The sequence below is a fragment of the Archocentrus centrarchus genome, chromosome 4, assembly GCF_007364275.1.
Source record: "Archocentrus centrarchus isolate MPI-CPG fArcCen1 chromosome 4, fArcCen1, whole genome shotgun sequence".
In the NCBI taxonomy this organism is placed as follows: domain Eukaryota; kingdom Metazoa; phylum Chordata; class Actinopteri; order Cichliformes; family Cichlidae; genus Archocentrus; species Archocentrus centrarchus.
This window is the reverse complement of record NC_044349.1, coordinates 24,954,841-25,078,530: the sequence shown is the minus strand read 5'-3', so window position 1 is coordinate 25,078,530 and position 123,690 is coordinate 24,954,841. Positions and strand designations below refer to the sequence as shown.

General features: G+C 39.6%; 9 protein-coding genes and 1 pseudogene across 11 annotated transcripts; 9 read left to right on the top strand and 1 right to left on the bottom strand.

The window, feature by feature from the left end:
- The first annotated feature begins 5,780 nt into the window (after nt 1–5,780).
- On the top strand, nt 5,781–29,761 carry fgf22 (fibroblast growth factor 22). The gene is made up of 3 exons (XM_030727979.1): nt 5,781–6,843; nt 27,324–27,427; nt 29,063–29,761. The coding sequence occupies exons 1-3, from the start codon at nt 6,471–6,473 to the stop codon at nt 29,255–29,257; spliced, it is 672 nt and encodes a 223-aa protein (XP_030583839.1). The 5' UTR covers nt 5,781–6,470; the 3' UTR covers nt 29,258–29,761.
- An 8,663-nt stretch (nt 29,762–38,424) lies between these two features.
- LOC115778852 (duodenase-1-like) lies at nt 38,425–39,800 on the top strand. The gene is made up of 5 exons (XM_030727206.1): nt 38,425–38,510; nt 38,590–38,737; nt 38,821–38,956; nt 39,239–39,502; nt 39,596–39,800. Exons 1-5 carry the CDS (start codon nt 38,453–38,455, stop codon nt 39,761–39,763), a joined length of 774 nt encoding a protein of 257 aa, XP_030583066.1. The 5' UTR covers nt 38,425–38,452; the 3' UTR covers nt 39,764–39,800.
- Nucleotides 39,801–40,735: 935 nt separating this feature from the next.
- On the top strand, nt 40,736–42,144 carry LOC115778853 (duodenase-1-like). Its single transcript, XM_030727208.1, has 5 exons — nt 40,736–40,820; nt 40,899–41,046; nt 41,130–41,265; nt 41,517–41,780; nt 41,869–42,144. Exons 1-5 carry the CDS (start codon nt 40,763–40,765, stop codon nt 42,031–42,033), a joined length of 771 nt encoding a protein of 256 aa, XP_030583068.1. The 5' UTR covers nt 40,736–40,762; the 3' UTR covers nt 42,034–42,144.
- Nucleotides 42,145–43,911: 1,767 nt separating this feature from the next.
- Nucleotides 43,912–45,978, top strand: LOC115779201 (granzyme B-like). Of its 2 annotated transcripts, XM_030727729.1 has the most exons (5): nt 43,912–43,980; nt 44,056–44,203; nt 44,289–44,424; nt 45,066–45,329; nt 45,425–45,978. In XM_030727729.1, exons 1-5 carry the CDS (start codon nt 43,923–43,925, stop codon nt 45,590–45,592), a joined length of 774 nt encoding a protein of 257 aa, XP_030583589.1. In that variant the 5' UTR covers nt 43,912–43,922; the 3' UTR covers nt 45,593–45,978. The 2 variants fall into 2 exon arrangements, with proteins under 2 accessions (XP_030583589.1, XP_030583588.1); XM_030727728.1 differs by having other exon boundaries at nt 43,923–44,203.
- A 9,424-nt stretch (nt 45,979–55,402) lies between these two features.
- LOC115779276 (mast cell protease 1A-like) lies at nt 55,403–56,741 on the top strand. The gene is made up of 5 exons (XM_030727844.1): nt 55,403–55,460; nt 55,734–55,881; nt 55,992–56,124; nt 56,218–56,472; nt 56,577–56,741. The coding sequence occupies exons 1-5, from the start codon at nt 55,403–55,405 to the stop codon at nt 56,739–56,741; spliced, it is 759 nt and encodes a 252-aa protein (XP_030583704.1).
- Nucleotides 56,742–72,209: 15,468 nt separating this feature from the next.
- LOC115778808 (duodenase-1-like) lies at nt 72,210–73,460 on the top strand. 2 transcript variants are annotated; one of them, XM_030727139.1, is made up of 5 exons: nt 72,210–72,309; nt 72,394–72,541; nt 72,627–72,753; nt 72,865–73,119; nt 73,218–73,460. In XM_030727139.1, the coding sequence occupies exons 1-5, from the start codon at nt 72,252–72,254 to the stop codon at nt 73,371–73,373; spliced, it is 744 nt and encodes a 247-aa protein (XP_030582999.1). In that variant the 5' UTR covers nt 72,210–72,251; the 3' UTR covers nt 73,374–73,460. The 2 variants fall into 2 exon arrangements, with proteins under 2 accessions (XP_030582999.1, XP_030582998.1); XM_030727138.1 differs by having other exon boundaries at nt 72,252–72,541.
- A 3,740-nt stretch (nt 73,461–77,200) lies between these two features.
- On the top strand, nt 77,201–78,867 carry LOC115778807 (histone-lysine N-methyltransferase, H3 lysine-79 specific-like). The gene is made up of 2 exons (XM_030727137.1): nt 77,201–77,347; nt 77,816–78,867. Exon 2 carries the CDS (start codon nt 77,821–77,823, stop codon nt 78,838–78,840), a length of 1,020 nt encoding a protein of 339 aa, XP_030582997.1. The 5' UTR covers nt 77,201–77,347; nt 77,816–77,820; the 3' UTR covers nt 78,841–78,867.
- Nucleotides 78,868–91,103: 12,236 nt separating this feature from the next.
- LOC115778809 (duodenase-1-like) lies at nt 91,104–92,745 on the top strand. Its single transcript, XM_030727140.1, has 5 exons — nt 91,104–91,177; nt 91,259–91,409; nt 91,507–91,639; nt 91,766–92,026; nt 92,121–92,745. The coding sequence occupies exons 1-5, from the start codon at nt 91,120–91,122 to the stop codon at nt 92,286–92,288; spliced, it is 771 nt and encodes a 256-aa protein (XP_030583000.1). The 5' UTR covers nt 91,104–91,119; the 3' UTR covers nt 92,289–92,745.
- Nucleotides 92,746–104,707: 11,962 nt separating this feature from the next.
- LOC115778883 (mast cell protease 4-like) lies at nt 104,708–105,793 on the bottom strand (annotated as a pseudogene).
- A 1,507-nt stretch (nt 105,794–107,300) lies between these two features.
- On the top strand, nt 107,301–108,624 carry LOC115779281 (duodenase-1-like). The gene is made up of 5 exons (XM_030727853.1): nt 107,301–107,412; nt 107,501–107,648; nt 107,746–107,875; nt 108,102–108,362; nt 108,457–108,624. The coding sequence occupies exons 1-5, from the start codon at nt 107,355–107,357 to the stop codon at nt 108,622–108,624; spliced, it is 765 nt and encodes a 254-aa protein (XP_030583713.1). The 5' UTR covers nt 107,301–107,354.
- The last annotated feature ends 15,066 nt before the right edge of the window (nt 108,625–123,690 follow it).

Genomic DNA, 123,690 nt, shown 5'->3' with positions numbered 1-123,690 from the left:
TAGATAACAATAACTCCTTGTTATGACCCAACTATGTTTATTCATTTATTTTCCTCTTTAAATATTAGAGAAAAAACTATACTCAATTAATGAATTACTGTTTGAAAGTTTTAAAAAGTATTTAATTTTCTGTGTTTTCAGCAGCATCAGTGAAATGTTTACTTGTTGTACAGTGGTTTAAAAAGGTGAATTATATGCGGCCTACAGATGGCACTCTCTCCTCAGCCAATCAAAGTAGGGCCTAACGTCAAATTGACTATGTTACACGATACTGAGTAATGAGTAGTTAAGTAGCCTTAGTTCTCTACATACTAGTTATACAGTAAGAGAAAAAAAATGCTTGAATTGTCATTCTTGTGACATCAGTTTTCTGTGTGCAGATGTAAATACCAAATATTAAACGGGTATTGTAAAACGTTTGCATAAGATCTTTTAATACAGTAAAGACTGTATAAATATAACTTGAAATTTACATTGTTTCAACTTTTTTTTTTAATGACGGAAACCTCCACATTAAATGCCACAAAGTTCAAACAGGTGAGTGTGATTTCTATGGTACATTATTTACAGTCGTACAGTTATTGTGGCAGTTCTTTGATCTAAACTTCCAGGAAATATTGTATTTGATGTTGCATTTATTGCCAGTGAAGTAATCTGAAGCTGGTAGTCAAACATGCAATGTGCTCTCCTGCTGACCAGATCAAGGTACTTGTTACAGCCTGTTGGAAATTACTGTCTTCTTTTTCTAGACAACTTTTGAAGTTTGACTCTCATATATTTTAAATCAAGTGTGACTCAGCTCCAAATTGAAAGTAAAACTGAATTTATTTCATTCACATCCTGTATACTTTCTGACCCCCAGCAATGTCAGCCTCCCCTTGTCATGCGTCCATAAAGCATTCTTAAACACTTTAGCAGCCCTTTGTGTCTCGGCAGGCTGCAGGTTAACACAAGCACTACTTGACAGAGAGAAAGAGAGAAGGGGGGGGGGGGGGGGGCAGAGAGGGAAATGAGGTCCGGGCAGTACATCTTTTCTCAGTGGAGGCAGCGGCTGAGAGCACAGCAGTGGGTGTCTGCTACTGAGCTGTAGGTGAGGATCAGGAGGTGTTTGTTGCAACGGTTCACGAGCAGGGCCCCTTGACAGCCTCGTTTGATGTGGTTGGCCCCTGTTGGCGGCTGGCTCTTTGCACTGGTGTGACAGTCATTGCCGGGTGAGTGACTGTCAATGCCCCAACCGACAAAAGAGGAGAAGACAGGCATTCATGAGGCCTGATAATGGCCCGGCCAGGACAAGGCTGCCATTCTCATACACTTTGATCATGTGGATTCTTTTGCACACCTTTGTAGGGGCTCCCTATTTGTTTAACAGATGGACAGAGGGCTGTTTTTTGAAACTGCTTCACCTGGTTAGGGAAACTTGATGGAGATACTTCACTGTGAGATGCGTGTATTGCTAAATGCCTTTGGCATGTGTTTGTGTGTGCCTGTTAAGCTCTTGTTTGTGTGCACTCCACACCACTTGCATGGAAATAATGTGATGGCCTGTGTGGAGGGAAAAGGGCTTCTTTATGCAACTTCTCTATAAGAGCTCCACATATGAAACAGCTTAGATGACAAAGTTTCATATATGAAGGTGAATTTCCTTTTTTTTAAAATAAAAAATCACACTCTTGGACTCAAGCTGAGACCTTTAGCATTCTTTTTTTTTTATATTCTACTTCCAGAGCATTACAAAAATTGTTACTCATCCCATATCCATTATTGTCCATTACAGGAAGACTGACATCAGAATAAGCTTGTGGTCTTATTTAAGGGCCTTTACTGGACTGATGTACTCACACTGCTATTACTGGTTTTCCACACTCATGCATCTTAAGATCGAGTGAGCTAGTGTGGATGTTAAAAACGTCCACACATTTACAGTACAGAATCATGCATCCTGAGTTCAGTGGTGCCAGGTCAAGCTGCTTATCGAGATTTTGTTTTCATAAAAAATATTATTTCCATCCACAGCACATCAGCCTCTTTTATCTGTGTCCTTTTTTTATGTGCCTGGGAGAGATCAGATTATCTGTCCACAGAAGTTTAATCATTCCTGACAACTCCAGTTTTTCATCGTGTACTATCAGTCAGTTGGATCTTTGCAAGCTATCTTGTAAAGAACTGGCAGACTGCACCTCTCAGAACTCTTGACAGCATCAGATAGACTGTCCAGCTATCATAATGTTGCTAACAATAGACAATAGTCATGAAACAGGATATGCAAATGTGATCAGTGGACGTTTGACAACATCCGGATGTTTGTCGGCCGGCCACAGCTTATAGATAGTCAGCACACCTGTGCTGGGTGTACAATAACAAGTCCTGCACACTCTGAAATAGTGCTCTATATTGTCACTGAAATGATAAGCAATTACTGCCACTGTGTGACGTGTATGAGACGACTTCCTGAGTTAGATTTTTAATATATGTTTTTAATATTAAGATTTTTTTTTATCTCAAACAATGAAAACAAATACACATCTTGCTCTGGGTTTCAAACTAGCATAATGTGAGGATGCTTAAAAACACTAGGTCAAGTGTAAGTACTACACGTGAAATAAAGAGAGAGCGACCAGGATTTAGCAGGAAGGCAAAACAATTAATAATAGGGAGCTATTACTGAGGGTTTGTCAGTTCTAGGAAGGAGGTCATATTTCAGACTCTTTTGAAGACTTTGATGGTACAAAACAGACCTCATTATAGAGATATTATCTCTATTCATACACTTACAGAGCCGTTTGGATCCCTGCTGGGAAAGATTAGGTTCCTCCACTTGAGAACATCCTCCTTGGGTGCCGGCTCTCACTGTTTTCAGTTCATGGCACACCCATGCTGCATGGCTCAACTCAGCTGAGGGGATACTAATCCAGGATCTTTTGAGCCATTACTCTTTGGATGACATTGCTAGTCTTACAGCTGGTCTTTCCACCATGTTTATCTGGACAGAAATAAAGAAGTATTAGATGGAATCAGATTAAATTTTGTGCAGAGAGTCATGAACCCGAGGGGATACATCCCACTAACTTTCTCTGTCACCTGATATTTCTCCTTTCCAGGGATGGCATTTGTGGTGTTCTCAGCCACTAGTGGATGGATTCGATTTTGCCCAGATATTTATGTCCATATTATTATAAATTGTGATCAATCCTTTAACCTTTCTCCTACTGGCATCATCAAAATCTTAATTTTTTTCAATGCTTCTTCAGTTCCTAAGCAATTGTACCCTTTTAGCTGAAGTCTGTGTTTGGACATGTGAGCCTGCAGCACAATGATGCTCAGAGCTAAGGTCTAAGAACCACTGCATTTTCCAAAGGTCCCCTCCTACTTGTTTCTGATCTATGAAATTAGATGTTATGCAGCAGACACATGCTGACAAGATTACAAATTGTGAACATAAACTAGACTGTAAACAAAGTTAGCGTAAATGGAAATATAATCAATTCTCAGTATATGTTATAACTGTGAATCACAAATTACTGTAGGCTCTGACATCAAACATTCACACTATAAAACATCAAGACATTGCATGTTAAGACATTAAAACAAAGAGATGTGTTATTCTTGTGTGTGCTCTGGCACTGAGCTCAGACCCCAGAAATTTACTTCCAAGACACCACAAAGCAATCTGCTGCCACATCTGACTTTCGCATGTCGACTGAGCTTTGTTGTTGACCTCAGGAGGCGCGCTGATTTTTTGACAAGTTCTGCACTACATAAGAATGATTGTATGATTTTAATTACAGGAAATTTCATCAAAGGAAGGACAACTATGACTTCTTCTCTATCTACTGTTTCACTGTCACTTCCTTTGTGTCCTTTGTTTTGTTTGTTTCGATGTGTGTTTTGGCAGTGAGACACCACTTTAACAGAGAAAGCTTGAGAGAACAAACGGGACCAATACATTTCGCCAATTTTTTTAATTAATTAATAAATTAATTTGCTTTGTATTACATGGTAGTGTTACCCAAATCTGTGTTATCTGAGTCATTGCAGACATTCTTGGTGAAAACTGATTTCTACAAAAATATGCATTACAATTTCATATATCATAATTTTTCTTTTCTTTAGTGGGCTTTCTTCTTGAATAACAATTAAAAAAACTTGTGCTGTTTGCCTGTGTGTGTGTGTGTGTGTGTGAGAGTGAGAGAGAGTAAATGAGTAAAGAACTTCATTCAACACTGACTACAAAACTTTGTGTCACTGTTCCTTTACAGGGGCAGCATGGCATTGTGGTGGTTGGCACCATCTCCTCACAGCAAGAAGGTCCTGGGTTTGAATCCTATGTGGAGTTTTCAGATTCTTCCGGTGTCTGCATGGGTTCTCTCCAGGTACTCCAGTTTCCTCCCACAGTCCAAAGACATGCATGTTAGGTTAACTGGTGACTAGATTAGCTGTAGGTGTGAATGGTTGTCTGTCTCTGTGTGTTAGTGATAAATTGGCGACCTCTCAATTGGGATAGGGTCTAGCCCAGTCACGACCCTGAATTGGATAAGGTGAAGTAAATGGATGGAGGGATGTTCCTTTTCATGTGTACAGTATGTTCCTTATATTTCAGTGATGCTGACAAGCTAATCTGAAGCTGATTAAATGCTTGGTGGTGACTAGAAAGTTAACATATAAAGGGCAGGAAAATAGGAGTTAAAAAAGCCTAGTTAAAAGTGGGTGAACTTAATGGACACAGAAACAGGGGTTTATGACCACATATTCAGGTGGAGCCTGGTGGGTACCAAGAGCCAGATCATAATGGCAGATACAGTAAATAGCTGAGGGAGTTGGGATTAAGAGGTGGGAATTTGGATAAGAGATAAATGATCTCTTTCTCTTAAGTTTCTCTTTTATGATGGGAAAGCTTAAACAGGGTTGATGGGAGCTAGGTGGACAGCAAGTCTCTGGGGGCCAGTTAGCAAACCCAAAGAATGTTCCATGAATTTCAAGGCCAATCAAAGGCTTTTTTGTTACTTTTCTTCATATTAAAAACTCAAAGTAAAGATTTAATGGTATTAAATGAAATGCATTGGCTGTGCTCTATTGCCTTACATCAAGCACATCCCCATTCTGATTTCTTGCAGCCTCTAACAGACAAGAGTGTGTGAACTAACAAAAAAAGGTGTTCTTCATTTCCGTCCTGCTCTGCCAAATTAAATGGTAAAGATCAGAGAAGCTGTTCCATTGAAATATTAACAAAGGTGATCACAAAGGCTGTCAGACTTCATCTGGACTAAGTCTACCGACACTCTTGCAACCTGCTCTGTGTTTCTGACTGCTTGATGATTCAAACCAGCAACCATTAAAAAAAGGGAAGGCTCCCTTAATTTGCCCCATGTGGAGAGCGAAGGTGTCAAAAGAAAGTTTAACTGGACAGTAATGGAGTTGTTTTAATCATGTTACAAGATGTGTCACTGTTCACTTCTTCAAAGGAAGTTTGAAGCCTTTCCAGGTGTCAACAAAAAGAGAATAAAATTCTCAAACGAAAGGCAAACAACGTATTTCTCACCGAACAAACTTTTCTGCAAGAGATCAGAATGGGGATGGTGCTTGATGTAAGGCTTCTCATTTGTTTGAAATGGTTATGAATGAGTTCAGTGGCCCCATCCCCCCACCCATCTCCTGGCCCTGCCCAGGATAAAATGCAGGACAACTGAGCCGGTGCCTCCACAGAAGAGAGGACTGACTGACTGACTGCACACAGCAGAGCGTGGCTTAGCTTGCCTCACTGCTTCGCTGCCCTGTGCTAGCAGACTCTGACACACAGACACACTCTCACTGCCTCTCTCTGTCACAAACACCTCCCATACTCACCCACTTACTCACTCCCTCTCTTTCTCACTCACTCTCTTTCTCTCTCAGTATCACATACTCACACATACACACACACACGCCCAGAAGTAGTCAACTCTCTTTCTGCCACGGGTCAGCAACTCAGACAGGCAACTTGTTCCTACCCAGCTGGAAAGAGCAGAGCATCGCAAGGTGCGCACACACATACTTAAACTGGCACAAAAACACACTTTTACAGTTACACTCAGTCTGACAAATACACACATGTGAATCTTCATAGAACCCAGGACTTCATCTATGGACCCGTGAAGAAGACTTCAGTCAAAGGAGGAGAAAACAGACCAACAGCGAGAAGCATCAAGGAGGAACTTTAAAAAGGGGATTCATTAAATTCAAACACTTTATGAACGGAGCTGAGAACAAGAACAAAAAAGATGACATCTGGAGGAACTTTGGCAAGACTGATGCTGTAAGGAGGAAAGGCCTGCTGTCAGCCCAAAGTGGAGATTGACTGTGACATCCAGAGGATCTGCTGTAAGTGCCACTTCCCTTCCTTGTCTCTTCAGGACTCTCACCCTCCACAGGGACTTCTCCTGATCATCAGCATGCCTACAGCTTGCACAAGGTGCACCTTGGGAGTCTGACCCACCATGTGCAGATGGACGGCGTCCGCAGTTCATTTCTGTCCTGAACCTGCCCTCAGCACCACCACTACTGCAGCCTCTACTGGTCCACATCTCCCCCTGCCCAGTGCAGCCTCCCTTTGCCTGGCATGCTTCACCGTACTCTTGGTCACCGCTGGTACTGTCACAGGGGCCTGTCCTCCTCGGGTAGGGCATGAACCCCTCAAGGTGCTCGCAAGCGGTATCAACTGTTCATGGACACTGGAAAGGCACACGCGCAGTTATAATCACTTAGAGGGTGACGTCCGACTCCGGCGACTTTACTCTGCCAACAAGTTCTTCCTCTGCATTGACAAAACAGGCAAGGTGGACGGCACCCGACGTAAAAACTACGCTGACAGTAAGTAGAGTGAAAGTTGCATATCTCAGATTTGTGTCAGAGACAGGATGCCCTGTGATTCTCACGTTTATTTTTATGGCTGAACCTTCTTATCTATTGACTTTTACAGCAGTTTATGGGGATATCCTCTGGTTATATCACTGCTGAGCTATTTGTGTTGTGTTGTTTAGAGCAGGAGGGAAGCGTTGCTAGGTAGGAAGGGAATAACCTGGAGATTATTTCGACTCCTCATGGGACAGTAGGCACTGAGGAAAGACACTGAGCATCATTTGGTGGTGCAAAGTGGTCTTGGAAAAATGTTTCTGTTTCACTGGGAATTAACTTGTCAAAACTGTGGTGAAAGTGCATCAATCATAGGTAGCAGGTGTAAACTGAAACACATTTTTCCAACACAGGCAAACAGACTGATTTGTGATGTTCGCAGTTCATTTATGCTGTGCATGTGCTTTTATATGCATGAGGCAGGAATTTCATGACACTATAACTCATTAGTTTAAACAATAAAAGACTGCAATATGTTAAATGACTGTGCTCAGTAGTATGAGCGTATCCAGGCAGAACCACTGTTATTCAGTCCCCGTTCTGTCTATCTGTGCTTTGTGGACACGTGAGAAGAGCTTGTTCATGCAGTGATGCTTCTTCAGCATGTCCATTAATGAGTGTCTTTTCAGATGCTTGACCTGGTCAGATGAATTGATTCTGGTCATGATCTGACCTTCCTCTCCATTAGTCACTGGCTGACTGACTTACTGGCGAGCTCTTAGAGACATTTTTGCCTTTGACGGTAATATTTATGTGTTTGGTTCTTAATGCCTTTTTATACAACTGGGTGAGTCAGAGTTTTTCCATACAGCTACCGGGGGGAGAACAGCTGCTGCATCCAGCTAACAAGCCAGTCAGTCTGTTGCCACTATTTCAATGATCTCCATGCGGCAGACTGGATGACATTTGTTAACCTGTCGGGATTAGTCACCTGGCAGAACCTTTAAAAACCACACACACTGGTTTAAATTCAAATTGAGATGAATTATTACTGTGTTAAATTTGGACCTGTGGGCATATCCAACTTGGGACCTTATTCTTTCACATTAGTGGTAATAAATGTCAGCTACCATAACAAAATACTACTCCTAAACTTTGCTTGTATTTGACAGTTTGACAGAAGTCATGCCGAAGGACTGGAAGAAATTTGGCAAAAAAGAGGGAACTGACATGTAAATGTTTAGAGTCACTGGAAAACAGCAAAATAGATTGTGAAATATATGCTTTTTTTTTTTTTTTTTAACTTTTTGCTAATTGTGTCATTTACTCTTAGGAGGCTGCAGTAGCCATTAACAAAAAAGTGAAGTCTCCTTAGATGTAATGTCCTCATTCACTTTAGCCATCATCCTCTCATTTCCTTTGGTGGAAAGAACGGTTCTTTCGGCACTCAAACAGAATGAGGGTGTGTTCTGCACCCTGAGCTGAGCACAGTGCCAAACCAGCGGTCATGTAGGCTTTGCCTTAGAGTTAACAAAATGAACCCTGTGGTCAGTCTGTGGTTGCAACTCACACTGGGACAGATCTGGTTTAAGACCATTATGAGGTCTCTTTTTCTCTTTAAGAAAACTGTTCCCATCACATACGGAGGCCTTCAATTAAACTCAGAGTGTCCTGGCCAAGAGAATTTCTCCATGCTATAGACTGGAGGCAGGACAAGTGTAAAGTCATACATGGTAATTCACATTAGTGTTAATATAGATATAATCAACATCAGCATTAAATCTTACAAAGACAATGCATTTGTTTGTTTTTTGTAGATTTCTATAAAAAATTTTCAGGTACATTTTCCCCATAGATTCACATTATACCATTTTTTCTGCTTTAAATTGATGTGACGCTACTACTCTTGTAGTACTCTTGTAGGAACCCACTTGCAAAAACACATACATCCTCACAGAGACCAATACAGAGAATACTACTCCTTGCATAACATATAGCATTTCAGCACTAGTCTTAGCACCGTCCTCCACCTGCCCAGCACTCTGTCCTCTGCGTTCCCCTTGCACTCTTGTCGACACAGCTATACTGCCCCGACAGCTTTGCCTGCTACACCCAGGCCCTGTCCCTCACCTCCACCCCCACTCAGTTTTTCCAGCCCCAACTTACAAGTCCCTCTCAGGTGCAAAAACAGTTAGAATTAGTCAACAGGCTCTCTCTGCTAATTGAGGTTGGAAAATATTGTATCAATCCCAGTGGACTAGGGGTATGGAACAGCTGAGGGAAGAGGCAAGAGGAGACACACTGACTCAAAGCGGTGAAAGATTTAAAGGATGAGACAACTGGACAAGGTTGAAGAGAGATGAAAAATACAAAACATCTATGGCAAATAAACCTGTTTTTGTTTTGCTGCTTCACTTTTAGTTCCTGATAAATTAGTCACGAGTGTGACATAATAAGCATATTGTACAGATACCATGAAAAGTTAATTATTATGTGATTAAAACACCCTTGTAGTTAAAGGATTGATTTAATAGTCCTTTTGCATGACTGGGTGATGAAATTCACAAGCTTCAATGGCTACAGACTAAACAGCATGAATGTATCAGTTACATCTCCAAAGAGTTACAAAAAGAAAAGTCTTCTGCCTTGTGAGTATGCATGTGGAAATACACGCAAAAACACATTCATACCCAAAGATGTGGGCTACAGGTATTAAAGTTAAAAAAAAAATAAAAATCTGATTCAAGGAAGTTGTAAAGTTATCAGCTACATTTGTTAATCAAACTAAAGCGAAATAAAGATAAATGGCCTGATTATCATCGGAGTACATCCTGTAAAATTACACGCTCTAAATATAGAGCCACATATAATAATAAAGCATTAGAAGTATTGCTAAAAATACCTTCTTGAAACAGCCACACGAGGAGAAAAAAGTGCAGCCCTTTGAGAGTCCAAAAGGGAGGGCCACAGCATGTTTTTCTTTTAACCTATGGCAAAGCAGAAAATGATCTAGGGGGAAAAACACACCCAAGTGTTTACAAAAGCTTCAGAGGCAGGTATGCATCATATCCTGTCATGGGCCACCAGCCGTAGCCTGCTAATTAGACTGTCCTAAAGCACAACAGCTGTGCAGACACACCCGGCAACTGGTTTGTGATCAGTTACAATAGTTGAAGCTGCCTGGTTTAGACGAGTGTTAATACACCACATGTGGTTATTAAAATCAAATTTAATGAATAGATGAAGGCTGCGTGTAATTGTACATTTCAAGCCTGTTATCTATTGATTTTTGTCTATTTAATTTTACTATTTTTTTGGGGGGGGGCAAACCACACTTTATATATTTTATTGCATGTTTCATTTTTTTTTTATATATATATATATGTTAAAGGATGGATTGGATGTGTGTGTGGCTAAAGGCATCAAACACTTGGTCAGCCTCCAGGTAGCATCAGCCAATTCATACTTAGGAAATAAGGTGACACCGCTACAACTGCAGAAGTCACTGCAGCCACACTAACTTAATTTTGCCTCCACAGCCTCTCAACTCTCACAGCCAGGGTGTGTTGTGTTTACTAAATTTCCCTTCGTGTGCAACATGTTACTGTTTGATGTGAAAGTTTTCCAAGTTCATGAGTGTATTTGACTTGGAGCAAAACCATGGGGTGAAAACCTTCCACCCAACTGAAATATGTTGTGGAAATTATTCAAACTTTTTGTACACAGGGGAAACTGTCACTCACAAAGGGCAGACTGACTTGAATTTTAAAATCATAAAAAGAAAAGACTAGCGCGGTAGACAGATGACGGACAGTTTCGAGAAAAAAAAAAGGATGTGGAGCAGGGGTGGAAACATTTAAATCTTTATTATTTTACTGTAAAACTAAATTCCTTGTGTTTTCCACATGAATAGTTGGTGACGCTGCATTTCTTTTCTTTCTTCTTTTTAGGTTGTTGTCATGCACATGTTAGCATAGATTTTTTTACATACTCCACAAAGCTTAATTGTGTGTCACTTGTGTATGGTCATGTATAGCAAACTTTTAAGTTGCTTTTTAAGTGCTTTCAAGTTCTAATTTTTATGATCTGCTAAAACCCCAATTACCTATGTGTGCAACACTATAAAGCAACAGCACTGCAAGATTATCAGACAATCTAAAAATACTGCTGTTCATCATATGTTATCCGGGTTTCACTTTAGAAATAATGCCACTCATGCTGGAAAACAACAGACATTACAAAATGTCTGTTCTGCACTGTCTGCCATTTTAAAGGTGTAAGGAGGGTTATTCTGCCCCGGCCTTTTTTCATCCTCACCATGACTCACCATTAATTCTGCTATAGCTCAGACAAGGATGTGTGACTGGATCAACGGCACCAAGGCCGGAGCGGCCAAAGAGGGAAGCACCTGGCTGAAGGAAGTACTTTGGTGTTTTGAATTGGAAGAATACACATGTTAATGAGGCTAGAAGAAGGGCCGGGGCGTGCTCTGCTTAGTATTGAGGTGGAAATTAAAGGCTAGAAGAGTGCTGGAGCGCTTCCCGTTGCTCATTAGGCATTAAGGTTTCCTCTGGGTTGTCTCAACTGAGAGGAGATTCGTGGACATTTTGGATGCCAATAGGAGGGTAAAATCCCACGAATCATGCATTACCCCCCCACCCCCACCCCCAGCCCTCACTGTAAAGGCACAGCCACAGCTTGTATGAGAAGAAATAAATGAAATTAACCCATTACCAGCTGTTTCTGTTATTAAGAGACCAAAAACTACATAAAACATCCCTGATACACATTCATGTTTAACATGAATGTTAAATTCCTTCAAACAAATTCACAAACTATCACTGTCCTGGGAACACCGGAGGACAAGAGTGTCAGTATCAGGCTAATTAGCAGAGCATCCCTGGTTTCTGCCACATGGGTTTGATGTCTTGAATGGGCTCTAGAAATGTAGCAATTAGTAGCTAACGACCTTTAGTAGTCTGGCTCCAGCTCCTCTCTGGGATTTACGCGGTTCATCAGCAGGTTTATAGAGTCTGACTCTGGCTCTGGCAACCAAGTCCTTTATGGACAGCTATGGACATCCTGTGGGCGTGAAGATAGCACAAAAGAGAAGACTTCACAGTTCCAGTAACCAGCAATGTGGACCTTGACACCATTAATTGAAGATGTTTTCTTCAAGTTTATAAAAAAGCAGAGGATGACTTTGAAAGAAAGGTACAAATACATCGATATCCAAATGATTTTAACAGAAAATGATTAGAGTGCATAATAGAGCAATCCTACCTACTCTTTAAATATTAATCGGGCCAGAGAAGATAAGTAGTATTTGCATTACTGATCACCCCCTTTCCCATGAGCAGACTATTTGTTGCTTTCCAAAAGCTACCTTCTTAGTGATTTAGGTGCTTTAAACACCAGCGTAACGAGCAACAATTATTTACCGTAGAGCAATGCAATATGGAGCATGTTCACAGCCAAGCACTTAGTCTTTAAAGCAGGAGTGAAAAATTTGCCCTTTTCCTCAATGTGAGCACATTAGTGGTCTTATTACAAGGAGAGCTTTTTTGTGGAAGGTGTAAAACATATTAATTAGATCAGCTGGGAACAGATGACCAGCTAGCCTTACTCATGTAGCACCACATGTTTGAAATGATTTGCCAAAGGAAATATTCGTGAAGGAGCAGCTGCCACTTACATTTCGAACCATACACATGTACACACACGTGCACTGATGTAATCAGCCCTCAGAGACACGGGGAGACAGGTCTTGTGTCAACTTTAGATAGACCAAGACAAATTTATAGTTTTATTTTGACCCTTCCAATAAAGCCTCTCACCTCCCTGCTTGAACTGAGCCAGACATCATGTCTTGGAAGACATTTAACCACTGGCCCAGGAATAAAGAAGCTGAAAGAGAACCCCTGCTGTATACAGGGAAAAAAGAAACAACTTGGCATCCTTAAATACAGTCACGGTTGACTGGGTACAGCTACAAGAGTTTAAAGGTATTCAAATTTAACCTAAAATCAAAGGGAGAATGGCACTAGGAAAGTAATGCACCTGTTAATCTTATAACACGTCCCTCCCTGTAAAATGTTATCATATGTAGAGCAATACAAGGCAATAAAACCAGTCTGTCTCATAGGTGATATTCAGGTGAATCTGGAGCTTCTCCACCCTACAAGAACACGTGGACGCTCTAGAACATGCAGACTTTAATCTCTCTCACAAACAGAAAAACCAAAGTCTGCCTATCAGCCTCTGTGGCTAAATATTGACGAGCTGTTAGGCAATTAAGTCATAATATGTGTGCCTATGTGTAACACTGCAGGATCAAAATCACGCACCTTGCATCTACTACCAGCTGGTCACAGTTACAACCACGAAAAAGTTACTAGAAATTTAGAGATAATTCCATCCATCCATCCATCCATCCATCCATCCCCTTCCACTTCAACATTCTTTATCATGATGTGTCATGTTTTTCTGGGCAACTTAAGATTGTGTTACAAAGTCTTAAACATAACTAAAAGTCTACAGTCATGCTAAGTGGTTATAAAATTGTAATGTTCATTTTAAAGAAAATCAAACTGTTCAAACTGGCAATTTTATCTACAGATGAACTTTAAGCGGATGTAAAAATACAGCATATAGCTAGGTAACCCGTCTCAGATTGGACCTTAAAGGAGAAAAAATATAGAAAATCAAACAAGAGTTGTATTTTGCCTTGTACTGTGTTTTAATTACATTTGACAAACAATGCAACAATGTTTAAGCTAAATTCATGAGACTGAGGCAAAGAGGTCACTATCTGGACTGAATAACTGTGTTTTAAATTTGTTTCCTGAAAGTAGCAATAGGATAATTAATGCAAATATAAAAGACTAAAAACAGCAACTCTGGTTCAGTCCGTGCATACCAACAGGCTGAGACCACGCAGAGTCTTCCCCGAACCGCATTACACACATCCCATACCTGCTTTTTATCTCTGAAGACATTTCAGTAAATGAACATGGGCAGGATGTGAGTATCATGTCAGCTCCTTGAATGTGCGTGTACATTTCGAATGCATGTGCCTGTGTTTATATGTGTGCCATTGCAGGAGCATGAAGTGGACCCTAACCTGAAAAAGATGTGCGTTTCCGTTCCCTAATGGCTAATATGAACCAGACCTTACCTTGCACTCATCTCGGGCACATGCATGTTTGTGTGTTTGCATGCATACTGCCATGTGCAAGCCTCTGTGCACAGTGGTGTTTTTTCTCATCTGAAACACCATGTTCCTCATTAGAACACAGAGGGTGGCACAAAGCATTGCAGTGATATAGCTGAAGCGGTTTATAGTCCACATTATGCATCAGACCACTTTTCTATGGCTCTTGGATCTTTGTCCAGTTGTTTTTGTTAAACATTTATTAACTTTCTTCTTGCTTTATTTTGGACATACTTTTGAATGAACCAGGAAGAATGGGTCGAGTTTGTTCTTTTTCTTGTGCTCTTATGTTTATATCCATATACAACATCCACACTCTATACGCACTAATGTCAGTCTGTATATAAATATAATATACAGGAATACTTTCACTTTTTGGTTGCCCAACCTTTCCTACCTGTCACCCTCTCTCTCCAGCTGTATCCATTTCCCCCTTTCCTCCCCTGCAATGGATAGGATTGGGGTCAGGGCCCTTTGGCCAGTGAAGCAAGTGACAGCTCTGACAGGTTGCCTGATTTCACTCTTGTGCCTTCTGTCACCTCCTGTATGCCCATCTCATTTTAATAATGTAAATATGGGGCAAGCTCAGGCCACAGAGAATATTCTGTGTCCAGGTGCTCAGTCACTGGAAACTCACTGCACACCTGAGTCACATATGCACATACTTAAAGTTGGCGGTCCCCTCCAAACTAAATCAGGTTTGGGTTTTTTTCAGTTTACTGCTGCAGACACAAGCACACTGGAAAACTGTGAAAACTAATCAATTCAGTGGGATTTAATCAACAATATCACTGGCCACTTACACATCCTAACCAATTGTGTGAGAAATCATGGTATCTTGGATGAATTCTTGAGATTAAAAAGAGACCTTATAGTGAGATATATAAAAGAACCCAAGTGCCGCTGTTTATAAAATATAATTCATTCATTCATTCATTCATTCATTCATAATAAAACATCACAAAAAACTTCAGGAGTCCATGTTTGCTTGTTTTTTTTTAAACTTAACTGAATTTGTAACCTCCAAAAGATATGTTGGTGCAGAAAAACACAGAAATGAGGGTAGAAAACAGCAAAAACGATGCCTTTGCCCAAGTATGCTTACATGCACTGAATCTGGTCTGAACATCCAACCAAATCAGCCACAGATGCAATTCACCTGCTTAGTGTTATTTATTAAGTGTCACAGTGGATGACCTCAGTTTAATGTGGATCCCGCCATCCCTGCTGCCCTCCTAGGGTACCTTAAAGTTCAGCAAAATTCAGAAGCTGTGACTCACAAAGCTCTCGGCGGGCAGATCGGCTCATAACTATCTGCGAAGCCTTTGATAGTTTGTCGTCCGCTTGTTACGGATGTGATGCATGATTTGGAAGCAGTTTGCCCTCCCTGGTCTCCTTCCCTGATTAAAGAGAAGCCTCTTGGTCAGAGATTACAGCTACTCAGTACCACACAGGCACAGACAAGCAGGCATCGTGCACACTGTGGGCTTCATTAACCTTTTTCACCTCTACAATCCCTCAGCCTAACTACAGCAGGCCTCCACCCCCACTAACCCAAACCTTCAGGTTGTCCTCTAGTGTTACCTTTTCTGGCTTGCTTGCCCCCATCTGCGCTCGTAAATTTAAGGTTTGATCAGCATAGCATCCTGGGGGTCCCTAATGAACTGATTGATGTTCCATTACATACAATCAAAGCGTTGCATGGCCGAGGAAGCTTGTGTTCAGTGGTAAAACAACCATGGAGTGCATGCTGACAGAACATGCAGATACACTAATGAGTCGGAAGTCCATGTGTGTGGTAAAGAAGAGCCCAGTGCTGTCAAAATCTTTGACTTGCCAAACTGAGATTTTCTTTGTGTGTTAACATCTTTAAATGCACTTTTCATTTAGAACCTGGTGGTGCATTTCATTGTTTTTTTTAACAGTAGAAGTGGTGTTTATGAACAGTGAAATTGTTCACCCACACACACACACACACACACACACACACACACACACACACACACACACACACACACACACACACACACACACACACACAGCTGCCTCCCCAGACACATGCACAATGTATCCAGATGTGGTGGTGATTCTGGACTATTGGGTCAGTCCGTCTGGGGATAAATCAGACAGACTAATCTGTCCTGTGAGGGGATGGTGGGTAATTGGTCACATTTGACCCCCCAACCTTGCGGACTGTGGGAACGCAGGCTTTATCTACCAGCGGTAATTGGCTAATGAAACACTTCCGCAGCTCCTCCACTAGATTGTCATCCACCGGTTGGGATAGGGTGAGGCATATGTGTGTGTATATGTGAGTGTGGCCAGCACAAGTGGCCAAAAGGCATGTGTGTGTGGGTGAGAGTGTGTGTCTGTGTGTAGTCTAGAGAAAATGGCAGGATGCGGAACTCCCTTTGGCCATCTCTACAACTTTATCAACAGAATCAGTCTCATGACGCCTGCAGCATACTGATACATTGACAGACCACACATTAATGGTTGTGTGGTTGCCATTACAAGTTAAATTTAGTTTTCAAGTGGAAATAGTTAATGTTATTCAAATTCAATTTCAACTCATGCCAGGGCTTTTTGTGATGCACATACTGATTGCAGCATGCTACCATGGTAAATTGGGTGGATATCATCTCATGCACTGTGGTTCAAGTCTTGTGTATTTTACATTTTGTAGTCATTTATCTGGGCAAACTCATGGCCAGATCATTTTGAAGACAGGAAAATAAGCAGGGAGAGAGTGAGATGTGGGGGTAGAGGGCACTTAGAAAAAAAAGGCTAAAGTTACGGTAGTGAGACAATGTCTCTGAGGTCCCATCAAGTGAGCCATTCATAGATGCAGGCCTACCAGTTTGTGGAGCCAGGGAGACACTCCGATAGAGTGGGGCCCAGGGTGGCCTTGTCTTTTTGTCCCAAGCTGACCCCTGCACTCCTGCCTGGCCTCTACGCCCCTCACCTGGCCTGTCCCAGCGCACTGGTAAGAGGATACCTGTAATTTGCTCTAATGGCCTTTGAAAGACCTGGCTGGGCTAATCCCTGGAGTACTTCTCCTAGCACAACCGCATGAAAAGGTGGGGGTAACTGGGCCGAGCGTGAGTCCTGAAAGAGGACCGGTCTCTGGATTGTGTGTGAGAGAATGTCACCCCTTGCGGCCGGGGCTGGGGCCGAGGGAGTGTGGGAGTCAGTTTTCAGCAGATCACCACCATGTGGCTTGTTCACAGGCTCAGAAAACCTGGGCACCGGCTTGTAGAGCGGTAGATTGGCTTTGCTTTACACCTCCCTCTGTGGCCAGTGTGGCAGGGAGGTAGAGTGGCCTGAAAAACTGCCTGTGTGCAACTGTAAGAGTTGTGTGCAGGCACGTTTGTAATTCTTTTTGAATAAAATCAGCCCATTCAATAATATACCCAAACTGATATACCCAGTCCCTCAGGGGTGCAAAAAGCTAAGAAAATAATAATAATAATAATAATAATAATAATAATAATAATAATAATAATAATAATAATAATAATAATAATAATATTAATAATAATAATAATAATAATGGAAGAAAATCACAAATACTAAACTGGTACTGAATATGGAATGGGATTTAAAAACAAAACGGCAGGAGAAGAATAATCTTATCAGTCTCAGCTTCATTCTCATCTCTCCAGAGAATTTAATGGAATGTGGGAAAAGCAAGTGATACATGGGCAGGGAAGAGCAACCCTCTGTGAGTCTTTTCTCTCCTTTCTTCCTGTTCTTTCTATCCATCGTCTTTGTTTCTTTTTTTTTTGACAGGATGGGCAACATACAAGGGAATTGTACTTGGACAGAACACACAAATGCAAACCAGTCTCACTGTGTCCTATTTCCCTGAGTTAACAGCCATTGTATACAGTCATATTTACATGACAGCACACATGCACGCAGTGTGTACTGAGTAATTAAGAGACTGACAGCATGTTTAGATCTGCAGAAGTTCAAGTGTGTAAGAAGAAGGGTGCAAATGAAACCCTGTTTCTTATTTCCTTTGCTGTTATCTTAGTTATGCATTTTAAAAATTTGGTTTGATCAAAGCCTACATGACTTGAGCTGACTGTCCAGGAATTCAAAGCTAATTTAAGCAAGAGAAACACTGTTCAGACTTCCAGACAGTCTGAGCTCATTTGAGGAACAGAATCAGATCTCAGGGCCAAGTTTTTCTCCAGGCTGGATGCACTTCTTTGACTAACATGTGGTGGAGGATCTGACTTAGGGCTGGCTAGTTCATTTACTGAGTATGTTAGCGATTTTACAGTTTTTCTTTACTTTCTTGCCTCTATTGCAAAAAAAAGTGTAACCCCCTCCCCCAAAACTCAGTGTTTGTGTGCGTGTCTCAGCTTTTCATTTTTATTGTGCGTGCAAATAGCTCAGACCCACTCGGCATAGCTCACAGCAGACATATCTTATAGCTGCCGGTAAAAGGATGAATAAATCATTCCAGCTCTGTAAGAGTTAATAGGTATGATGCATGTCCGGAGACCCATTGCAGAGGGGCCAATAAGGAGGGACGGAAGGGTGACCCAGCCAGGAAAATAGCCAGAACGAGACAGCTAGACCAAGAAGGACAGTGACAATCAAGCTGACTAATTAGACACAAAAAGAAGAGAAAGACAGGTACAGTTTGTAGAAAGGCAGGGAATTGCTGCTTATAGACCGATAACTGCTTTTCCTATGCATTAGAGCACTACTAACACACACACACACACACACTGTGTCCAAACCTTTGACTGGCACTGTACATATATACATCAATGCATAAATCCTGGAACAGCAGTACAGTCAGAGAGGCAGTTCCTGCCCCTTTTAAAGAGACTGTAAATTTTATACTGCTGTCCAGAACTGCTGGGTCTATTAAGCCACGGAGGGATTGCATCATTTGTATTTTAAGCCTGATCACACTCATTCAAACAAAAATAAATGTCACCATGATGAAATGATGAAACAGCTGACACTGACTCAATTAGTGGTGTGTATGTATTAATGAATATACACTTCCACTGGATTGGAGGTCAGCAACATTTCATGCCCAAAAAAATGAGGTCATCTGAATACCGAAATATACTGAGTGAGCACATTTTTCCATCACATGGATTTTTTTTTTTTCTTCCCTGATGACAATGCCAGGATTCATCAGGCTCAGACTGTGAAAGAGAGGTTCAAGTGGATTGGCCACCACATATTCCAGACCTTAATCCCATTGAGAATCTTTGAGATGTGCTGGAGAAGACTTCAGTGGTCTGACACTCCCATCATGAGATCTCGGACACTGTATGAGCCTATCAAAATGATGCTGCGGCAAATGTGTGCTGTCATCAAAACAAAAGATGGTTCAGAGTCCAGAGTGTGTGATTTTCTTTTTGGCTGGGCAATGTAGTAAGAATAATAGGATCCATTTTTTTTTAGTATGCCTAAAAATCCATCGATTTTAGATGGAAATGCATAGTTTAATGTCACTCATTGAACTATGACCAAGAGTGGTGCTTATGCTTAGGAGTGTCAGACATTAGAGCATTGACACAAGCTTTTCTGCAATACTTTTTAGTGTTATTAAAGGAATGTGTATAGCCACTTTCACATTATCACCCCTGGCTTGTGCTGTAATTGACCCACAACATCATGTCTCTGTTCAACATTACTTTTTAAATGTACAGCTATTTGTGTACACAGAAGCACACAGCTGACTGTGTTTACATCACTTTAGAGACGACTGTAACCCTCGTCATCTTGAGGAGGACCTAACTGAAATAGCTTAGTGCAGCTGCTGGACAAAGAAGGCTGGTGCTCCCTGAGAATGCACTCTGTGTGGCACACAGGTGCAGGAATAGGAATGATATTACGTGTGCAACTGATTAATACTGGACACCAGGTTAGAAAAAAAAAAAAACTTTTTGCACAGGAAAACAAGGACTTTTGAGGAACAGCAGACAATCTGCTCACTGAGAACTCAGTAGACTTGATGAATTTATCCCAGTTCCAAACTTTGGTTGATAGAGCAAACTTAACTGGAATATAAGTTACATTTCATGTTGACTTAATTTAAATGTACTGGTTCTTATATCTTATATGTATCTACTTTGAGCACTTAAAACACTTCATACAACATGCCTCATTCAAACAAGCACTTCTTTCAGCTGAGTGCTTTTGATGTAATATTCATACTCCAACAGTAGCATCAGACACTTTGGCACGCAGACTGGAGCAGCCAGAGATTGAACCACCAACCTTCCGATTAGTAGGTGACCTCCTCTACCTCCTGAGCTGCAGCAACCGGCTGCAGGTGCATGTGTGCAAGTTTTCAGTTTGTGCTTCACCTCCATACTCAGGTTTCAGCGATCCCAGAGTCTTTTCAGGGCTGCTCCCTTCTGTGCTTCTCTAAGTGGACACACACTTTTTCAAAAGGAAAACATTGTGAAAATAACATAAACTCAGAAATTAAAGATAAGCAAAAACTTGCACTCATTTTTTTCCTCTTATGGATTAGGGTGTCAGATATAGTCCACAAACTATGGCACACCAGCGTTCACTAGTGTTTGTTGGTATAATCTGAGTGTCCACAGGCTCATAAAGTCTGAGCTGCAGGCTGATATAGACATAGGAAAATGACAAAATGAATGGCATGTGGACCATCACAGTCATGCGGATATGGAAAGTAATAATGTGGCCTTTAGTTCCATTGGCTTAAGTAAACCATAACTTAGGGATAACATACTGAAGCATGATGATTTGAAATCTTCTTTGCAAGGGAGTGAAACCAAGAGACCAGGAGACTGTGCTTACTACAAATATGTTTTTTTCTCATCTCTGCAGCCCTGTCATAATCTGCAAATCACACAGAAGATCAGCTTTCGTATCAGCCACTCATTGCAATGAGATCATCGCTGCACTAGTATCACATGCCTTCCAGTAGTGATATCAGACTCCATGAAAATATTGTCCTTCCTCTACCGATCAATAGGATCAATAGGATGTGCTTAGATGTCGGAAGCTAGCAAGCTATTGTTTGCTTCTTTACTATTTGATTACACTGCCGTAGTAATGTCATTTGGTAATTACAGTTTTGCTCTCAGAACATAAACTTTGACCTCTGCCCTATTAGGTTTTATTACCTATTAAAGGAATGAGCAATGTGCAATCATTGCCTGTGTTTTTGTCTTCCTGTCAGACTGCATGTAAAGTTGGACCAAAGTGCATTTATACTTTCTCATTCAAAATAAATGTATTTTTCAGAGATTTCGATGGGAAATTCTTCCCTTTGTTTGACAGTCAAAAGGAGCGCTAACATACAGAGAAGAGAAAGTTTGCTGATTGGAATCAAAACCATGCTATGGTATTTGCTATGCACCATTACCCTTAGAATAATCACAAGTCTGTTCTAATTACAGCAGTTTCAGAAAAATGGCATGCAAACTGGCCCCGCTGGTTTGTAGCACAATAACATGTGTATGTCAGTTAAATTTAAGCAAAATTATCAGAACTGTCATCACCAACATGCATGTTGTTTTTTTTTTTCTTCTTCTTGACATGATGAACTTGACAAAAAGAGACAAAGATGGATGCTTTGGGATAGTAAATTCCTGTCAGCATTCATGGTGTCATCCTCAGTTGACTACATAAAAAGTGATCATGTGAAGAACAAAAAGACCTCAAAAGAAAAGTTCATATTCCACCTAATTTGAGATACAAAAATAGGGGGATAAAGTCATCAAAAAGACATACTGACTTTACTATAAATGAAAGATTTTGTTCCACACATTAATGTGCAAATTTCACCATCAGTTATTTGTGTTTATTTGCATATTTATTCATTTTTTTCCCCCCAAATGATGTCCAAAACCCAAAGTTCCTTAAAAAATGCTGAATCTATTTGCATTTTGGCAGGCTCAGATTAAATATTTAAATCTGGAATTAGCCAAACAAAACTTTCCTTTCCATTTTGTTATTTACTGTACATTCAAGGCTTAACATGCAAGTTTCCATATCACAGCACCTGTGAAGGCCTCCACTGGAGAGCTGGTTCTCATGGTAATCTCTCAAGGTGTTTAAAGGAATAGTGAGTGATGTAGCCTTTGTCTGTGCCGATACACACAGACGGCCGCTTTGCCCAGTACCAGACCCTTTGAGGGGGTCATGGCAGATCAAAGGTGCTGGTCACAGCCATTAGGCCTGGCAGCCCAAACCCGACATGAAAAGCTTGTTTTGAAAAGGAGGGCAGAAGGAAAAAAACAACAGGGCCCTCTTCGTTTAAAAAGCAAGCAAACTGTGAAATAATTGAAAAGGTATGTCAATCAAGACCAGGAGCACAGCGGGAACTCCAAGATTCCCAGGCTTTGCTCTGGTCGAGCACTGAGCCATGGAGGGCGGTTCAAGGGGGCAACCCAAGAAATTAAAGACCTGGGAAAAGGAACAAAAAGAAGACAGGAGGAAAGGAGTGGAAAAATATCTTTTTTCCCCCCCATTCTTTTTTGCTCCGTCTTTCACTCTTTTCTGCTTCAAATTTGTGATGGAAGGAACTATTTTGCCACAGTTTGCATAGCCCTATTCAAAATGCTCGGTCATTAATAAGATCTTGTCTAGCTCTTCACCTCTCAGGTGAGTAACAAAAAGACTTGTTGAGGAGGAGGGTGGAGGGGCTCTGGAGGCTTCTGCCCCCACCACCAAGGCCACCATCTTATAACCAGCACCTTCACCCTGTACTCCCTCCTTCCTCTTCCCCCATACCATGAGTCTGACAAAAGGGAACCCTGTGAGTGTCTCTCTCTTTCCTTTCTGCCTTTTTTTTTCAAGGTCAGAGAAGGCTTGAATGATCTGACGATGGGCTAACGTCCAAAAAATGGGGGACAGAAAGAAAAGAAAGAGTAAAAAGAGGCTGAGTAAAAGACTTTTTCTATGCTTTTAAAAAAACCCATAGAGAAGAAGTAAATGGCAAGTCCACAGTTGACTAGACATGTATGGTGTGGGATTTGCTTGTAATGGCAGCTTGAGCTTATTGACAGTCCCAGCCAAAACATGTCAAAGGTTAAGAGATCTTGCCAGTTGCAAGTGGGAAGCCAAACGTGTCTTTTTCATGAGCTCAATAGGACCATCAGTTGATACTTGCTCAGCAGAACGAGGTGAAGAAGCGACCTTCAGTTTCCAGTGCAACTCCGTGACAAAGACTTAATTTGTCTTCATTGTCTTTCTCCGTCTTCTTTCTAACTGTGATATTGTTCAAAATTTGAAAAAGATTTTTGAATAAAAAAAATTACTCATAACTTTGAAATGTTGTCATTTTCTCTAAGTATAGTCATCTATGACATTTAAATCCCAATTATTTAATAAGGGTAAACTTGATATTTGTGAGCGTTTCATTTTCCATCAGACCTTATCTAATAAAACCAGGTTTAAAAAGACAGGATCACTGACCCCCTGCACTGTTAAGCATCCACATGACTATATAGTTTTATTAATTTGACCTTAAAATTATAATGCAAAAGTTTCAGAATAAAAGGCTCTGTAAACCTATATCAACATTACTCTCTTTCTGTGAGTGTACAGCACTCCAGCAAACTGACCTTTGCATTTCAGCAGTTAGAATAAACCCTCTAATAGCTTGAAATACTTCACTCTAATTTCTCAGGCTTTGAACACAATAGAATGACTTTTCAAAGGGGGGACTGTGAGTTATATGGATCTAACTGGTCTTTATAGATGTGTGGTCAAGCGTCCAGAGCCCGAGTGATTCTTCTAGACAATGTGAAATCCCCATTCCTTGTCCTCAGATCTTTTGTGTCTACCGGCTACAACAGTGGGTGCTAAAAAAGTGTAGCTTATGAGACCTGGAGCAGGACAATATTTAAGGTACTCTCAATAAATTCCCTCTTCAGAATGGGCAAACCCATTGCCACATCCAGTAAAAACAGAGAAACAAAAAGTGTGTCAGTGTATCAAGTTTATATTCTAGTATTAAATGTATTCTCTTTACCTGTATATGCTTTAAACCTGTTATGTTAAAACTGAGCAAATGCAGCTATTCACATCCAGGTCCCTGCATTGTCTCTGATGTGACAAACGTGCTTCCATCACACCTACTGTGCCTGGAACTCAAGCCAGCAAATAACGGCAATTACTGCTGGCACCACTTTCAGGCACCAGCGGTTTTCATTGGCCTAGACTAATCCCCCATAAACCCTTGCAGTGCAACAATCACCAGCAGAGCCTCAGCTAATTGCTTATGAGTCCTTTGCACGCTCCAGGTGCCACTATAGCACACCCGGTGTTTGTAAACAGAACTCAAAAAGAGGAGGCTGCCATCAAAGTGTTAATGTGTCCTCGGAGGATCAGAGGCAGCATAATGATGGGGGTGCAGCTGGGCAGCTGATACCTGGATGGGCTCCTTCCCTGCAGCTGTGTATGAGCAGAGAGAGGGCTTCATTTCAGAGAATAAAGACACTCAACAGGGGCTCGTGTTTGTGTATCTTGTCCGTCTTTTCATTCCTCCTTTTTCCTCTGTACTTCTTTATGTCAGTGCATATGGAACATGACTTCACTTGGTAAGCATGACTAGTGATGTTCATGTCTTTAAAAAAAGTTGTGTGCTCATACTGTGAAAGATGTATGCATCTTTGGAACTCTGCAGATGTTCTATGTGAGACGAGCAGTTATAGTCTGATGGAACTGGTAGCAGTCTGGATGGAGCAGTTAGTAGCATAATCTATATGTGATATTGTAGACAGAAATATTATAGTTTTGTCTTCAATACTGAAATACACAAATGTACACAGACTGAAAGGTTTTGGTTACTGTCTATAGCGGGGGAGTGCGGTGGACTACAATTACCCTTCTTTTGCAATTAAACTGGATTGCATTCACTGACAATGAAACACTTTCCTTGTCCAAGAATTACATGAGAAAGGAATCTTGTGATCGGCAGCGTGGGTGGAAGAGTTACTGCATATTTGGACACTTGACTGCATTAGAGGCTGTCCTCTGAAAATAAAAGAATGTCTGCATCAGAGGCTTTCAGACCTGCTACAAATGACAAAGTGGACAGTACTGTGCAAAAGTCTCAAGCTACAGTCTGAACTCTCTGAGGCAGCTTTCTTGTAATTTCTTTAAGTAGTCTTCAGGAATGGTTCTCCAGACTTCTTAGAGGAAATTCCAAAGCTCTATTTTGGATGTTGGCTGCCTTTTTATTCTGTTCTCTGTCAAGATGATCCCACACTGCTTCAGAAATGTTGAGGTCCAGGCTCTGGGGAGGCCAATCCATGATTGACAGTGTTCCACTGTGTGTTTTTCTATCCAGGTATGCTTTTACTGCATTTACAGTGTGTTTGGGATCATTACTATGTTGAAAAATAAAGCTGTTTCCAATCAGTTGCTTTCTAGATGGCACTCAATGGTGGATCAAAATCTGATGGTACTTTTCTGTCTTCATAATTTTATGAATTTTGACAAGATCTGGGCACAAACCATGACAGAGCATCAACTATGTTTTACAGATGGCTGTAGGCACTCACTGTTGTACCTCTCTCCTGACCTTCTCCGTACTGTACATTACTCCATAAAACATGTTAGCACTGACTTTCAGTCCAGTTCTTGTGTAATTTGGCACACCTTGGCATCTGCCTCCCTTTCCCTTCCTTAAGAATGGCTTCTTGACAGCCACCTTTTAACTGAAGAAGCTTCAGCAAAGAGTAGATGGATCATCTGGAGAGCCAGATGCATCTCTCAGGTCCTGTGTCAAGTGTCACATGTTAAGTCTTTGCTGGATTTTTTCCTATTTCTTAAGCACATGACTTTCAAAAGTCTGGCTCCTCGGAGGCAAAATATAAAGAAAGGAGGGTTAGCTCAAAACTTTTGCACATTACTGTACATTTAGGTGGCAGTGCCATTATTATTGAGCAATAAAGGTAGGGGTGGATCAAGCAGGAACCCCCAGGGCTGAAAAATTAAGCAGATGCATAAGTATTTGTCTGTTAAATGTACTGTATCTAAACCTACCTGAATCTTAACCTCAGAGTTTGTAATAGATTTGAAAAGCATCCTTCCATTATATCCTTCAGTGGGTTGTGGCATGGAGTGACATTGTTTTAAAATGATTTTGTTGATTAATTTGGAATTATTATTTATAAAACTCATATTATTCAGTCTAAAAACATATTAACTTTAGCGTTTGCCCCAAGTTGAGCCTTAGTAACCATTCCAAAAAAAAAAAAATAATAATAAGCAGACATTAAAAATATACTACAGTGCAAGTGGGCAGCTGCTGCAAAGCCACTGTTATTCTATTATTTGCATTTCTTTTTCATCAGGAATATTCAGGAACTCGGCTGAGTCACTGCCCTGTAAAAGACTTGTGTTTGTACCAAAACAGATGGGGATGGGTCAGCTGGGAGACCTGCGGCCCACTGCTGCTTTTATGACTCATCGTCATCACTCATTTCCTACCAGCTCTGGCTCATGCTGTACTTCACCACCTTGATCTAGTGTTGTGTATACCAGTTTCTGTCCAAAGCTAAGAAATCTTTTTCTTACAAATATCCAGCAGTGGCCTGTAAGCAACAGAAAATAAAGCATCTTTTCTCCTTCTCTGGTTTTCAGGGCATAAGGAAAAGGATTTACACCCAGATTAGAACCACATTAAGGTGCTTTGAGGGTATTAGTGGTTAAATGAAGGCAGAAAAATCAAAAGAAACATTAATTTCCATTAGTTACCTCATATTAAGGACCCTGCAGTAAGCCAGGTCATCTCTACAACAACTAGCTTGAAAACTTCATCTTGCAGATTTTCATGGAGTGAAGTACATTAGCTAACCAGAGACAGGTTCTGTGTCTCAGTAATATATGATATATGCTCATACCGTGAGTATGACCAGGAAGGAGTGCCACTTCTGGAGGTTTTCATGGATGCATGTGGCAAAGCAGACTGACACTGTGCAGACTTAGATAATACATATGCCTGATATACAAGCATGTGTTACAACATTTATGTAGTTTGGAATCCATGGTGACATTAAAAAAAAAAAAGCTCAATTAAGCTTCTATGAAAATGTTATATTTATAACCTTGAATTAATCTGATTGGATCCCAATTTCTCTTGAATAGGTCTTGCCTGTATGCAAGCTTTTTCTTTTCTCTTGGGCTCTCTCTCCCGACAGAGCATATGGCTTACTGACAAACTAATCACTAATGATAGAATGGCTTTTGATGGGGGAAGCTCCCAAATCTGGATCTTTCTAACCCAGCCTCTTGTTCTCCTTTTATTTTCCAGGCCTGATGGAAATCCGATCTGTCAGTGTGGGAGTTGTTGCCATCAAATCTGTCAGCACTGGACTGTACTTAGCTATGTCCAAGAAAGGCACGCTCTTTGGATCGGTGCGTATACAACCTGGCAACATTTTTCTGGAGGTCGAGACTTCTTGATGTTAGGGAGGGGAGGGAGGGAGGTGAGGTTGCGTGATATATATGAGTTCCAAATGAATGCCACCCTATGTTTGATATTCCCGAAGAGAAGGAAAATCTGAGGAATCTTCTGATGAAGGGTTCAGAGGGATGTCAGACTGCTATAATCAGTCTGTACACCTGCCCCATGTCTGACTATACAGAAGCTTGAGCTGGCTTGTTCCATCATCATAGATAGTAGAGAAAAGACGCCCAACCAGCAATGACAAATAGCCAGCTGTGCTCATTTAAGTCCTTGCGTGCCATCTGCCAATTGCTGTTTTGCACAGCAAGCTTTCAAAAGTAATCACCTCTTTGTTAAAATCAAACACAATTCAGACCTGAGGTGTGTGGTGTCTAGCTCATGTACTTAGATCTTGGACAAGAAAACATCAGGGACAAGCAATCAGTCAGCAAGCAGCGATAAGACAAGTGCCTCCGACCATGCAGCACACAAAACGGGACATAAATAGACCTGACGGAGGACTTTACTAAACCCTGAAATCTTCGAGAATAACAAAAAGGCAGATGAATCACAGCACGCTCACTTTATCCCGATGCTATCACAGAGAGGGCCTCGTTATAGCAGCCTGATAATGATCTGGAAAAGGGAATGCAGTAGAAGCTCTTGTAACTGCAACATCTTTCAAGAGTCTTACTGATAAGAAGCTGTAACCACCCGTGGAAAAGTGGCTTTGCTGAATGCTGAATGTAGAGTTAAAAAAGTGTCTTTTAAAGAAATAGAAACCTTTATTTTATTATTGTGTTGTGGTTTTTTTGAAAAAATTCAAGGGTCACTTAACCCCAATCACAAATAAAGACACACGCGCGCACACACACACACACACACACACACACACACACACACACACACACACACACACACACACACACACACACACACACACACCTTTTCACATTTGTTTTAATTTATCATGTCTAAGATTTCTCCTGCTAACTTTATTTAACGTAAGCGAACAGAAATGAAAATGTCCTTCCAATAATAATGTCCCAGTTAACCAAGATATTTCACAGAGCTCACCGTCATGTGTCTCTGTCAAAGATCACTTTTAGAAAATGGTCCCAAAGAAAATTCAAATGTCAGGCAGTTACATATCTTAAATAACCAGAATATTGTTTCTGGAAAGGGAAACCTGTTGCTATCCACTAAAACAAACTGCACTGGGTTGATGGAAATTATATTTAAGAGGTGGATGTCTTCTAAAGGGTGAGGGTTGTTATTTTTCTTTTCTTTTTTCTTTTTCCTATTCTTTTTTTTTTTTTTTAATTTTGGTTAACCATCCCTTAAATTCAGACTTCCACAACCTGAGAAAAACAAACCAGATCAAAATAATGGATAGACACCCTATACTATACTATACTATACTATACTATACTATACTATACTATACTGCACACCTGGAAATCTTTTACTACAACAACAGCCATTAACCTTTGTGCACTTGGAAGCTGGCCTTGTACAGAGAAGGAATAGCAGTCAGCTGGTAGCAGCAGGCTAATTACTTATACCCTCCTTAATGTCACTCCTCTTTCTCCCTGCAATCACAGGTGAAGTACAGCCCAAGCTGCAAGTTTAAAGAACGCATTGAAGAGAACGGCTACAATACGTATGCCTCACTTCGCTGGAAACACGGCGGCAGGCAAATGTTTGTTTCGCTGAATGGGCGTGGTAAACCAAGGCGAGGTCACAAGGCTCGACGGAGACACCCATCTACTCATTTCCTCCCTATGCTCCCCTCCTAGTGGCCCAAGTCTGAACTCTGACCACCAACTGGATGGCCCACCTCTTTCCTAGGACTAGTGTTGATCTGGCTGTGACACAATGTGTATTTTTACTATTCCATCCTCCTGTCACATAAATGTACATTTGCTGAGGTCTGTAACACTTGTAGAGGTAGTATAATATCTACTCTTAAGTTATTTTCTGCATTTTCTAATGATGTTCAGTAATACAGCATAACACAGTAGAATTACACTACGATCAGACGTCTGTCTTGCCACAAATCCATCTGTGTCTGAACTGCATCTGTTTGAGAGGGGAGTACAGAGAGGGATGGAGGGGCTTTCACATAACAAAATTTGGATCACTTGTTCATTGAGAGATGAAATCATTATTAAGAGAGATAGCAGCAAGTCAAAGCTTTCAAACACCTGTGCTGGTGACTTTTAAAAACATCCGAATAGCAGGTCATTTCCAGCTTGACTTCATTTTGTAATATATGTAGCCTTACAAAAAAAAAAAAAAAAGCATATGAATTAATCATTACATTTCAAAGTTATATCATGTGCAGCTCCACCTGAAAATACGTTTTTATGCATTCACAAATATTAAGCTATAAATATCACATGTACAAAAGTACATGTGATATTTGTACATGTACAAAAGTACATTTAATGTTACATCTACAACAGTATTTGATATAGATTATGTGAAACAGCAATGCACGTCTTCTTGTTCTGTAAGGCTAAATATGATAACATTTATGCTATAGAAAAAAAATTATATAAACTGAAAAAAAAACTGATTTTTTTTTTTATATGGACTAAAGTGGTAAAAAAAATGAACACAATGAACGGGTTAATAAACACAGTGTGAAAAATCCAAATGAGAAAAGGGAACCTGTACTCATGACCTCAAACCTCAGCTGAGTCCCTGCTACAAGTTTGACATGTGTTCACTGTTGCTTGGGAAAAACTGACACCGCTAGAAAAGAGAGAATGACCTGCAATGGAACTATACTGACTCCAACACAATCATAAATGTACTGCTCTGTCTGTATATGTTGATGTGTGACAAGAACACCACAGGAACTAAGCTAACTACTGGGATAACATACTAGAGTTCTTGAGATGCCCTTTCGATGTTTGTGCATGCTTCCGTCAGTCCGCTTCTCCCATTCAACCTACTACCTAATAGATTAGAAATCAGATAACCGAGAACAAGCACTGTGCTTCATCTAGGCTCTGAATCTTGGTCTTTAATTCCATCTCGAAATCACTGACATCTACTTTGACTCATTTAACGCTTTCTAGCAGCAGTAGGCAAACACCATGTCACATAGCAGCAGCTTCATTAACGTTGTACACCATAGTAAATGGTTATTACAATCTGCTTCTAACATTTTCTCAACAAGGCTAATAGAACATTTAATATATTTAAAACTTTTGTACTCTTTAACTGTTTGAAGTTGATGTTTATTGTTATTGTTGAACTTTCCGTTGGATTGTAGTCCTACTGTTTTAAAGAAGGGAAAAAAAAAAAATCATGTTCAGTCCATATTCAGCTCAATTTGTATTACTACTGGATATTGGTACATTTGTGATCCACTTATCATAAGCAGTTTTCAGCAATAGGCCAGTAATAGCTGGTTGTATATAATGCCAAACAGAACAAACAGTTCCCAGATTTATTTCAGTTGAGTAAAGTCATTTGAGTGCCTTGGTTCATGGTAAACTTCAATAAAAAATTAAAAAACAAAAAAAAATGCGAATACATCAGTGGTCACGGCTCACGTGCTTACAAGCCTTATTTAAATAGTTTTTGAAATCATGAAGAGCAACAATGGCATTTTAATCTTGTCCTGCGCATGGCACTGACTGTTAAGTGTTGGTAACATCTCCATCAGAGCCCTTCGACATAATCCCCCCTCTCATCATAATCATGAAGAAACTCACAGCGGGAGAGGCGTTGATGTGGAGGACCTCCCCATGTCTAATGAAAGCTCTGTGGTTATGAACTATGCAGCCGAGCATCAAGATCATTTACACACAGACGAGACCTTCGGTGGCACAGGAGGCCACTCGGCCTTTTCAGCGAACAGAAAGGAGAGTCGGGGATGAATGGTGGGTGTTTGGGGTGAATAAAGGCCAACCTTTCAGCCTGTCATAATGTGAGATTACTGTGACGGGGTACATGTCTGGTCAGAAGGGCGTGAAGTCACACTGTAGTTCTGCTCTGAAGGTCTGGGTGCGGCACAAAATATCAGTATGGGGGGTCTGGCGGTACTGTTGCCGTGGAAACGCCTTTGTCCTCTGCTGTGCACACTCGAGGTGCTCTTATATTCCTGAGAAGTAAATAATTTTTTTGTAATTCTTGTTAAATATAGTTTCCGTTTAAAAGAAAGGTACCTTAACTTTGGAGAGGACGAGCCTAGCTTTTTACTCCATTTCCAGTATTTGCTCAGCTAAGCTAAATATCTGCTCGCATGAAATTGAGAATGCAAATAATAGAAGGCCACGAAAGTTAATAATTTTATTTATTTATTTAACCTTTATTTTACCAGATAAAATGTTTGTGAACCAGTTCTCATTTACAAACGTGACCTGGCCAAGAGGCTCCGATAGAATCAGGTCCGCTATATGTATAAGCTTATTTATGAATAACAATATCATTGTGCCATTTTAAAATGCTTTATGCATGCTTGTTTCTTTCTTGTTGTGAGAAAGCATTACGTAATGCTGGACAGTGCATTACGGTACATTAAATTTTACAGACTCATCCAAAAGTATGACTGAACAGAACACTAAAACACACACACCACGAAGAAATCCCATTTTCTGTTTGTTCTCCTGATTGACTCGCCTCTTTGTTAGTGTCCTCCGTCTTCTGTCTTCCACCTCTCCTCTTTCTTCTTTTAACCGTCCAAGAATCTCTCCTTTCTCCTTGGCCTGAGGGTGCGACTGGCTGTTGGTGCCAGTTCCAGGGACAGCAAATGGGAGCTGTAATTATCATTGCTCCACCACTGTCCTGTCAGTGGGCTCGCCAGCAAAACAAGAGGGGAGCCTTTGGAAGTCCTGATCAAAAGCTTTGGCCTTTGATCATGAAGCAAAAGGAAAAACCTAAACACTGTGCAAAATCAACAAGGAATGTCCCAGAGAGCGAGAGCTCAGAAGAATGCAAATGACAGCAATCCAGAAGACATCTTCAGCTCCTCCTCTGCAATGACATGTTGATGTCACCAGCACAGGTGTTTGGGCTGTATTTAATCTAACCAGAAGACCGAGGGAGTGAGTCACGCACAAGTGTCTGTAAGGTAGCACCTGGTAAGCTGCACAGCAGGTAATGTGTCTGCAAAGGCATCTGAGTTTGATGGAAGTGTCTGCATACTTAAATCATCACTAAGTACAGTACACCTTCACATTCATTAAAAGGATAGGATTCTGCATGAACCAACACAATTAATGTGCAGAGAGAAGGTAACTTTGTATGTTTCAATATAAATTTGCAGCTGACTGACAGAAAAAAAAAGTAATAATAGAAGCCCATTTTGAGGGCCTCCGCCAAAATCTACAGGGGCACAAGTCATGCTGCTTCAGCGACAACAAACCACAGCCTCTAGAACCTTTGAAACCCTGTGTGGTCATTTTCTCTCACAGTGACTGAAAAGAACTGTGGTGGGTGGGAAAGAAAAAAAAAAGACCCTTCTTAATACCAATCTTATGTATGTAGACGAAAATGGGAGAAGTGGGAGGGGTTGGGGGGTGGCAGACAGACTAAGGCACAATTTTAAAGCGCTTATTGAATTGCCATTACAGCTCCTGAGACTAATTGTGGCTGTTGTGTGTCTCTCGGTGGCCTAGGGGGCTCTGGAGTGGCCCTGTATGCTCTTACTCAGTGGGGTTTTCAAACCGAGTGGCCCTGAAAGAGAACAGGACCACCGTAGATCAATGGCAAACCTTTCACTCTTTCACAGGCCCTCACTAATCCTTCTCATTTGTCTGCCATTTGTTGAGGCACATTCACAGCTCCCTGAATTTAGGATTAGGGCTTGTTTTGTTACAAAAACAGCCCAAGTTATAAAGCTGAATAGATGGACTGAAGGGTGGACGACAGATGAGTGTGGATGTGAGTTTTTGAACATGTTTGCATGTGTGTATGGTTATTATGTATACACTATTTTTTTATGAAGAAATTTATGAGATCATAGTACCTATTCATCTCTTTGCACATGATTTGTGGTAACACCACAGAGATAAAAATGAGGACATAATTCAAGGTGAATTCTAGCATAAAAGATCAATAAAGAGATGTAAAGGGGCAGAAACAGAGGCAGTCGTACAAACTCAGGCCAAAACTCGGGGAAAGAGTCCACACTAATTGAACCTGGTTCAAATTTCGACTAGCTGGGAACTTGAGGCCTGATTCAAAAACATATATAGACAAAAAGAAAAAAGTAAGCTGGGGGGAAATGAAAAAGATAACAGGAGCTGAGGAGTTCTCAAATATGTCAGTGAGTGAGCAGTCGGTCCTTGCATTTTTAACCAGTTCACATCTGATTTGGAAAAATCCTGCTTCACCTACCGCTTACACACTCAGGGATTACTACATATGTCATAATGGTGCTGTTGCTGTGATTTGTAAGATAGCACCTGGTAAGATGCCTTCATGTTTCTGCAAAGGCCTCTCGCTCTTTTCAAAATCTACATCCAGTTATGTACAAAACATTTATATTTTTCCCTGATTCATACCTTAGATATGAAATAAGTGTGAAATGCTTTTATGACTGCATACGAGAGACTGTCCAATCACACACCTGAAGGGAATTTCTTAACAAATGCAAATGCAGATTTTAACAGGCAATCTGGTTAGATTTTGCTGGTTAAAGTAACTGTAACTGCAACTGACATGACATTATCCAAAAGTTCAAAGATCAAGTCTACCCTGGGTATAAACTTGTCTGGGTAGCAATGCATAATGTATATGTATGTTAATATCTACATCTATCTCTCTCTTACTGTATTTATAAGAAGTCATATTTATTTGCACAAAGGGGGAGCAAAGACAGAACTCTCTGTCCCGAGTCACCTTTGGAAAATAAACTTTTCATAAAAGAGAGGAAAAGCAAGAACAAATTGATTCATCACACACAAATACCTACAAAGGAAATACAGTTTCATTAAAGTTGCTGCAATTCCCTTTGAACCTCAGAGGTTTTCTCCATTGTGCTCTGTCTGAACCTGAGAGTGTGCTTTGACAGTCTTGGCAGCCTGCTACACGGTTATCAGACTGAGGCCTTCTCATCACTGAGTGGATTAGTGTTCATGTTTGAAGCCACTTAGTGGACTTTAGACAGGGCTGCTGAGTGGCATATGCGCCACATTACCCCTTAAGCCCTGCCATGCCATGCCACAGGTATGTGGTGCTGACTGGCCAAACGCCATGCCAGGCATTCTCTGAATACCTGCAGCCCTGCCAGACACCGGGGGACGACGTGAGGAGATGGATGGAGAGATGATTGTGTGACAGCAAAGTTGATCCCTAAAATGAACATAGCATTAGTAGTAGTCAGTACTAGTAGTTTGTTCTTGCTGTGAGGTACAGATAGGTAACAGCAACACTTCCTCACACATCCAGTGAGGGCACTGAATGGCTCTGTTATGCTTTCAGGAGCATATCTGGCATGGTTTGGGTTCACAGTTCCCCTTGGAAGGAAGGGTCACTGCAAATCACTGCAGAGTTTTTTGGTGTTATCACCGTTAGCCAATGATGAAATATATCTATCGTGTTGGGAGTGGACTCCTGCAGGATAATAGTTCCACCATCCATGAGGCATTTTGAGGTGACTGATTATAAAAACTAAAACAAATTACATGCTGTGATGCATTCAATCAGTTTTTAAAATAGGGGTCTATGCTCTATTTCTAAATAAGTTGAACATTTCCCAGAGCAGATGTCTTCACTGTGAGTTTGCCATGAAAAATAAAAAATACTAATTAAACAAGCTGTTAATTAATTTCTGACCTGCTAAGTATCTTTTTAATCACTCTGGCCAGAGCCTACCTGTTTCCTGATGCATCAGTTTTTATGGCAGCTTAAAGTAATTAGCTGCCAGCTGAGTATACAAGGTCATGGTAAAAAGAAAGTACAGCAGCCTTAAATTCAAATGTTTCTACAAATCAGGATATATTAAACATAACCTGAGAAATAATCTTTAGCAAGTCTTAAAATTACATAAATACCACCTCAAATAAACTACAAAACATGATAGATTACATAGTGTTATTTATTTATTTAAGAAGAATTAGACCAAATGCAGAAGCAGTGTGTGAAAAAGTAAGTACACCCATACTCCTTCCATAGGAATTTGGAGGGACAGTAGCATCCAGGTGCTGATAATCAATTAAACTTGATTCATGGATTATCAGCAACGTGAATCTATAAAAGCAGAAGTTTCGATTTTTGGCAGATTGCTGGTCACTTATATCTTAAAACAATGCCAAGGATGAAATATGTAAGCAATGATTTTTTTAAGAATCAACTTTTGCTGCCTTTCAGTCTGTTTTCAAACTATGTGAAGTCCATCATTCAACAGTGGGAAAGATTATTGACAGCTGCCAGTCTTCCCAGGAGTGGACATGCTGGCAAATTCACCCCACGGTCAGACTGTGCACTGCTCAGAGAAACCGCAAGGAAAAAAATCCAAGAGCCCCATCTCAGACTCTACAGGTCACGCTTAGCATGTTAAATGTTGAAATTCAAGTTGCATCGGAACAAATCACAAGACTTCTAGAACAATATCCTTCACAAACATGAAAAGAATATCAGAAACACATTTCACAACAACACGGTCCTCTAGGACTCCGGCCTCTGTGTGCATGTCTTGGTGTCTGTCTTTCCTTTGCTTTTCTCAACAACTGACCTTGGCTGTGCAGTGTCAAGCCTGAAGTTCTTCGGATGAGTGGTTCTCATATTTTGGCTATTTTCTTTTACGCTTTCACAAGATTCAGATGCACATGTCGTGAACAGGCAGGACAGGCCCGGGACTCCTTTTTAGTTACAGCGTGAAGTGCACAGACTGGCAGCATCTCATTCTACACTCAAACTGTCCCACACCACATTCACAATATGGATTCTCTCCCTATCTTTAAGATTTACTGTTATTATTATTATTATTATTATTATTAAACTACAGCTATTTAGTAGCACTGGGTAGATTTTTAGTTGCTTAAAGTGCATAGGTTGCACTGTTAATACAGAAACATCACAAATGAAAAGGTAATAATAAACAAAAAAAGGCTAAAGGGGAACCTTCTATATAGTTTGGTCAGCTTAAACAGGCCAGCCACATGTTGGCCAGAGTCCCAGTCAACATCATGAGGTTGTCTTTGGCTGTTAGTGAAGGGAACAGACCAAAGCCTATCCACCCTACTCCTCAATTCGTGCCGTGTGTGAAGAAAGTCTTCATGCCAGTGAAACTAGACAGCCTCTGTGTTTTGTCACTGCATGCATGGTGATATTTCTTCAGCAACATTTTTTTTTTTTTTTACTTCAAAGACCAGCAGGTGTTCTTCAATAACATTTATGCACAATATCAAAATGTGCTCGTGTTCTACTGTGAGAATGTTTAAAATAAACCAGTTGAGAAGGTTGGTATTGGATTAAAACCCACGTGTTGTGTCACACAGCAGGCATGATGTGTAAATGTCAGCTTCTGCTCAGGGTCTGTCACCATTATTGTAGGAGAGAGAATCTGACACTGGCTGGAAAACCTAAGGATACTAAATCCAACATCTACAAAGAAACAAACTTCCAGTCAAGTCTTAGCAAGACCCAGAATTTAAGAAACTAAACAAAAAACATTATGCTTATTTTGTGCGCTGTAATAAAGATGATTATGTTGAACTGTACAACAGACCAACTGGACAAGAGACTGTGTTAAAGATAAAGACACTGTGAGATCATTAATAGGTTTTTGGACATTGTTTTCATCCCTCAGTATTAATGCTTTGGCTGCCACTTGATTTTTGTTTTTGTTTTTTGGTAGCCAAAAGCCATCATATTTGGACAAGAGGGTGGAGTGCTAAGGCATCAGCAAATGCTATTAATATTAGTTAGCCAGCTGCATCCATAAACTGTGTGGGAGCAACTCATAGACACACATATCTACTAATTAATGCTAAGTAACAGACTAATAACTAGACAAAATATTGTGCCACCAAAACTGGAGCAAAACTATCTTGGACAGGCTGTATACCAGGCTGTGTTATTTACCAGACAATTCCATTAAAAATGCCTCAAAAAGCATCAACAACACAAACAGGGTGCAGAGGTACATTTTAATGACTGGAAATAGCAGAGATGAGGTGCAGCAGACAGGGAATGGCTACAGCTAGCTGTGTGGGGACACCTGTCAATCAAAGTGATCACAACCCTGACTTCCACTCTTACAGCAAAACGTATTATGTTAAGATTCAATGAGTGCCTCAATTTGTGACTTTAAACTGATGGATGGATAGCGCCCTCTCATGGTCAAAGAGCATAGCAACTTCAAAAAGATTATACTGAGCTCTGCTCCTCTCTGCTGGATATTGTGAGGGACTGAGCCAGAGTTGAGCTGTAAATATACAGAATATTACAGTTGATGGTTTGTGGATATGGGAAGAGGAAGCATAATGTAGTAAGACTGATTTGTGGTGTATTTAAAAATATAAGTATTTACTGTTTTAAAAAAATCCTTGATAAGGTACAGTATTTGAGTATTTCAGTGTGTGTGCATTCTGCATGATTTTTACAAAACAGTTATCTGGACATTGCACATCAGGCAGATTAAACAGTAATGTATGAACAGACAGACTACTTTAACATCTGTAAATTCACAGGTGTTGCTGCAAACTGTGAGTTCACTGACACATCTAGTTTTCACAGTTTTTCAGAGTGTGATGTTTCCCACAGCTTGAGACACCAAAAAAAAAAACTAAACAAAAAGACCCCTTTTTTTTCTTTAAAAACTCATTCAATGTGAGTCCAAAGGCCCCTTAAAGAGGAAACCACAAAAAGGTTCATCAAAATACATACGGTGTAAAGATAACTGTGTAAAAAAACTTTGAGAAGAGCAGCAGGTGGGATGTGTTATTAAAACCACAGACTGATGCAAGGTGATGCATAAAGTAAATGATTTCTCCCCCAACCGACTGCATTTTACTTGACTTTCAGGCACAATGCACGCTCTGCAAGCATTTCTGCTGATCCTACTCCTGACTTATCTTGGACAAAATGGTAACATTTCCAACTGTATCTTACCTTTTTCTTAAACATGCAATTTTATATATTTTAATTTTTGTTTATGTCTTTTCAGCACTGGGGAGTGAAATCATAAAAGGTAAAAAAGCCAAGAAGAAGTCACTGCAGTATATGGCTTCAGTGCAAAACAACACAGGGCATATATGTGGGGGATTTCTCGTCAGTGAAGACTTTGTAATGACGGCGGCACACTGTGATGCTTGGTAAGTTGCCAAAAACCTGTAAGCACTCTGTTTATCACAAAGTATAAATGTTTCCGTTGGTTTCTAAAACATTATTCATGCAGGAATCCTAAAAGCGTTGTTCTGGGCACCCACAATCTGAAGAAGGTTGATAAGACAATGAGATATGGAATAAAAAAGAAATACAAACACCCTTCTTATAAGAACATTTCTTCTGGGAATGACATCATGCTTCTCAAAGTAAGTAAATAACTAACCTCAGAATCTTATTTTAGGCAAGTTTATAAAACATTCAAAGTTTCAGATTATGTTTACTTAAGTTGATTACTTGATTTAAAGCCCCAACCACTGCCTGCAATCCCATCAGCAATACCAACAAATATTCAACCCCAAATACTGGGAAACTTAAAATTCAAGTCTGATATGTTTAGAGGTCTCAACTCATCAATACTGAGGAATCAGAAAATTTGAGGAAGAAAATATGAAGAAAGTAATTTTATTATTTCTTTTTTCTGTCTCCAGCTGTCTGGCAAAGCTTACCTGGACAAAAAAAAACCAATTAAGCCAATTCAGCTTCCAACTCAGCAAATAAACCTGAAGGAAAACAAAAGCTGCAGTGTGGCTGGATGGGGAGCCATAAAAACTAATGGTTCAAATGTTGATAACCTGCAAGTGGTGGATGTTCCCATCATCAACCTGAACAAGTGTAAGAAGAAGTGGCAAAATTACATTCCTGCCAATGTTATCTGTGCAGGTGGATACTACAAAAACAAAGGATTCTGTCAGGTATGTTTTTTAATCTTTTCATGTAAAATTTAGTATAAACAGCATAATTATTATAATTATACAAAAATTAATTAAGATATTTCCTCTTCATAGGGTGATTCCGGTGGTCCTTTGGTTTGTGACAAGAAGCTGGCCGTTGGTGTTGTTTCCTTTAACAACAAAAAAAACTGTGACTATCCGAATCTCCCCAACATCTACACAGACATTTCAAAATTCCTGCCCTGGATCAAAGGCATCCTCAACAAAAAGAATGGCATCTAAAAAGTCACCCATGTATTACAACACATGTTTGGGAATAAAGCATAATAATGATTAAAAAAACCATCTGTCTTATGTGTACTTACTATGGTAAATGGATTAATATTTACATAGCACTTTTCTACCTAATTTGAGCACTTGGTGCATGTTCTACTACAAGTCTCATTCATCAACTTAGACAAGCAATTTTTTCTATGCTATGTGCTTTTATTATCTAACATTCATATGAATGCATCAGGGGCAACTCAATTCAGTATCTCGCCCAAGAATGCTTCAACATGGAGGCTGGAGGAGGTGGCGATTGAACTGCCATTTTTCTGATTGCACCGTGACCCACTCCTCCCCCTGAGCCAAAGCTGCCCTATGTGCCCATTTTTGCAGTGAACTCTGCAGCACGCTGCTAGCTGTGAAGTATTGAGCAACAGTAATATGGGGAGAGGAAGCACAATGTAATAAAACTTTGTGGTGTGATTATAAATATAAACATTTAGTCATTATAAACACTGCATGAGGTACAGTGTGCATGTGCATGCATTAAGTTGGGATTGCTCTCAGTTCATTAAATTATGGTAATCAATATAATTACTTAAAAAAAACCACTAATTTGAATGTTGCACAAGTCAAATTAATCACTAACAGTTTGAACACCTGTGATTGTAAAGGTGTTGCTAGATTTTTTTTTCAGTGACTCATCTAGTTTTCACAGTTTTTAAAGTGTGATGTTTCTCACTGCTACAGAAAACAACAACAAAAAAGGGGGGGGGGGACAATTTGCATTAGAATATCATTTAATAAAAGATAATTTAATAATGAGAGGTACAAAATGCCCCTTAAAGAGCAAAATAAAACCACATAGAATAAAGTTAAATGTGTGACAAAAGGTTGAGCAGAGAGCCAGATAGGAAGTGTTGTTGACAAAAACCACAGACTGATGCAAGGTGATGCATAAAGTAAATGACTTCCTCCCTAAACTGACTGCATTTCACTTGACTTTCAAACACAATGGACGCCCTGCAAACGTTTCTGCTGATCTTAGCACTGACTTGTCTTGGACAAAATGGTAAGATTTCCAACTGTTAATGAATTTCTTATATATGTGCAATTTTATCTGTTTTAATTTGTATTCACTTCTTTGCAGCACTGGGGAGTGAAATCATAAAAGGTAAAAAAGCCAAGAAGAAGTCACTGCAGTATATGGCTTCAGTGCAAGACAACATAGGGCATATTTGTGGGGGATTTCTTGTCAGTGAAGACTTTGTAATGACGGCGGCACACTGTGATGCTTGGTAAGTTGCTAAAAATCTTTAAGCAATCTGTTTATCACAAAGTATAAATGTTTCTGTTGGTTTCTAAAACATTATTTGTGCAGGAATCCTACAAGTGTTGTTCTGGGCACCCACAATCTGAAGAAGGTTGATAAGACAATGAGATATGGAATAAAAAAGAAGTGCAAACATCCTTCTTATAAGAACATTTCTTCTGGGAATGACATCATGCTTCTCAAAGTAAGTAGTATTTAACCTCAAAATCCCAGAAGATTTTCAGATTATGTTGACTTAAGTAATTTGTAGGTAAGTTAAAACAAGGAAATAGATGGTATTATAAGAATGATTTAGCGCCATTGAGAAATGTCCAACCCCAAATACTGGGAAGCTTAAAACACAACTTTGATATAATTAGAGGTCTCAACTCATCAGAAATTTAAGGAAGAAAATATGAAGAAAGTAATTTTATTATTTCTTTTTTCTGTCTCCAGCTGTGTGACAAAGCTTACCTGAACAAAAAAAGACCAATTAAGCCAATTCAGCTTCCAACTCAGCAAATAAACCTGCAGGAAAACAAAAGCTGCAGTGTGGCTGGATGGGGAGCCATAAAAAGTTGTGGTAAAACTGTTGATAACCTGCAAGTGGTGGATGTTCCCATCATCAACCTGAACAAGTGTAGGAATATATGGCAAAATATAATTTCCACTAATGTTATCTGTGCAGGTGGATACTACAAAAACAAAGGATTCTGTCAGGTACTTTTTTTTCAATCTTTCATATAATGTATGATACAAATGTCATATTCATTGAATAAAAATAAATTAAGATATTTCCTCTTAATAGGGTGATTCCGGTGGTCCTTTGGTTTGTGACAATAAGATGGCTGTTGGTGTTGCTTCCTTTAACAACGGAAATAACTGTGACTATCCGGATTTCCCCAACGTCTATACAGACATTTCAAAATTCCTGCCCTGGATCAAAGACATTCTCAACAAAAAGAACTGCTGACTGTAGTAAAACATGTCTGAAATGTATTGTTGATGTATTGTTAAATGCTGACACAAGTGATATGCAAGTTATGTCATTTGCAAAATCCATCATTAGAAGATTGTTAAATGAAACCAGCTGGTTATTCTTTCTGATGCTTGTCTAATGACTTGTCTTGTATAATGCAAAAGAGTTATTAAACACAAATCCTACCCACAGCAGATGTCTAATTTTATTTGTGAATGTGCTATTTCTTGGTCTGTTTCAGGTTTCTGGAGTGTTGGTCTTCACTCTGAGTGAGCAAACAGTGCCAAACAAACAATAAAGAATACAAATTACACAAATTATTTTGTGATCTTTAGAAGCAGAGGGAAGTGTCGTTAAAAATCTCTCCAGACATAACTTTAAACATTATGTGAAAATCAGTGCTTGTGTGAATGAATGAATGAATGTGTCATGTACTGCTGCGGCTGGCAGGAGTGAGGACCTCTAAGCAGAACACCAGAGACAGAGGCTAAATTCAAAACACAGCATTATTGCTGGAAACAGGACGGCAGCATAACAAAGGAAGCAAACTTAAACTGACAGACTGACACACAGGAGGAGGAGAGATGATGACAATGACACAACAAAGACTGACTGGAACGCAGACAATATATACACACTAGGTAACGAGGGGATGAGGAACACCTGGAAGAGAGACACAGGAAGGAAAATTAAACACACTGCACTAGAAACCAGCCACTACCAAAATAAGACAGGAAGTAACTAGACAGACTGAAACGTGGACTTGACACACCGCAGAGGAAATAAACCACAAAACACGAGACCAGAGACATGACAGAGGGACAGGACAGACACAGAGACGCTGGGGAGACAGGGACAAAGGGAACTAGGAAAACAATAAGAAAGCAACTATAACTAAGAACAAGAGAGGATGAACAAAACCAAATACAAACTGGAAAACATAACAGGAGTGCAATGAAAACAGAAACCAAAAGAATGAAACACAAAATGCTGGGCACATGGCCCAGGACCATAACAGAATGAATGAATCTGTATTTTTTGCAGTGCTTTACTTATTTATGCCATAATTCCAGGAACAATGACACCTTCAAATGTAATATCATTAGTAGGACAGAGGTTTTCCACCAAATAATGAGATATGCTCTCACTTATGGTCAGATTGCAGAAAAACTTCAAATGGCTTATAAAGAACTCTGCTGTCCTCTGCTTGATATAATGAGGTATTGGAGCAAATATGGAGAAATGGAGAGAAGGAAGTGTAATGTAGGAAAACTTGTATCGATTTGTGGTGTATTTTTTTAAATGTAAGCATTTAGTATTTAAAAAAATGTGTAAGGTACAGTGAGGGTATTGATGGTATCACTCTCAGCTAATTAATTACAGTAATGTGCGTCATTTTTTTTACAAAACATTTATTTCCCTGTTTCATGCATGGTGGTAGTTAAATTCAACAGTGGTGTACTAAGTAGATACATGACTTTAACATCTGACATTTGACTGTAAAGGTGTTGCTAGAAACTGTTACAGTGACTCATAGTTTTCACAGGTTTTGGTGCCAATACAGGTTTCACACGTTGGCTTGTTTTTTGTTTTGTTTTTTTTTAACAAAGAAAAAGAAAAGAAAAAGTATTTATATATATTTTTTTTTTTTTTTAATTCATTGAATAAAAGTTAATTTAGCAGTGAGAGATCCAAAAGCTCCCTTTTAAAAGAAAAATAAACCCAAAGAAAATGTCATAAAAATGACATGTTTAGTAAACATAAATGTGGAGCAACACTTTGAGAGAAGAGACAAGTTGATGAAAACCACAGACAGAAGGTGATGCATAAAACAAGTATGCTGCCCCTCTGAACCTCTGCATTTCACTGATCCTCCAAGCACAATGCATGCTCTGAGAGAGTTTCTGCTGATCCACGCTCTGACATGCCTTATGCAACATGGTAAGATTTCCAAATCAGGTTCTTCAGAATATGTAAAAAATGTATTTCTCCTTATTTTTATTTATTTCTTTTCAGCACTGGGGAGTGAAATCATAAAAGGTAAAATTGCTAAGGAAAAGGCCATGCAGTATATGGCATCAGTACAAAACAACAATTTGCATAAATGTGGCGGGTTCCTTGTCAGTGAAGACTTTGTGATGACTGCTGCGCACTGTGCCGATAAGTGAGTAACCCCCCGATACTCTTCGAGCAATCTCCCCTTCAACTAATAAATAATTCTGTCGGTTTCTCAATCATTATTCATGCAGGAATCCTACAAGTGTTGTTCTGGGCACCCACAATCTGAAAAAGGTTGATAAGAAAATGAGATATGGAATACAAAAGATGTGCAAACACCCTTCTTTTAAGAGCGGTTCATTCGCGAATGACATCATGCTCCTCAAAGTAAGTAGATAAGTATTCAACCTCAGAATCTCAAAGGATATCGATGAAATAATGATACATGGAAAAAATATTTAAAAGATAAATAAATACAAAAAGACGAAATATAAATAATTTGGAAACACATTCTGCCAGGAATCTTTGGCAAGTTATATGATTTCCATGAGGGTCAACAAATAAAAATGTGTTTAGTGGGGGAGGGAATTGGCATGGTCAAAGGTATGGCCATAAGGTTTTCAAAAAAAGTGCACAATTCTTATACATTTTTCTGAATTTCCTTACATGCTGGTTGTTTGTAGTGACGCTAAAACCAGGAAAAAGAGAATTATGTTTTTGGCCACAACAGCTGCCTGTGATGGACTGCTAACAATAACAGCAAAGATTAGTAAAATATGAAATAACCGACAAATATTTTTTCTTAATTTCCTCTATCAATAATACACACGTGACACATCAATAGCTACATTAATGCATCCAAATATGCTTGTGATATGATAGGATTGTAGAATGAATCGCTTGCATGGTTTTGAGAGTTGTGAAATAACAAATGCTGGAGAACTTTAAATACATCATAATTTGACATGTTTCTAACTCCTGAATATTAGAAAATTTGAAAAATTGTATTTCTTATTTTCTGTTTTCAGCTCTCTAGGAAAGTTCGCCTGGGTAACGAAAAAACAATTAAACGAATTCAACTTCCAATTCAAAAAATAAACCTGAAGGAAAACAAGATGTGCAGCGTAGCTGGATGGGGGGCCACAGAAACTAAAGGTAAAAATTCTAATGAGCTGCAAGTGGTCAGTGTTCCCATCATTAACAAGAAGAAGTGTCAGAAGCTGTGGGGTAACAGAACTCCGAAAAATGTTATTTGTGCTGGTGGATACAACACAAAGAATGGAATCTGTCAGGTAATGTTTTTAATCTTTTCATTTCAAATAGGGTATAAATATCATATTTATTGAACAACAACAACAAATTAACAACTGATATTTCTTCCTCACAGGGTGATTCTGGTGGCCCTCTCGTATGCAACAAGTTGCCCCTTGGTATCGCTTCCTTTAACAACAACAACAGTTGTAATTATCCGAACATCCCCAACGTCTATACAGATGTATCAAAATTTCTTCCTTGGATCAAAGATATTCTCAAGAAAAAGAAATGCAAAGTGTAACAAATATTTTCAGCTGTATCATGGATGTATTATAATCATTCAGTTTCTAAAATTACAGGGCCATTAAAAAAACTGTTGGTGACTTTTTATCCATGACAAGCTTCCAACTAGAACATCAGCGACATAGTAGCCTTTCAGCTCACAATCCATCACAGTTTGCAGGTTACTGTAATGTGTGACATACAGTAAGAAAGTGAAAGAAATTTTTCTTGTCATTTGCTAGATGAATTGCCCAAACTAACGAGAATTAAAATGCACTGAGAAATACAAAAGGCTTGTAAACAGTCATATCCAGGACAAATGAATCTCATCTCACTAAAATCTGACCAATAATATGGGAGGAGGATTCTTGTGAACTGTGGACAGGCGGATGGACGTTTCACCATGAGGTCGTCATTCCACATTATGAGATAAAAATGTAATCAAAACAAATAAAACAAATATAAAAAATAAAAAATGTGTAGTTTTGTTTGACATGGGGTGTGAGAGGTATGGACATTTTCTCTAAGGAAATTTTGATAGTCAAAGATAAATTCCCTGTATTTAGCTGACTTTTTGCTGATTTTTTATCAGTTTATAGTGTAAATGCCTTTATTTGTGAAAAAGAAAACAAAATTCATACACCAATTCAATTCCAAAGAAAATGAAATATAATGTGACAATAGTGGATGGTCATTTTAAACACGGCAAAAGTAATTTTGTGTACAAATAATCTTTGTGAGCTGAAAGTTCAGGTTTCAAATTGCTGCATGCACAAGATTTCAGATTATCTCTCTCCGCTCACAGCTTTATGTGGTCATAGAGTCACATTTTATCCATACATTCACACAGCATTTTATTCTTTACACTCCAAATACTTTACAGTATCTACATCACATCCATGACAAATGTATTATCTAGTATGGTTATCTAACTCTGGAATCAAACTGAAGCACTTGGAACAAACTCCACACAGAAAGGCCCCAGACAGGGTTGGAACCTTCTTACTGTCAGACAACAGTGCTAACAGCTCAATGTGACCACCATGCCACCCTTAAATGGAAATATATATTGTCTTGAAGCTCAACACGTGTGGCATTGTGTGATGAAGCTCAGCTTTTAGCAGTGCAGGAAACTTAACAACTGTTGTTGCTTCCTTTATCAGCTACTTTGACTACCCAGATATATCAGTTATCTACAGTATGCATAGAAATCAGAGGATTCATATAGAAGAAAACACAGTGATGACTGAATGATCACTGAATATTGTAACAATATTTTTTTAGAATTGTAACATGCATATTTTTTTTGGTATGGCTGATGTTTCACCACTAGAGGGTAGTGTTGTTCCAGAAGGTTTTAGTGTGGCTGCCTCTGTATGAAGAACAAGAAACTGTATTTGGTTTGAGGTCTTGGCAGTGCAGTGGTTAGTACAGGTACCTTACTCAAAGAAGGTTCTGGGTTTAAACTGGGACCTTTCTGTGCCATTTGTGTGTTCTCCTACAGTTCAAAGACAAGCTTGTTTGGTTAATTGGTGATTTTAAACTGTAGGTGCAGATGACTTATCTCCTCTGAACTAAAGATAGTTAGGAAAGGGTCCAATTTAATAAGCATAAAAAACTGGATAGATGCTGAGATCCCCAGGTAAAATCTTGGTAGATAGCTGGATAGTTTTGAAGGGCATTCAGATAAAGTGACCGCTTTATTGTGTGTGTGTGTGTGTTTCAGATCATTTACAACTTTTATTATAAGCTACTGTTAAGCTAATAGATCCTGTCAACCCACTGTTATAGTCAGACATAAAACAGCTCACGTAGTCTATTTGTGCCACACAATTAGCTTCATAATGAGTGGATCCCACTACATTAACTGAGTGCAACATCCTTGCATTCTATCTAGGCAAAGTGGAAAACTGTTCTGTGGTCAGAGGAATCAAAATTTGAAATTCTTTTTTGGAAAACATGGATGCCGTGTCCTCCAGAGTAAAGAGGAGCAGGACCATCATGATCAGTGCTTAGTTGAAAAGCTTGCATCTTTGATGGTATGGTGATGCATCAGTGCCTATAGAATTGGGAGCCTGCACATCTGGAAAAGCACCATCAGTTGTGAAAGGTATATACAGGTTTTAGAGCAACATATGCTCCCAGGTCTTTTTCAGCAGAACAAATCACATACTGCATCTACAACAACAGCATGACTTCATAGTAGTAGAAGAGTCCTCTAACAACTATAAATCACAATTATAACTTCACCAAATCAATTGATGGGTTGCTTAAAATCATACATTCTATTAGTTTAAACATTTGATATGTTTTCTATGATTTAATGTGAAACAAAAATGGGTTTATGATGTTGTCTCTGCTAGACTGCTAGCATGTATGATTATTAGCTGCTAATATTAGCAAGCCAGCTGAGAACACTTAACATTTATGTAAAATTATTTTCAGAAGTGAATAGCATCATATTTCTCTTTTTTGGCAGAAGCTGTTTTAGGATAGTTTATAATTGCCCCTTTTTTGCAAGCTTCCAAAATCTCTCTTGTATGTGCATATTGTTTGAAAACTATATACAAATGTCTGTTTCATAAATTTCATTTTGTCTCTTTAAATCTTTTATTTATTGAACAACCAGAGTGTCACATACTTCTTCACACAAACCAATAGTATCACCAGTCAGTATTGCACTGAGGTTGCAGGAAATGACAAACTGAGTCATTGGCTGTCAGGAATAATACAATTACTTGTGCATGCTACCATAACACTGACTGCAAAAGCAAATGCAGTCAAACCTCAAGCTTGAAGCTGTGGTTTCTCTTCTTCATCTTTATCTTATTCACTATTAACAGGACCAACGTGGTGGAAAAAGAAAAAAATGCGTAGGTCTAATAAAGTTTGAACTCATCACATTTTTTTTTTAATAAACTCATCCCATGCTTGTGACATAATACTATGAAACTGTTTCAAGCTTTGCAGAATCAGAAAGTCAGAAAGCTTTTATTGTCATCAAGCACAGGTGCTTGACTAAATTGCGACAGCTGCTGTTGGTCAGTTTCAAACAAGCAAAAAGAAAAATACAAGAAAGAAAATAAGTTAAAAAAATGAATACGAAGATATGTGGTACAAGAGTGTGTGTGTGTGTGTGTGTGTGTGTGTGTGTGTGTGTGTGTGTAAAATGCAGGGATATAAATACAATACAAAAACCAGCATACAGTACACATGTGAGGAAGTGGGCCAAATCTGCCCCAAATAAGGAATGGGTTCAAGGAGTGACCAGCAACAAAACACCAACACTCTTACGCTGGAAATAAGTTTCACAATAATTTATTCTTTTCAAAGTGTGGTGCTGTGCTGGGAATACAATCCTGGCTTGGAATTCAGGGCCCAAGAACACCACCACCAGGGTTATCTGCTTGGTTATAGACAAAGACAAGGTGGTCACTTAAAGGAATGATCAGTCAATTAAATACTGAGCTTGCACCTTTCCTTAAAGAGTTTCCACGCAGCTTCAAAAGCCTTGCGCTAATGGAGAGTAGGGTTCCACACCAAATCCTGGGCTGCAGTTCAGTTTTATCCTCTCCAGTCTTGAGTGCTTTCATCAGGGTGACCACCTCCCAATGGCACAGTGGACTTTTCCCTCCTGCAGCTCCCTTTACATGCAGGCACTCCTTAGCAGTTCCCAGTCCTGTTTTTTTTTTTGTTAAAAGACTCCAAACACACTTTAATTAAGATGAATCCTCTTCTCAATAAAACTAGACCCCTTTTAAAAAAGGCTTAAAATCAACCCAGCCAGGTAAAAGATGAGCTTCCTTTAAAAAAATGTTTTCCTCAGCTCAGATTTCCAATCCAACTCCATTTTGAGCAGCCACTCCTGTGCTCATGCAATCCCCTTACTTCCTGTCTCTCTCACATGCAGTGCTCCTCTCTTCTCCCTTTATAGTGGGCCCCAAACCCACACCAATCACTTAATTCCAGCGCTCAACTCCAAATGCCTGGCAGCTGAACTAGAATGAGACCTCCACTCCCACATGGGCGTGGCCTACATCACAAAAAACAAAAACATGCAAAACTTGACATAAAATCCTCCTAACCCCATGCTTCGTAGGAGATCCACTGTTATTTCCACTTTGCCACACACACACATTCTCACATCAAAAAGTGTATATACACAGGGAGGGTACCTGTTAATAGATACTGTTAATAAATAAAGTGATAAGTATTGCACATGGATTTAAAGTATTGCAGAAATGTAGTATTGCATAAAATATTGCACTATTACCAGATTTAATATTGCCCCACTGTTAAATACAGTATTGCACTGCAGTATTTTTATTGCCCTGTTGGTTATCATATGTAATGAAGAAGCAGGTGTGTTATTGTGATATGTTCAACAATCTCATAACCTGCAACATCCGCAGGAAGTGGAGCCTTTGCTGTGTCTTGATTTGCAAGCCATGATATTTGATACCTCACCTCACGCAGTCCCTATGCTGACCTCAGGCTTCCTGTCTGAAGCCCTTTATCTTACCAGATAAAGTGTTTTCAGAATGTAAGCATTGTGTTTTCTTTGAGTTTACTGAGTCATTAATGTTGATGCAATAAAAAGCTTACAATAGATAGATAGATGTTATTGCTTCTGTTCTGCTGTGTCAATGTCAGAGAATGTTGGAGAGGATGCCCAATCTCCATGCTCTCCCTAGATAGAGGATTGCAAGAGTTTTATACCTTCATATCCACACCCACATCTTGGTTTGCATCAAACATAATATCTTATGGAAAACCCGCTTCAGCTAGTTTTCAGTGTATGTGAGAGACTTGGTATGTAACCTTTCCATATTTGGCTAATGTCCCATAAAGGAACCTCAGTATCTAAGCATCTGTACTGGTGAAAGCATATGTGGATCTTAAACATACACATGCCTATTTAGACAAGACAAGAAGTGAGGGGAGATTTTCCACCCAGAGAGAAACATGGTCTCTCAACTCAGGTAAAAGGAGGCCTTAATGTGTCTTTAGAATAGAAAAAAAAAAAAAAAAAAAAAAAAAAACCCTATATGAAATATCAGACATGTAAAACATAAGATACTACACTGTGTTAACACAGCTGCATAAAGAATAAAAATAGTATAAATATACAATAAAAAAAACATTGCCAAAAGTACCACAGGCCCATACCGAAGGCCTTAGAATGTGAGCTAACGCTTCAGCTTTGTGCTTCAGCATCAGGGCTTCAAGTCATCAAGGTCCTAAAGCAGCAAAGTGGCCCCAGACCATAACGCTATCAAAACCATATTTGACTCGAGAGGGGGTCTGAACAGTTGGAGGTATCCTGATGGTGACAGAGACAGGCAATGAGCTTACTTGGTAGGGTGTGGGGGCTCCACTCAGGAGAGGATAGAAGACAAAATGATGGTGAATATCCAGAGTTTGCTAGGCTTCTTGGAGGTCAAGGAGGTGGTTACTAGGCAGCTGATCTGTTCCTGAGCAAAGATGACAAACAGACAGACTAATCCCCAGGACCAAGGCAGTTCCCTGGAAAGAAACAAAACAAGATCCAAAACACGAAGGTAGTTATTCTTGAAACAACAGAAACAGATAGACAAGTTGCCACTGGAGGGTAGTTGACTCTCTGGCAAGGAGTGGAGGTTTCCACTGGTCTTCAAATACATGTCCTTGATGATGCTGATGAGACACAGATGCGCCAGGTTGTAGCACAGAAGCAAAACTCCACCCCAAATCTAAGAGAAGAGTCCCAACCCTCACAAATCCAGGAAGAAAAACACAAACAAGCACAAGCCATGACAATTCAGCTTTTTTCTTGTGAGTCCACAGAATATTGTTGCAAAAGTCTTGGGGATCATCGAGATGTTTTTGGCAAATGTGAGACGAGCCTTTGTGTTCTTTTTGATCAGCAGTGGTTTTTGCCTTGGAACTCTCCCATGGTTTCCATTATACTTGAATCATGAATACTGACTGTGATTGAGGCAAGTGAGGCCTGCAGTTCTTTAAATGGTGGTCTGGGTTCTTTTGTGAACTCCTGGATGAGTGGCAACCTCCAAGTACCTACAGAGAGCAAGGCAAGTCCTAAGGAGTCAGCTGAATGAGAAGAACAAGATCTGGGCAATCAACACCTACGCCCTGCCAGTGGTCAGATACCCTGACATAATAAGGTGTCCAAAGGAGAAAATAGAAGGCACTGACATCAAGACAAGAAAACTCCTTACTATGCATGGAGGGTTTTACCCCAAATCCAGCACCCTGAGACTGTATGACAGCAAGACAGCTAGAAGTGAGTGTCTTGTTGTGGATGATGAAAAAAAGTGTGTGGAGCACTTCTCAGGGGGGAAAAAATACCACTATCAAAGTCCATCTGAGAAGCGTGCACAAGGCAGCTATGGAAACCCAAAGAGGGAAAAAGTCTAGGTTGGCACTGCATATAAAACACCACACATAATCCAGCTCACACAAGCATAACACGACATCAGCCACTTGCAGAGGCTGTGTGGATCGGCCCCGCAAAGACCCAGCGCTGAAGTCTAATTAGCAAGTATCTAACCAAGCTAGCTCTCTGAGCAACTCAGACACAGAACCAGCCTCATGTGCTGAATAACATCAGGATGCAGCTGAATTTGAGTTTGGATTCCTTCAAAGTGTTCAGTTTGTTTTTGTCAAACATTCACTGCATTCTGATGTTATATACCACACGTAGGCGTTGTAAATCTAAAGCACTGATGCTGAAATTTATTGAAGGGTTTATTGTGTTTTGGAGTTTGTTTTTCTTTATGTGTCTCTTTGTTGATGTTCGTCCATCCATCCAACCATCCATCCATCCATCCATTCTCTTCTGCTTATCCTGTTCAGGGTCGAGCCTCTCCCAGCTGTCTGTGTTCTTAATATTACACACATTTAGCATGTAATGCTGCTGACTTGTGAACAGTTGGTTGTTGAATACAATTTTTAAAAGGTATCTTTTTTTATTACACAATAGTCACTCTTGCACCTTGTATCTTGCACCTGACAAAGTATGAAAAAGCTAAAACTAATACTAAAACTGACAAAAACTAAACTAAAATTAAGCATTAAAACAAAAATAAAAACTAATAAAAACGAGCAAAACCACACTGAAAACTAACTAAAACTAAATGAATTAGAGGGGGGGGGGGGGGGGGGAAGTAAAAACAAACTAAAACTAAACTATAATGTAAAATCCAAAACTGTAATAACCCTGGTCAGCAGTATGAACAAGGGTAAAAGATGGGGTCCAAAAAAAGAGTATTCAAAAGGTGAAAGATTAAAAATAGTACCGTGGCTGCACTGCACTCATACTTGTGAAGTTAAAGCTGTCACTATCTAATCTGATATCTAAACTTGCCTGGAAAAGAGGTCACAAGAAATTTTTCTTACAAGAACTGACATCATAAGTGTAGGTGCATGCAAAATAGATTCATTAACCCAATAATTTCCAAAAAATACACTGAAAGAAGCCTCTCAATAAATAAAAAGCTTATGTCAAAAAAAAAAAAAAACACATGCAAAAACATTTTCATCTCATCTGCTATCAGTTTTTGTACTTGCAAGGCTGAAACCTCAACTACTGTAATTTGTTTGTCTTCAGAAAAGGTCATGTCAAATATCAAGCAAACCTAAAATACAGTACTTTAGCTTCAGCTGCATCTCATTGTATCGGACAAACATTCACATGTCTAAATCCTCCTTCAACTTAATACCTAACCTAACCTAAGAAAAATGAGGTCAGTTAAGGGGCTGGTCAGCTCCGCAAAGTTTGGAATGACCCTGCAGTAATAGCTGGCCATCCCCCAAATCCGCCTCACCTCTTTTTTTGGTCTTGGGACATGGGCAGGACGCGATGGCTGCCGGCTTCTCTATCTAGGGCTGGATATGCCCGCCTCCCAATATGGTACTGTTATTCCAGATACTGCACCTCCTGCCATTCAACTGTGCAATTTTTTGTGTTGGCAATAAGCCCTGCCTGCCTCAGGGACTCCAGCACCACGGCCACCTGCTGCACATGCTCCGCCCAAGTGTTACTGTGGATGATAAGGTCATCCAAATAGGTGAAAGTATATGCAGTGTGCGGATGTAGCACCTGGTCCATGGGGCGCTCGAGAATGGCTGGGCCCCCGAACAAGCCAAAGGAAAATGTTACAAGTTGGTACAATCCGGAATGGAGGAATCCATCTTTTCCTCAGACTCTGGAGAAAAGGGAATCTGCCTGTAGCCCTTGGCCAAATCCAGTGTCATTAAAAAAACAGCAGTGTCTAACCGGTCCAGGAGCTCATCAACCTGGTGAATGGGATATGTGTGAAACTGTGACACCTCAGTCACCTTGTGGTAGTGTTGTGGTCCCTAAATTAATGGCTCAAAGGAGCCCAACATATAAAATGCCACCAACAGCTGCCACTTAACAAGCTTTTACTAATGTAAACATGGTTACTCAAAACAGAATCGGAAGAGATGAGCTAATATAAATGGGTAATAGTAATCTTGTTAAGCTTGTAACACCAGTTAACACAACTAAACCTCCCAGAAGCAGCAACAACTGGAGCCATTGCTAAGGATGTTGGTGGTGAGAGGAAAAAGGGGAGCACCATTGTTAGTAGCCACCACTGAAAACAGCGTTCACCTGAACTGTGAAATCGAAGGTCCAGGGAAGCTTCACGTAATATCAACTGAATGGTGGGTCTGAAGGACCAGGGAATATTCATGTAATGTTGCCTGAACATTGGTTTTGAAGGTCTGGGGAACATTCGTGAAACATCACCAGAACATTGGTTTTAAAGGTCCGGGAACATTCAAGGAATGTTCATGTAATGTTGCCTGATCGTTGTTTTTGAAGGTCCAGAGAACGCTTGTAGAATGTTCTCCGAACCATTGTTTTTAACAAAAGTGTACGTTCCCCTAACATCAAGAAAACTTAAATTTTGCCTGAAGGTCTTGTTCTTTCGTTGGATAAAAATAAAAGCAATGTCCATATCGCCACTGCTCAAAAGTTGTAGACTGATCCAGTATTTTTCTTAATGTGCATTAAGAAAAAGAAATCCATCCATCCATCCATCCACTTCCACTTATGTTTGATGTTTTTTTTTAAATTCTCTCTGACTGCCGTACAGATAACTTAAGAACCTTTGTAATGTAATGGCATAATTATAACTATAATGTAATTACTGAATTTAGTATAATAGCACTTTATAGTAATGCTTTATTGAAAAATGTAATGCTATTACAGAAGCTTACTTTGGAGCATGTCACAGCCAACACTGTCAATGAGATGTAAAGCAGTAAGCATTTTACTTACAAACAGTGAAGTGAAGCAGGTCTATAATAGAGTTGCATGAACAAAGTAAGACTGAAAGATACAAAAAATGGGTCAGAGATAAGAAATTCATGAATGAGAATGTGGTCAAATCCAAGACAGCCAAGTAATCATACTGACAGAGTTTGACTTCTATAAGAGAAGTTTGATATTACGCTCGTAAGCCACTTATTTTTTAAATATGGAAGAAGAAGAAGAGGTCTAAAAGGAGACACAGTGAACCAAAGCAGGGAGCTGAGCGTGACTAAAAGAACCATGCATAATGTGGGAGTCGGTGATAAACACATACTCATAACATAACCAGTGTGGGTCAGACTGGTGAGGTAATGCAATTACAATAAATAGGACAAAAGCAAAGTTCCAGATTAAGTGCATACGTCCACTGAGTAAAGGATGTGGTTAGAAGTCAGAATAAGATCATACTTGATAACAAAGCAAAATGCTCTATAAAAGAATCTCCCGACACACCCAGAGACACAAGTTAACTATTTCACTGGCAACATGCAAAGTCAACAGAAATTTGTGCTGCTCTATGTTCTGACATGTCTGGGACAACTGGGTAAGAATTGCAAGACTTTACTATTATTCTCTGAAATTGCATTACTATCCCTGCTATTGGTAAAATATGTAGTGTACACAGCAACACACACACACACACACATATATATCATATATACATATATATATATATATATATATATATATATATATATATATATATATATAATCATTCAACGTCTTGAATGATTACTTAATCATGACTGACTGGTAAGGGAAAAAGTTAATGTGGCACTCACTGTGTTTTAGATTACTTTATTTTTTTTTTTTTTAGCACATGGAAGTAACATCATACAGGGTGAAAAAGTCCCAAAGAACTCTATGCTGTATATGGCCTCAGTGCAGAACAATGATGGTCATGTATGTGGAGGATTTCTTGTCACTGAGGACTTTGTGGTAACTGCTGCTCACTGTGATGCTCTGTAAGTAATTAGTCTTCTTGTGAAGTAACATCTGATTCACACCATTAAATCTTAAATGTCTTAAATGTATCTTAAATGTATTCACCACCTCTTAATGATTCCTCGTTCAGGAACATCACACACGTCGTTATTGGCACCCACAATCTCAAGAAGAGCTATAATAAAACAATAAAAGTAGTAAAGAAATTCAAGCCCAACTCTTTTAATAATGTTTGGCAGGGTGATGACATCATGCTCCTTCAAGTAAGTATTTATCCATCACAGTTGATGCAATTTTTTTTTGAGCTATAAAAATGGTATTTCTAATTTTTACTTTCTGGTGTTGTGTGTCTCCAGCTATCTAGGAAAGCTCAACTAGGCTGCAATGTACAAATAATTCAGCTCCCATGTGCTGAAACAAACCTGCAAGAAAATGAAATCTGCCAGGTGGCTGGTTGGGGGAAAACTAGAACTGGTGGTGAACCTGTTGATCAGCTGAGAAAGGTGAATGTGTCTGTCATTAACCCTCAAGTCTGTCGGGAACAATGGCCTGGTCTTCCTGCCAATGTTATCTGTGCAGGTGGATATGGCACAAACAAAGGATTTTGTCAGGTATGTTTTCTGTCCTTTCATTGAAAATGTCTACTGGCTTTTGCGTTGACAGATGTTTAAAGAGTTTAATATAAAATGACACATAAAATACTTCCTCCTCACAGGGTGATTCTGGTGGTCCTCTGGTGTGCAGCGGGTTAGCTGTCGGTATTGTTTCTTTCAACAAATATCGGAACTGTAACTACCCAGATGTACCCAATGTCTATACGGACATTTCAAAATACCTTCACTGGATAAATGAAATTCTGACAACCACAAATCTTTCTTAAAAATGCATTTTTGCGTTACTGCAGTAGAAGTAAAAATGAGCATTTTGTCTTCTGACTTTGCTATCAGTCACGATCCCTGAGTGTTTAGTTCTGTTTATTGTTCAGGTTTTGATTTCTATTTACTTACTTTCCAGAGTCATTAGGCCTTATTGTATTTTAGGTCTATTTTGTATTTGTTGTCCCCTCAGTGTTTCCACAGTCTCAACCCCCTTCAGTGCTGTGTCTTATTACCTTCCTGTTTCCACTTGACCAGTAACTTCTTGTGTATAAATAGTCCGGTCCTTTTTTCAGTCTTTATCAAAGCGTCTGTTTACCCTCTTTTGCATGCTCCTTCTTGGTCTGTTGAAGTTGATGGCTTGTTGAAGCTTTTGGATGTCCACTTTGCTACACGTCTGGATTTTTTTTTTTTGTACTTGCATCAACTTAAATAAAAGCTTTGGTTTTTTGTTACATTCTGCCTGCTTGTTGGAATCTTGAATTTAAGTTTCCAGCACCTGGCACTCAGTGTGACTACAAATGGAAATTAAAGCATATCCCATATTCCACATCTATTTTTCTTTGGTAATAACCTTATGAAGAATCCAGACGTGTAGCAAAGTGGACATCCAAAAGCTTCAACAAGCCATCAACTTCAACAGACCAAGAAGGAGCATGCAAAAGAGGGTAAACAGACGCTTTGATAAAGACTGAAAAAAGGACCGGACTATTTATACACAAGAAGTTACTGGTCAAGTGGAAACAGGAAGGTAATAAGACACAGCACTGAAGGGGGTTGAGACTGTGGAACCACTTTGCTACACGTCTGGATTTTTTTTTTTTGTACTTGCATCAACTTAAATAAAAGCTTTGGTTTTTTGTTACATTCTGCCTGCTTGTTGGAATCTTGAATTTAAGTTTCCAGCACCTGGCACTCAGTGTGACTACAAATGGAAATTAAAGCATATCCCATATTCCACATCTATTTTTCTTTGGTAATAACCTTATGAAGACAAATATTTAAGTGTATAAAACAACAAGAAACAACAACACTATACAATAAGACAATAAGAATCAGCCATGTAGTTAACTGACTTTTTGTTTCCCCAAGTGATACTTGGAATTAACTTATGTGTACAAGCAAGTTGTTGATATGAACTCAAATTTTACCCTTAGACAAAGAAAATAACATTTCCCAGTATATTAATTACAATATAATGAAAATTATTCCTGGGTCTGATTTAATGATTAATTGAAAAGCTTGAATAAATGTATCATTTCTCTTAGCTACAATAATTGAAATTGATAAGTAAATAATAAAAAGATATTTATATCACAGAACCTTTAAAACATATGGACTAATACATTCTAATAATATGCTATAATATACTCTGATATATTTTAAAAAGAATTGCTTTCCATATTACAGTGTATTTATAATGCATATGATGTTTTTATCAATAATTTAACAATATATGTAAATACATATAGGAAAATATAAATATGTATATATAAATATATATATATATGAGTAGAATGAGTACCGCAAAAACCCACGAAACAGCAAAAATGCCGCAATAAATATTTTACACTAATATTGATTGAAAACCCGCGAAACAGCAAGTCCACGAAAAGTGAACGATAAAGTAAGCGAGGAATTATTGTGTGTGTGTGTATATATATATATATATATATATATATATATATATATATATATATATATATATATATATATATTAGGGGTGGGACTTTAACGCGTTAATTTCGATTAATTAATTAATTACAGGGAAAATAACGAATTAAAATTTTTAAGGCATTTTAATCGCACTTTGCACCGTGGAACGTTTCTCAGTGCACGAGTTCCAGGCATACAGATTATATCGACGCACAATGTTCAAATCCAGGGGCCGCATCGTTCGAAGCATAGACATATATACTATGTCTGTATATACTATGTATATATGTCTATGGTTCGAAGGACCCGGCCCACGTAGACCGGGTCCTTCGCAGTCCACGAAGACCGCAAAGTCCGGAATTGAGCGCGGCTAGCCTTCATATCAGCATCGCCTGCCCTCACCTCTGCGTAGCTCACGTCGCCTAGCAAAGTGAGTGCGAAGCACAGCTGTGGAAAAGCAGCTGGTTAAACTGAGAACGAACATTTGCTCCTTTTTGTGGTTTAATTTTAATTATTTTTTTTCAAAATAAGCTCTTAAAACAAGCATGACACATTTCAACATCAAGGATTACAGCTTAGCGAATGATTAATTTCCAGCTATATTAAGTGAGACATTAATGTTGACTAAAGCTATCCAGTTATGATGCTTAACTTTAATTTCAGGAGTTTGTATATCACAGGAGCACTTCCACCCTTCTTTGGTCTGTGTAGTAGACTGGTGGGAAAATAAACAAAGTTTTGAAGTTTAAGCTTATGTGTATTGATTCATTCATCAACCAAACTTAAATTAATATTTATCATGTTAAATATTGAAATGTTATTAAAATGCAATTAATTTCGATTAATTAATTACAAAGCTTCTAATTAATTCAATTAATTTTTTTAATTGGGTCCCACCCCTTATATATATATATATATGTAAAATTGTATGTAAAATTATGGCCCTGTGTGGATTAGAGAAAATCCAAAATAAACTTAAACACCCAATTTGTGCACCCAATTCTTGTTTTTAAAAGTCATTAAAATTTCCACCCTTGAAAAAGAACAGTTAAAAGAAGTCATTAAAATTCCCAAATTACCACCACATTCCTGCCCATGATGAGTGTATATAAACTTACAACTGTATTTCCACTTTCCTTTTTACATTAACAGTCTGCAAAGATTAACTAAGAGTTCTTTCACCAGACCAGCATGCTTTAACCACTCCACGTGGGTGTCGTGGTATAGGAAAATGGAACCGCGATTCAGTTTCAGATTTGTTACAATTCAACGTAAGTTCACACCATGTGAACTGAAACCTGTTACTTTTGAATCTTTACTTCAAAGGTTGAGTTGCCTTACATCACTGTCTCTCTCAGCTACACAGCTCTGTCTGTGCCACTGTACCATCAGTAATTAGCCCTATAGTGGGCAGACAGCACTATAATCACCCATCCGTCCATTTCCTTGTGTGTATCCTTTTCAGGGAGGTGGGTGTCTGTGACAGGGCTCAGCACTATAATAATAAGAAAAATACTGTGCTATCTACCCCCATTTTGACTTAAGCACAACCTAACCCCATCCACCTTTGCAGTCACCAGTTCTCATTTTACTTATTTTTTAAACTTATTTTATAACTGCAGCAGTAAACGGTCTTCTTGGTCATATTCCACAAGACATGTCAGGTAATGATGGGTCAAAGTCAACTATACACATTGTTGAGCCTTTGGTCCAAGAAATAAGCACATACCTATAGTTGGCCATTTTATTTATCAAATTTAAACAGCCAATTTAGCTCTTACTGTTCAATTATTTTCTTGCTCTTTCCCCCCCTCCAACATCCTTCTAGAAACTGCACTGCCTGGCCCCTCCCTACTGTCCTGTGATTGGCCGGCACAACTGTGCTCTGATTGGCAAGTACTGTTATCAGTAAGTCATCTGGTCTTGTGAACCAGTCACAGCCCAGGTTTCTTGAACAGAGAAGCCTTCCAGATGTTTGAAGTAGTGTGCAAACGAGTGAGATAATCATGTCTCTTCAACTTTAAAATTAAATTAATTAGTCAAGTGTTCAATAACATCAAATTATTAAGATAAGATACACTTTATTTATCCCAGTTGAGAAATTCAGAATCAAAAATTAACTAAAACACTATAAACATTTAGCAGAACAGCTTAAATAATTAAAATGGCATGCAGTTCAATAAAATAACATGCATCCAAACAACAAAACAAATATCCTAATAAGGTAAACACTAGCCTGAAATACAAACAGGCTACAACAAATATAATAAAGTAATATATTGCATTATATTTTCCAATATATTTCCAAATATTTTGATCGTACATGTGACTTTAAATTCTGCATGCAAGATAAAAAAAAAAAGTTTCTGGGAATGAGCTACTTTGTGCTATTTCAATAATATGAAGATTTGATTATTACTATTGGCTCTAGCATGTGCTAGGCATAGGCGCTACTTATATTATTTCAGTGAAATGCATCATGGGATGCTTGGCTGTCCCAACTCCAAGTCACCACCCTATGTTTATAGAGGGGTTTATGGGCCTGACACCATTTAATTTGTTATCTTTAGAGGTACTGATAATCATCTTTCTTTTTTTTTCTGTTTCAATTTTTTTTTTTTTCACAAACACATAATAAAGTCTTCCTTTAATGGACAATCTTGTGCAAACCTCTTGGTGTTTGCCTAAATGCATTGAAATATGAGTCAACTATCTTCTGATGAAATGGAGTAATTTTATGTGCTTAAAGTGAACTAAGGCCGTTGAAATGAAGATTGCTTTATCCATAGAAGCACACTGTGAAAGGCAGACTCTTATTTTTGCCTGATGTGTACATTTTTATTCTTGTGACAAATCATTTATCATCCAAAGTAACTTTATCACTGATATCTTTTCAACAGGTAGCTGAAAGGTCAGAAGTGCTGCATCATCCTCATAATTCCCAAAAGGGTGTCTTCCTTTTTAACAGCCCTACAGCCTCAGAGTACACTTGCTGTTTTACCAGGTTACAAGAGATTATTATTATTACCCAGTCCTAACACTAATACTGGTTTCCAGTTTATAGACAAACAGGCTTTACAGTTGCAGTTCTGCAGAAAAGAAGACGTGCTCAGAAACATTGATTTTTTTTTTTTTTTTTTTTTTTGATGCTTAATTTATTTATTGAATGGTTGATGCTATCCAGTTGGTGGCAATGTAGGATGTTGAGAAAGTTGCAGGGACAGAGAAGGGTTTCTGTGAGGCTGATGACTGAGCTTCCATGCTGCCCATAGAGAGAGCGAGAAGAGAAGAGAAGAGAAGAGAAGAGAAGAGAAGAGAAGAGAAGAGAAGAGAAGAGAAGAGAAGAGAAGAGAAGAGAAGAGAAGAGAAGAGAAGAGAAGAAGAAAGAGGAAAGGGAGAGGGATCAGAGAAGAAAGGAAACGGGTAGAGGAAAGGAGGAGTGGAGGTGGAGGGAGGATTGCGGTGGAAACTACTGTCCTCCAGCCTGAGCAGAACCACCAGCAGCTTCTTCCACATTTCTGTCATCCAAACGTTTCTTATATCTGGTGAACCAGTGCCAGCCACCTCTTTTCTTCTTCTCTGGTTCTTCTTCTTCCTAATCCACTTTTTCTTTAGCTTTCTTGGCTTTTCTCTCAGCTTCTGCATCGCCTGACTTGGACCAGAAGAATTTGGAGCGTTTTTTCTTTTTCTTTTGTTTCTCTTCGAGCTCTCTGTTCTTCTCCTCCAAATTTGCCACTTCTAGCACAAATTTTACATTTTCCTCCTCAATTTTGTGACATTTCTCCCTGAATTTGTTGAACTCTTCGACCACTGCCTGGAATTTTTCTTCAAGCTTGCTGTATTTATGCCTGTTCTCTTTGGTCTCCTCCCGCAATGCTGCTTTTCTGCTCTCCAGTTCCTTATGCTCTGTTTCAAGTTGCCCATATTTTTCCTCCCATTCCATGTTTTTCTCCTGGATTTCTGCATGTTTGGCCTACAGTTCTTGGTGCTTCCTCACCAGTTCCTCATAATCCTCCACTTCTTGCTTCTGCTTAATTTCTTGATTTCTTTTCTCCACTTCTTGCTTCTGCTGGCGCTTCACAAAGTTCTGCTTTAGCATTTCATGCATTTCTTCCGCATGTTTCTTACTCAGAAATTCCTTGTCCTTCTTTTCTGGATTTCAGCTTTAGACGAGTGCCTCTTTCAGTTTTGCTATGTTCCATGTTTCTTCCACATTCACATTTTGTTCCTTCATCCTTTTGTTTTCCTCTTCCAGCTTTTTGTTCCTTTCCTGAAGTTGCTTCATTTCTTTTGTAATGGAGTCAAATTCATTTAAGTGGACCAAATCTCATCTTTCTGCTAGAAGCCCATAGATGCGTCCCCTCAGCTTGTAAGTGCTCTCTCAGAGGTTGCGGTTTTCCGTCCGGAGGCGGTCAATTTCATTTAGTGGAGGATGCTGTTCCCGTGTGCTCCACTGAGGAGGAGCCTCACCATTTCTTGGAAAGCTGCTTCTTTTGGACATGGCAGCAATCTAAGCCTCTGTCTTCTCTTTCAGTTAAAGTCTTGTCGAAAATGTGATCGCAAACCAAGTTTAGTGAAAATGTGTCAGATACAAAGTCACTAGTACAGCTCCAACCTTGACTGCCTTTGATACTTGATCCATCATCATAAGGGCACCACGGAACGTTCGAATCTTTTTTACGCAAACTAGTTTAAATGGTGAGTTCCATTGCTACCACGTGACATTAATGATTAAAATGTATTTATGTACAGTATTTGCATGGCGGAAGTACCAATAACGTTTCAGTCTCAGGAAAGTGAAATAGCCTATGTGCAATCAGCTACAGGCTGAGATTCTCATCAGCTGGTATTCTTTTGATACATCATTAGCATACGTGCTCATATCCATGCATATGTGAGGGCACGTGATCTTTCCCAAATCAAAAGGGGTGAACTTGAATCATTATGAGAGAGAGAGAAAAAAGATTGTTTTTTTGTTTTTTTTAGAAAGCAGTCACCAGCAAAATGCACCTCAGTGAAAGCCAGCATCCTAATGGACAATGTCAAAAACTGTCTAAAAAACTCTCAACTATTAATCACATTCTTCAATAATGAATCGCACTTTAAATGCTGCTTAACTGTGTGCATTATGAACACTGCATGTTTCACTCCAAACAACAGAAAAAACGCCTTGAAATCAAGTGATGTTGAATATATTAAAGTGCGTTACTGCAAACGATGTTCACACATCATTGAATATGAGAAAATACCCCCGCCCACCAAAAAAAAAAAAAAAAAATATATGTATATATATATATATATATATATATATATATGTATATATATATATATATATATATATATATATATATATATATATATATATATATATATATATATATATATATATATAAATTGACAGAAGCATAAATAACTGGGATTATTTTCCCTCCGGGGTCCCACTCTTTGCCATGGTCAGTTTTTAAGGTGCAAACACATTTCTCCCTCTAGTTGTTTCGCTTCTTTGTGCAAACTTTGAGGAACTAGCCGGAAATGGAGAGAAGGAAGAGTGTTTTTCCAGACATGCACTTCAGATTACATTGTGAAGCTTCAAAAATAACTAACAATATTAGACCTAATAAAAGAATCAGGCTAAGATTAACAGAGTTATAGCGTTTTTCTATAACAAAGTCGGGGCAGTTGCTCCGTCTGGTGGCAGATGGCTGCATAACATTTAGGACAAACTTTTACAGCACCGGGCATCAATTAAAACCTTAATAATTAGGCTAATAATTAGACTAGTACGTCTGGTACCAACTAGTGACGTTAGCGACGATTAGACCCAGCACCAGGGGAAGGCCCAGCCTTCTGCAGACCAGCAGAGGCAAAGGCAGGCCCAGAGGACCTCCCCAAGGAACCTCAGAGGGACATTTAGAGAAGGAACAGGGAGACTTGCTTTTCGGTGGTGCCGGGCACAACAAACCCGCCCCCGAAAGACTTTTTAGCTGATTTGAACGTTACTCGTCTCACAAACGTGGTTAAAAAGCTGAAGTGAAATAACTTTCATTTTATTGTTATTTTCACTTTTTGTAAAAGCTTTATTTATCTCTCATAATGATTTGTTGGGTGGGTGATAATAGGGGAATTAAAGTGCGATTCATTATTGAAGAATGTGATTAATATTTGAGAGTTTTTTAGACAGTTTTTGACATTGTCCATTAAACTGGCATAAAAACTAATTTGATATCTGAGTGTTTCTCAGTCTAATTTTTCTTCTCTGTTTAGTCGACTAATAAATTAGTCAGCAGGAACATCTTTAGTCTGTGCTGTGTCAGTGGGGCTGTGCTTGTGCACACACCATGGTTGAGCTGGCTGGTGTCCCTCCTGGACTTTGGGTCTTTTCGGGGTCCCTCGGCTCGTGCTGTGTTTTGGGCTCCTCTTTCTGGGTGCCCGTGCTGCCTGGCTGGGACCAGGTTGTGCTCTCGGCCTTTGTTGGGTCTTGGTGAGGGCCCAGGCACTGATGGAGACCTTCCTTCATGTTTCTGCCATGGCACACAGGTGTCCACTACTTCTTGGCCTTTAATGTAGGTTGTGTGATGGAAAATTTTACTTTAACCTCTTATATGTTGTTCAACTAGGGAGTGTGTGACCATAAAGTGACCTGTAGGTTGTAAAAACTGTCCAGATGACCATTCCCTTATCTGTAACCTACACACACCCTTCCTCTCTCAGCCACTTGGGGTCTCTGAGAAACAATGCCAAGGAGAGAGGAGGTGCCATTTCGATGCACCTGACATCTGTGTGAACCATGTTTGTGTGTTTTATGGAGCTTAAACAGAAGCTCCACTTCTATGGCAGTTTCATTAACTAGATCACAACCAGTCGAAGCAGAGGTGTGTGTGCTTCGATGAGCAGAAACAGCTGTAGATGTGGCTGGGGCCTTTCTGTGTAGAGTTTGATTGTTCTCCCTCTCCTCTCCCTGCATGGATTTTTCTCTGGTTCCTCTGCTTTACTCTCACATTTCAAAGACATGCATATTAGGACATTTCTGAATCAAAATTGGATATAAGGAATGTAAATGGTTGGTCCATCACAGAAACATAGCATTATTTAATGGATTGACAACCTGTTCAGGGTTTACCCCATTCTCAGCTGAAATGCAATCTAGCCCTCTAGTGACCCTAGCTGAATAAGCAGTTAAGTAAATGGTTGGATGAAATGGTCCCTCAGAACCGCACCTATCTTCTCTTTTGTCTAAAACTGGAATCTTCAGTAAGCAACATTTTTTAACTCTAATTTGGACATTCTGTCAATCACTACATGGACAGATGGGAGATAAAGTTTGAAGGATATCTGTTATTTAATGGGAAAAGAAAAGTCAGTTCGATTTCAATTTATTTTTATTTATATAATGCCAAATCACAACAAACAGTTGCCCTAAGGTGTGTTATATTGTAAGGTTCAGGGTCACCTGATCCAGCACTAACTATAAGCTTTATCAGAAAGCTAAGTTTTAAGCTTAATCTTAAAAACAGAAAGGGTGTTTGTCTCCCAAATCCAAGCTGGGAGCTGGTCTCACAGAACAGGCGCCTGAAAGCTGAAGGCTCTGCCTCCCATTCTACTCTTAAGTATCCTGGGAACCACAAGTAAGCCAGCAGTCTGAGAGCGAAGTGCTCTATTTGGGTGATTTGGCACTATGAGGTCTTTAAAATAAGATGAGGCCTCATTATTATGTATGTATTATGTATGTATGTATGTATGAAGAAGGATTTTAAATTCAATTCTGGATTTAACTGTCATGGCCGGGGAGGAAACGGGCGAGGAAGGACAAACACGTAGGACTCCAGAGATGGGTATAACTAAAGGAATTTATTGGGACTGGACAAAAAGAAAACCTTTTGGGAGGAAGACGAAGGGAGCACAGGAAACACTGGAACACGGGGACACGTAGGTACACAACATCACACGCAGGCACAATAACGTCAACGACGTGACAGAGAACAAATGAAAACTGAGGGCTTAAATACACAATGGGTAATCAGGGCAAGAGGAAACAGCAGGGAACAACAGGTGAGGCAAATGAAACTAATCACACGGGGGGAAGCAAAACTAGACACGAAGCACAGGGAAATCATACTGACAAAATAAAACAGGAAGTGATAAACCAAGGAACATGCAGACGAGTCACAACACTGGGAACATGACATCAAACATACTGGGGAGGAAACACTCAGGAAATAAACTAAAAACACAAAATGCTGGGCAAACGGCCCAGGACATGACATTAACAGAGAGCCAATATGGGAGAAAGAGGCTCTGTCTTTCTAATCGCTGCCAGTACTCTCGTGGCAGCATTTTGGATCAACTGAAGGCTTTTCATTAACTGCAGTAGCCATGAGTAAGCTATTTTTTTTTCTGATTAGCCATTGTAAATGCACTAGTTTCATCTCTGTGACTATGAAAGCATCACTGTTCTAACTGAATGTGGTAGCTGTGTTACCAGATATGTTTCTGTGGTTCAATCATGGTGTGCCAGATTTGAAACAACTATGTCAGTGAGCTCAAAAGTAGCTTTGATCTGCACCAAAGAATGTGGGTGTTTCTTTTGTGTTCTTCATTAGAATAGAGAAGTCATCCAACCAAAATTCAACTGATGTAATGAATAGGGTCTGAAAACATTATTCAAAAGTACTATTATTTTTAAAAAAAAGTACTGTGGTTGCACTGCTCCTGTACTTGTGAGTTTTAAACTTTCACTTTCTGATCTGATATCTAAGGTAGCCTAGGCAATTAGGTACATGAAATTTCTCCTCCGAGAAGTGACATTAAAAGTGAACACTCAATTAAAAATAGCTTTATAATCCTACCAATGGGTTCTCTCTCATGTGGTATTATAAAAATAACAATTTTTTAAAAAGTCACCGTAATAAGTGTCAGGTAAAGAAAAGCTTGTATCAGCAACAGACTGTACTAAGTACTGTGTAAGTACTGTCTGTACTTCCTGTGTTGTTGCTTTGTTTTTGAGGTTGAAGCCTCAATCTTACATGCCATCAGACAAAGTTAAGAGTCAGTAATTCAACTTTAGTAGCATTTCATTGTTTCGTAGAAGCATTCACATATTTAAGTTGGCATTTGCTCTTTAACTGAATATAAAAACAAACCCAATTTTAACTTTGAGTTTATTTATCTTTCTGTAATACTAGTAACTTATGACAATTATAAAAGTCTTCAGAATAATTAAAGAAAAATATATAATTTTTTGTTTTCTGTGATGCTGTCTTCCAAGAGCATTGCAAAAAAAAAAAGAAAAAGAAAACTATATCAGGCCACCGTTCTTTTGCAGCTTAGGAGGCTCCTGAAAAACAAATTACTTTTATTTATGTTTTTGTGGAGATAACAATGATCAAAATGTAACAAGCTTCATTATAGGAAGCCAGGTCATGTTTGTAAATGAGAACTGGTTCTCAAACATGTTACCTGGTAAAATAAAGGTTATAAAAATATGCATACATAATATTTAACAGCTAATATTAGTAAAATAAAAAAATGTCTCTAGCTAAATTCATTTTAAATTCATGCTCATGCAGCAGAAGTTTGTAAGTGTGACCTGCCGATACTGATTTTTGGCTCATCTGATTTTCTTTCAGTGAAAAATAATTGAATTCAAACAAAAATCAGCCTTTTCCAATGCAAAATTTTATTTTCATAATATTTGCCTGTGCCACTGTGGGCATGTTGTGCACGCAAGAAATGAAGCACACCGCTGCTTCCTGCACCCTGCTCAAGATGGGGATTAGCTGGTGGTCTGTGGGCCGGGTCTGAGTTCGCTGCTGACGCTGGAAGCATCTGTTTGCCGCCACTTCAGAGGGTAGGTTGACGTAGACGGATGTGTGTCTTTGTGCATTTTTTTTTTTTTGGGGGGGGGGGGGGGGGGGGCGGGGTGTTCATGTGTGTGTGTGTGTACACGTAAGTGGCCTGTATGTGTGTATATATATATATATATATATATATATATATATATATATATATATATATATATATATATAATATTGTGTGTTTATGTGGCCAGTATATATGTGTGCGTGTGTGTGTGTGTGTGTGTGTGTGTGTGTGTCTGGGCGTAGGGTTTTGGACATGGTTGTGGAGGGTGGGGGGTTTCCCCTCCTTACCACTCTCCACTGGTCATTGCTGACTCCCCTGGCATGTTTGGCTGGATGTTTCAGTGTGGTTGTTGGGCCGCTTCCTTGGGGGTTGTGGTCTGCAGGGTGTTGGGTGGTTTTTTACACCAGGGGCCCTGGGCTCCCCCGTCCTTGGCTTCTGCTGGGGTGCCTGGCCTCTGGTGGAGTCAGCAACCCGTTGCCTCTGGTTCTCTGGGGCTCTTGTCTGTTGACTGTGGGTGCCCCATCTGGAGCCACCCTCTTCCTTCTGCAACAGTGGGCATGGGGTTGTCATCAGGATGTGTGGCCTTGGGTCTTCAGCACTCTTGAGGAGATGCAGATGGCCTGGGCCTTCTGGGCCTTTTCTCTGTTGTGGCTTCTCACCCTCACTATAAAGTATGTTTTATGACACAAACAAACACACACACACAAACACACACACACACCTAGATCGTATGTTTGTGTATCCATTTTTGTTTTTGTCTTTTTCAGGTGCTGTTCAGGTGTTTTTTTTGTATGTGTTTTGTTTCAGATGCAGCAGTTTGCTGTCTTATGTCTTCAGACTTCAATCATCCAATCCAATTAACAACACCAAAAAAGAGTAAATAGCAGAATAAGCTATTAAGATAAGTTTTTCATTTTAAGACTTTAAATGTAATATTTTTCTGTTTTTATATAAATATAATAACATTATTTGAAAAGTGCCTCTCTCATACACTAGTCATTTATTTCCACATTACATTTAAAAAAAGATATAGCCTAATTGTAAAGACCTAAAAATAGGCTAAAAAGGACTCAAAGCATTAGTTGTGTAAGTGAACATACATGTTTGGCCTTCATTCCTGTGCAATGAATTCCTGTTGCACAGGAATGAAGGCCAAACACAAACTACAGAGAATAGGAAGGACAAGAGGAACAACATTGTCATCCCATATGTGTCAGGCTTGTCAGAGAAACTCAGAAGAATTTTCTCCAAGCATGACATCTCAGTATACTTCAAACCAAGTCACACCCTAAGACAAAAACTGGTTCATCCCAAGGACAAACCCACCAAACACAAGATCAGCGATGTAGTGTATGCTGTTCAGTGCAGTGAAGAGTGCTCGGACCTCTACATTGGTGAAACCAAACAGCCTCTTCACAAACGAATGGCACAACATAGAAGAGCCACCTCGACAGGACAAGATTCAGCAGTACATCTGCATCTGAAGGAAAAAGGGCACTCTTTTGAGGATGCCAATGTCCACATTTTGGACAGGGAAAACAGATGGTTTGAAAGAGGAGTGAAAGAAGCCATCTATGTCCACTGTGAACAACCATCATTGAACAGAGGAGGTGGATTACGTCACCAACTTTCCCCCGCTTACAGTGCTGTCCTGAGCTCCCTTCCCAGACGTCTCAACCCCCATTCACACCTTTGTTCCAGTGACCTCAATAGGCCACAGGAAACAATGGAGCGGAGTCCTAAATTGGTTTCAACTGAAACCACTGATTAAATATGACCGACGCCCCCTTCACACCTGCACACATGTGTTCACGCACATGATCAATAGAGGGTCATAACCACCTCCAGGGGACTACGCCCACAGGGGTGTAGCCCCTTAACTGGCAAGGGCCCGGTGACGGGCCGTTTGTAGTCCCTTTTATATGGCAGGCTAGACCCTCCCATTTTTATTGACACGTCATTCGGCCAATCATGTAACTGGCTGCACCAAATCACCTGACAAAGCTACGTGACGCCCTCTGAGTATTATTGGCTCTGGGAAACCCATTTCTTAACATGATTGGCCGAATGAGGTGTCAGTCAAAATGGGCGGGTCTAGCCTGCCATATAAATGCACTTCATTCGGCCCGCGGACCAGACGCAGCCGATTAATAGGCTATGAAATGGGTTGTTCAGAGCCAATAATAACCAGAGGGTGTTATGTAGTTGTTTCAGGTGATTTTATTTGCTGCCAGTTAAGGGGTTAAATACCTGGGTCTCTCCACCATTTGGTTGAGAACTGAAGAAGCCTTTCGGATGAGAGGTGAAACGTCTTCAAGAAACAAAAAGAAGTCCAGTCGCCTTTTTCAAGCTCCAGAGACTACCATGACCTGGATGACTGAGAATCTACACAGACATATGTGAAGATCTATGCATGCTACTACAGAACCATACTGCTAACCATAGACTAGCATGGTGACTAGATGCAATTCAAGTTAAACATCTTATCTGTGGTTCCTGTAGTTCATAGTTTGCAGCAGAATTCAAAGATAGTGTCACTGGGCTGTGTTAAGTTTTCACACGGGAAAGAATCATGGCCTTGCATCTGTCTTCTTTTTTTGTTGGATGAAATCAACTGCAACTACAAAAATCTGAGACAGGATGGAATAAAGAAATCTATACAGTAGAGCGCAAAATTCAATTCACAACCTAGATTAGGATTAAACTCTACGGTGCATTGGACTTGACAATACTCGAGGAAGATTATTTTGAATGGTCCTGTCAACTATTGCTGCAATTAAGCAAGAGGCCAAATGATACATACTGTCTTTACTTGATCAACACTGTATCTCTACCATTAGGTTGCCAGTCAGTAGGAAATAAACCAGACTTAACACAAAAAATACAGAATGTGGACATGACAGGTCAGTGAGCAGCAGCCACGAGTGTAAAGGAAACACTGATGAAACCAAACTGTAATCTAGTAATGCTGTTTTTTCTATTTGTATGGAACTAGATGATATTTGATACAGCAGTAGGTTATTAATTACTCAGTGTACCGATTACACTCATTATTCATATTATCCAATTAAGTGTTAACATCACAAGTTTAGAAAGTAATTGCTCCCCACAATACAAAGCCAACTGGCTTGTCTGTTGTCCTTACATGTCCACATATGTTGATGAGTTGACGTGTTACTGTGGGAAGACCACCGGTAGGAAGTTGATTTTTGTTGTTCATCAGTGAATTAAAAATATGATGGAGTTAGTTGTTTCCCCAAAAGCCAAAAATAACCAAGTGGTTAATGCAGGAAATCATTAGTGCGCTTATAACGGTATTTCCTCATCCAAACCCTTTTTAACTTCACAGTGAGAAGCAGGTCCAAAATAACCGAGAGTGATTAACAGAAACTGAAAGAATGTTTAGAAGAAAATTGTGAATGCGAGGATGCTAAAATCCAAAACGGCAAGTCGTATTTTCACTTTTTCAAAGCATCCAAGAAAAGCCATTTGATTTGTTGCTACAGAAGAGCAGGAGGTCCAGAAGAATACTGAAAGAACAAAATGAAGAGGCTGAAAGTGCCATCAGGAAATACCGCTTCCATGAAAGGATGTACATGGGCTTACAATTAGGGCTGGATCAGGTGACCCTGAACCTGAACTTAGTCATGCTGCTATAGGCTCAGGCTTCTGGTGGATTCCAAAAGTCAGGCTAAAAGTGAACGGCAAATGTTATTAAAAGTAAGAAAATGAGGACGGAATAATGTGAGACTGATAAACTCATGTGGCTGCTCGTAACACTTATTACACAGGGATGACTGGTGAAGCACTGTAATTAGGACAAACAAGAGCATGCAAAGATAATAAAGATAAGTGCCAAACTTGCATGCTTACATTGAGCAAAGGATGTGGTTAGGAGTCAAAACATGAAAGATGAAACTGATACTTGCTGAAAATTGCTTTATAAAAGGGTCACCTTGACACCCCTACAAACACAGATTAACTGCTTCACTGGCGAGATGAACGGTCTGCAAAAAATTCTGCTCATCCATGTTCTGAGATGTCTCGGACAAATTGGTAAGAATTACAATTCTTGGTTATTTTTCTTGGGCAGTTTCATTGAGTTTAAGCCTTATGTGGATTTTTTATTTTTTTTTGTAGCACATGGAAGTAACATCATAAATGGGAAAGCAGCCCCAGAGAATGCAATGCAGTACATGGTCTCAGTGCAGAATAATAATGGTCATGTATGTGGAGGGTTTCTTGTCACAGAAGACTTTGTGGTCACTGCTGCACACTGTGACATTGAGTAAGTAATCAGTCTTCTTGGGAGTCTCTGAGTCATGCCATTAAAACGGTTTTCTTAACTACGCTTAATGATCCTTCTCCTTCAGGAACCCCACACATGTTGTTCTCAGCAACCACAATCTGAAGAAGGGTCATCAAATAAAAATTAAAAACAGAATCAAGCACAGCTCTTATCAAAATGTTTGGCTGGGGAATGATATCATGCTCCTTAAAGTAAGTATTCATGCAAGCAACACCTCTGACTATTTCCATTATATAACAACACAACTAATATGTTATGAAAGTAAGAATTTTTCACTTTTACATTCTGGTGTGTGTCTCCAGCTGTCAAGGAAAGCTCAACTAGGTTGCCATGTGCAAATAATTCAGCTTCCATGTGCTGAAATAAACCTGAAAGAAAATGAAATCTGCCAGGTGGCTGGTTGGGGGAAAACTAGAACTGGTGGTGAAACTGTTGATCAGCTGAGAGAGGTGGACGTGTCTGTCATTAATCCACAAGTCTGTCGGGAACAGTGGCCTGGTCTTCCCGCCAATGTTATCTGCGCAGGTGGATATGGCACAAACAAAGGATTCTGTCAGGTATGTTTTCTGTCCTTTCATTGAAAAGGTCAACTTTTGTTGTTGTTGTTGAAAAATGTATGAACGACCTAAATTAAATCTTTTTTTTTTTCTCACAGGGTGATTCTGGTGATCCTCTGGTGTACAATGGGTTAGTTGTGGGTGTTGCTTCTTTCAACAAAAATTACAACTGCACTTATCCAGATGTACCCAATATCTACACAGACATCTCCAAATACCTCCCGTGGATCAATGAAATTCTGACAACCTCCTAAAAATGTATTTTTGTATTGGTAGAAGCAAAAAGAAGCATTTTGTCATCTGTCGTTGCTATCAGTGACAAAAAAAACAGAAATAAAAACGCATCCCAAATTCTCTAATTTTCTTGTGTAACAATCCTTTTTTTTTTTTTTTTTTTTACAAAACAAGAAAAGAATATTACAGAGGACCAGAGGTGGGAAGTAACGAAGTACAAATACTTCGTTACTGTACTTAAGTAGATTTTTTAGGTATCTGTACTTTGAGTATTTATTTTTCTGAGTACTTTTTACTTTTACTCCCTACATTTTTACACAAGTATCTGTACTTTCTACTTCTTACATTTTCAAAACAGACTCGTTACTTTTTAACACGTCAGGGAGAAGTTTGCGTTTTCGGTCAGTGCGCCGTCAGTCATCAAGCGATCTGAGCCTAAACGGAGGAATATTAACATATAAGAGACAATCGTACTGGCGTATCCTCCATCACCGGGGCTTATCGGGTACAAAGGGATTAAATACACAAACCCATGTAATTAATGTCTCATTTACAGCGCTATAATCAGGGGTCACAGCGGGCCGGATCGAATCCGTAAGTTATGCTCGCGGGACATAAACAGCTTAGCTAGCGCTACTGAAGAGGAGCGAGCATAAAGGGAGTAACGTGTGGCAGGTAAATGCAACGTTTTTAAATGCTCAACAAATATCAGCAAACACACAAAGTGTGTGCAGTTTGTCACACAGTGTGTCTGCTCGCTAAAAGAAGAGCTGCTGCATTTCAGGGAGAGCAAAGAGAGAGAAGTTCACTCAGAGATGGAGAAAGAGGACAGGAGAGGAAGAAGAGAGGTTAGAATTAAAGGTAAGGACTGGAAAATAAACTGAAATATGCTGACTTTGTGTTATTCAAAGATTGTATGAAAATACTGCAGTTTAGTACGTAATAAACAGGTTATCTTGTTGTACTGTATTTACAGTAAAGCTCTGTGTTGGTGCACTTTGTGTTCATGGTCAGAGTTACAGGTTACAGCAGTGCAGCAGAGATGAGTTTGAATCAAAGCTGCTGATGCTGAGATTCATTCACTGAATCCAACATTTCTACAGCCTGTATGCTGTCAGTGTAGGGGATGGAGATCAGCTCAGATAGCTGTGAAATACTGGGTTACATCTTTGTGAGTTCAGTTCATCCACACAGAGCAGTAAACCTCAGAGCAGCAGCAGCAGGTCAGCTGATCACAGCCTGCAGCCAAACATCTCTGATAAACGTGAGGTCTGCTGTAGCATGGCTGTAATCAAGTCCATTCCCTCCTCCTAAATTGGACCTTTACTTGTTCTCAGTTGTAATTGTTACAATGACTCAGATACAGCAAATATTTGGTTATTGTTTAGATAAGTGTAACCCTGATGTCATAAATAGGCTGCCAAGGACATTCTGGTTTTAGGGATTTAGTGAGGCCCAGTCACACACCTATCAGGTCATAGTGTTTGTGGGATCCATGGTAACTAAATTATATCACTTTAATTTAATTACATTTATTTATATATAAAAAGCATATATAACATGTCCCTGAACACGAGCTCAGTCCCCTTCTTACCAATCATTTCAGCTTTAGGCCACAGGCTGAGAACAATAAAGGTTTAGTTTGGCAGGAGGAAACTGACCTGTGACCCAGAGCTGAAATGACTGCAGGAAGACAGCTGAGCTGATGTTCAGTGACACGTGTCACACATGGTGTTTCATAGGTTCACGGGCTGAACAGATGCAATAAATGCCATTAAATATGTGCATATGATTCAGTTACCGGGGTCCCCCACAAACACATCAGACCTGACAGGTGTGTGAAGCCAGATGACACACATCAATTAATTAAACTGCAGGAATGTCTTAAAGACATTAAGGCCTGGATGACCTCTAACTTCCTGCTTCTAAATTCAGATAAAACTGAAATTCTTGTTCTCGGCCCCACAAATCTTAGAAACATGGTTTCTAACCAGATACTTACTCTGGATGGCATTACTTTGGCCTTCAGTAACACTGTGAGAAATCTTGGAGTCATTTTTGACCAGGATATGTCCTTCAATGCACATATTAAACAAATATGTAGGACCGCTTTTTTGCATTTGCGCAATATTTCTAAAATTAGAAACATCCTTTCTCAGAGTGATGCTGAAAAGCTAATCCATGCATTTATTACTTCTAGGGTGGACTATTGTAATTCGTTATTATCAGGCTGTCCTAAAAGCTCCCTGAAAAGCCTTCAGCTGATCCAAAATGCTGCAGCTAGAGTACTGACAGGGACTAGAAAGAGAGAGCAGATTTCTCCCATATTGGCTTCTCTTCGTTGGCTCCCTGTTAAATCTAGAATAGAGTTTAAAATTCTTCTCCTCACATACAAGGTCTTGAATAATCAGGCACCATCTTATCTCAAAGACCTCATAGTACCATATCACCCCAACAGAGCACTTCGCTCTCAGACTGCTGGCTTACTTGTGGTTGCTAGGATACTTAAGAGTAGAATGGGAGGCAGAGCCTTCAGCTTTCAGGCGCCTCTTCTGTGGAACCAGCTTCCAGCTTGGATTCGGGAGACAGACACCCTCTCTATTTTTAAGATTAGGCTTAAAACTTTCCTTTATGATCACGCTTATAGTTAGGGCTGGATCAGGTGACCCTGAACCATCCCTTAGTTATGCTGCTATAGGCCTAGTCTGCTGGGGGGTTCACATAATGCACTGTTTCTTCTCATTCACCTTATTTACTTTGTTTATACTCCACTCTGCATTTAATCATTAATTGATATTAATCTCTGGCTCTCTTCCACAGCATGTCTTTCTCTCCCCTCAGCCCAACCGGTCGCGGCAGATGACTGCCCCTCCCTGAGCCTGGTTCTGCTGGAGGTTTCTTCCTGTTAAAAGGGAGTTTTTCCTTTCCACCGTCGCCAAGTGCTTGCTCATTGGGGGTCGTTTTGACTGTTGGGTTTTCTCTGTATTATTGTAGGGTCTTTACCCACAATACAAAGCGCCTTGAGGCGACAGTTTGTTGTGATTTGGCGCTATATAAATAAAATTTAATTGAATTGAATTGTATGACCGCAACTCATTAAATCACTAAAAGCAGGAAGTGCTTGGCAGCCTGTTCATGTTTTATTGTTCTCAACAAATCCAACATGTACAGTGATGTGAAAAAGTATTTGCCCCCTTCCTGATTTCTTTTTTTTTTAATCATATGTATCACAGTCACATGTTTCATTAGCAAAATAAGCCAAGAGCAAAAACCACTGGTTCCTAACTTTACAACAGGCATTAGTGCTGTGATAACACACATTTATTTAATGAGGTGGCCTGTTTCATATTCAGGTGCTGGTTTTCATCACGTGCTGTGTTTCACTGACCTGGTCCTTCAGACTGACTCGGTCACTGAAGTCGATGGTCATCCATTAAGAGTTTACCTGTCAGTACCTGCAGAAACAGTACCTGCAGAAACAGTACCTGCACAAACAGTACCTGCAGAAACAGTACCTGCATGGCAGTGTCCACTGGTCAGTAAGAGCTGTTGTTGCTAGGCAACATGAGCATCTGACAATACTGTTCTATGTAGGCGGGGCTTGTTACAAATTTCAAAACACAATGTTCAGTAGAACTCTGATGTCATCACATCGCTTAGTTTCAGCATTTTTAAACAAGACAGACAACACAACACTGCAGACAGCAGACAACACAGCAGCCAGCAGCCAACAGACAACACAGCAGCCAGCAGCCAACAGACAACACAGCAGACAACAGACAACACAGCAGACAACAGACAACACAGCAGCCAGCAGCCAACAGACAACACAGCAGACAAAAGACAACACAGCAGCCAACAGACAACACAGCAGACAACAGACAACACAGCAGAAAAGACATCTCAGCATCTCAAATAAAACAGAAATTATCACAGTGAAAGCACAACAACAAAATACTGGAAGAACACAGCTTCGACTGTGAACACCTGAAAGGTAGCTTCATTTCCTCTTTTACAAATTTCTTCCTCTGATTAAAACTTTTCTCAGTTGATTTGGCCCAATTCTCACAGCACAAAAGTGATTTTCACCACTCTTAATGCAGTTCTCCAAACAGTTAAAGCATTTTTCATAACTTATACTCACCTGTGCAAAAGGCAACATGGCGTCAACTACTATATAGTCCATAAAGACATGCTACATACATTCAGCAGCCACTTTATTAGGTACACTTGTTGGTTGCTCGACCTCAAAAAAAGTTTGAGGTCATTTGATTGAAACACTAACACAATGCTGGACAGTATTTAGGAAAATGAGAGCTTTAGAGTTGTGAGTGACAAAAGTGTGAGAATTGCTCCAAATCGATTGAGAAGAAACTGTAACAGCACTTTAAAAAAAAAAGAGATTTTCATGGGAGGCTAATAATTCTGTCCTGATCTGTTGCTTCATTTCTTGGTGGAAAAGCCGCAATGAACAGGCCAAACTCCAGAGCAGGACTGGTGAGCGCCTCGCCCTTCACAACCGTCTCAGAGCTTATCGTGCTGCGCGAAGCCTTTAAGTCCCTGCAGGTGGAAAACTACAAGCTCAAAGAAGATGTGCAACGAGTTCAACATCAACTTAAAGAGGAAGAAAAAGGGAAAATGGAGGCAAAGATGGAAGTAGAGAACATAAAGAAGGAACTGAGAGCAGTAAAGAAAGAATTAGAAGAAGAAAGAAAAGGAAAAGAGCATGTGGAGAAGGATGCAGAAGATCTCAAAAAGAAGCTACAGGAAGTGGAAGAAGCCCTAGAAGAGGAAGTCAAAGGAAGACTGGAGGCTGAAAATGAAAATGGGAAAATAAAGGAGGACTTGTTAGAATTATTCAAAGCAGTTGAAGAGGAGGAAAGGGAGGTGCAAAAAACAAAACATGACTGTGAAAATGCAAAGAACGAAGAGTTAAAGGTGAAGAACACATTAGAAAAAGAGAGAAGAGAAAGAGAGTGGGCAGAGCACAAAAAAGCCCTAGAAGAGGAAGTCAAAGGAAGACTGGAGGCTGAAAATGAAAATGGGAAAATAAAGGATTACTTGTTAGAATTATTCAAAACATTTGAAGAGGAGGAAAGGGAGCAGGCAGAGGACGAAACCAAAACTGCGAAGCAGAAACTGCGGGAAGTGCAGCGTGTGCTCCAAGAAGAAATTAAAGAAAAGCTGATGGCCAAAAAAGACTCAGAAGATCTAAAAAAGGAATTATTGGCCACAAAACAAAAACTAGAGGAGGAAAAAATAGAAGTTTCTATAAATACAAACATGCCCGAGACTGAAATGACAGCAAAAGACTGTAAAACAGCTCTCAGACAGCTCAAACTAGAACACAAAGCAGCCAAGAAGAATTTGAAAGTGAAAGCAAAAGAGGCCAAAAAGAAACTGAAAGGAAAAGTGAAAGAGGCCGAGCAGCAGCTGCTGAACACAATGAAAGAGCTGAAGAAGCAGAAGAAATCCACTAAGACATGAAGTCCACTTCCTCCTTCTCCTCCTTCCCTCTGTCTCCTCATCCTCATCCCAGTTTCCTTTTTTTTAGTGGTTGAGTTTCCTAAACTTTAGTTGTTAAGTTTCCTTTTTAGTTATTAAGTTTCCTTTTTTAGTGGTTAAGTTTCCTTTCTTAGTTGTTAAGTGTGATTGAACTGTGTTGTGTTTTGATGTCTTCATATAATAAATGAATACAAAGTAAACAAAAGAGGTTTCTGTCAGTATGTGCAACAGGACGAGAGGAAGCACTAACTCATGTTTTTGTGTGTATGTCCTCATGGCTTCATTAATGGTGTACAACTCATTTTATTCACAGTTGTGTATCACAGAAGTTACATGTAGAGTGTCCCCACAAAAACTTTTGAAATTGCATTTTTTCACACAAACATCATTTAATTCTTCTGCTTTATTTTCAAACACATTCATCATAAACCACCTCAGATAGTAAAGAGACTCGGGACCGGATCCATCCTGATGTATCACAGACTCTGTAATGGATCTGCAAACTGGGTCTGGATCGGAGTCCATTCGCACAGCAGGATGAATCCAGAATGGACCAGATTTATGGATCAGGATCGCTCCTTGTAGTTTGCTGCACAGCTGGTTATAAGCTAACGTTATGGCAGCTAACGTTAGGCTCGAGTGTCCTAAAAACCCGCTTTGTCTCCGATACAGTTTGATTAAATCATCACTTTGTGTTACACGACAGGTCAGTTGGGAAAACAACAGATTTGTGTTCACTCAAAGTTTTTGTTTTATAAAGAAATCTTTATTTCACATCATTTCATTCAGGAGTAAGAATAAAACTCCCCACTCCACAGAGTAGGTCTGGGGACAATTTCACTGCAGCCAATCAAAGCATACGAGGTGAATAAACCCCTTCAATGATCTTTAACTCTAATTAGCATCACACTAAATCTCCAAAAACAATTCTCCACGGCAAGAGCAGCTAGAGGCTCACAGGTGTGCTGCAGGGAGACAAATTTACACTATTAAAGGTTTTATTAAAGAGACATTTAAAAACAATTGTAAACAGTTTTACTGATGCACACTAAAATACCTGGTACCTCGATCTGCCCCTCTATTGACTACCAGCTTCCTCTACTACTGACTCTACACAGATCTGAAATTAGGTCATCTATAAATACACAATTTCACAAAAAAGTCTGTAAGACATAAAACTTGAAACCTTCAGATATTCATGCCCAGGATTATGCCGCTCACATGGAGTGAGGTGTGTACCCGCCTCATGCCACTGGCCTGATCCCACTCGTAAAACTGTTTCTACGTGCAGTTGATTGTAGATTTACCCCTGGAAGCACTAATTAAAGGCACAACCCCCCCTTTTTCCTTCAGTACCAACTGCCACGTTCGTATGAGTTTATTCTCCAAGTGTCGCAGGTCAGTGATGATGGATCTTCTTCACCGCTAACAGCAGCAGAAACACCAGGGCTCACTGACAGAGAGGTCAGGATGTCCTCAGCAGCTCACCTCAGTATCACTGGCACTGCTCAGCAGAGCTTCACTCACTTGTATTGATGTCCTTTTCCAAAGTTTTCCAGCCTCCTCCAGAGCAACATCTGGAAGCTTCTCACCGGCTCACTGACAGCTGAGTTACTGACAGCAGCACTGACTACACACAACATTTAAAGGAGCTTGTTGCAGCCCATCAGTGTGATGTTCACTGAACAATGACTTCATAAAGGAAATGGTCATAAACTGTGGCAAAAGCTTCACCTTAAGCATTTGAACTTCAGCAACAGTTGAAGACATTCAGACATCAGTTTTAGGCAATTAAGCTCAAACTCATTATTTACATGAACCATCCTCATAACTCCAAACACAAAAAGAGTGCAAATGTGCGGGAACCACTGAGAACTGTGTTTGACTCACCGAGTAAGCTTCTGTTTGGATGTTTCTAATTTTGAAAATATTGCGCAAATGCAAAAAAAGCGGTCCCACATATTTGTTTAATATGTGCATTGAAGGACAAAAATGACTCCAAGATTTCTCACAGTGTCACTGGAGGCCAAAGTAATGCCATCCAGATCAATCAATCAATCAGTTTTATTAAGTCTAAAATGACCCCTTTCAGGGTATGAGAGTACAGTTAACAAATGTTTTAACCTTTAACCTCTCTTCTTCCTCTCTCCTCCTCCTTCTTCCATCTTTCTCCATCTCTGAGTGAACTTCTCTCTCTCTTTTCTCTCCCTGGAAACACAGCAGCTGTTCTTTAAGCTAGCAGACACACTGTGTGACAAACTGCACACAAACAGTTTTTGTGTTTGCTGATATTTGAAATTACCTGCAACACGTTACTTGGGTCAATGTCACCAAAAAGTGCGTTTGGGACTTTGTAAATCGCCCCCAAAAAAGGTTCAATTTCCCAACTAATTTCATATCCATTGTATCAAGTTGACCTTTGGCTGTTGTAAATACATTTGGGCCAAAAGTGGCCCAAATGTGTTTTGGCAAAGGTGGGCCATGTGCGTTTTTTCATATGTGGGCCACTTCAGGCTCACATCTATTTTGTGCGGGCCGGAAGAATGCCTACAGTGCCAGATTATTGCCTGAAGTGGGCCACTTCCGTATGCTATCTGGGTGCACACCAACATCATTTACTGGAGCTCACAATAGAAAGTTGTGATTCTTCTCCTCATGCAGAGCCACTACAGCTGATCTTAGGGTTCCTCCACCTTTTGAATCCCACTGTAACCCCTGAGTATCCTCATGTTTGTGTTTAGGTGGAGGCACAGTCACCCTCTACTATGGAGGACACAGAGAATAGAGCTGTGTTTAAATTCCCTTTCACAGTTTGTGATTCATGCTGAGTGCATCCATTAGAATTAAAATTTAGATTGGAATAACGTTTGTGTTCTCATGTATTATTTTATATTATTACAATAATATATAATAAGGTTCAGTTAGCTTTACACAAAAATAGGTAGAAACATCCTCCAAAGAGCTACTTTTACTTTCTTACTTTGAGTAAATTTCAGAGCCTGTACTTTTTTACTTTTACTTAAGTAAAGAAGTTGAACCAGTACTTCGACTTTTACCAAAGTATTTTTTAACAGAAGTACTTGTACTTCTACTTAAGTACAGAATGTCAGTACTTTTGCCACCTCTGCAGAGGCCCATTCTTGTCTCAGGTGAAGGCTAGCTGACTATTTTATACCATCTTTAAGATGTAAAAGATATAAAATGCTAAATGGATACTCTCCTAAAGCTTGCTTCAATAATTCTTTTTCTCCTGTGCAGATGCTAGCTCATGTCCACAGGATGAAACTAAATCTGTGTGTTTTGACCACCATTTGGAGTTTTTTTTATTCATATACTGACTTATAGAATTATCATTTTTTTTAGAATAATATTAAGATATTTATATAGACTTAAATAAAATGAAGTTCAAAATGGAGTACTTAGTGCAAATGAGAAAAAGGTGGTGACAATAAGATGGACAGACTGACCAGTCCAACCCTTGATAACTAAAAAGCCAGTTTCCAATGTTTTATATTAGTTGACTGAAAAAAGTCTCACCCACCTGGTTTATCAGCTAAAGGCCTGTCTGTGACTCAGAGCACTTGCAATGGTTTGTGGGCCACAAACGTTAATTCACTTCAACTTTCTTCATGTCAACTCTAGCTTCAGGCTCATTTTTACTAGTGGCAAATACTTTTAATTACAGGGGCAACTATACTAATACTTTCTTGTAAAACATTGTCACCTAGCAGTGAAGAAATTTTGCAAATATTGATTACAACTAGTTATGCAATTCAAGGCATGCCTTCAGACTGTGGGAGGAAGCTGGAGTACCAAGAGAGAGTGGACACATGGAGAACATGCAAACTTTATACAGAACAGCTCTGGTTGGTGGATTTGAACCCATAGGAAACAAACAAACAAACAAACAAAAAAAACCCACCTTTGTTTATCACCTACAAGCTTGTTCAGATCAGTTCAGTTTTATTTATAGAGCACCAATTTACATGGACAGTTGCCACAAAGTGTCTTATATTGTAGGGAAAGACCCTACAGTATTAGAGAGAAGACTCTGATTGAATCAGACAACACCATATGAGCAAACACTTTGTGACAATGGGAAGGAAAAACTCCCTTTTAATAGGAAGAGACTTCTGGCTAAACAAGGCTCAGGAAGAAGCAGAGATCTGCTGTGAGTGAGAAGAAAGAGAACAGATACAGACAGGAAAAAAAAGACAAACTGTGGGAGAGAAATCCAGAGTTTGTTAGTTATTTATGGTTAAGAGCACATAGAGAATGAAAAGAGGTGAGTGAAGAAGAAATGCTCAGTGCTGCAGCAGCCCCCAGCAGCCTAATCTTATTTCAGTATGACTAAGGGACAAGCAGACACATCCACACCATGAAGAGCACATATCTGATGATGATGTCATCTGCGATCCAGATTATACCCCATCCTGTGATGAGTCCTCTGCTCCTGAAAATGAAGACAGCCTAAGCATGGCTGTCAAAAGGAAAAGAAATGAACGCTTTAGTCTCGGAAAATGGAAGCAAAATGAATCCAAGGAGAAGCGTCACAAAGGAATGTCATACAAAAATAAAGGTGGCAAATAACTGCTGCGGCGAGGAGGACCCCAATGCAGGACTCAGAGGCTGAAGCTAAACTTGTACTTTATTAATTAAACACAGGAGATACAAAGCTGGACAGGAGTCAGCAACACAAAACTCGAAGTACTAAGGGCACACAGCAGGAAAGCCAACACTGACGAGGATGCGACAAGCAACAAGGGAAAATGCACACAATATAATCAATAATGAGGGAAGTGGAAACATCTGGGGAGGTGAACAAATCACACTAACGAGACACAGGAAGCAAAACTAAACACAAAGCACACAGGACAAGGAACTGCCAAAATAAAACAGGAAATGACTAAACATGACACAAAGTAGACTTGACAAATAAGAAGGCTGGCACACAGAGGGAATCTAAACATATGACTAAATGGAAACCTACTACAACACACAGGCTGACATAACACGGGGGAGACACAGACACCGGCACACAAGAACACGGAGAACAGATACACCGAGGAGAACAGACACAGGAACACAGATACATTAGAATACAAGAACATAGGGAAACCAGAATGAAATACAAATAACTATAATAACTATAACCAAAACAGAATACAAAACTACAACAAATCAAAAAGCTAAACTATATGAAAAACTAGTAAACACAACCAGAGATATAACAAAAAACAGAAAGAACTCAAAACACTGGGCTACCGGCCCAGGTCAATTACACAAAAGCTATGGGTCCTCCCTGCAACTCGAAGTTATGTCAGTGAGTATCAACTCGAGACAGATCAGTGTGATGTTTGCATTTTGTTCAAGCATGGCAATATAAGTGAGGCCGAATTTGATGCACAGTCACCCAGAAAGAGGAAGTGAGGCAAAAGAAATCCCGTGACAAGGATTCTGTGAATAATGAGAAGTCCATTTGGACAATGGACTTGCAAAGTGTGCTGCTGTGTCTAAAAACCCAAACCAGCAGCCTGTATTACAAAACAAAACTGCAGGTCCATAACTTTACTTTCTTTAACTTGAAATGAAAGGGAGGGTACTGCTGCATTTGGGAAGAATCAGAGTATTTTCACTCAGTATTTCCATTTTGAAGTTCTGATCAAAGACCATCCAGAACTCAAAGAGATCACAGTGTGGAGCAATGGTAGTGGTTATCAGAACCACAATGCATGTGTAGCAAATGCATTCTTTGAGTGTGCACGGAAATATGGGGTACTAATAACACAGAAGTACAGGGCACACACAAATGGAGTGTGACAGCATTCATAGTAATATTAAACATAAAATAGTTACAGATATCTTCACCCTGAGAGACTACATCATCATACTTGAGCCTGCAAGAATCAATCACCTTACCATGTGAAAGTGCTTAAGCGTGATGGGTTCTTGAGACCGAATGAAGCTTTCTTCATGGGGACTCTTCTTGGGGGACTCTGCGTGGGAAGCACTGCCACAGTGGATAAAGGTGCCAAATGAGCCAATAGCATGGATAAGAATGTTTCCAAGTGCTCTGCCCATCAAGGAGAGAAAGTTCCAGGATCTCCAGTCAATGAAACATGTCATGCCCATTGAGTGTCATCACTTCTTTGACACTTTGCTCATTAATAGGCATCAGCTATCAGACCGAACCTCTCTCTCCAGCCATTTAATGAGGCATCGATCTAATTTTGAATCTTTTTTTGTTTTTACTTTCCAGCACATGGGAGTGACATTATACATAGGAAACCGCAGTGATGTATATTGCAAACCACCAGATGTCATTTATGTGGAAGATTTCTTGTCAGTGACGTCATTGTGATGCACACTGTGACTTAGCAATCTCTGATTATATCATGAATCAATACATTTTTAAAAACAGTTTTAAAAAATGTCAATTAGTTTTCCACATGTTGATCTCAGCACCCACAATCTCAAGAAGGACCATCATGAGAAACTATCTCTTGAAAAAATGTTTATGCCTGAACCCTATACAAACCATGTACAGGGTAATGACATCATGCCACTTAGAATAATCACATATTTGTAATTGCAATAGTCTCGTGTGGTTTAATTGTTCAAATTACACTGCAACACAAGTATATTTGAATTGTAAACTGCTTGGATCATGAGATTGAGACTCAAGAAAAATGTAAGGCATATAAGAAGCTCTGCTGCCCTCTGCTGGATATAATGAATAATGAATTTCACCAAAGCAACAGTTGTACTGTAGAAATACAGAAAATTACATTTGACAGTTTGTAGAGGAAGCATAATGCTATATTTTTTACAACTTGGCTTGGTTTTACAAATAAATAAATAAAATGGTACTGGCATTCTTACAAATCTCATTCAATAAAAATGTATTTAGGAGGGAGAAATCTAAAAGCACCCTTTAAAGAACAAAATAAAACCACAGAAAAAGTAATGAAAATAAAACGCTATGTAAATATAGATGTGGAGCAAAATTGAGAAGAGCAATATGTAAGAAGTATTGCTAATGAAAACCACAGACCGACTGCAAAGTAATGCATAAGGTATACAATTCCACCTTAAACGACTGCATTTTAATCAACTTCCCGAAGCAGCACATGCTCTGAAAATGTTTCCTTTGTTTAAAGTTTTGATTTGTCTTGAACAAAAGGGAAGGACTTTCAAATCTTTCAAAAATGCAAACAGTAGAAAAGCTTAAGAAATATCACTGCTGTATCTAGCACTGACAACAGGGCAACACAACAATGGATATTTAACCATCTTTTTGGTACCATCTGGGGTGACCAAACTTTTTTGTCTCCAGTGAGTTCTTTGGGTCTAGATTAATATGTTTGTATATTTAACCCTAATTTGGAAGACATTTTCAAAAAGGCCACCAAGAGATCTCCTGACCAACAGATTAGGAGTTCTTGAATCAATATATCCATGAATAAGCAATTGTAATAACTGCCGAGGATGCTGATGTCTTGGTTCTTTGTCCTGGGTTTAGCCCACAGATATCACGCTTCATCTTCCAGAGGTGTGGGACAGGAAACAGAACCAGGTTCAATGATGTTACAAAGCTGTATCAGGCAACTGGAGGTGATGTTTATGAAGCACTGATCAGCATCCATGCACTTACGGGATGCGATAACACTAATGAGTTCTGTAGCAAAGGAAAGGTGACAATGACAAAGGGGGTTAAGTCTGACCAGAGTTGCCGAGATGTCTTCAGAGAGTTGGAACATTCCTGGGATCTACCAAATGATCTCTTTCATAGCCTTCAGACTGCTGCATGCCAAATGTACATGCATTCCACTAACATAACTGGAGTCAGCACCCTGTGATACTGGTCTGTGCAAAATGTGGTGACCTGTACTCCAGTCAACTGCCTCCTTGTGAAGACTGTTCATGCATGCCCTCAGATCCAATTACCAGGATGCTATCTGGAGAAGATGTCTGCAGGCATACCTTCAGTTCCTCATCCAAAGGACCATGGCTGTAAAACTGACGTGGATGTGGTCTCAGTGTTAAATGGACTAGTTCTTATATAGCGCTTTTCTACTCAGTCAGAGCACTCAAAGCGCTTATACAACACATCAGTGTTAATTGTATTATGGTGCACCTGCCCCCTGAGGCTGTACTAGACTTGCTTACCTGTGATTGTGTGCAAACAGGTAGACTACCAGAATATTTATGGCTTAGCAATGGACTTGTGCAGAGAAATGTATAGACTGCATACATATAGCAGCCAGAGACTTGAAGAAAAGCCACCTGTGCATTTTAATGGTAGTGATGAGTAAATGGTAGACTCAAGGTACATATCACAGCTTTTGTATAATTGTAATAGTACATAACATTCAGATGTTACGAAGAATCATTATACTTTGTATTTCTGTGCAGTTAACATAGAGACTATACAGTAGTTGGTGCTAAATATGTTCTGATATTGTATGAATTTTCTTTACCTGTTTTCTGATTGTTGGATAAATTCAGATACTTATCAAAAACCAGAGGCCACATGATCAATCTCCAGTTAGGGAATATTTAATTTTCTTGCAAGGAAATTAAAGGAGCATGCATTAGTACAAGTTCAGTTTGCTCTCTCCTCTGTCATTCTTTATATACACTTGAGCGCAAGAACAGGAAACAAGAGTGCGTACGCAGAAAGGAAGTAACAGAGACACTGACGTCTTCCAATGTTTCCCTTACGGCGGTCTTTAAAGGTCTCTAAGCTAAATGGAAAGTTGATTTTACACCTTACTATAGCTATAATTAAACACATGCCATTTGTATAACCTCTCACTTCTGTCAACCTCTTGGTACTACCATATAGATATGAGACTCAGACAGGTCGAATTAAGGTCACCAGACATATGAATCTTCACATTTCTGTCTTTTGTTTATTATTACAAAGAAACACATTCTGTACAAAAGGTCATAGAAAATTCCCCCATGTAGGCATTCTTTTACATAATCAACATTAATACATATAACATAAGCATAATCATTATAAAAAAATGGTTATCATACTATTAACGCATTCATTTTTCCAACACTGATGCATATAGTTTCAGGAGTATTATTGAGCTTTTCTCCATTTCAGCAGTTTTGTAAAGTCTTCATTTTTGTGTCTGAACACTTTTTTTCTCTACATTGGGCCCACATCTTTGCAGTACTCTTTCCAGAGTCATTAAATTTCCTTCTGTGAAAAAAGGTTTTGATTTCTGTAGTGTCTTTTGCACAGTCAGTGGTATGAAAAACAGCTTCACTGTTTTGAGAACTGCATTAAGACTGGTGAGAGTGACATTCATGGTGTGAGAATTGCACCAAAGCACTTGAGAAAAACTGTAATACATCTAAATATCTTTGTGATGATTCATTTGGTGTAAACGGGCCATTCAGATCGCTACCCACATCTGTGGATTGGTTTATGGTTTGAGTGATGTGCAACACCAAATACAAAGTACTTAAGAAACGGAATATTTGAGAAAGGCCATTTTACTTTTTATTTCTTATTTTCTGTCTCTTGCTGTCTAGGAAGGCTCACATGTGAGGAAAAAGAGGAATTAAGCCAACTGAAATTCCATGTCCAAAGATAAACCTAAAGGAAAACTAAAGCTGCACTGGATGGGATGGGAGGATGCTGGATGGGGAGGCACACAAAAAGTAATGGATGAGCTGCATATGGTGGATGTTCCCATCATGAAAAAGGACAGGTGTGAGAAGGTGTGGCAACATACAAAATTTGGTATAAATATCCTAATTATTGTTCAGAATGTTTAAGACATTTCCTCCTTACATCATAATTCTAGTGGCCCTCTGGTGTGTAACAAGTGGGCAGTTGCAAAAGTGCTACTTAAATAATCCTGTTGTAACCAAAACAAAATCACCACTAGGGGGCAGTGTTTTGCCAAAATGATTTAATGCAGTTTTTCCCAAGTCAGTGTGGTGCAGTGGTTAGATTTATGGTTCAAACTTCTGGGTTGGCTGGGGTCTTTTGTGCAATATGCAAGCTCTCCCACACTCCAAAGATATTTTTGTTAGATTCCGTGATGACTCCCAATTTGCTGTAAGGGTGGATGTGAGAGTTAATAGCTGTCTGTCTTCCTCTGCTGGCCCCGTGATGGACTGGTGACCTTCGGGGTGCACCCTGACTGTCAAGCTATGACAGTTAGGACAGGCTGCAACCCTGTGCCTCAATGTTTCCATGCAGTGGAATGCAGAGTCTAATCACCAAATAGCTTTTTAATTGAATTCTGTACCTGTATATTAGTTGTAAATAGAGTCATTAAGTGAATAATAAAGCCAGATTATCTGGAATCTGTGGTTTCTGTGTTTCATTTAGTTCGCTGCAGAACTCAAAGATAATGTCATTTAGTGGTGTCAAGTCTTTCATCTGCCTTCTTTACTTGTTAGAATACTTAAACCAAAACTCATTTTAATATTTGTGAGAAATCTGAGAACAAAGGTCCAAAATGCCTGGAATGAACAAATCCTAAATTAAAGAAAACAAAACAATAAAACGAAATGAGGCAGAAAAACACATTTTGTTCCAAAATATGTTGCTTACTAGGTATACACTTCATACTATTTGCTTAACCTGCTGTACCTCCAGATATACTGCCAGCAAAGTCACATTGGACTTTGCCTAAGACATTGGACATTGTATACAACATGAAATAAAACACATCAGGGCATATGTCTACAGATGAGCTCAAACTCTGAAATTCTAATTCACCAACTACATTAGAATGAAAGGGCAGCATGGTGGTGTGGTGGTTAGCACTGCTGACTCACAGCTAGAAGGTCTGGGTTCGAATCACCTTGGTCTGGGCCTTTCTGTTTGGAGTCTGCATGTTCTCCTTGTGTCTGTGTAGGTTTACTCTGGTTTCCTCTCACAGTCCAAAGACATTAAGTTACTGCGATTAGGTTAACTGGTGATTCTAAATTGCACATATTTGTGACTGTGCGTATGAATGGTTGTCTGTCTCTCTGTGTTGGCCCTGTGACAGGCTGGTGACCTGTACCCTGCCTCTCACCCTATGACAGCTGGGATAGGCTCCAACACCCCCCATCCCCAGAAGAGAATGGATGGATGGACGTTAGAACAAAACTGTAAGGTCCACTGGACCTAGTTATATCTAAGGAAGATTGAAATAATATTAAAAAAGTCTTAACTATCAACCTGGTGTCCTCTGCTGGAAATAAGTGAGAAGTCAAATTATACACATTTCATTTACTGGATCAAAACTGTATTCTTGTGATTAGGTTGACAGTTAAGAGGAAACAAAACAGACTGAAAGCTTATGAATGCAGAAGTTGAACATAACTGTGCAATAAGCAGCGGGCATAACTATAAAGGAAATATTGATGCAACCAAACTGTAATCTGCTAATGATGCCACTTCTATATTTATAGATCTGTATAGTATTTGCTGCAGTACTTACTAATTAATTAATTATTCAACGTAGCTACACTAAGCACTGATATATGTGTGAGCATTACAGTTTTAGCACTTGTTTTCTAAGCTTTGGCTTCTACCTGTTTTGGTCTTATTTACTGTTGTTTCTGTCAAAATTGTTTCTGTCAATTGTTTAACTTACACATTAGATTCTTAACTGGGACTGGAAGACCACTGATGGGAACAGGAAACCAGTTTCTGTGGGGCATCACTGAATTCAAAGAAATGAGTGAGTTTGCTGTTTCAACAAGTACCAACATGATCAAATGCAGACAGATGGAAGCAAGTAATATCTGATAATGATATATTGATATCAGTATTCCCTGTAATCATCTAACAGATGTACATCTCATTCAATTCTCCCTGTTTACCTTCACAAACAATGATGAAAAGCAGGCCAGAAATAGCCCAGAGTAAGCAAAAGAGAAAAAAAAAATGCAGAAGAAAGAGGAGAAAGTTGTGAATGAGTGTGAAGTAAAATGCATTACAGTAAAAACGTTTTTAAAAAATTTAAGAAAATGAAAAAATTAACTATTTTAAGATACTGAAACCTATACACATAACAGATGTTTCAGAATTATGAGGGTCTATAATTAAGATCAATAAGGTAATGCAAAGATGCCGAAAGTGACAAACATGCAAACCTGTTTTGCATAAAGGATGTGGTTAGAAGTCTAAATATGATAAATGATAACCATACTTGCCAACAAAGCAAAGTGCTCTATAAAAGGCTCACCTTGACGCTCTTACAAACCCAAGTACAAGTTAACGGTTTTGCTGGCATCATGCACGGTCTGCAGAAATTTCTGCTCGTCAGTGTTCTGACATGTCTCGGAGAAATCGGTAAGAATTCTAATTCTTGGTTATTATTCTTGAACCATTTAATGGGACATTAACCTAATTTTGATTCTAACATTTTTGTAGGACACGGGGGTAAGATCATAAATGGAGAAAAAGCTCCAGAGAACTCAATGATGTATATGGCCTCTGTGCAAAACAAGAATGATCAACATGTATGTGGAGGATTTCTTATTACTGAGGACTATGTGGTCACTGCTGCACACTGTAATGAATTGTGAGTAATCAAATGTCTTCTGCTGCAGTCTCTGATGCATGTCATTCAAACAGATTTAGATAATTTCTTAACCAGCTCTCAATGATTACTCCTTCAGCATCCCCACACGTGTTGTTCTTGGCAACCACAATCTCAAGAAGGGAAATCACGAAAAAATAAATATCGAAAAGAAAATCAAGCATGAATCTTACAGAGGTGTTGCACGTGGTAACGACATCATGCTCCTCAAAGTAAGTTAAAGTGATTTCAAACAACAGTTTTTTTTGAGGGGGGGGGGGGGTGTATTTCTGGGAGTTAATCATTTAGATGAAATTAGTCATTTCAAATGTTAACTTTATAATTTTGTATACTGCCAGCTTTCTACAAAAGCTCAACTAGGCTCCAACATACAAATAATTCAGCTTCCACATGCTGAAATGAACTTGGAAGAAAATGAAGTGTGCCAGGTGGCTGGATGGGGTTTAACTGGAAATCCCATTCCACCTGATGAGCTGAGAGTGGTGGACGTGTCTGTCATTAACCCACAAAGCTGTAAGGAACAATGGTCTCCCTGGCTTCATCTCCCTGCCAATGCTATCTGTGCGGGTGGATATGGCACAAATAAAGGATTCTGTCAGGTATGTTTTCTGTTCGTTCAGTGTCAGCTGGTTTCTTGTTGACAAATGTATAACAAAATATAAACTGACACATTAAAATATGTCCTCTTCACAGGGTGATTCTGGTGGTCCTCTGGTGTGCAAAGGGTTAGCTGTTGGCATTGTTTCTTTCAATAAAAATAAGACGTGCACATATCCAGATGTACCCAATGTCTATACGGACATCTCAAAATACGGTGAATGGATCGACAAGATTCTCAGAACCGCAAGACATTTTAATTAAAAACCTTACTTGAAGTTAACAGAGTTACTTGAGTAAAAATCTACTGGACGTTTTGCTTTTGTTGAATTGAAATGTGAGCATTGCTCCTGTAATAGTGGATTCTACTGCTTCTCTATGCCAAGCTGACTGCATTGATAGAAAAGCTCCATATTATTCTGTTTCCATATAATCTTTCAGATATAACATATTGATTCTGTCAGGTATGTTTTCTGTCCATTCACTGAATTTTTCAGCTGGTTTCTCATTGACTGATGTATAAACAAATAAAATAACTTTTTAAATAGAACAAATTACAAATTTTCCTGTAACAGGGTGACTCTGGTGGACCCCTGGTGTGCAGTGGGTCAGCTGCTGGTGTTATTTGTTTCAACAAACATCTTAACTGTAACTACCCAGATGTACCCAATGTGTATATGAACATTACAAAATACCTTCAATGGATCAACAACATTGTGAATCACACAAAGATTTTTGTGTAAAAACCTAAACATCTTGCTTTTGCATTACTGAAATATTAGCATTTTAGTGTTATTTTCTCTGCTTGCTTCATAAATATGACCAGAAAATGGAAATAAAAATGTATCTCACAATCCACAATCCAAGTTTCTTTATTACAATATCATCAGTAGACAAATATTTAAAATAAAAAACAAAGAAATACTATGTAGAATAATTTTTTCCCAGGTGAATGCTAGATAAGCTAATATGGAGGTTCAAAAAATTGCTCCATGGGACTAAAGTGATTTTTAGTACCGGTCAACCAGAGTAGCAATGAACTACATACACACTTTTCATATTCATATGAATAGAATAGGAAGCATTCAAGGGTTACTGTTATGTGTAGAAGAATATAATGAGAAATGCTATAATCATGTGTATATAGAAAGGCGCAACTCTGTCCACAAAAATGCAGAAATAGTACCCGATTCAAATTTGGCCACTATCTCCTTAAAGGCTAGCTCTGTAGGTGGACCACTGCTCATACTATGTTGTAATCTTTCCTTTGTAAGCCCCATAGCGCATGTGTGGATTTCTGTTTAGACCACTTGCACGTGTAATACACACTGGATTTCCTGCTACATGTCAAAACAGCGACCTTTCAGCTGTGAATTTAATTTTGAGAAGGAAGACAAAGTCTCATGGAAACCAACCTGCCAAGAAGGATGGGTGCTGGTGTTGTGTTCAAAAAAGATTGGCTGTTCAGTGAGTGCTTAGCATGTACATAATGGCCACAGGGCCACGCACATAGGCTACACTTATTTCCATAGGTACTGATATTCTACCTCTAATCTATCAGGATGTTATCAGTAAAATATAAGTAGACAAGCCTAATCCTTGGGAATTAACTGTGTATAACGTCCAACTTAATCACTTTTCTTGGGGTGTAATAAAATGTTCCCTCTGCTGTGTAGCTTAGTTTATTAGGCAAGTAGCTAGACAATCCACAATGTCAAGTGGCACTAAGCCCAAAAGAGCTAAATCATGTCATAATTATGAGGGGGTCCTTGGAAATTTTTCTACCTGGTATGGGGTCCTTGGCTCAAAAAATGCAAAAACCTCTGTAAGGACTGCTTTACTGATTTACTTCGCTTTTAGATAGTAAACAAATCCCATGAGGCCTTCAACAGGCTGCACACGAAGCATTAATCCCTTCCTGACCAACAGACGCTTACATGTGTCCACTGTCATGGTAATACCTACAGTATCATATCTTACTGGTTGGTTGGCAAATTAAAATATGCACATGCAAACTTTGGCTGTAGACCCAGGAGTGCCCATGTGAGCTAAGTAGTGGTATCCACAAAGAGGAAGAGAAATAGATGCTGGTCCTTGCTTTATTAATGCAGATTATGTGATATTATAAACTTAATTTATCTAAGGTCACTGAAATTGTTATTTAAATTCTTCCTCCCCAGAGGTTGATTGTGGTGGTCTTCTGATTAGCACTGAGTTTGCTGTCGGTATCCAGACGTGCCCAGTGTCTCCTCATACTGTATATCTTGAGGAAAATTTCTAAAAGGTGAAGTATGCAAGTTTTGTGTCAAAACTTTCAATGTAAATACCACGATTAATATTTTTCTGCAACAATCAAATCAGAAGGTACAAATGGTATTTATGTTAAGCAAAGGTCAATGGTCCAAAGAAATATCTTAGGGTATCAGCAAGGTATGAGAAGACATCATTTCTGACTTTGAGGTGCAGAGATTATACACTTTTAGCATTTTGTCCACAGCCTGCACTACAGGTTCTGTAGCCTACAGAACTAAACTGAGAGACCATTTAAAGGCCTTTGCAGGTATTTTGAGTTAATTAGCTGATTAGAGTGTGGCACCAGGTGTCTTCAATATTGAACCTTTTCACAATATTCTAATTTTCTGAGATACTGGATTTGGGTTTCTTTTTTTTATTAGTTATCAGTTATAATCTTCAAAATTAAAAGAAACAAACATTTGAAATATATGCGTCTGTGTGTAATGAATGAATATAATATACAAGTTTCACTCTTTGAATGGAATTACTGAAATAAATCAACTTTTTCATGATATTCTAATTTTATGACCAGCACCTGTATGTATTAGATTAGTTAGACTGCATAACTTGAATAATAGAAGACCTTTGGGATGAATTAGAGTGGAGATTGTGAGCAAGGGCTTCTTATCCAACATTAGTGTCTGACCTCACAAAGGTGCTTCTCAAATACTGGTAAAAAAAAAAGAAAAAAAAAAGGTTCTTATAAACACACTCCTAAACTTTTTGGAAAGCCTTCCCAGAAGAGTTGTAGCTGTTATAGCTGCAAAGGGTGGGCTGATATCATATTAAACTCTATGGATTATCTAATGGAGCATCAAGTTCATATGCGTGTGAAGGCAGATGACCAAATACTTCTGGCAATGTAGTGTAGTTCAGTCAAAACCCAAATATGATTTAATTTATGCAAAATGTAAATTGAAAAATGATGAAATAAAGAAGGAAATATATAATAATATGACAGGTTGCGCTGTAATTCAGTCTTTGCAAAAGAACCACCAAAGATATCATGATTGACCAAAATATCACAGCAGTCAAGATAAGAATAAAAATGGAAGTGTTCTAGATATGCAAGGAAGAAACTGAGTGGGCTGAAAATATTGACATGTCTAGGATGTAGTGATAGTGATAGTGTAGTGTAGTGTATTATTTACATTCTTTCAGTGGTCTACGAACACTGACTGAATTTAACTGGTAAATAAATTTATTGCTCAAGAAAATAACTCATAACGAAATGTTACTATACTATAATAAGCCTGCAGCTGTCAAAGTCTGCATGCTAGCAGTGTATTTTGTAAGTATTACTTAATAAAATTAAAACAAAAGTCTGAAGTGTCACATTTTACTCATGCTTACCTACAATCTAAGAACAGGATTTCATGACAGTGTGATGACCCACTCCACCCTGCCTTCCTTTCAGCCTGTTTGTGTGACAGGTCTCATCTGCAGGCATTGAAGGGCTTGTTTGTTCTCATCAGTGACAGTGGCAACACTGAGTGTTTCTTTTCATTCACCTCTTTTTACTCTGTTTATACCCCACTCTGACTCTGGCTCTCTTCCACTGCATATCTTTTGTCCCATTGCTCTCCCCTCAACTCCAACACAGCCCCAGTCACAGCAGATGACTGCCCCTCCCTGATCCTGGTTCTGCCGGAGGTTTCTTCCTGTTTAAAGGGAGTTTTTCCTTCCCACTGTCACCAAGTGGTTGCTCATAGGGGCTTGTTTTGATTGTTTGGTTTTCTCTGTAATTATTGCAGGGTCTTGACCTTACAATATAAAACGCCTTGGGGCGACTGTTTGTTGTGATTTCGCGCTATATAAATAACATTGAACTGAATTGAAATGAAATGGAAGGTAAATACTGGGAGGAAGAAAAACAAAAAAAAGCAGGTGTCACACAGACACAGAAAGAGCTCAACCTGAAACTTTGCTAATATTAATGCCCTTTATCTAATCTATCTTGCAGTATGATATTTAATTACCACATCCTGTATAATGTTCCTACTATCCTTATATATGTAATGTTTCGGTTATTGCCCATGCCAAACAACTTATCTGGTGTGACATTACTGAAAGAAACACATCTACAAGCATGGCAGCTCATCCCTTTATTGACTTTATCGACACAGCAAAACACTAAGATTTGGTAAAAGGCATTAGTGATGAACGCAAAGCCCCTCTGTTCAGAGTCAAGGTCATTACAGATGATCAGATGATTCTTGATCAAACCAAAGTAAAAAAAAAAAATAATAATTTTCTACTAAATCCCTGTAATTTCATTTAGTTCCTTCCAGTTCCCATCTAAATGCAACATTCTGTCTACCTATGGAAAATAAAACTGAGGATTGCTCAGTAAGCAAAAGAGTTGGCTCTATAATGTTCTAAATTCAATGCTATTAATGAGAAAGGGGTGTGTATATTTATGAAACCTGTGCTGATGTTACACTTAAAGTGTGTTTTGGAAATTTACAAAACCACATTTATCAAAGGATGTTTCTGTAAGTTGTGATAAAATCATCTTCTTGCCAAGATGCATACGCTGCAAAACTTCTGTTTATTCACATTCTGACATGCCTCACGCAAAATGATAAAACCATATCGATATTTTTTCCTATGCCACGGATGCATGAATATGTGAAAGTGAAAGTTATAAATGGGGAAGAAACTCGAGAGAACTTATTGCTGAGAATATAGCATAAGTGCAGAACAACTAAAGTTAAACTTGTGCATAATTAATAATACATGCATAATTATTGTTCTTTGTTTTGTTGATCATGCAAGTTCCAAAAATGTACTGACGATCTCTGATTTACATCTTATTCCGTTATCTTACAGAAGGAGTTCTTCACACTATAAGATCAGGAAGCTTGATAAGACCATGAAAGATACCAAGAAATGCATACACCCATCTTATAGCAATGTTGCAAATGGATGCTCCTTAACGTAAACAGATCTTTGTTTCTTTTCTTTATATTTCATTCGGGTTTTGGGTGGGGGAGGGTTAGCCTTTATTATGACAAAAAAACTGGGAGAAAGCAATGTTTTTGTAACCTGCCAATACGATTTTTTTTTTTTTGCCATTCCAATTTTCTTTTTGAAAACTAAGTGACAGCATATACAAAGAAAAATGACCTTTTTTGGTGCAAAATTTTATTTTCATGATTAAGAAAAAAAAAAAGTATTAAACTTTACAATTTCACCCAAACTGCACTGAGTTACACAATCTTCTCTCGGGTAAAAAAAAAAAAAAAACTCTGAAATTAAAGCCCTCTGCTACTGGAAAGAATAATTCAGTGAAAATGAGTTGCTATACATTCACTTTCAACTGACAGATTTTATATTACCAAACAAAAACATGTATAACACATTTAAATGTCAGTTATTAGATTTTTGGATTTTGAAGTTTTGTTTTTCTCATGTCTTGTATAGGTTCTTATGGTTTACTGCAGTCTCCAACCATCACCGGGGGCTCTCTGGGGGAATTATAATCCTGAGGCCTGTGGCATTTTGGCGAGCACTTGCGCCCAGTTTCTTGGATTATTTGCTTCTCTAAAGCATCTCTTGGTGTTTGCATTTTGTGTGAAAGCTGCCTGTTCTGACTATGCCTGCCTCCCGAATCTGCATTTGGGTCCAAATCATGATTGCCACATCGCTGTAACTTGACAAGTGCATGGCTGTGGGTGTGGGAGCGCCTAGTTGCCTGAGCCACTACGCTCGTGTTGAGCGTGCATAAAATGAGCACACTGAAAATTGCAGTTTTAATCTCTTGCCAGTTAATCAGTGCATCTCTACTCATTTAGAAAAAAGACAGAAGTTTGTGTTAGTGTCATCTGTGACTATAACACATAAAAAAAAAAAAAAAAAATTCAAAAGAAAGGCACCTGAGTGAAATTAGTTTTTGGACTATAAAGGGCAGATGTGTGTCACAAAGTGATAACATCTGTAGGATATCAGGAGGTCTTAGTGTTTCACTTGGACTTTTTATGCACATAAAAAGTCCAATCTGATTTATCAAACAGCTTAATGACTGAAACAGAAGATATAGCACCTTCTAAAGGTTATAAACCTGAGATTCTATTAAATATCTTTTCTGATCTTCTTGGCCCCAACTACACACCAACAGAAGAAGAAGAAGAAGAATGCCTTTATTAGTCCCACAAATGGGGAAATTGCAACTACACACCAACAGATTGCATTTATGTACACTCTAGATAAAAAGCAAATCTGTTGATACAACTACTAAAGATTTAAAGGAAAAACATGGGTAAAAAATTAAGATTACTAGTAAAAGCATTGAATAAATGATAATCCAATACACATGGAAACGTGTGATCTGTGCTGGTATGCATGTGTTCTTCTATTAAATACAGCCAAAGTTTCATAATTGTGAGTTTAGAAAAAGTGCACTGATGTGCAAATTTTATCTGAAAATTATGGTTTCTGAGGTTCATCTAGTCTGTTGCAGAATTTTAAGATAGTGGGGATTTCGTCAAGGATTTCTAAGACAAAGTATCGTGATTTTGCATCTGCCTTCTTCAATATCAAATTAATAATTTAAAGAAAAGCTCTTTTTAAGTGTGTGAAATGTGTTCACAAAATGTGAGACAAGATGGTCCAACAATGGAATGAAAGAAACCCCTGCAAAATTAAAGCAAACAGCTTTGTTTTATACACTACATGTTTGTTTCACATTGGTGTACCACCAGATGTACATTTTTTAAAGTTTGTTTGGACAGTGCTTATTGAAGCTTACAATAAAAAAATATAACATAGTGTATCTATATCTGTGTCTAGCCCCTGTCAGTACTCTTGCTGCAGCATTTCGAATCAACTGAGAGTTTTTCAGGGAGATTTTAGGACAACCTGATCGTAATGAATTATACTAGTCCAACCTAGTAATAAAACAATAAATGCACAAACTAGTTTATCAGTACCACTTTGAGCAGTCCTTCATATTTGTTTATTATGTGCATTGCAGGACATATCCTGGTCAAAAATGACAAGGTAAGGCCATCCAGAGTAAGTATCAGGTTAGAAACCATGTTTCTAAGATTTGGAGGGCTGAGTATAACTTCAGTTTTATCCAGGTCTTTAACTAATTGGTTTGTGCCATCTGACTTCATGGAGAAATAAAGCTAGGTATCATCTACAGAGGAATGAAAATAGATGCTATGATTATATATGATTCCTAAGGGAATCATATATAATGTAAATAGCATTTCTCCTAGCACAGAACCCTGTGTAACTCCATAATCAAACTCAGTGTGTGAAGAAGACTCCCCATTTACATCGACAAATTATTGTCTATTATATTCATATGATTCAAACTACTGCAGCACAGTACCATCAATACATATGGCAAGCTCTAATCTCTGCAATAAAATATTATGGTCAGCAGTTTCAAACACTGCAGGAGCCTGATGCAAGGTGACTGCAAAGCTGAGGCCTAGCAGGACAAGAAACTCTGCTCCCCTCTGCTGGATATAATGAAGAATTAACCAAAAGCAACAGCTGAGCTGTTGCTTCCAGGAAATGGAAGAATAATGTTGATTTAAAAAATGGTATTGGCATTCTTAGAAGACTCATTCAATAAAAGTTCATTTAGTAGTGAGAAGTAAAAGACCCTTTAAAGAGCAAAGTAAAACCAGAGAAAAAGTCATGAAAATTTTTTTTTGAAAATTGTGTTAATAAAATTGACACAGTGAGATATTGTGTAAAGATGTGCAAACACCACTCTTACAAGAACGTTATATCTGGAAATGACATATCATATCCCAGCTGTCATAGGGCGAGAGAGAGGGTACACCCTGTACAGGTCACCAGACTGTCGCAGAGCTAACACAGAGAGACAGACAACCATTCACACTCACATTAACACCTATGGGCAACCTAACTCCACTAAGTGCATGTCTTTGGACTGTGGGAGGAAACCTGAGTACCCAGAGAAAACACATGCAGACACGGGAAGAACATGCAAACACCACACAGGTCCAGGCCAAGGTCAATTCAAATCTAGGATCTTCTTGCTGTGAGGCAGCAGTGCTAACCACAAGCTGTCTCTTTATAACCCATTTACACATTACAGTATTATGCAAAAGTTTTGAGCCACCCTTCATTTCTTTATCTTTTTCTAGGAAAGTGGGAAATAGTGTGATGTCGACTGTGTGGCAGGCACACAGGAAATAACCAAACATGGGAACAGAAACAGTAGTAACAAAGTGCCTAAAGATATAACTTAAAAATTGGTTCTGTGCTAAGTTATCTGTTAAGCTTGTGTTATGTGGCAGTGGCGCAGTGGGTAGGTGCTTGCCTTGGAGCCGGAAGGTTGCAGGTTTGAGCCCCTGTCCTTGCGCAAGACACTTAAACCACATTGCCTAATGGTAGTGCTGGTCTCTGGCTGCATGACCGCAGATGCTTGTCTCTTGATGAGTGATCTAGAACGATCATTTCGTTGTGTCCACAATGAGTTGAATCTAACATGTTTAGACACAACACTGGTTATCCTTTAAGTTAAGTGACTTTTTGAATTTGTTTTTATGTGTTAAGTGGCCTGAATTTATGGCTCAAATGAACCTGGCATATAAGACACCACAACACTGCTGCCATCAACAAGCTTTCAATAATGGAAATATAGTTACTTGCAAAGAACTGAAACAAAAAGCAATGGGAGTCTCTGTAAAAACATACAAAAGAGGAAGAAGAAGACAATGAAGCAGCGACACACTGTTGGATCTGTTGGATCCAGGCTTCTCCCCTAAACTAGTTCAGGAAAACTAGACTAAAAGAAACCAAAAGTGAAAATAGTAGTGCTGTTATCCCCAACTCAACCTATACTTAATGAACACAGCTATAAAAGCAAAATAAAGATGAAGTTCTACTGGAGATCAGGTAGGAGGAGAGAAAGACCAAGACACCAACCACCATATTATATTATTTTTGTGCAGCAAGCCATCAACAGTCAATCAGTAATAAGAACAAATCAGCAAAGCTAGAGAGCAGGTTAATCAGGGTGATGATAAGAACACAACAAGATGATGACTGGACAAGTGACCTGAGATTGCGTGTAACACAAACAAAAATAAATAAACTCTTCTGAAAATCAAAAATAAGAAATATGTAAAGTTTTTGTTTGACTACAAAGGGAGACAAAGCAAGCGGGACTTGCAGTCCACTTGCAGGAAATTCAGGGAGTAACTCCCTGTATTTGAGTTTTTACAGAGGTGCACCTTTTCTCAAGTTGTTTATAATATATGATGTGGTTTTATTTATTAAAAAGTAAACAAAATTCAAAGATCAATTTAATTCAAAAGAAAATGAAACAGTGCAATAAAGCTTGAGGCATTCTGCACTGTTTTCAAGTATTATTTTTTGATTTATGCATTGTTCAAGTTATTAAAATGGAATCATTGCTCCTTAAAGGATCTTGTTGTAATTTTGATAAAAATGTAATAGAGTTTTACCATTAGGGGGCATGTTTGGTGAGAAAGTTTTGGCGTAGTTGCCCCTGTGGTGAGAAACAAGAAGATGTAGCGTTTGTTCTGATGTCAGGGTGGTGCATGTTGAGAACTATTTCCTTACTGAAAGAAGGTTCTGGGATCAAACGTCCTGGTTGGTTGGGGCCTTTCTGTGCAGTTTGTTTTCTCCCACAGTTCAAAGACGTGCTTGTTACATGCCCTGTGACACACTGGCAATCTCTCTTTGCCTCTCACTCTATGACAGCTAGTGCTAGTGAGATTACTGCAGTACTTCACTTTCAATATGAATACCATTTACTGATGGATTTCACTGAGACAGACTGAGTCAAGATGTTCCTTTAAAATGTAAAAATGCTTCAATCTAAGAAACTGAATGCATCAGATTCTTACCACATAATGTATGCAAGTGCTTCAAGCTTTCCAGGCAGCAGTATAATACGCATATTTACCGTAACAATAGGTATGGTGTGTACTACCTCATCTTTCTACACACACTCATCACTATGAGGCTATCAAAATTTGCACAGGCATAGAAATGATGCAGGTAAAAGACGCCAAGTCCAAGTAGATGAGAACTACAGGCTCTATACAAAGGATTAACTTTTCTCTGATAATGTGAAATTGATGCAAAATTATGCCAATAGTTGCACAGAATATGAGCCAAAACAAAAATATCTTAATATAAAACAATGCACATATTAAATCAATATCTCAGTAGACTGCTTTAGTTTTAACAAACATTTACAATGTATAAAAAGAAACTTTGTGTATGTATGCGTGTTGTTTGTCTGTATGTGTGTATCTATAATCTATATTTGCTGCTGCTGTATTTCTTTGATGTACATGTGGTTGACTCTTATCTGTATTTAATGGAAAACATGTAACTGCACTAGTTATTAGTAAGCACTGTGAGAACACTGATGCTCTAACCTGAATCTGATAACAGAAATCAAATGTGTTTCAGTAACCTTGATCAGCACCAAAAAATTGTGTTTCTTTTGTCTCCTTCATTTAAAAAAGTTGTCCATCTAAACTTCAGTTGTGATGGTAAGCAATATTCACAAAGGTAAAATTTGGCTCAAAACTAGTGTTTTAGAGGCATTAGAAAGGTACTGTGGCTGCACTGCTCCTGTTAGTGCATTCTTTCATAGAACTACAAATTTGCTTAAGTTTAAATTTGAGTTACATTTGAAATTAAGAGGAAGGCTCCACTCCATACATTCACCATTTCAACCCACTCAGCAGACTGACTGACCTTCACTGGAACTATTCACCATAACCACATATGAATCCCCCAAATTCTAAAAATGAATGCTTCAAGTGATGGTCTTTTTCACATCTGCCTAATCTGAGTAAAGTAGGGTCTTACAATATAAAGCGTCTTGACTAGATAAGATAAGATAAGATAGTGTTATACACAGTACAATGCACAGTGAAATGTATTTTGTACCTGCAACCTGTAACTGTTGTTGTGATTTGGACCTATGTAAATAAAATTGAATTCAACTGCACTGCTAGAGCCCTAAGAAATTATCTCCAGCGGGCCACTGATTCAATTCTTTTTTTTTTTTTGCCACAGCAGCTTTAATGGGCACTGGAGAGAGACAAGGAATGGGGGAAAGATACAGGGGAAGACAAGCGGGCAAATTGGTGATGGGCCAGGACTCGAACCCGCACTGCCCGCACCGCAACCCGGCATATGTATGTGGTCGCCGGCTTCACCGCTAAGCCACCCAGGAATGAACAAGATTCAACAAGAGTTGCCTCAAGGCACAATATATTGTAAGGTAAAGACTCAACAATGATACAGAAAAACACCCAACAATCAGACAACCCCCAATGAGCAAACATTGATCACAGCAGGAAGGAAAAACTCCCTTTTAAGAAATTTTCAGTAGAACCAGGCTCAGGGAGGGGTCGGTTGTGGGGAGCGAGATAGGGCTAAAGACACACTGTTGAAGAGAGCTAAAAATTTATAATAACTAATGACTAAATACAGAGTGGTGTATACACACATAGTGAGTAAAAAGAAGTGAGTGAAAAAGAAATGTGAGGATCATGGGAGCCCCCCCAGCAGCCTAGGCCTATTACAGCGTAACTAAGGGAGCGTTCAGTGTCACCTGATCCAGCCCTAACTATAATCTGTAAGGATTAGATTTAGTCTCCCGAATCCAAACTGGGAGCGAGTTCCACAGATGGCGGCAGACAAGCACATACTGTAGCACATACTGTACATACTACTGAATGAGTTGCTGCTGTGAATTTCTGCTAACTGGACTAGCCTGCCACACCATATTTTTTTCCTTTTGAATTTCAATTTTTTAAATTCAGCCCTCTGTTGGTTGATAATTTTTATATCCATCAAATGATGCGGCATCCTTTCATTACAAACACATTTTCCAGTCCATATCAGTATACATATCCAGTATGAATTTTTTTTTCCCAATGAGAGACGTGTTTTCAAAATGTTCCTTAATTTTTTTTTTTTTTTTTTTTTTGAGTATAGCATGTTAAATTGCTGCACTTCTTTCCCATTTCACTAAAAAAATATACAGTAAAGAAATGAGTGGTGGCTCAAGACTCTTGCACAATACTGAATCTGACCAGCATAGAAAGGTAACACCTTTTCTAGTGTTTGCACAAGAAGATTCTTTGCTGTGGAAACACTTGACATAGCCAAACAGGACACTACCTGCTGCAAAAAAGATGAACCACAGAAACCACATTTTCCAGATTAAAATTTGAGCTCTAATGCTCAACAGAGTTATGAAACTATTGCTATAGTTAGCAGAACACATACATACACAAATCTTCAAATTTTTTGCATGTTACACATTGCCGTTTTTCCACTCTTGGCGACACACCAGCCGGGGAATAAATTCAGTAATTGGCAACTCTGTTTTGAGTAACATGAAGCTAGTAACCACAGTCAAATGTCTTCCATGGTCCAGAGAAGGCAAAATAGAATGAAATCTGAAAGTGCATTACAATAAAACGAAAGCAAAACTTCAAGTAAGGTTTTTGCTCAAAATGTCTTGCAGTTGTGAGAATCTTGTTGATCCATTGCAGATATTTTGAGATGTCTGTATAGATACAGGGTACATCTGGGTATTTGCAGTTGTACTTTTGTTAAAAGAAAAAAACACCAACGGCAAGCCGTTTGCACCCCAGAGGATCACCAGAACCATACTGTGAAGAGAAAAGATTTAATTTGTCGGTTTATATTAAGTGTTTTATAAATTTACCAACAAGAAACCGGTCGACATTGAAAGGACAGAAAACACTCCTGACAGAATCTTTTCTTTGTGCATAGATAACACTGGCAGGAAGATGAAGGCAGTGAGACCATTGTTCCTCACAGGCTCGTGGGTTCATGACATAAATGTCCACCACTCTCAGCTCATCAACCGTTTCAACACCAGTTCTAGGTTTTCCCCATCCCAGTACCTGGAACGCTTAATACTTTTTTTTAGTTTTATTTCAACACATGGAATTTGAATTCTTTATATCCTGTGGCCTAATTTAACTTTCCTAGACAACTAGAGACACAGCATGAAGTAAGAATGCCTGTTTTTTATACACTAGCTCTTTTGCTGCAATGTAATTTGAATAATAAGACCACAATTATATTATTGCGTGAATTTGGATGTTGTGTATATAGACATGTACCTACTTTAAGGGGCATGATGTCTTCACCCAGTCCATTTTCATAATTTTCATACGTGACTTTTTCTTGAATCCACATTCTTTCACGTCGACCCTTTTTGAGATTGTGGTTGCCCAGAACAACGTATGTGGGGTTCCCGAAGGAATAATCACTGAGAGGTGCTCAATACATTTTCTAAATCTGTTTTAATGACATGAATTAGAGATTGCAGTAGAAGATGTTTGAATTCTAAGCCATCACAGTGTGCAGCAGTGACCACAAAGTCGTCAGTGATGACTGGTGTTCTGCACTGAGGCCATATACAGAATTTATTTCACCATGTACGTTACATCCATGTTACATCTGAGCATATGCAGATGTTGTAGCCCCTTAACTGGCAAGGGCCCGGTGACGGGCCGTTTGTAGTCCCTTTTATATGGCAGGCTAGACCCACCCATTTTTATTGACACGTCATTCGGCCAATCATGTAACTGGCTGCACCAAATCACCTGACAAAGCTACGTGACGCCCTCTGAGTATTATTGGCTCTGGGAAACCCATTTCTTAACATTATTGGCCGATTGAGGTGTCAGTAAAAATGGGCGGGTCTAGCCTACCATATAAATGCACTTCATTCGGCCCGCGGACCAGACGCAGCCGATTAATAGGCTATGAAATGGGTTGTTCAGAGCCAATAATAACCAGAGGGTGTTATGTAGTTGTTTCAGGTGATTTTATTTGCTGCCAGTTAAGGGGTTAACAGACTGTGCATGATGCCAGCAAAATGGCTAAATTGTATTTTTGGGGTGTCAAGCATTCTGTCAGACAGTTTACAGGCAATTATGATTATGATCTAGCTTATTTCGACTCACAACCACATCCTTGAGTCTGCATGTTTATCGCTTGCGTAATCTTTGCGTGAGCTTGTTTATCATACATAGACTGTTCTTATATAGTGTTTTTCTGCTTTCCTTGAGCACTCAAAGCATTTTATACAACATGCCTCACTCACACATTCACACAAGCATTTTCTCTATGCCTGAGTGCCTTCTGATTACCATTCACACTCCAATGAATGCATCAGAAAGCATCCTGGGGTTCAGTGTCTTGCCCAAGGATATTTTGGCATGAAGACTGTTGCAGCTAAGGGTCTAACCACCAGCCTTCAGATTAGTAGATGACCTGATCTAGCTCCTGAGCTACAGCCACCCCAGTTGATGCGTCTTAAGGCTACAAATGTGACATTTACTTTTTTTTCCTTCATCTGCTATATGAACTTGAATGGCATCCTGTTCTTTATCGACAGGGTTTAATATGTTGGTCCACCCTTTGCAGCTATAACAGCTTTAACTCTTGTGGGACAGCTTTTCACAAGTTTTAGGAGTGTTGTTATTGAAATTTGAGCATTCTTTATGAAGCATATTTGCGAGGTCAGACACTGATGTTGGCTGGCTCGCAGTTTTCACACTTAATTTTTCCCGAAGGTGTTCTGACGGGTTGAGGTCAGGACTCTGTGCAGGCCAGTCAAGTTCTTCCACACCAAACTCACTCATCTATATCTTTATGGACCTTGCTTTGTGTACTGGTGTGCAGTCATGTTGGAGCATGAAGAAACTATTCCTAAACTGTGCCCACAAAACTGGGAGCATGAAATTGTCCAAAATGTATTAAGAGTTTCTTTCACTAAACATTCATAATAAAGACAAGACATTCTCAAATATTCTAACATTTCTCTTAGTGGGCTGGGGGAAGTGGGCTGGGGAGAGTGGGCTGGGCAATGAAAAATATGCAACTTACAATGAACACAAGGATGTGGTTTGAAGCCAAAATAAGAGAGATGATAATGAAACCAACAAAGCAAACTACTCTATTAAAACGGTCTCTTTGACAGAGAAAGTTAACCATTTCGCTGGCATCATGAGAGGTCTGCAAAAGCTTCTGCTCTTCTACATTCTGCCATGCCTCGGACAACTTGGTAAGAATTGCAAGTCTTTGTTATTATTCTCCAACCATTTAATGGGGCATTAATTTAATTTTGGTTTACATTATTTTACATTTTTCAGGACATGGGAGTGACATCATACATGGTAAAAAGTCTCCAGAAAACGAGATGCTGTTTATGGCCTCTGTGCAGAACACAGATGGTCATGTCTGTGGGGGATTTCTCATCACTGAGGACTTTGTGGTCACTGCTGCACACTGTGATGACTCGTGAGTAATCAAACGTCTTCTACTGCAATCTCTAGTTCATGTCATTAAAGCAGATTTATAAAATGCACTCACCACCTCTCAATGATTACTTCTTCAGGAGCCTTAGGCACGTTGTTCTTGGAACCCACAATCTCAAAGAGTATCATGAAAAAATAGAGATTGAAAAAAAAATTAAGTATGAAGATTATAAAAATGTTGAACACGGTAACGATATCATGCTTCTTAAAGTAAGTGCATATTTATAATTGTATCACTTTCATATGACATATATTTATGGTCTTCTATCCATCCATCTATTTTACATTACAACAAAAGAGCTATTGTATGAAAATAAGTGTGTGTGTACATATATATATATATATATATATATATATATATATATATATATATATATATATATATATATATTCTTTTTTTTTCTTTTTTTTTTAACTTCATGTTGTGTGTCTCTAGCTGTCTAAGAAAGTTCTACTAGGCTCCAACATACAAATAATTCAGCTTCCACATGCTGAAATGAACTTGGAAGAAAATGAAGTGTGCCAGGTGGCTGGATGGGGTTTAACTGAAAATGGCATTCTACCTCATGAGCTGAGAGTGGTGGACGTGTCTGTCATTAACCCACAAAGCTGTATGGAACAATGGTCTCCCTGGCTTCATCTCCCTGCCAATGTTATCTGTGCGGGTGGATATGGCACAAATAAAGGATTCTGTCAGGTATGTTTTCTGTTCTTTCAATGTCAACTGGTTTCTTGTTGACAAATGTATAACAAAATATAAACTGACACATTAAAATATGTCCTCTTCACAGGGTGATTCTGGTGGTCCTCTGGTGTGCAAAGGGTTAGCTGTTGGCATTGTTTCTTTCAATAAAAATTTGAAGTGCACATACCCAGATGTACCCAATGTCTATATGGACCTCTCAAAATACGGTGAATGGATCGACAAGATTCTCACATCCGCAAGACATTTTAAGTAATTAACAGTGTTACTTGAGTAAAAATTTACTGGAAGTTTTGCTTTTGTGTTATTGAAATGTGAGCATTTCTGATTGCTCTGTCAATATAACCAAAAGCGAAAATAAAAATATACCCCTGTATAGCGGATTCTGCTACTTCTCTATGCAAAGCCGACTGCATTGACAGAAAAGCTCCACATTATCTTATTCTGTTTCCATATAATCTTTCAGATATAACATATTGATTCTGTCAGGTATGTTTTCTGTCCATTCACTGAATTTTTCAGCTGGTTTCTCATTGACTGATGTATAAACAACTAAAATAACTTTTTAAATAGAAAAATTACAAATTTTCCTTGTAACAGGGTAACTCTGGTGGACCCCTGGTGTGCAGTGGATTAGCTGTTAGTGTTATTTGTTTCAACAAACATCTTAACTGTAACTACCCAGATGTACCCAATGTGTATATGAACATTGCAAAATACGTTCATCAACAACATTATGAATCACACAAAGATTTTTGTGTAAAAACCTAAACGTCTTGCTTTTGCATTACTGAAAATATTAGCATTTTAGTGTTATTTTCTCTGCTTGCTTAATAAATATGACCAGAAAATGGAAATAAAAATGTGTTTCACAATCCACAGTCTAAGTTTCTTTATTACAATATCATCAGTAGACAAATATTTAAAATAAAAAACAAAGAAACTTAAATGCTATTTAGAATAATTTTTCCCAGGTGAATGCTAGATAAGCTAATATGGAGGTTCAAAAAATTGCTCCGCAGGACTAAAGTGATTTTTAGTACCGGTCGACCAGAGTAGCAATGACCACACTGAGTGTTACCACAGTAGTTAAACTACATACACACTTGCCTTATTCTGCTGACTGCATCGACAGAAAAGCTCCATACTGTCTTATTCTGTTTCCATGTAATCTTTCCGATATACCACATACTGATGTACGTGTTCTTTTACAATAGTGTTCTAACAGTCTTTTGTGACCATGGCAGATAGATAACTTGTAAAATCCAGAAAAAGCACACACATCCAGAGGAGTTAAAAACAGGGTGCTGGGACAAAAAGCACTAGTAGAGCAGAAAATACAGTCCGCACACCTAAAGAGCTCCTGAGGAAAAACAATTTATTTACCTCGAACAGGTGAGTTACGTTTCGGGCTGATTGCCCTTCCTCAGACTTCACATAGATTGATATAGAAAACTTGTCTCATTATATGTTTCTATGTTATTAATGGTATTAATGGCATGCTGTCTGCACTGTTGTTCGACCCTCAAAGGTAAATAAAACTCACGAAGAAAACCTGGTTGCGTGCCCCTCAATTTATTTCAGATTTCCATAACACCCCACATTCAACTTGTAATTTCCTTCCGTGACAATCATTGCCATGTTAACATTTAACAATATTTCCACAAGACTGAAATACAATGAAAAAAAAATCTGGTAATCTGTGGTCACTAGTACATTCACATTTTTGCTTTATTCATATCAGTGAAGCTGCATAAGAAAGGGCCACTGTGATAATTGGAAGAATATAAAAAGTGTGGTTCAAAGTTCTGGGACATAAACAGCAGAAACAACACCTGATTTAAACCTGATCTAAAATGCACATCTGTTGATATCACTATAGTCTTCTGTAATTACACTGAATGATATCAATGCTGCAGATATGCACATGTATGCATTCTGATAACTATAGCACTAGGTTTGTAACTGTGACTGTTGAGCATTAAAGCTCAAATCTTTATCTGGAAAATGTGGTTTCTGTGGTTCTGCAAGTAGTGCCAGTTTGGCTGTGTCATTTTTCCACAGCAAAGATCTTTGCTGTGGAAACACTTGACAGAGCCAACATTTGAGAAGGCATCTGCCTGCTATACTCATCAGATACTCCATCCACCAACAACATCTAAGGAAGTTGGAATAATTCAATATAGGTCCCAACTATCAACTCCAGGTCTTCTTCTGGAAGTGAAGTCAAATGATATATACTGTGCTTTCTTGAATCAAAGCTTTATCTCTGCTAATGGGGTGGTACTTAATAGGGGGGAAAAAAACAGACTCAATACTAAACAGTGCAGAAGATGGACATGACTGCTGTGAAGACAATAATAGTGCACCCAAACTGCAATTTGCTAACACTGTTGCCTTCTCCTCCTTAAATTACTGGATATTTGCAGTACTGCATTTATCACTGGTGTTACCTACTTATGTTTCAACTTTTACATTTTAGCAATTCCAACTATCTTGTGCACGTGTCCATCTACAGTGCTTGGGATCATTATCCCGTTGCACGAGATGGTGGTTGACTTAGTTACTGCAGAGTGCTGCAAAACAAGCTCAAATCATCACCCCCTTGTGCTTCACAGATGGTATGACATGCTTGTGCTGATATGCTGCATTTTCACAAAACTTGATGCTGTGCATTATAATCAAACATCTCTGCTTTGGCCTCGTCTCATCATTGTTCGACATGTTGTGGTTCATTCAGATGCAAACCTAAACCATGCTGCCATGTTCTTTTCAGAGAGAATATCAGGAACTTAAATATTTAACATGCTAACTGGAATCTGTGGAGTCTGAGACATAGCTCTTGGGATTTTTGCAGTTCCTACTAAACCTGTCATGAAACCGAGGTGGGTGAACTCAACAAGGCAGACTCCTGAGGAAAGTTTAAGGGTGGTTTATTAACAGAATAGGTAACACAAGGGATATTGCAAGGTTGTCTTGGGCAGGGTGGCTGCAGGGCTGCCGGTGGTGTTCCAAATTTCCTCCTTGGGTCAGTTCTCCTCAAAACTGGTCTCTCCCTCTGCTCGCGGTATCCGAAGTACAGGGCAAAAACGGGTTAGCGAATAATCAGGCACGTGAAAGGATTTACAGGCGTGAATCTTGAGACAGCCAGACTAACTGTTGCTCAGTCAACGATCCAGCGAAGACTAGATGCCACTCGTCAGCTTAAGAAGGAGTCCTGATGGCCACATCAGGAACAAGTGTGAGAAAGCCTCCTGCAGCAGCTGGTTCAGTGGGAGTAGACCCAGGCTAGCCAAGTCCAGTCAGAACGAGAGAGAGCGAGAGAGAGAGACAGAGAGGGAGCCCCCCCCCCGCAGAACCACCCCAAGACTACCAGGGACCATGACAAAACCAAATAACCACAAGCAGAATACTAACTCAAATAGGCATTAACTGAAACAAGGAACTAAGACTCAAGATACTTAGGCAAGTGTAACGGATTGAAACAAATTTTGTGTTAAAACAGAGACCCCCTCTATTTTTTTTAAATATACTAATGTGTATTTCTTAAGTCAGAGGCACAAAATATATGTCACCAATAGGGGGTGCTATTGCATTACTGTGGAGACTAGAGGGCCGATACGCAGCCGCAGCGTCAGAATTAAACGAGCTGGTGGCCTGTTGTCATCGTCTCCTCTCCGTCTTTTCCACAGGTAAGCGATCAAAGTTCTTTTAGTGATCCAAACCTTGTTCTAAAGTTATCTTAATGAGTGTGGAGTTATGTACAAACGTTTTGAATAAGATGGGAATGTTTAAGTGTGTTTTAGTGTGGGAAAGAGTTGTATTTGCCAGTAAGGCAGGCAGCTTCATTTCTATCGCAAGTCCGCCATTGCTCGGGGCTAGAGGAGACAGTAGTAAAAGAAGTTGCTGTTAGGCACTATACAAGCGGTGTGATTTACAGAAGTGCCTTTAATAAGAGGAGGTCAGTTTGGATTATATTGTGTATGATTACTCTCTGACTTTAGGGCGAAGTCAGACCGCCATGTTAAGTCTTTTCAGTGTGTTACCCGCCATCAGGCATACTTCCGGTTATGGGGCTAATAAGCAGCTTGGGGGTGTGTTTGGGGGTGTGTGCGTGGGTGTGTTATACTGGAAGTGAGGTAAAGCTACGAAAGCTGTCTGAAGCAGCATCATAGAGTGGGTTAAGCTATATTACAGTCAAATCGAAGTAAGCTATTGTACAAATGGAAATACAAATGGTTTGTTTACATTATTTTGTTACAATTTATTACTGTCCTGTTTGAAATGTGCATTATTTGGGCGTTATGTATCATATTATTTGCACTTTATGAACAAGTTATTTGTCTACTGTAGTTTTGGTTTATTACTAATAATTATTGAAGTTGTTTTTATATCATTTGATGTTTATTGTAAGCAATGAGTTTGGTTTTTCTCATGATGTCAGAATTAAACGAGCTGGTGGCCTGTTGTCATCGTCTCCTCTCCGTCTTTTCCACAGCCACTGCATTAATTCTCACCCGCGGGCAACACAGCCTGACCTCAGCTGTGTGCCGCTTGCTACCGCCCAGCTTCCCCTAGGGCTGGCGCCGGTAACAATTGGGGGCTCGTCCGGGATGCGTCTGGAGTGAAACAACTGCCCAGTGAAGAGTGCTAGTACAGCGTTTGAGGTGTCCAGAACTTCAGGGAAGGCTCCAAGGAAGAGTGTCATCCAGAGAGTGTCTACCACCTTTTAAACATCATGTCTACAAATTCACCGCGACGGACGCTAGTTATAAAGATCCAGAGACAGCTTTCGAGTCTGAGCACAGGCCAGCTACAAGCTGTCATCAGGTCTATCGATGATGGTAACCTGGCAACCAACATTGAAGAGTTAAGTGATATAGACCTGTATGAACTCATTGTCGATTATGTGAGAGGTGACCAGTTAAGGTCTCTAGAGGATGAAGGCATGGGCCAGCTGCTCCTTCTAGATGATCTCATCACAGACCTGCTGCAACCTACAAGTGCCACGCTGACTGGGGTCGAGGATACCGCTCATCTCCCAATGGAAGACCCAGCTACTGTTCCTATCCAGTCTCCCTTTTCTTCTGACAGGGACAATGGTGTATCGCTGAGGAGCCCCAACGCTCCAGCACAAGCTGCAGGAACTGCTGATCCTACTTTGGGTACGATTAGTCCATCTTCCACCCTGAGAAAACAGGTATTGAGTCTTAGTGATGTGACAAGTCTGCTCCCACGCAGAGAGTTTAAACTACATGGTGGACAGATCTGTGACACTAGTTCTGAAATTTCTTATGGCAACCTGTGTAAGCAAATTGATGAAGGTTTACAAGAAGGTTTCACTGAGTCCGAGGTCATTAGAGGTGTCCTCAAAGTAACAAAATCTGGTACATTTAGAGAAATGTTAACCAACAGAAGTGATCTAAATGTTGATGAGCTTAAGAGATTCCTCCGCTCTCACATTCGTGACAAAAACAGTACTGAGCTTTTTCAAGAGTTAACTAATGCCAAACAATCTGATAAAGAGAGTCCACAACAGTTCTTGTACAGAGTAATGGGTTTAAAGCAGCGAGTTCTTTTTGAGTCACAAGTTGGTACTGGTTTCAACTATGATGTAAAACTTGTTCAGGGTACTTTTCTCCATACACTGTATCAAGGGTTAAATGAGAAAAACGATTACGTGAGACGTGACTTGAAACCCTATCTCAAAGACATGCAAATTAGTGATGATTTCCTACTAGAACAAATAACTAAGTCCACGAGTGAAGAAGCAGAAAGACACAAAAGACTGGGTTTCACTACTAGGTCCAAGGCAGTGACTGTGGCGACACTTGACCATAGTGACAAGACTAACACCAAGACTGACCAAGAGCCACAAACTCAACAAGATGCTATTAGAGAATTAACGGCACAGGTGTCCTCGCTGACCAAGCCTCTTGCCCAAATCACCCGACCATCTGACAACGCTGTACCTGTTGATCTTAACCCGCCAAGGCGCAGTTCACTAGCACAAGCAGAAACACGGGGCCGATGCAGATCCTGCATACAACGAAACAATGTTACTTGCCAACATTGTTTTGTGTGCGGCCAGGCAGGACACAGAGCCATCGGCTGTCTACAACAAAGGTCGGCGGGAAACGTGAGGAGGTCACTGGAGGGAGGCAGCCAGTGACCAGGACAACTCGAGGACCCCCAGTAACTAATAGTCATTTTCAAAATGCAAAATCAAAGCCAACTCAACTATCACCAAGGAGAAGATTGGCACAGCTCATTGGTAAGAGATGCATGGTTTCCTGTGCACTCAATGGATCCCCGATTCGAATGCTGCTTGATTCAGGTGCCCAAGTGACTATGGTGGGTAAAGCATGGATGGAAGAGACATTACCTAATGTTTCCATTCAATCACTTGAATCCCTTCTGTCAGACAAGCCACTTGAAATCTCGGCTGCAAACGGTACTGATGTTCCTTTTGAGGGATGGGTAGACTTGGAACTCCAAATTATAAGCCATAACTATGGACATGTTACCATCCAAGTACCCACACTAGTCACCCAAAACTATCTTCACCACCCCATCTTAGGCAGCAATGTTATTGCTGAGGTTATTAAAGCCAATAAAGAAAGCGATGCTAACATCATCGGCCTACTCAGAGAAGCTTTAAGCATTGATAGCAGTACTGTGGAAGCCCTAGTATCTGCGCTTGAGATTTTGAACCCAGCAGAAAACAACATTGAGTGTGATGTCAAAACTGGTAAAAGGGGAGTAATATTACCTGCTGGTCAAATTTGTGAAATTCGGTGTAGGGTAAGGAAATTGCCAGCAGGTGGTGAAATGCTTTTTCAGCCGGGTGTAGGAGACTGTTGTCCTGAGGGATTAGAGTTATTCCCTGCACTAATAGATGTTCCTAGTGGGTTAACAAAAACTGTCAAAATCCCTGTGCAGAACACCACTCAGCATGACATTTACCTCCCAAAGAGAACTGTACTTGGGACGTTAGAAGAAGTCGTGGAAGTAAGACCAATTAACTGCATCCCAAACACCACTGACTCAAAGTCTCAACTCTATGTGAACACCTGTTCCGCTAACCTAAATGATTCTGATACATGCCAAAGAAAGAGTACAGAACGCCAGAGATGGCACCCACCAGTCGATTTGTCTCACCTTGGAGAGGATGAGCAAAGAATTGTACGAGACATGTTGTTTGAAGAGTCAGACGTTTTTGCTAAAAGTGACTCAGACATTGGCTGTATCCCGAGTTTGCAGCTCCAAATCAATCTCACAGACAATGTACCAGTTCAAACTTCTTACAACTCAATTCCTAAACCATTGTACAAGGAAGTGAAAGAACATGTCCAGAAATTGCTGGAACATGGCTGGATTAGGAAGTCCACATCACCCTACTCTTCACCAGTGGTCTGTGTGAGGAAAAAAGACATGTCTTTGCGTCTGTGTGTTGACTTTCGGGGGCTAAACCGCAAAACTATTCCTGACCGCCATCCACTCCCACGCATTCAGGACCTGCTGGATAACTTGGGGGGTTATCAATGGTTTTCAATACTCGACCAAGGCAGTGCTTACCATCAAGGGTTTGTGGAAGAGAGCTCTAGGCACTTGACCGCTTTTAGCACACCCTGGGGGCTGTACGAGTGGACACGCCTCCCATTCGGCCTTACCAATGCCCCAGCTGCTTTTCAAAGATGCATGGAAGGAGTACTTGAGGGGTTAAGGGATGAGTGTTGCTCCCCCTACTTAGACGACATATTGTGCTATTCTAAAACTTTTGATAACCACGTTAATGACCTTAGGCGTGTCCTACACAGACTCAGGGAGCATGGTGTTAAATTACGTCCTAACAAGTGTGAACTGTTCAAACACCAGATTAGGTATGTGGGTCGTCTTGTCACTAGTGAGGGTGTTCGGATAGATCCCAAAGACCTGGAAGCAGTCTACCAGCTAAGAGACAGAGAGCCAAGGAACGTGGGGGAAGTAAGAGCCCTCCTTGGTTTTTTAGGCTATTATCGTACATTCATTCCGGATTTTTCTCGATTAGCAAGACCATTGTTCAAGTTAATTGAGGGCCCTAATGAAGCTAATCGTAAACCCCATCAAAGCCAAACTAACAAGGCTATCCAAAGAAGTAGCAGTACAGGTCAACTTCCATCAAAGACGCCAATCAAATGGACACAAGAACACAGTGCAGTAGTATCACGATTTGTTGACATGCTCACTAGCCCACCTATTCTAGCGTACCCAGATTTTGACTTGCCTTTTGTCCTTCATACGGACGCATCAAATGAAGGCTTGGGGGCTGTTTTATACCAACAGCAAGAGAACCAGTTGCGTGTTGTAGCATATGGTTCCAGGACTCTTACACCTGCAGAAAAAAACTATTATCTGCATTCTGGCAAGCTTGAATTTCTTGCCCTCAAGTGGGCTATCTGTGATAAATTCAGGGATTACCTTTATTACGCTCCTTCCTTCACTGTATACACAGATAATAATCCTCTTACATATGTTTTGAGCACAGCCAAGTTAAATGCAGCCGGACATCGCTGGGTGGGTGAACTAGCAGATTTTCACTTTACAATCAAGTACCGCCCTGGCAAGTCAAACATTGATGCTGACACACTGTCTCGATATCCTGTCCAGCTGCAAGACCACTTGTCTGAGTACACAGAGACAATGCCTCCAGAGGTTATTTCCACCATTTGGCAGGGGGGCAAAGCCATGAGAGACAGTGATGTACCTTGGATTGCTGCTTTACAGTTAAACTCAAATGTCAGTGACACACCCAAAGATGGGTCACCTGGAGTTCACCCTGAAGACATCAGAGCAGCTCAAAAAGAGGATGCTTCAATCTGGGAGGTGATACAACTAAAAAAAAAAGGATGGAATCCCAATAAAAAGGACAAGAGACAGATGACACATGACACACGCAGACTGGTACATGAATGGAACAGGCTCAAATTGGACAGAGGACTGCTGTACAGGTGTACTGGGCAAAGAAACCAGTTAGTTCTCCAAAGCAAGCTAAGAAAGACTGTTCTGAAATATTTGCATGATGACATGGGACATGTAGGTGCCGACAAAGTAATCCACTTGGCAAGAGAACGCTTTTATTGGCCCTTCATGCAACGGGAAATTGAAGATTATGTCATACGCCAGTGTGCTTGTATCAAACAAAAGCAGCCTTGTATCCCAGAGAAAGCACCAATGGGTTCAGTGACTACAAGTACACCGTTTGAACTTTTATCAGTTGACTATCTCCATTTGGAACCAAGTAAAGGTGGTTACGAGTACATTTTAGTCCTCGTAGATCATTTTACACGTTTTGCACAAGCCTACCCAACTAGGAATAAGTCTGGCAAAACTGCAGCTGAGAAAATCTTTTATGATTTTATTCCACGATTTGGATACCCTGAAAAACTCCACCATGATCAGGGCAGGGAGTTCGAAAACCACTTATTCCAAAGGCTGCAACAATTTGCTGGGATATCCCACTCTCGGACGACCCCATACCATCCTCAGGGGAATCCGGTTGAACGTCTAAACAGAACACTGCTACAGATGCTACGCACGCTGCAGGAAGAAAAGAAATCAGAATGGAAAGACCACCTACCACACATTGTCCACGCGTACAATTGTACCCGACATGAAGCTACAGGTTACTCACCATTTTTTCTTCTATATGGCAGAGCACCTAGATTACCTGTGGATTTACTTTTTGACATGAAACCAGAGAGTGAGTGTAGAACCAGACCAGAATATGCAGAAAAATGGGCTTCTCGTATGCAAGAGGCATACAAAATTGCCTCGCAAAACAGTCAGAAAAGCTCAGCAAAAGGTAAACGGTATTACGACAAACATTCAAAAGGCATCTCTTTACAACCAGGAGACCGAGTGTTAGTCAGAAACCTCTCAGAACGTGGCGGCCCGGGTAAGCTGAGAGCTTACTGGGAACAACGCGTTCACCTTGTTGTTGAAAGGATTGGAGAGGGACCTGTATATCGTGTCAAAGCTGAGACAGGGGACCGTAGTCTTCGGGTCTTGCACAGAAATCTCTTACTACCAGTCAATGATTTGCCACTGGAGCGAAATTTAAGTTGCAATGTAAACAGGAACCAACAAAAACGGAGGAAAGACAAAAGACGATCCCAGGAAGCTGCTGAGAAAGAGTCAGAACAGTTTGATGAGGAAGAAGGGTATACATATTGCTGGCAAGGCATACCTGTGTATGATTTGAGACCCAGACGTAGGCCACAATCAGATCCTAAACTTAGGGCTGCAGCTCCTGAATTTCAACCAGTGAGACAGAGTTTTCAACTAGCCAATGAGCAGGAGCGCCCCATGCTGCAGGGTGAAGTACACCAACCAAGAGTAACAACTCCAGTTCTTGTACCCGATTCAGCACCACGACCAGCTCCGGGGGTTACAGCACCTGTTGAGGAGATACCTGTGAATGAGACAAGTGACATTATGGATGATGTGAGTGGAACCGTGCCAGGCGAGGAAATTGGTCACGGAACGCTCACACCAGATGATCAAGTGTGTGATAATGGGTCTGGCGCGAACACATCAGAAGAGGGCACCCCAACAGTGCGACGGTCCACTAGAGTGGTGAGGCCACGGGAGGTGTTCACTTACAACCAGTTGGGACAACCGTCCTACCAACCATGGATGCCGGGAGTGAACATGATGCTTGCCTGTGTTCCTTGTCCTGTACCTTGGTATCCAGCGCAACTGGACATGTACTCTTATCCTACTTCAATAGGGCCATGCTGTAAAGGGCTCTAAAAGGCTCTAAAATGAAACACTGTGAGACTGCGTACTTACATGACTTAAAACACTTCTGGTACAAGATGGCGGAGTCATCTCTTAAAGTGGGGGAGAGTGTAACGGATTGAAACAAATTTTGTGTTAAAACAGAGACCCCCTCTATTTTTTTTAAATATACTAATGTGTATTTCTTAAGTCAGAGGCACAAAATGTATGTCACCAATAGGGGGTGCTATTGCATTACTGTGGAGACTAGAGGGCCGATACGCAGCCGCAGCGTCAGAATTAAACGAGCTGGTGGCCTGTTGTCATCGTCTCCTCTCCGTCTTTTCCACAGGTAAGCGATCAAAGTTCTTTTAGTGATCCAAACCTTGTTCTAAAGTTATCTTAATGAGTGTGGAGTTATGTACAAACGTTTTGAATAAGATGGGAATGTTTAAGTGTGTTTTAGTGTGGGAAAGAGTTGTATTTGCCAGTAAGGCAGGCAGCTTCATTTCACCCGCGGGCAACACAGCCTGACCTCAGCTGTGTGCCGCTTGCTACCGCCCAGCTTCCCCTAGGGCTGGCGCCGGTAACACAAGTGTCAACCAAGAATAAGTAAACTAGGAGCCCAATGGAACAAGAAATAATAAAGAAGAATTCAAAAGTCCAAAAACTGAAAAAAAAAAAAAAAAAAAGGAAAACCCAAACCCAGGACCATGACAGAAAGAATGAGATCACAGATACCAGTCGCAGAAATTAGCTTTCCCACGGCTGACCTCTCCCTTAGAGATAGGGTGAAGAGTTTACTCATTTTCGTACCTGCAAACACCAGACATTATTTTGTGTATTCAGCAGCCTAAACAAATAAAACCTCAAATACAGCAGATCAGCTTCAGCAGCATTTATCAATTTAAATCCTAATTTTAAAAAAATCTGATTTGCTTTCCTGCAATAAATAAATTCAATAAATTACATTTTCATCAGGAGGCACAAAACATTTGTAGATGTTCTCAGAAATAAAAATTAACAGGTTAGGTCTGTTTTATAAAAGCACTGCGCAGAGAAAGACAGATTAAAGCTTCTGGTTCTAGACAAACTGCTCTCACCATTAGCAGCCTGTACTTTGCTTAGCATCCTCATGAAAACTGTTCAGGTTTCACCTTTTTTTTTTTAGTGCTGGTAAAAATAGTCAAAATATTATAAACTTTATTTTATAGAAGCTGTTCTGCCTTGGGTTTAGAGCCCCCTGGTAGGCCTTGTTAATTGTTGTAAAGGTGACATGCTCCTTGCCCCAGAACAGGAAGTCAGCTATGTTAGTGGGACAAGCAGGTCACATTTGTTGAAGGATTCCTGTAATTATCTGTTGCAATCCTCCTTCTTGTTTATGCCTTCGAAAGCATCATATGTAAGTATTTGTTAACCACAGACTATAGAGAAATATTTCAGCAACATTTTTGATAAGTTGGTGTTGCAAAACCCCAAGTTTGTGTGTTAATATATAACTGGTGCAACCACATGTCATGTAGACAAAGGATGTCCTATATAGACATGTCTTTTTCCTTTATTGCTCCTCTTGATTGTTGTGGAATATGTAAGTAAATTTAAAGAAGCATGGATGCTGGTGTTATTTTACATTTGTATTTTGATAGTTGGTACGTGGAATTTTCATTTCTCTCTGCAGTAACAATCTAGTGGCAGCTATACCTTAAGCATTGTTCAACAGTTATATTATATAAAGTTATATTATATAACTGTGTCACTCATTTTGCTTAATGTATTTCTTTGTTTCTATGGTTTAATTTCACTCTTATTCAATGGTATATGGTGGTGCAGCTTGAAATAAAGCACCTGGAGCATGAACGCTACATCCTGACTCCCGTATTCTTTTGAATGGAGTTTGCATCTTATCCACCCTTATCTTCTTTACCTATTTCATATGTCATCAGGCTAAGATAAGGAATGATCTCAGCTTTGCACTTCAAAGCAACAATTCTCCCAAGATAGAAAAGCCTCTCTTAAAGCCTGTAAAGTTCAGGAAACCAGTGTCAGTGCAAAAGACCGAGGCCTCTTCTGTTGCAATTCAGAAAGATACATCTAAACAGGAACCATATAACCACTGTCCCATCCACAACAAATGTCACCCACTAAGGTCACCACTACCAAACAATCGGGAACAAGCTGCAACTCGTCTTTCTTCTTTAAGACACACCCTAGATCAAAATCTAAACAAGAAAGAGCAGTTTATTGCTTTCATGCAGCGAGTATTTCACAACAACTATACAGAGCCAGCACCTCCATTGAAAGAGGGAAAGTAATGTTTGTATTTACCAACTATTCTGCTCTCCTTGTGTGTGTCTAACACAATTTAGCAGTAAGCCTAACTCCAGTCGAATGAATACGTGAGTCAGGATGTAGCTTCCTTAGCTCCACTTTATTTTGATGAACCACGTACACGTTTAACATGGAGTAAAACTGTAGGACAGAAATAAAATAGCTACTTTTAGTTTAGCATCATTAAAAAGGAAGGTTAAACATAAAAAATTGGAATGCCTTGTTTGCCTTGAAGTAAACCAACATGAACCCATAGGCATCGCACAACAATCAAACCTCACATTTACTGTAAACATTCTCCACAAATAATACTTAAATAAATTGTACTGCTGAATATTAAATCAAAACTTACAGACGGTGGTGTCGATGGCGTGAACAGAAAGCAGATTGCAATGGATGAACTTTCTCACATGTGGCTGACTAAACTAAAAAAAAGATGGCTGACTTCCTGTTACCTGCCCGAGATGACCTTCAAAATAAAAGACTGGATGAACTGAGATTAAATTAACATTCATCATTTATCTTATAACAGGTTAAAGGGCAGAACACTCCCCGCCTGGTATTTGTTAAGATGCCACATATCAATACTTAAGTTATGAAATTATAAACATGTCAGTCCTCATTCTTTAGAAGCATAACAACTTCTGTAACAGGCCTGAGAAACTTTCTGGCAGCTCCATCCTTGATGACCTTGACCTCAATCCTGTGGACTTTGCCATCACTGCCTGGGAAGGTGTCTGTTATGAGAGCCATGGGCCAATCATTGCGGCATGTGCGATCATCCTTCAGCAAAACAACATCACCCTTTGTAATGTTGGGACTTGACTCTTGCCATTTGTGTCAAAGTTGTAGTGTGTGCAGGTATTCGCGTTTCCAACGTTTCCAGAATTCGTCGGCCAATCTTTGAACTTGGCGCCACTGTTGCTTATACAGGTCCTTCTCAGTGAATATCCCTGAAGGAAGTAAAACACTCCGCTTCTGAGTGAGAAGCATTGTTGGGGTAAGTATCTGTGGAACATCTGGATCTGAAGAGACAGAAACTAGAGGTCTTGAGTTAATGATGGCCGTTACCTCTGCCATCAGGGTGCACAGGACTTCATGAGACAAGCTGAAGGAGGGAGTACGCATCAGCATTGAGTCTAAGATTCTCCTTGCAATCCCCACAATGCGTTCCCACACACCGCCCATGTGTGAAGAGTGAGGTGGGTTGAAACGCCACGTGCATCCTTGATTGTTTGTGTACCTCTGGACTTCTGAGTCAGTCGCCACTTTATGGAACTCCAGCTCTCTGCAAGCACCAATGGAATTGGTTCCACAGTCTGTGTGTAGCTGTTTGGAAGGACCACGGATTGCAAAGAATCTTCTTAAGGCGTTGATGAATGAAGAAGTGTCCAAACACTCAATGACTTCTATGTGGACCGCACGTGTGCTCATGCAAGTGAAGAGTACAGCCCAGCGCTTACTCTGAGCCATGCCTCCTCTTGTGCGCCTAGCTGTCACAATCCAAGGACCAAAAACATCCAGACCAGTGTGGGTAAAAGGTGGTGAAGTGCTCAGTCATTCTAGCGGGAGATCTGACATCTTTTGTTTCTCTCTTTTTTTACGGAGCTTTCTGCAGATGACACACGCATGAAGAACAGCACTTATGCAGCGCTTGCCACCAACTAGCCATATGCCAGCAGCTCGAATGGCACCTTCAGTGAATGTCCGACCTTGATGCTCAACCTGCTCATGATGGTGTCTGATGAGCAACATGGACACGTGGTGTTTTCCTAAAAGAATGACTGGATGCTTTTCTCTGTTGCTTAAATCAGCAAGCTTAAGCCTGCCTCCAATCCTTAGCAGGCCTTCAGAATCTACAGTCGGATTTAGCTTCGCCAGTGGGCTTCTTTTGGAAATATCAACTTCCTTCGAGAGAACATCTAATTCTTCAGAGAAGGAGGTTCGCTGTACAGCAAGAATAATTGCTGTCATAGCCTTCAACAACTCATCAGTGGTAAAAGGTTTTGGACACCAGTGCCAGCCATTAAATCCTGTCGTCCTTCTGTCCTTCTTGAAGGAATGAACTACATGAATGAGTGTTGCAACTGCTCTTTGCAGGGACTTCCAAGAAGAGAATTTTGTAAACCTCTCAGGATCCAGTTGGTTAGCCTTTTGACTTGTGACACAACTTGTTACTTGTGGTCGGATTTCTACATCAGAATCTGGACTGATGAGCTCAAATGTCTCTCAC

Coding starts and splice junctions, on each gene's coding strand:
- LOC115778852 (XM_030727206.1), top strand. CDS start 38,453: ATGCACGCTCTGCAAGCATTTCTGCTGATCCTACTCCTGACTTATCTT. Junction 38,511..38,589: donor GACTTATCTTGGACAAAATG/GTAACATTTCCA, acceptor ATGTCTTTTCAG/CACTGGGGAGTGAAATCATA. Junction 38,738..38,820: donor GCGGCACACTGTGATGCTTG/GTAAGTTGCCAA, acceptor TTATTCATGCAG/GAATCCTAAAAGCGTTGTTC.
- LOC115779276 (XM_030727844.1), top strand. CDS start 55,403: ATGCAAAGTCAACAGAAATTTGTGCTGCTCTATGTTCTGACATGTCTG. Junction 55,461..55,733: donor GACATGTCTGGGACAACTGG/GTAAGAATTGCA, acceptor TTTTTTTTTTAG/CACATGGAAGTAACATCATA. Junction 56,473..56,576: donor CAAACAAAGGATTTTGTCAG/GTATGTTTTCTG, acceptor TCCTCCTCACAG/GGTGATTCTGGTGGTCCTCT.
- LOC115779281 (XM_030727853.1), top strand. CDS start 107,355: ATGAGAGGTCTGCAAAAGCTTCTGCTCTTCTACATTCTGCCATGCCTC. Junction 107,876..108,101: donor ACGATATCATGCTTCTTAAA/GTAAGTGCATAT, acceptor GTGTGTCTCTAG/CTGTCTAAGAAAGTTCTACT. Junction 108,363..108,456: donor CAAATAAAGGATTCTGTCAG/GTATGTTTTCTG, acceptor TCCTCTTCACAG/GGTGATTCTGGTGGTCCTCT.
- LOC115778809 (XM_030727140.1), top strand. CDS start 91,120: ATGCACGGTCTGCAGAAATTTCTGCTCGTCAGTGTTCTGACATGTCTC. Junction 91,640..91,765: donor ACGACATCATGCTCCTCAAA/GTAAGTTAAAGT, acceptor GTATACTGCCAG/CTTTCTACAAAAGCTCAACT. Junction 92,027..92,120: donor CAAATAAAGGATTCTGTCAG/GTATGTTTTCTG, acceptor TCCTCTTCACAG/GGTGATTCTGGTGGTCCTCT.
- LOC115778808 (XM_030727138.1), top strand. CDS start 72,252: ATGAACGGTCTGCAAAAAATTCTGCTCATCCATGTTCTGAGATGTCTC. Junction 72,542..72,626: donor GCTGCACACTGTGACATTGA/GTAAGTAATCAG, acceptor CTTCTCCTTCAG/GAACCCCACACATGTTGTTC. Junction 73,120..73,217: donor CAAACAAAGGATTCTGTCAG/GTATGTTTTCTG, acceptor TTTTTCTCACAG/GGTGATTCTGGTGATCCTCT.
- LOC115778853 (XM_030727208.1), top strand. CDS start 40,763: ATGGACGCCCTGCAAACGTTTCTGCTGATCTTAGCACTGACTTGTCTT. Junction 40,821..40,898: donor GACTTGTCTTGGACAAAATG/GTAAGATTTCCA, acceptor ACTTCTTTGCAG/CACTGGGGAGTGAAATCATA. Junction 41,266..41,516: donor ATGACATCATGCTTCTCAAA/GTAAGTAGTATT, acceptor TTCTGTCTCCAG/CTGTGTGACAAAGCTTACCT.
- LOC115778807 (XM_030727137.1), top strand. CDS start 77,821: ATGAACAGGCCAAACTCCAGAGCAGGACTGGTGAGCGCCTCGCCCTTC.
- LOC115779201 (XM_030727728.1), top strand. CDS start 43,923: ATGCATGCTCTGAGAGAGTTTCTGCTGATCCACGCTCTGACATGCCTT. Junction 44,425..45,065: donor ATGACATCATGCTCCTCAAA/GTAAGTAGATAA, acceptor TTCTGTTTTCAG/CTCTCTAGGAAAGTTCGCCT. Junction 45,330..45,424: donor CAAAGAATGGAATCTGTCAG/GTAATGTTTTTA, acceptor TCTTCCTCACAG/GGTGATTCTGGTGGCCCTCT.
- fgf22 (XM_030727979.1), top strand. CDS start 6,471: ATGTGCAGATGGACGGCGTCCGCAGTTCATTTCTGTCCTGAACCTGCC. Junction 6,844..27,323: donor ACGTAAAAACTACGCTGACA/GTAAGTAGAGTG, acceptor TTTATTTTCCAG/GCCTGATGGAAATCCGATCT. Junction 27,428..29,062: donor AAGGCACGCTCTTTGGATCG/GTGCGTATACAA, acceptor CTGCAATCACAG/GTGAAGTACAGCCCAAGCTG.